Genomic DNA, 141092 nt, shown 5'->3' with positions numbered 1-141092 from the left:
TGTTTTTTTTAGTATGCATGCATGCATGCAAGGCCAGTTGTCTTGAGCGAGAAGCTCATGGTGAAAGTCCGTATGAGCTAATGGGCCACCCCGTATCTAATTCCTTGTTGTTTTCTGTTCGTAGTGTGGTACTCCCACGTCGGTCCTTCCCGTATAGCGTGTACCGTGTACCTTCCCCACACCTGAGTAATTGATTGCCGTTATTCGAGTACCGCTCAGTGTATGCCGTATTACCTGGGTACTGCGAGGTGGGGCAGCCGCCGGAGCGACAGTCGTGCGGTATCTTGCAGTCGAGTTTGTCCCCTACCCGAGTACTGTGAGCTGTGTCCATTACCTGGGTACTGCGACGTGGGGCAGCCGCCGGAGCGGCAGTCGTGCGGGATCTTGTAGTCGAGTGTGTACGGCCAGACGGGAACCCGCACCGGCGGTACAGACACTGAGCTGTCCCACACGAAACCGTAGTCGAGCATCATCTGTGAACGGGCAGGGCGTGGGTTAGGGTGGTGGCGGGCTGCAGAGGGGCTTCATAGACGCTGGTTGTGTACTAATGTTGAGCACGGGGATTACGGCAAACAGCATCAGGACTCGCGTATCAGCATGGTGTCCTAGTGTTGAGGATGTTGGCTATAAATATCACAAATTTCAACTGGTGATGCGTGATATTGTATGCATTATGCAATTACTTCAATGCAATGTCTGTGTGACCGAGAAGAACATATGCAACTAGCTCAGGATCCTCTGCCCTAAACTTGGCCGATTAGGACAGGAAAAGTTAAGTTTAAGTGAAGTTCTCACGAGTCACGAGTTTCATTTCGCCATATTTCCCTCTTCTCGTCCACTCACATTGAACTGTTCGTTGCCACCGGGCTTCAGTCTCGGAGAGCGCATTCCGAGCACCTCGAACTCGGAGACGTTGGCCCACAGGTTGAGCATGGTGCGCATACCGACCATCTCTTGGATCCACTCCTCGTACGGCTCCCGAGACAGGTCACGTGACCTGTGGGTCACGGCAGCGCAGCGGTCAGATTTGGGGGGACACGGGACTGAGTAAGACGTGGAGAGACTTGCCGCAAGAAGTAAATACGGTTGGTTCGGTCAGCCGAGTTCGAAATGAAGACTGCTTACTCCTTAGGTGGTGTAACTCTCGTTTGTTTACGTTCCCAGGAACCCTTTTAAATTATGTCATATAACCAGTGTAGCTAGCATGTTATTGATAACTAAAAAAGTAATTTATTGGATTATCCGTATGCTAACCAGAAGATGGTCACGAATGTTTACAGTAATGCGCCATATGGTGAGAAGTGTTTATTGTGTTCCACACGTGTTTGTTTGAGAACCCGTCGTGACTCACGGCTTTTCCTCGTTTGCAGAATAACCTCCGTAGCCCAACGGAGATCAATCCACTTATCTCGTGACATTGCAAAGGCTAATCCTATCCAGCCCTCGTGACACTTGTGGCGTGATTCAATGTGGCTTACACACAATATTACCGTGAGCAACGTCGTATGATCGTGTAACTCACGTCACGCTGTAGAGGGCGATCTCGTGGCTCTTGCTGTAGAGCTGCTGCACCATCTGGTAGTCGGTGTACTCGTGGCTGATGAAGAAGGTGCCGCGCATCGGGCACTCGTTGGGGTTCTTGTGCTCGGTGTCGTTGAACAGCCGGACGTAGTGCTCGTAGTTCTGACCGTTGACGGCGCCGTCCAACGCGAGAATGATCATCTGCGGCGTCTGAAATCCGACAAGGAGGAAGTGTAAATGTAAGCGACATAAGGCATACTGTCATTATGATGAGCTTGGGTTCCTAGCGTCTGCTGCACTGATCCTCGACGGTCAGGTGGACATATTCATGGTGCTGCCTGGTCACTCTTTCCACAGAAACTTCTCAGCTCTTTAGCTCGCGGAGGGCGATAGTTCCTCTGTAGCGCCCAGTCCCTTTTGTAGGCTTGTTGATAGCCGAAACTCACCTCTGCAGGGTCCCAGGCTGGGCTCCCCCTTCCCCAAGCAAACCATTTGCCATGGCACACCGCTGAAAGGCCCAGTCTGACCCCTCCTCAGCCCGATCGGTTACCATGGCTTACCTCAGCGGGGTTCAGTCCCCTTCTCCTCGACCCGTCCCTCCAGTCGGGTGGTAGTCGAAACTCACCTCTGCAGGGTCCATTCCGCCGCCCCTCCCTCTTCTGCACGCTGTGGGATAGTCGAGAATCACCTCCGCCGGGTCCAGTCCGCCCGGGATCAGTGTGCGTGAACTTCGTGGGGTTCAGTCCGTTAGGCCAGGCAATAGTCCGGGCTCACCTCTGCAGGATCCAGTCCGTCCCCTCCCCCTCCCCCACACACTAAGGCTAGACGGTAGTCTAAGCTCACCTCTGAGGGGTCCAGTCCGCCGGGGATCAGTGTGCCGTCCTTGGAGCAGAAGCAGTTGGGCAGCGGGCAGTTGGCCGTGTCACAGGACGTCGCCTTGTACGGGTCCTCGGTGGTCGGCGGACCCTGGGCTGACGATGGAAAGAAAAGTTACCGGTGGTGTCGGCGGCGAGAATCGTTATGACGGCCGGTTTAGTGGTGCTCGAGGTTCATGAGCTTACAGCTAGCCTGCGATAATATTGAATCCGGCTGGGATTTCTTGAACACGCAGTAAACACGTGGTTGCCAATCATGCACATTTCATAATGCACTTTTCAAAAAGCATGTCAAACTTATAAGCACTTATTCAATTGACAGCTCTGATTGGGTGTCAAACCGGAAGATGTCGTGGGGATATGATAAGTTTATCCCTGAATCGGCAAATAAATGATAATGTCATTGATTAAATGTTGTATACTGAAAACATACACCGAAATCAGGCGTCCGACCGTCCCCTCCGATGAGTAACCCTCCCTCTCCGATTAGTCCCCTCCGAATTCCAATAAGTCCCTTACTGGTTGTGATGGGTCCGCACTCGGCGACATCCTTGAAGTCACATTGTTTCCTCCTGTCGTCCCAGTGCAGTCCGGAGGGACAGAGCTGGTCGTACGGGTAGTCATCCACACACTGGTAAAACCTGCGAGCAGGGGAACGGTCTACGTGCTGAAATATGGATGCCGAGCGTGCCAAAAATTATAGTTTGTAAGGAATGCGCGAGGCGACATAGCGTCAGCTGTCTAGTGTCTTACTACATCAGCGCTTAACAGATTAAATCAAATTAATTTAATTAATTAATTAATTAAAAATCAAATTAAGAGATTAAATCACAGGTAACTCAAAGCACCTTGGACATATTGCTCATCAATTATGGAAGGTTGCTGGGACTGGGGCCGCCCGCGGGACGTTTTAGATCGCTGTTCGCCAACCCTCGCTCGGTTGGTGCTTTTCCTGCCGTGCCGTCGGGGAAACAGCCCGTCCCTCCCGCTGTCATGTCTAGAATGGGTTCTAGTATGACGACTTGAGAAGACTAGATGAACTTTCAAATATCGGTCACAACAAATGGGAGACGAACTTCCTTCTCAAGCGCCTCAATGGTGCTCTGTATATTTATCAGAACTTTCGTTTTAACCCTCGCCCGTAAACGGTGTTTTGCCACCTTCGCCCATGCAGGGGGGGGGGGGTTGGTGCGACCCCCCCTGGCGTTTGAAAACGGAGCGTCGTAGAGCTTAGCGGAAAAGACCAACGGATTGCTCTCAATGAGATCTCGCGATTGGTGGTATATTTTTTGGTCCTAGGTCAACATTTGACCTACTTATGACCGGTCAAAGGTCAAATTTTCGGAAAAATCTAATTTTTTTTTCAGATTTCCGCGCCGATTGCGGCAAAACGGTAAGAGATATCGACTTGAAACCTTCACTATCGTGATCATTGATCAATTCTCTATCGTTTGGTGTATATTTCGATGTCATAACTCTAAAAATGATGCGTTGGGAGCATCGGAAGTCTGCAAGGTCATTTGTGCATTGGGTCACGTCAGGCGTGTGACGTCACTGACCTGACCCTGACCCAAAATGAACGACAAGAAACAACCAGCGATGCCTGAAATGGATAGCAAATTCGAATTCAGGGCATCAAAATACCCCGAAAAGGCATAGAAGTGCAAGAAGTCATTACAGGTCAACCGAGGTCACTGACCTTACCTTGACCTTTAGTAACCTTCAAAATGTCAACGGACATTGTGCCAATGTCAAATCAGCCAGTTGTGATTCTAAAACAATCCATCAGTGTGTCAGGTCAGTCGGCATTTATACCAGTGTGAAGCAATCTCCAATTTAGCGTAAATCTGGCCGGAGGTTGTTCCCTTTATGACGTCATAACTCCGTGACCTGACATGACCTTGACAAAAAAAAAAAAAAAATTACCAAAAATTGCGCAAAGGATGCCCCAAAGGGTACTGAAAATTTGAGCAGGCTATCTGAAACGGTTCGGCGTGTAAGCTAAGAAAAACCTCAGGGGGGGTTGCACCAACCCCCCCCCCCTACATGGGCGAGGGTTAAATGATGTTTCAAAGGATTGAAAGCAGTACTTAAAGCTTAGTGTCAAAGTCTCTGTCCGGCATCATGCATTTGTATAATAAGTAAGGCCTTCCAGGACAGGTCATGGAACAAGCTATATAGTGAATATTCTCCGTACTGGGTGAGCCGGCAGGCTCTATTGAAAACGAACGTCAGGCGGTCGTTGGTTTGACTCGCTATTTCATAACGCATTACTTGATATAGCATTACCCAAGGCATCTGAGCGTTTCTGCGCTATTGTCGGTTTAAGTACCATGCGTTCTCCGATCTCCTCCTCAAGAGTCCGCTGAGCGAAGGACATAAATCGATTTTCGTGGCTGTCTGCGCGGCGATTAAGCCGCTGGAACTGGTCGCCGACGGCCGGCGGCGGAGCCGGTTAATGGGCGAAAGTCGCCCGGGTCGTCGCTGCGGCCCGCTCGAGCGGCTCGCTCGGCCGGCACTGGCTGTCTGTGATGGCCCTGATCGGGTACCGCGGAGGGGTGGCTCGCTGGTCCCTAGCAATTAGCGCACGGAGGGTTGCCCTGTGCGAGTACCTATCACCGTTTGTTTGTTTTAGTGGGTGTGGTTGTCGGAGTAAATAGGAGTAAATGGCCGTCCGAGGGTAAATGTGAACAGTGAAAGTGACTTTGCTCCTAGTTTCATGTGGATCGTCTGAATAGCAAAACTCCAAGGACTTTTGCCCAATTCCGGTTTCATTCCCGGCAGGAAGAGACAATTTTTAATGAAATGTGTAGGGCTATCGTCGTTAGCCAAAACGACTAAGACAGACTAAGACGGATGTCTTAATGCTGTAGTTCATGGATGTGCTTGTGACTTTCTGTTCGCTATGAGGAAAGGGAGTTTGATATTTTCGTCCCACAATGGAGGTGCGTGCAATGAGCGAAGAATGGATGGAATCAATCTCGTCATTAAGTACCTTTTCTAGCTTCTGTGAAACATCGCTACCGCATGCTTACTGAAGATATGAGAGGCTCATTTCACTTGCGTACTGTGGTTTGATGGGCATTGAGCACAGATGAGTGCTTCTGCCTTCGGGGATGACTCACTTTCGGCAGTTGTCTGGGTCGGCAAAGTACCCGTCCTTGGCAGGGCACTGGAAGCCCTGGTCTTGGGGAAACTGCGACTCCACTGAAAAAGAAGAGTTTGGTTCTGTCATCGAGCGGGTCTACTTCACAAACTCATTGCAACGACTCAATGTATCGACGTAGGGTGTGTTGCCTTTGAAGCTTTGAAACATGTCTAGTAATGTACCATGACGGATCTGGTACCTTTCCTCTAGATCCAAGGCACGTATGAGGTGATGACTGATGGAACGTGCTGCGTGCACTATGCACCGCAGGGGGAACGCTAAGAAAGATCAGAAAACATTATCTCAATTACTACATTCTTATGTAGTGCACGACCCGCTCCGAATAAAATCACCGACAGTGCACTGTGCAGTGCCAGATCCAGGGCGGCCAGAGTGGACGCATTGTTCGATGGAAGGTGATACAGGCGCCCGAGGGCAGGGCGCAGCGCGCTCCGAGCCGCGGTTGCGACATTCGCTGCGTGTTTTGCAGAGGCCGCCTCGGCGGTCAGCGGTGCAGGAGGGGCATTGTCCATTGTGCAATGCTCTCGAGCTGAGCTAGAGCACGGTCAGGCTGGTTTGTGGCGCTTCAAGGCGCTTCAAGGCGTACCTCGGATAGGATGGTGCACGGTTTATGATTGTTGAGTTGACGTTATTCTTTTTATTTTGGTTCATTTCTTTGCATTATATGATATATTCCATTGATAATCTGAGATTACACCAACACTACGCGACTACTATATCTGTCATACAATGTAGTCAATCGCTAAAACGACTCTCCTCCTTACCGACCACGTTTTACTCCAATGTTCAGCGCTATTGTTATTAGTATTTATCGGCTCAGATTGTCAGAATGACTGCGTCGTATGTAAATACAATCAAACTAAATCACCTCGGCAACGTTCCGCACTGACCGTCACGTGACACGAATCGCTCCGGGCGTCACGCCCCTTGCTGTCACGACCGTCACGTCGCTTTTGTGGCCCGTCACGGAGACCGGACGGTCCGTGACGGGATGGACCGTTCCGTGACGGCCCGACCGACACGGACACGGGTCGTGTCCGGAAGAAGTCGCGGGAGGTCACAGATGGTCATTGGACGAAGCCTAACGGTTAGGGCTGCCGATGAACGTATGTAGTTCGGTGGGTGCAGTTTGGTGTGCAACGTTCGAGAGGTTTAGGCTGAAGATGGAAGAGTATATCCAGCTTTGGTATATGTTTCTGAATATATCCAAACTGGATATACCTACTACTACATCTGGGGCGTTCCACGACAAATCGACAAATAAAAAATTAAATTTGCACCCTCATATTTTATTATTCGTTGAAAACTGGTGTAAGGGGTTGTGATGGGCGGGGAAGCCAGCTGTGGCAAGGATTTTTTTCTTCGAACAACGGTTTCCGAGATATAGCCTCGGGCAATTCCTGGAGTTCGCGCTGCAGCCCTATGTTTAGCGGCCTATAACTCAGAAACTATTGGTTTTTTACGATAAAAAACTTTATATGGTTCAACTCACAATCAACCAGCAAGCATTTTGGCTATCTCGGATTTTCAATTTTTGGAAATTTTGATCACGTGACCTTTTGTCCTATTTTTCGAAGAGTGACCTTGATATTTTCCCCACTGAAAGTTGCAATTTTGTCTGATGACGATTAAAGCCTTATCGATTTTAATTCATATGTGATAATAAAAAAGTGGTTATCGCCCTGTGTTGACCTCAGGTCAGGTCATTTTTATGACCTGTCCATTATTACGAGCGGGAGCGACAGCGAGATCTCGAGAATAAAGCAAGATAGCGACAAGCGGTAAACGCTATAGGGTACAAACGGATAAGGTCTATAATTTTTACTAAGGTCATTTTCAGGTCAGGTCAAAGATGACGTCACATGAGCTAAAAGGAAGTCAAAATAGCGGCACTATACATATATATGAAGTTTTTCTCGAATAACTTTCAAGGTATCCCAGCTAGGAACAAACTAATAGCACCATCGTGATCCTCTCGTCGATCCGCATCGAAACATATGTATGTTGACCTCGAAAGGTCGAAAGGTCAAAAGTTGACCTTAGATCACGTGACCTAAGGTCAACTTTTGACCTTTCGACCTTTCGAGGTCAACATACATATGTTTCGATGCGGATCGACGAGAGGATCACGATGGTGCTATTAGTTTGTTCCTAGCTGGGATACCTTGAAAGTTATTCGAGAAAAACTTCATATATATGTATAGTGCCGCTATTTTGACTTCCTTCTAGCTCCCGTGACGTTATCTTTGACCTGACCTGAAAATGACCTTAGTAAAAATTATAGACCTTTTCCGTGTGTACCCTTTACCGTTTACCGCTTGTCGCTATCTTGCTTTATTCTCGAGATCTCGCTGTCGCTCCCGCTCGTAATAATGGACAGGTCATAAAAATGACCTGATCTGAGGTCAACGCAGGGCGATAACCACTTTTTTTATCATCGCATATGAATGACAATTGATAAGGCTTTAATCGTCATCAGACAAAATTGCAGCTTTCAGTGGGGAAAATATCAAGGTCACTCTTCGAAAAATAGGACAAAAGGTCACGTGATCAAAATTTTCAAAAATTGAAAATCCGAGATAGCCAAAATGTTTGTTGGTTGATTGTGAGTTGAACCATATGAAGTTTTTATCGTAAAAAGCCAATAGTTTCTGAGTTATAGGCCGCCAAACATAGGGCTGCAGCGCGAACTCCAAGAATTGCCCGAGGCTATATCTCGGAAACCGTTGTTCGAAGAAAAAAATCCTTGCCACAGCTGGCTTCCCCGCCCATCACAACCCATTAGACCAATTTTAAGTAAAAAATAAAATATGAGGGTGCAGGGCACTTGTCGATTTGTCGTGGAACGACAAATCGACAAGTATTTCTACATCTATTTCCGTTGATGTAGAAATACTTGTTATATCAGCGCTTCCGACAACTATTTCTACATCTGTCAGTGTAGAAATAGTTGCATAATGCAAAAGTCATTAGCCAGACAGTGCGTTGAAAGGTGTTTTAAATACTTCCGTTGGATTAATGCGTGAACGTTTCCCCGAAAACCGACCAGATTATATTACACATTACAACATTCCCTCCCTCTAGCCAAGTCGTCAAACAATTAGCACTAGGCCAAGTTCTACGAATCGCGCCCAGAGTTGTGCGAACGTGCCGCGCGGTAAAGTGAAGTACGAGGGCCACAGTTCCAACCCGTGACGATGAATCAGCTTTCACGGAACGGGCGCACTGTGTCGTTATCAGCGCTTCCAGCTCGTATGGGTGGGTTCTGGGACCAGCACAGTGGGCGTCCCCGCGGCTCCGTCCCGGCCATCGCGCGAGGTGTCTGGTGAGATAGCCGATCCTTTCCCGGCGCGTGCCTCCCTCCGCACGCTATCCGCACAGTTCGCCGGAGGCCGCGGTCGCCGCCCGGCGCGGCATATCGCGGAGAAAGTGACGCTGTTTGTGAAAACCTCGCCGGCGGTGGCGGCGCGGGCGGCGGGCTGAGATGACCGTGATATCAGCACAGGGCGCCGCTCGCACACGGCGCGGCCCAGCCCTGGGCCTGCGCCCTGCAGCCACCCTCTCCGCCTCTGTCGAAACGCACAGCCCCGCGCGGCGCGGCGCCGGCCGCCGCGCTGTGGTGTTACGCTCTGCTGCTGTGGTGCAGTCTCCATCTCGGCCGGTGGTGGTGCCTGAGGCAGGGGCGGCCACCACCGCGTGTGTGACACAACAGTGGAGTGCCGGTCCGGCGGTCCTGCCCACCGCAGAGCTGGACCGGCGGTTCTGTCCGTCAGTCTTACGTCATGGCCCGCCGTGGAGGTGGGATTAGCCCTGGGAAGACTTTGCTGGCGGATACGCCTCGCTAGTAGCGGCGACCTTGGCCAGATTGGCTTACATCTGGCCAGGAATGTTCTGGGATCCGTCGTGGGAGGATGGCTTCCTCAGAAACAGACGCATACTATGACAGATGTGTCGGCGTTTTGACGCTTTAGGTGAACAGCAATGCTGTTTTCCTGTCGTATCTCAACATTGCCAATAAAATACTGGATATGTTATTCAAATAATATAAAAACGTTCTGTTTAACCGTCTTCAATGTTACCTTGAAGACGGTTAAACAGAACGTTTTTATATTTGAATGACATATCCAGTATTTTATTTTAGTATGTCAATGTTACATTGAAGACGGTTAAACAGAACGTTTTTATATTATTTGAATAACATATCCAGTATTTTATTGGCGGGTAACACTGCAATATTCACCTTATTGGTGAATATAATCTGTTCTATGAAACAGCTGGTCCTTAGGCCTGTGGCTTCGTATTTTTGACGTTCCTTGGTCTTTGCGTCGTGGCTCTGTAAGGTTTGGCATTGCCACACAAAGATATGTATTTTTCTGGTTTGCAAACGTTCTCATCTTACGGATTAGTCACCACATTGGTTTGCAGACTGGCTTTCGCGGCTTATCAGTTACGTTCTTAATAAATGGTCGGTGAATGACTACGGGGAGCTTCTCGCGATCCCAGCTTCTGCTGATGCAGAAAAAAAAAACGGAAAAAGTAACGAATCGCATTTGCTTGCTTGCACCACAAAAAGGCAACGCAAGACATTTCATGACACCCGGATTTCGCACGTGCATCTCACGGAATGGCAAGACTTCTTGCTCAAGCTCATGCATGATAACAGCCGATTAAGGCGGCGGCAGGTTGATTTACAGCGGTGTTCAAATAGCCGTGCCGGCTTTGGCTGCCGGTGAGCAGCGCGGACCTGCCAATGGAACCGGAGACGGCACGACTCCGGGGCAGCCCGTGGGCCTCTTGCCGGGAGGTTGATGCAACCCGAGTACCCCGAACGGCGGCAGAGCGGCGCTCTCATGCAAACGAGCCGACTGGGAATGGCAGGAGCGGTCTGTGGCGTTTGTTAGAAGGCACAACCGTAAGCTGGACAGGTAGATGCATGTAGATGGATATGCAGAGCAGATGAATGCATTTGTGAATAGAAGAGATGTCTGGGATGGGACAACCGTATCGCACAATGTTCAACATTGCCGTATAGCAGCGACCTCGATCAATAATTGATGGCTAAGACGAACTTAAACAATGCTAAAATGCAATTTAGTTTGAAGTGCTTGGTTATTTTGAGATAGTATGCTTCGAAACGGAGAACATCGCCCAAAACAAAAATAACCTGTCGACCCACTGCTTCTATGCACTTGAAAATACAGACAGTTGGAACAAGCCAGATAGAAGACGAAGATCGCGTGATTGCATAGTGGCACGGATGCCCAACAGAAATTACAAATATTTATACAGCAAGTGACAAGAAGAAAAGCAAATTGAGCCATATATTTTTCCAGATGTGCAAGCATCACCCTTACCATCACGTTATGAAGAACGTGCAATTAAGGTATTAAAAGTAATTAATAATGGTAATTAAAGTCAAGAAGTTGTTTGGTTTTCAGAAGGCCATCATTAACATTATCAACGACCAGTTACGTAATGGCTTTGAAAACTAGAAAAGAATTAACTAGTAAAATGATGCAACGATGAAAATTATGAAAAAGTGACACTATTGACTTCCGCCACATCCCGGGCGGCACACTAGATGGAAGGACGGCGGGATGGAGGACCAGAGGGTGCAATGCTGCACCCCTGCAGACACCCACCTGGCCCGAAGGAGGCCAGCAGGCCAGCAGCCAGCAGCAGACACCAGCGCGCCATCACGGCAGACGCGAGACTGGCCGGGCGCCGGCGCCGCCGCCGCCAACCTCACTTTCTCAAACGCGCGGCGGGTGACGGCGGCGGCGGCAGCCCGGGGCCTGGCACCGTGTCGGCACAGCCGCACCGAGTCGCACCTCGGCCCGACACCGGTCAGCGGAGGCACGGCCGGCTGGCAGCGGCCGTCTCCGTCCCAGCCGGCCACACACCGGTGACCGGCAGGTCGTGCAGGCTCCCCTGGGCGGTCACCACCCACGGCTAGCTGAGACCTCATCTGCATACAGAGAGATCTGAGACATACTGCGGTGCTCTAACGGGCCCACGAGACGTAACGAGCTGAATTCGTGGTATACTTCCGCCTTAACCCGACTACAGGTCAGAAGTCACAGGTCATAGGTCGTGACTCGTGGGTCACAAGTGAATGGGTGAAGTCGGCCTCTGTAGTCGGACGTTCTACGGTGGGGCGCGGTCGTCCAGACAAGCACGGAAGGCACGGGGATCACCGCGGCGGAAAATACCTGTCTGTGGTCGGCGAAACGTTACGGTTCAGTGATGCGAATCAGCCTGGATGCGAGTTCAGGGAATGTCGACACTCGTCATGACCTGCTGGAAGCCGACAAAGGAATGCTGGAAGATTGTGGCATTGCTGACTAGAACATCACGTGCCAGTTGTTTTATAAGACTAAGGAGTGACATAATTGTCGAGACTTTCATAGACAACTAGGGAAGATTATATATCAAGACTAATAATCAAAAGAAGACTAATAATCAAAAGTCAGCACACTACACATATCGCAGAAAACACAAAATAAAATTGGAATACGTACTACAGCCATGTGCAGCGAGCTTCGTCGGTTTGTTGGGCGGGGCAGGGCATGCAGTCCCGATATTTAATTAAACAGGTGACCGCATGAAGGTCCCGTGTACGCTGCCGCCGCCGCGCCCGTCGTCTGGTCGGCCGGGCAGCTGCCGCCGCCGGCGGCGCCGCCGTCGCCGCCACGCACTACGGACGATTGTGTCAGTGTTTCTGCTAACTATGTTGTTTAGATCTTCATCTCTGGGTTTATGATTTGTCATATCCATGCTTTTGTCACTGTTTCGTTGTGGTTAAAGAGTATGTGGTCAGTCAGAGAGCGCGTGCGAGAGAGACCGGTGCGTAGAAGGAATCGGTCCGGTGTCCAGTCCAGTCCAGTCCGGTATGGGGACATGAGGTCAGCTCGTAGGCAAATGCTATTTTGTTATGGATGTTTATATTATGTTGGCTAGTTTGGTGCGAAGTGAGCGGAAGACAGGGGCCAGGAGGTTTTTGAGGGCGCTGGAACGTCGTGCGTTATGAGATCATGTAAAATGCGGTTTGTCGTAATATATGATGATGTATGAAAAAAAAAACTAGGGAAGATTGTCACTGGTGGATAAATTGAAGAACAGCTGGTCATGGCCGCTCAACTGGGAGGTGGGTGCCGGTATCGGGTATTTCATGGTAACATATGACTGGAATTACATAGAAGCGTGTCATCTTTTGCTTCATAATTCAGGAATCCATGCACTGAAAACAAATCGACACAGTGAGGGCATGTTCTGTACTGGTAACACATCAGTCATGTGTTAACCGCACCCAAAACACAATACGGCTGAGTATTTTCACGCTTGGTGGGACCTTCGACACGTTTGATAACACATAAAACAGAATGACACAATTTTCTCGTACCAAGCACGCTGGACGAATGTAATGCATCAGTGTATCGAAATCATGTGTTGTCGGATATGGTAGACGTGTACCCTTGCACAAATACACCGTGCCATCCACCAGTGAGCGACCTCTGAGCCTTAACTTCAGATGGGGATAATAGAGGGCGTTTTTCGAGCACCGACTTTTATGCTGGGTTTTTGTAAAAATTTGCCAAAGTGTTTTGAGAAAGGTCAAAATGCACAATACAGCCGAGGGAGTCGATACATGATAAATTGTCTAGAGCAATATGCGCTGATTATATCAAGTGCAAGCTGAAGCATAGCTAATTAACGTCTGCTTGGAGGAAGAAACTCCTCGGTCTATATAGGATATATTTGAAAAAATCGGTGGCTGTAACTTCATCCCGGCTGTCTGGACAACTGTTTTGTACAGTAGTTCTCCAATTTGGGGCATCGTCACTTGGTGCTCTGATTGAGCCGTCCACGTGACGCGTTCACCCTTCGGCTCTGAAGTGGCCGACCGGGCGCAACTCCAGCGCGTGTATGGGTCGGCGGCCTCGTATGGGTCGGCCGCCCGCGTGCTCAGCCCTGACCGCGCCCTGATTGTGGGTCGGCCGGCCGGGTACTCAGCCCTGACGGCACCCGAGCGCCCGATTCCACTCGGGGCCCGGCTTTGGCAGTCAGCCTGTCCAGCCAAAGCCAAAGTCCATTCAATTGCGCCCCGGCAACAAACTACATAATCACCACGTGTTTCCTTCTTTCACTTGCGATTTGTGTTAAATTTAGTAACACATTTACCTTGTATTCTGCAAATATATTCACACAAGCCTTATGTGTTGAAGACACAATTATATTGTGTTTTAGGACACAACACGACTGGGTTAACACATTTGTAAATTGACACGTCTGTGACGGGTCAAAAAATGCATGATGCAGGGTACACAAGAAAGCCTAGTTAACACGCTCTGCCTGTGCGTTTTTAGTCGTTTTTTGTGTCATTTTGTTTTCAGTGTGGATCTGCACATGAAACGTGCCAAAATGTATTTCATTTCGGCATCAAACTTCCGATTGTCCTTAGAAGTTAGAAGTCACCATAACGGTACAGTTCCAAAACATGAAAGGCTGTTTTAGACTCAATAGTCAATGTCAATACAAATTAGCTTGAGAGAAGGTTACCCTATATGTAGCTTGCTATGTACCTACATAGCTATGCTATGTATGTAGCTATAAGCTAATAACTATTTTTGCCTACCTACATTAAGCAAAGCTCAATATTCTGTCTTCATACGTTCCTTTTCTACATTGTCGTGCTCTTCCGTGTGTTTCCTGCCTTCTGTTCCTTGAAACAGTAGTTTCGTGTGCTTCCACTTCCGATCGTAATATCAGACATTAGAGATTCAAGGTCGGATACTGAATTGTCGGTTCGCATACGCCGGAGGCCGATGTGCGAGTGGCAATTGGACGCTCACTTTCACCTTCAGAGTCGCCACGGAATGTGACGATAAAAATCGCGCCTACCTGTTTGTCGCCTGTCCGTCGCCGAACCGAACGTCACCGTTCAAATCGCAGCTGCTTGGTATACGCTTACCTGAGGTATGTGATTTAGATGTGATGCCCCAGTGACATTTGACGTGCTGCTTTTAAGCAATGCTGCCGAGAGGATAAGACTGTGTGCGGGCTTATAACTTTTGAGAAATGATTCTGCCTGTGTAGTTGAAGATGATAGCTGAAGATAGCACGTCTTGTGCGCATTACTAATTACGCATTACGAATCTTGTGCTCATTACGAGTCTGAGAATTGAATATCATTTCAACTAATGTAGCTTTGCTTCAGCTGCAGCCTTCAAATACCTAATTTTTTTATTTGCTTTGATTCATTTTTAAATCCGCCTTTTCTTCCTCACCAAAGTCGCATTGGCAACAGGGGTCAGTTGATTTCCAAAGTGTAACCCAAAGCCGAGCTTGGCCTTGGCATAGGTTGTGTGGGCCCGGTATGCCTGCTGATTCAACTGGCCTCTGTGCCGAACTGCTGTTATCGGCAAACAGCGAACAACACGCTCGTCAAGAGCGGGCTCAGCGGACCCTGGCCTTTTGTCGGGCACGGGTTGTGTCTGGTCATGGGGTGCCAATGGGTGCTGCGCGCTCCGGAGCCCCGGCCAGCTCGGCCGCGGGCCGCAGTTCGCTCCCGTGGTCCTCCCAGAGGCTCCGGCAGCTCAGTCAGTGCAGGGAGCCGCCGCCCGAGGCACCAGGATCTGTCCGAGGCCGTCCGACGCGGCCATAAATCGTCATGGGTGACGATAACGGCCAGATTATTGAGAAGGATCAGGTACGTGAACTGAAGGTGTGGCTGTCCCTAGGGATCTAAATTGCATTGGAATTAACTTGTTGAAAGATTCAAACGTCTTTTGATTTCGTTTGCTTTAAGCTGAACCGGCTTTGTATATAGTAAAAAGTATAAAAAAATGCTTAAATATAAATGAATAAGAATTGATTTTTTTTCGAGACAACATACACCCCAACTAATTCCGTGCATTTACTAGTCCACTATAGCTCATACATCAGGGTCTCATGATCCTACTTCCGCGCAGAATGGCAACGGCGAGCCTCGGGCGAGATGGGGTAACCGTATCGAGTTCCTGCTGTCCTGCATCGCCATGTCGGTGGGACTGGGCAACGTGTGGAGATTTCCATTCACTGCCTACGAGAACGGCGGCGGCGCCTTCCTTCTGCCGTATCTATTCGTGCTGATGACCATAGGTGAGGAAATCTGTATATACTCGTGCTCTTGAGCTCTGAATGTTCAGCTTAGGCTGGTGACCTGATGTACGTAGGAACGTACGATGCAAATATTTTGCCAGCAACTGATTCTCATCTGAACGTTCATCAGAATGCTCTTTCATCTTGTTTAATGTGATTATGTTCCTTGTTTTCCACTATCTAGCTACAACTGCGGCCCTCGCTAAGATGATAAACAGCGTTGTTTTGATGCCAATGACGAATGCATGACGAAGTACGTCTGCCGACGGTTTCAGGAAAGCCGATGTACTTCATGGAGTTGGCCTTGGGGCAGTTCTCATCACACGGGAGCGTCAAGGTCTGGAGCGTTGTGCCAGCACTTAAAGGTGAGTGCCTATCCAGTGACATTCTGATTTCATTGCTGTGTAAAACTTGTGTAGTAGAAATATTTTGAAAATCCAGTGATCACAAATCTAGTCATAATATGTGTAGGTGCTATAAACCTCCTGTATTGCGAGCTCAGAGCGGAATTTAATTTTAGTCGCTTGGTCTCTCCTTTCTGCCTTACGTGCCGGAACCTCGGGGCTCAGGCTTCCTCATGTTACGACCTTCTAACCTTGCCTCTAACCATGGACCACAGATTATCCGGCTCAGCAGTCAGCATACCAGCTCTTTGCATGTCTCGAAAATACTGAACATTTTCCACGCGTGATTCCCGTGATTTAACCCTCGCCCTGGCAGGGCATTTTTCATAACACGGCCTGGCAGGGGGGGGGGGGTCGATGCGACCCCCCCTCGCGATTGGCTCCTATGGCACCTAGAAACACCAAATTTGGTAGGTAGGTGGGCCCCCTGGAGTTCTCGCCCCTGTGCAAATTTGGTTGCTCTAGGTCAATATTTAGGGGGGTTTTGGGGGGTATAAATGTAAAAATTTCGCTAAAAACAGGTCAAAAGTTTTTCGCTTATAACTTTTGATCTAATTAAGATAGCGCAAAAACAAAAGCACCAGTGAACTCAGCACGTCAAGGCGCGTCGAATGATATACTTTTTAGCCTGCTTAAGTGTACTTAAAGTTTTTTCTTAAATTTTAAGTAAACTTAAATTAATAAATTAAGTTCAAGTTAACCAAATTGCATCATATCGCATATCATTCGATTCGGCTGATCACTAGGAACACAATGATACCATTTTTTAAGCTCTAGCGTCATTATGTGCCAACTTATTGGCAAAAACGTCATTTGACCTCAGTTGACCTCATTTGACCTGACCCATGGATAAGTACACCAAACAAAGAAGCACCAAGTGACCTGCTGTTAAGTACTGTGGTTTCAAAGCACAGAAGTGATAGAACGAAGCGGATATCTCCAGTATTTTCCGAATTTAGTATTTTCCCATAGGCTTAACATTACGACGTAATGACCTCTAACTGACCTCAGGTCAGTGACCTCAAAAAACCCGAACTATATGTTATACAACTCTGTGAACTTAGCACATCCTGAAAGTTTGAAGGAAATCAGTTCAAAACTGTGAGTTGGACAGGTGCAAAAAGAAAATTGAAATTTGACCATGACCTTGTACCGGTTTTTCTGACCTGGTGACCTGACCCAAGGTCACCCGGACCTGAAATTTTCAGGTCATATGTAAAAAGGCTGCCCCATAGGCTGTGCCAAATTTGGCGGCGCTGCGCGCCGCCGTTTTTACGCTAGCTTCGAAAAACCTTAGGGGGGGTCGCATCGACCCCCCCCCCCATGCCAGGGCGAGGGTTAATTCGTGTATTATCCAGAGACATGGGGCGTTTTATGCCGTTTGTACTCGATTCCGGGTCGGACTTAAGCTGAGAGGCACAGATGCCAAGCTTACGAGGCAAAATAACTGTTAAGTGTCCGAAGCTGCAATAGCTGTTTTCACGACGGCCATCTGGTACACATTTGGTGCACATCTGGTGCAGATTAGGTGCAGATTTGGTCAAATTTGGTTCAGTGTGTCTCCTTGTAGCTATCAGCTATAGGGTTGTACTAATTGCTTATATGCCTGCTTTGTCATATTATCAGAGAGCATCATCGACTAGAACACTGAAATGAATTAATAAAATAAAGATATTTGCTGTAAAAGAGATTAGGTGCAGATTTGGTCAAATTAGGTGCACTCGCCGGATAGCCCGTCGTGAAAACGGCTATTATCAGTCGGCATTTCATCTCGCCTAATGTCCGGGTCCAATCCGGATTGCCGCAAATAAAGTGAACAATAAGAACATTCAAATAAAGTACATATAATGTTGGTATGATATGTGAAGTGTGAACCCCAAAAGCCAATGGAAAGTTATTCATCAAACGGCAAATAACAAGGAACACCACCTGTCGATATTTGAAGACCGCTGAAAAATTAATTTCACATAAAACTCTACAAAATATATGCTAGGGTCATCATACGATCACGAATATCAGATCCATTTTACGGTATCAATCGATGATTCCATCTGCATACTCGTATTTATCGATTGTGCATGACCTCTTACCGGAGTCAAACCTCATTCACCCCCGCCATCGCCGTGGACTAGGTGTTCCCCAATCCCCGTCTGTGTTTCGGACAGGGGTCGGGTACGGCCAGCTAACGGCCACGTCCGCCGTGCTCTCCTACTACGTGGCGCTGATGGCGCTCACGGTGTTCTACTTTTTCGCCTCGTTCTCGTCTGTATTGCCGTGGATGGTGTGCGACCCGAGCTGGGCCGACCTGACGCGCTGTGTCGACCCCACCACCAACCTGTCCCAGCTCACCAGCAACGACACCATGGGATCCACCGAAATGTACTTCCAGTGAGTGCTCGTACGCGTGGAAATCCCGAAAATCTTGTGATTAGAAAATATGGTTTCAGTTCGTTCATAGCTTTTGCTGCATTTATTTCCATTTTGTATTTTTGTCAACGAATATTATTCGTTTGTTTTCGCTTAAACGTGTGCAACGTGATAAGATGGTGCACAACTGGATATGCTATCTACCCAGTGGACCTCCCTTATCCCCGTTCTCAGGATGAACGTTCTAAAGGAGCTGCCCAACATTGACCACGGTATCGGTCTGCCCTGCTGGAAGCTGACACTCTGCTTCCTCTTCTCCTGGCTAGTCGTGTTCCTCACCATGGTGAAGGGCGTGCACAGCTCCGGAAAGGTCGCATACTTTACTGGTAAGTGGCTGCGAGTGGGTGTACTCGCATCAGAAAAGAGAAGGATAAGAGATGAAAATTGAGGGAAGGAGGTAGAAGGCTATAACTAGTATGAATGCATAGGAGTAGCTAGATGGGTGAGTGATTGTTGGTAGCCAATTGGGTGTCTGAAGTCTGAAACTAAGTAAGTACTAAGTAGTTCATTAATGTGATATTTTTATGAATTCATTATTGTTAAACTGTCCATCGGTAGTAGTAAGTGAAATATTTCAGAGCGTTGGCGAGGAATGGCGCTACAATGGCAATCGGCTTTGGCTGTTTCATTGTAACCGCACTTTTCTGATTTCATTTTCCCACAGCCATCTTCCCATACGTCGTGCTGATCACTCTCCTGATCAGAGGGCTGACGCTCCCCGGGGCCTACGATGGAGTCGTGTTTTACATCAAACCGAGATGGAACGAACTGCTCAACGCTAGAGTAAGTATTCGCCTGAATACCCAAATATTCTGACTTCTGAGCTATTGAGTGCGTGACTAACTACAGAGCAAAGTCGCGTCTCGACACTGAGTCGAAACAACGCGTTTCCATTCCTTGTTAGCCACTTCTTTACATTGTTTTTAAACCGTCTTTGCTCGTAATACCCCGATCTCCGCTCTGCCCCAGGTGTGGTACGCGGCCATCACCCAGTCGTTCTACTCACTCTCCATCGGGTTCGGACCACTGGTCATGTACTCGAGCTACAACGACTTCAGAGACCCCGTCGCCAGGTACGAGACGGCTTGATTAGAAATAGTAAGATGTGGTATTCCGCAAGTAGGACTTTCTCTACGAGCTCCCTCATCATTATGGTTCTTTCAACATTAAATGCAACTCAAAAACAAAATAAAGCTACTTGTGTCTACGAGTGTCCATCTTCATCATATTCATACCCATCTAGTTTTAATCATCTTGGTTTCGATGACTAAGGGTAGCATAGGTACTACTGAGCTCTGTGAACGCAACATTACAGAGACGCAGCCATCATCAGCGTGGCGGACATGCTGACCTCACTGCTGGCCGGGTTCGTCATATTCGGCATTCTGGGTAACCTGGCTCACGAGCTGGACACCACGGTGGACCAGGTCATCAAGGGCGGCGGCACGTCGCTGGCCTTTGTCTCGTACCCGCAGGCGCTGGCCAACTTCCCCGGGGTGCCGCAGGTCAGTGATGGGGGCCGTCAGGTCAGATCAGGCTGGGTCACGCACGGAAAGACGACTATCAAAATACTAACAACAATGTGATTTCAGGGTTCATGGTAGCTCTTGTTTTTCACTGGGCTCGATATTTCGGGTAGTTTTTAGCTATTGAACTTTGCTGATTAATCGTGGAATCAGCCATCACCTAGACCCACTGACCCCGTACCCTTATCGGTTTCTCCTCACAGCTGTTTGCCGTCCTGTTCTTCCTGATGTTGTTCACGCTGGGCGTGGGCTCGGCCACCGCCCTCACCGGCTGCGTCATTACCATCCTTCGAGAGGAGTTCCCCAGTGTCAGCCAGCTGGCGGCCACCACCATCGTGTCTGTGGGAGGGTTTCTTGTCGGACTCGTCTACATTACACCGGTAAGCTGCAGATAATCGAGTGTTTCTTACCTATATGACAAGTGCTTATATAAAATTGGGTGTTAGCGTATATTTACTGAGCGTTTATTTTCTATAAGCGATTGATGTGTTCCATTTATTCCAGAATCTTTGCTGTTTTTCTTAATCGCCTTTGATTGCACGGTGTCATTGGCATCTTCTGCTAATTGGTCATATCTTTCAGGGAGGTCAGTTCATCCTGAACCTGGTGGACTTCTTTGGAGGCGGATTTATCGTGTTCATCCTGGCGACTCTGGAAGTTGTGGCTATCCAGTGGGTTTACGGCATCAACAACTTCTGTGACGACCTGGAATTTATGACTGGCGCTCGTCCCAACTGTTATCTGAAGTTTTGCTGGATGTTTTTCATCCCACTGGCTCTCATGGCCATCTTTATCTACTCAGTGGCTACCATGCAACCTCTGACGTACGGCAAAGTCGGGTACCCGGACAGCGCAATGAGTGAGTACTGAGAACTAAGTAAAAGCATGCTACAATTCAACAGTGATAAACGTGGCATATATAGGCGTGACTCGCTAAACTCGGAATACATTTCTTATGGTGTTCGAGGTGATTATATGCGCTTAAATTAAAGCACCGTGTTCTTCGTGCGGTACTTTTGATCGGTGGCTCTGGCTTACTGTTCGTTGTCTTCTTTGCCAGTCTGCGGCGCACTGCTCATCCTTCTGACTCTTCTCATGCTGCCGGTCTGCTTCGCCCGGGAGGTCTACAGGGCGAATGGAATGACCCTTCTGGAGGTGAGCGTAATGTATTGGCTTTCCATGTTTTTGAAATAAACTGGAGGATTTTTGACATGTGAAGATAGGGAGCATGATTTGTGATGCCCAAAGCTCAATAGCTAACCGGCTTCATGGATTTGTTGTGCCACATTTCCCTTTAGTTCCAACATGATGCACACTTATGTAACTAAGGCTGCCAATCTTCTCTGAAAACGACTGTAATGACGTATTCCCCTCCCACCAGCGCGTGCGGTCGACGTTCCAGCCGGCAGCGGACTGGGGTCCGGCAGAAAACGAGCAACGCAAAGAGTGGCTGCAGGCCACCGGCCGAAAGGACCCACTGGCCGGCCGGGAGTCGCACCGCCGGCCGCGGCCGCCGCTCCAGCCGCGTCGCCCCAGCTACCGGCCCGGCCCCGAGCCCACCTACCGACACAGTGTGGCGTTCGCAGTGCCGCCGCCGGTCCTGGAGCGTGACCAGCGCCGCCTGGCGGAGTTAACGAGAAGACACAGTGCGCCGCACCGCTCGCTAGGTGGAGGGTATGTGAATGAAGCTGTGACCGGCAGTCGTACGGATGTGGCCGATGAACGTGTGTGAGCGGATCGTCAGAGGGGATGTCGACATTCGACAGGTGTATTTCAAGGTCAGTGAGTCCGTGTACTCGAGTCGGCTTGGTAGCTAGATGTACAGCACTACAGAAAGGCTGGAAGGGGGCGAAGTCGATTTAGTGGCTAAGCAGTGCACGATGCGTGGTGCGCATGATGCATCTCGTTCCGTCGTTTTCATCCTCACGATGTTGAAATCCTCCTCCACGCCGCAACCCCCACTCCGGGCTGGACAGGCAACTTTATCTCATGTGGGCTGCTCCCTTGGAGCGGCACCGCTGCTCCCGAGGGAGCGCACCCCGTAGGCGGGTGTAGAGAGTGTTTGGGGCTCGTCGGCCTGCCCATTCGGACGAGCTCAGCCCCGGTGACTCTCATCTCTAAGGTGTCTGCCCAGACCAACGTCTCCCCCTAATTCATACCATCCTTCCGGCTCTGAAATGGTCTTGTCAGACCGAAAGGGCCTTACCCAGCAAAACAAAACATCAGCATGATACATGAAGTGTAGCTTGTAGTAATCGAAACAGAAGGGCCAATGTTGCAAAAATAGTCGAATTTAGAGCTGACGTTTACAGTGGCTGTGCTGAATGCCCTTCTGTAGGGCTCTCTGTTTCTGTAACTTTATTTATGGAAATAAATTCGCTTTCATTCGGTTACAAACAATTTTTAAGCGATGCTTCCATCATTGTCCACGTGGCAGATTTTCAGATGCCAATGCTTTATTTCCAAATTATAATGTCTTCTGCGAATGAAATTGAATGATGTGTTCGATTTGAATCGATTTGGTATTCAACTCTGCTGTCTATTTTTTCTATTCAACTGCACCAATCATATCCTCCGAATGATAGCTAAAATCTTTGTCTCATCAATGTCTGAATTCAGTGAAATAATTGGCCAGGCTTTCCTCGGGATGGAATTTCAGGGACAAGTGGTTAAATTTTTAGTCATTTATTGCATTTACTTAAAAATACCCCACAGACATCACAGAGTAACGTCTTGACACATGCGTTTGTTTAGAGGTTAAATTCGATCGAGAGCGTCTACTTTCGACATGATTGCTCGCTCTCACTCACGCAGCTCACAGACGCGCTATCCGGTATGAAAAACTCGCGCACCCGAGAATCTTCAATTCAGTCTGTTCCACAGTGCCGGCTGTGACAAACGCTCGAGTGCACTTTGAGCGACGACAAAACGGCTGGCCTGAGTCCGTACTCGACACGGGTCGTCGAATTTCTTCACTTCCCTACCGTTCAGTGAACATATCTCGATTTGAGAGGCAGTTCTGCACATCACCCGTGCACATGCAGGAATGCGTTATTGCTCACGTGATCTGTTAGGAGTTTGAGGGCACGATCGCACGCTCAACAATAACATACATCGTTACGCGTTGTAGTCCTAGGCTAGAACACTACATTTTCAGAGCCCGGCTATTCCGCTGAAATCTATCGGGCCTCGTATAATTAGTAACAAGCTGGTCTATTGGACACTTCGTCGCGTCAAATCTACACATGAAATATTTTGAGAAAAATCGACCCCAACACTCTCATCATTTCATGAGACACCCCTATCGCTGATTTCACATATCGCCGAGTTCGTGTCTCACAAAGTACGCGTCCCATGATCGCCGACATCACACGCTTGTGTCGCGGCTGGCGCCGTCTGTCGGCGGACGCGGCGCACTGTGCCTTCTGGCCAGCTCCGTGTGGCGGCGCTGCTGTCGCTGCTCCAGGGACGGCGGCGCGTGCGACACGGTACGTCGGTAGGTGCGGCCCGTCGACGACATGGTGCGCTGGAACGTGTGCCCGCCGGAGACGGTGCGGCGGTACGCGGCGCGGCCCTCGCCCGATACCGTGCGCCGGTAGCTGGGGCGACGCGGCTGGAGCGGCGGCCGCGGCCGCCGGTGCGACTCCCGGCCGGCCAGTGGGTCCTTTCGGCCGGTGGCCTGCAGCCACTCTTTGCGTTGCTCGTTTTCCGCCGGGCCCCAGTCGGCTGCCGGCTGGAACGTCGACCGCACGCGCTGCAGAAAATGGAGAAGGTCGTCATTGATCTGGGCGGCGGACAAGAAAAAAAATACAAAGAAACAAGAAACAAGGACGGACTTGGCTCAGTACGACGAATGTCACGTTCTCGTAAAGGAGCGCCATATTTTTGCTGATGAGCATTGTGACACTGCGTCTCCAGTACCAGCGATGTTTGATCGTTACGGACAAGTAAACAAGTAAACTCAGCAGGAATGCGTGAGGGCTATAAGTTTGGCTAATTAGTGCGTCCCGTACTCGACTCTCATGTTGTTCTTCCCTCTACGCAATGCCACCGTTTCGGTTAGCGTCTTTCGTAAATCCCGCTGGGTCTCAGTGGAGTTTGGTATTAAGTTGACTGGCGCTCTCTGTTAGCCGAGACTTCCTCGGAGAGCTCTACAAACAAGCTATGACACCCAGTCTCAACAACTGTCTTCATTAGAGGCGGAACGGCTGGACTTCTTAGCAGCGGGCGTGACGGTAGTTCATCGAGCTCCGGCCTTTGCTAGAGGAAGTTGTAATGAATGATGGGCTCACAAGGACAATAAGTGAACCGTCTATGACGGGACGTGCCTGGCTTTGATGGGAAAGCTAAACTTGCCATCGCGAATCAACCTTCCAATTGCCCGGCATTGTTCGATAAGACTGAAATGTCTGATGGGGCTCCACAACAAGATCTGCCTAGCGTTGGCTCAGTGGCTTCGTCGATCCTTACATTCAAACAGGCGTTCTAATTTATTTCATAATTGAAATATACGCTGTACAATTTTATTCCGTATCAGTGTCTTTCCACGACCAGCATTTTCTGATATCGTTAGAACCAATTTCACCTCCAATAAAGTACCTATTGGGGAACCTAGTCTCCCGATGCTGGCACCCGGGACCATGTGGTGCTCTGAGACATCGGCCACGACCAGCCAACGCAATATGGAGCCAGGCAGGCCGGGCTGACGGCCCCTGGACGTGCCTGGGATCGGCTGGGAGTACCGTGCCGCTGTGCTTGTCGGCACTGGAGTGCAGCGGCGGACCTGGCCGCCTGGTGACACGAAATGAAATACGGAGAGGGGAGTAGTCGAGAAAAGTTTCCATTTAATGTTGATACATAAGTTCGCAATAAATGAAATCTTAACCTGACTAGCGATTATTTGGGGCTTTGAATTTTTTGTAAGGCAATTTGTCAATGGCAGGCACTAGGCAGAATAACAACTTACTTTTACTGTGAAAGAACAACGATAAGTTATGGTCAATGCGCTCCCATCGATTATATCCAAAACGTCTTAAAATCACTACCGTACTCAATTTGCGGCAACGATGCGATGCGCGGCGGGTACAGTGTATTGCGGCACAGCATGAATCAGGCGCTATTTGCAAGTGCCATCTATCGGCGGATTCTGAAACTGACATTCGTTAGCGCCAAGCGATGGTATCTTGAACACACAAGGGGAAGCTGATGGCTCAGCGCGGCATAAAAATGGTTTGATATTCCTTTTTATTTTCGCATATTTGTGTTCAGTATCTTTTTACTTGACCGGGAGACCCTGGCAGTGAAATAGGAGAAGCAGGGAACAGTTAACGGAGAAGAGGGAGAGAGCATGACGAAGAGAAGAGAGGAGAGTAGGGACAAAAGACGTACTGGAGTTTTTCTCCCCTATAAAAGAGACCAAAGCAGCAGCTAATTCGTAGAAGAAGTCATACGACAGATACACCATCGGGTCTGTGGGTCAACGTTGATTGCTTTACTGAACACAAGAGCCAATTTGAAAGGCAACCATCTTGGCCAGCTGCAGACTTCCGCCGCAGAGCAAACGACGGACGTGCAATGCCACCGGATGGAGCTTCTCTAGACCGTCCCGGAAAGCACGTATCGCAGCCTTGAATAGGATCTGTGGACAACAATGGCGCGAAAAGCCCCCCCGCAAATCCGATAGATATTGGCAAATCTGAGTCAGATTGTGCAAAAGTGCTGAGAGTCACCGAGTCGGTATCGTTGCCGTCAGCACGGCATGGGAACAAATCAATCGGTGCTGAGAGCTGGCAGCGCGCCGCCGCCATCGATGGCCGACCGGCGACCAATGACGTCATCAACTTATGGCGTCATCGATATCGCGGCATCTACACAGATTGTTGCGTTTGTGGGCGAAGACATGAAGACGAAAGAGAAACCCTACATTTTCAACAGGAATTTAAGCTAGATATGCATTGTGTTATTTTATAGACATCATTTTAACCTGTTTGTTTAATAAAAGTGATCCAAATCTTCAACGCCATATCTCGCATGGAAACACCTAGAAGTTGATCGGTTGCGCTCACATTCATATGGAACATTTATAGTAAATTCATCTATGTCTCACCTCCAGAAGCGTCCTTCCTTTGGCGTTGTAGACTTCATATACGAAGCATACGGGTACCGTAAGAAGGGCGACGGTGATCAGAACCCAACCGCAGACTGTGGGACAGAGCGAAGGTTATGGTAGATCACTGATCAGTACCCATCCGCAGACTGGAACAGAGATACGGCCAGGGTAAACAGCTGGGTATGGACATTGAAACTATTGGGTTAGACGCCGTGACTATTCTGACGACAGATCAACCCAATCATCTGCGATGACAACACATGTCAATTATCATTTTCCGTTGATTTGAAATATTTAGACTCTGAGATAGCTTTTCTGGCTTATGAGGACTCTGTCGACTATGTTTCACCTCTGGTGGTAGACAGACAGATAAATCCATATCTATTACCCTCAAGGCCTGGTTATTTCTCATTCACCAGCCAGAGATCGAAACTTCCAATCAATAGGGCCGCTCGGAATCAGGCTGATGGTACAGCTGCCCCGGTAGTTTTTACCGCCGTAAAGTCGCACTGTAGCCGCTCGTTATCCAGTGCCCTTTTACTCGGCAGATTATATATAGAGAGCAAGTGACAAAAAGCTACTCGTGCTGCTGCCGTAACGTGCAGCAAGTAAACGAACAAAAGCCTTGCTGTGATCTGTGAAACATTTAAGCTCGTTATATTCCGTGCACGACCACGTATTCGATGCTTCAAGCTTTTAGCCATCATTACTCCCAAATAGGGACTTTAATCATTAGATCGTTAATTTCAAATCAGTATCATTGAGAATGTCCTTCATAAGTCCTTATCAATTCAGTGTGGCCGAGGCCGGACAAAATTGTGTCGCCCGCACTTACTCATTGCGCTGTTTGGGTATCCGATCTTGCCGTACGTCAGCGGCTTCATGGTGACCACGGCGTAGATGAAGATGGCCATGAGAGCCAGCGGGATGAACACTGCCCAACAGAACTTCCAGTAGTAGTTGGGCCGCGTGCCGATCATAAACTCCAGGTCGTCGCTAAAGTTTTTGATGCCGTAAACCCACTGGATAGCGACCACCTCGAGCGTGGCCAGGATAAAGATGATGAAACCTCCGCCAAAGTGGTCTACCAGGTTCAGAATGAACTGACCTCCCTGAAATGTAGATACCGGATTATATAACTGGCTCATGGCCTTCAGACTTCATGGCCATTGACCAGGTTATGGGTACCTTATAGTTTGGTAATATAACCGGCCACGTCATGAGAAATCATTATACACGTCCTGATCAATAAGTTATTCGTGCACTTTACATGTCAATTATAAATATACTATCAATGAGCGGGGTCTACCATTTGGCGGCGTTCCGGCCCGTGTGCTACTGGCACCATGGGCCGACCGCCTGCCATTGCGGGCCGTCAGTGCCGACCCGGGCAATACCAGTCATCACTCATTCGGGAGGTTCTCATAAGGAGAACGGTAGGTTATTGATGACGTGCTCCGAATATCAGCTCTGCGCCGACCGACTGCGGCGGCCGTGGTGATATCCGGCCCCACACACCGATACCGCAGACAAATCCCGGACCGACTGTCAAACTATCCCGAGCGGGCAGCGTTGAGGAAGGCAGATCATCCTCAGAGGTTGAAGAAGGGGTCAAAAGGGTGACGTTTTGTGACGTCACACGTACCGGTGTGACGTAGACGAGTCCGAGGAGGAAGCCGAGGACGGAGACGATGCCGGCCGCCTGCCATTGCTGGATGCGCGGGAAGTCCTCCCGGATGATGGTGATGACGCAGCCGGTGAGGGCGGTGGCCGAGCCCACACCCAGCGTGAACAACATCAGGAAGAACAGGACGGCAAACAGCTGCGAGGAGAAACGATAGGGGTACGGGGTCAGTGGGTCTACTGATTCCAAGATTATTCAGCAAAGTTTCATAACTAAAAACTACCCGAAAGATCAAGCCCAGTGAAAACCAAGAGCTACCATAAACCCTGAAAGCACATTGTTGTTAGTATATTGATATTCATCTTTCCGTGCGTGACCCAACCTGATCTGACCTGACGGCCCCCATCACTGACCTGCGGCACCCCGGGGAAGTTGGCCAGCGCCTGCGGGTACGAGACAAAGGCCAGCGACGTGCCGCCGCCCTTGATGACCTGGTCCACCGTGGTGTCCAGCTCGTGAGCCAGGTTACCCAGGATGCCGAATATGACGAACCCGGCCAGCAGCGAGGTCAACATGTCGGCCACGCTGATGATGGCTGCGTCTCTGTGGATCAGTCATGGAAATATGAAACAACTTCATAAGGTTTTGGTCACTGATAGTTGTAGGCACAGCTTGCCTTCACCATTATGTCATTTAGTGGAACCAATAAAAACTACATGCATCATCCACCACACGCTCAACTTTGTCATATGTCATTTGAAACTAGCAGTGGCCCTGACACCGTCTGGGCTTATTCATTTAACCATCGAGATGTAGTACGTTTCGAAGACAAAGGACTTCGATATTAAACATTCATGCGATGTGGAGGAGCTCTTTTGGCAGACGGCGCTTTGAAACCAAGTTTTGTCGCCGCTATTTCTGTTCTTAATCTGGGGGATAAAAGTTGAAATGTGGAGGGCTGACACCGGCTGGTTTTCGCGACCCATGTCGTAAAGAAGTGGGCACAGTTGCCACGGAGTCGGTCGAGAACTCAAAACCTGCCAGGAATCCAAGGAATCATGAGTGAAAAGTTATTTATATCTAGTTCTGGATACATGTGGTTCGGAGAAGCGTTCCATATGCGATACTTAGGCGTAGTAGAAGCGCTAAAATAAATAATTTATGTTTACAGCAGTGAGCAGTGAACAGTTTGACTTTATCCACGGTATAAGCACGGCGGAGGAAGGACACAGGAACCAGCCGACACAATGGCAGCACTATTCGGTAACACCCACCTGGCGACGGGGTCTTCCAAGTCGTTGTAGCTGGAGTACATGATCAGCGAACCAAAGCCCACAGACAGCGAGAAGAAGGACTGAGTGACGGCGGCGTACCACACCTGAAATGGCACCGGCGAATGTGAGATACCTTCTACAGAGAACTATTGCAGCATTGCATGTATACAAAGGTCTATGATCACGCACATTTTGTGAGAGATATTCTCCTTGTCTAAGAAGCAACAATCCTTTATTTACAGACTTATGGCGCACCTGCGACTAATGGCGCACATATACCTGCAAAAGTCAGTGATGAAAACCGCCAATGCCTCGTTTTCATACGTAATTTAAAATGTCGTTTACAATAAATTTATTTGCAAGTGGAAGAATGCAAGTACATAATAGGTATGTCGTCAACGGTCACTCTGCCTACATGCATATATTGCAGCACTCTGCTAGATACAAAATTTATGGGGCCAAAGCCCCTGCAAGAAAGGACGCCCGATGAATGAAGATGAGCATTGGCTCACACTCAGTCGATGTGGTTTGGCAGATTTGTGACTGAATCATACTGAGTGGGCCTAGACACTGGAGGATCCAGACAGACCATCAAATTTACAGCCCAATTCACTGAGCTTTTGAAAACTTTAGAGTAATCGGAATGTTCCAGTGGTTGGATGTGATTTTATCGTTCCTCTAGCGTAATTTAGGTACGTAATCACACCCCATTATAACTTAATTGATGTCGAATCGCATAGGTACTGGATACAATCTCTTGCAAATATAATCTTTAGCCAAAATCCATCGTTAACACATCATAGTCCGTAAAACCATATTTTCACGCAGCGAGCCTACTCCCTAGCTAACTCTCACCTTTGGGTTGAGTAGTTCGCTCCAGGTGGGTTTCAGGTAGAAGATGATGCCGTCGTAGGCGCCTGGTAGCGTCACACCTCTGATCAGCAGGGTGAACAGTACCACGTACGGGAAGATGGCTGTGGAAGGGAGGGTAGAGATTAGTGTTAGAGGGGGGAGAGAGAGAGAGAGAGAGAGAGAGAGAGAGAGAGAGAGAGAGAGAGAGAGAGAGAGAGAGAAAAAGAGAGCGAGAGAGAGAGAGAGAGAGAGAGAGAGAGAGAGAGAGAGAGAGAGAGAGAGAGAGAGAGAGAGAGAGAGAGAGAGAGAGAGAGAGAGAGAGAGAGAAGCTGAGAGAGTGAGGGAGAGAAAGACAAGTCGAGGAAGTGAGAACATGACCCAGTAAACCAGCACTTCAAAGGCCTACTAACGTTTGTTTTATCTCGCTCCTACTTTAAATCTGGTCCTGCGTAAAGCAGCTGTTCCAGCCGATTGACACCGTTCCGTGACCCCGGAGTGCTGTGTCTGCGTGCCTATCTCTGAGGTAACACCCTCTCCTGTACGATGGCGCGCCTCAGTCGACGATCGAGCCATCTCCGTGGACGGGCCATCGGAGCTGATCACCGCTGGTCGTCGGCGTCCATCACTGGGACGGTCACGGCCGGCGGCGCCGGTGACCCAGTCTGACCTCAATTAGGGAGACGTCTGACCTCAATTAGTGGGACGTCTGACCTCATGGTTAGTGGGACGTCTGACCTCTATCCGACGACGGTGACCTCAGTCTGACCTCAATGACGTCTGTCTTCTACTAAGGGCTGGTGACATCGTCTGACCTTGTTTGATGAGGCGTCTGATTTCTACCCAGAGGCAGTGACCTCATATGACCTCAATTAATAGGATATCTGACCTCTCTCCGACGATACTGATAGAGAACTCGTCTGACCTATGTCCGATGGTAGTGACCTCAGCAGTCTGATTAAGCGGCAGGTGGCGAGCTCAGTCTAACCTCTAGCCGGCAGTGGTGACCTGCGGTGCTGATAAACTCTTCTAACCTCTACCTATAGGTGACATCTGACCAGGCGGCGATGCAATGTGGAGGTATTTATGAATGGCCTCAACTTTATTTCGACTTTGAGCTGACTTCTTATCCGCCCCTCAACCACATTCAATTCGTCTCGTTTGTCGGGAAAGTTTCAATTATTTACGCGCGCGTTCTGTCCCGCTGTGAATGAGCCCCGAATTTGTGAACTTCCGTTCGGAGTTTTCGTTAATTCGCCATTAGCAGCTTCGTGTTCCTTTGTAATGAAGCACCAATACTGCGTCGGGTGTTTGTTTCCCGTGCCACCACTCCAACACAGCCGTGGGCCCGTGGAGTACCGATTGCGTTAACCCTACTCGCTCACCGGCGGCCTTGACCGCCACACTGCAGAGCCATAAACGTCTCACTTCCTGCGACTGCGTCTTGCCTGGCCCACCCATCCCGCTTCGCGCCCTCCAACTGCGTCGTGCGTAACCCGTCCATCGCGCCCGGCGTTATAACAACGACGCACAACGGCACGTCAGCTGCGACGCACTACCATCGAAAGCGCGCCTGTCATCGACCGACGAGCCGACGGGAGCGGACGGTCGCCCCCCGCGACCCGACCCGGGGGTGTTACGGATGGGGGGGGGGGGTGCGGAACTGACCCGTCTCATATGTCGCCGGCCGACCGGGGGTCGTCGGAGAGGCGAGCTCTGACGGATGGCCGCTGACGGGCCCGGCTGTGTCGGCATGTTTAGCGCCGTGGCGACTGTGGGGCGGCGCTGACACTTGTTTTGACTGGGTTCGGCGACACTGCTGACGCGGCGCTAATGGAGCGGCAGAGGCCGCCGGGTTTGTTAAACTCCGGCGAACGCGCGACGAAGCGCTGTTGACACGGCTAAACTGTTGATGCTTAGCTGTGTTGTGACATTGCCTTGCAGTTTGTTGGCTGCTGAGCGAGGATCTGTATTGTGTAATCATATTTTTACCGGTGATAAGAACTATCATTCCGCTTACGTGATGAAGGTTCCGTGCATTGATCGCGGCTGCTGTGATTTCACAACTTCCTTTCCACACCACCACCACAGAAGTTTAACTCCAACTAACCTGTGAAGTAGGCGACTTTGCCGGAGCTCTGGACGCCTTTGACCAGCGTCAGAAACAGGATGACCCAAGACAGCAGTAGACACAGGGTGAGACGCCAGTCGGGCGCGCCGATGCCGTTGTCGATGTTCGGCACCTCCTTCAGAACGTTGAACCTGTGAGGGAGAATAGGGAGGTTGCCTGCTGAAGCCAGATCCCTACTTGTTGAAGGGTATTCGGGTACCACTAACTGGTTTTTAACAAATCGCTCTTCGCTCGCAGCTCGCAGCTGGTTTTCAGCAACCAACGGGCAGCAGGCATGTAATAGAGGAGGGCGAATTGACATATATGTAGCTCATTAAACGATACCCCTCATTACCCCTCAGTAAACGGCTTTCATTTGGCTGATGCAAAGTTCTTGTATACGGTTATACCCTACTCAATGATGTTGCGCACCACTGAAACGGTGACAACAATGACACCGATTCGTCTTTATCGTAACCTATCAACGAGAACTATTCAACTTCAGTGTGGCAAGGCTTATTTCCTTAACTTTGGTATTCTATTGCGAAATTCCTGACTTAGGCTTACGACGGTGCATTTATCACGCACCCTGAAACGGTTCGGAACATTTAACATTCAGGCGCATAGGTCAAGTAGGAAGATGTGTAAGCCCGCTCAACATACGAATAACTATAAATAGACATTGGACTTCGATCAAGTGAAAAGCAGCCGCAGTTGTATACGACAAAGTACTTTGTATACATTAACGCAGATTTCCAGCAACGGAAACCAGCGCAGCGCTCCGCCCCTGCAGCACTCACTGGAAGTACATTTCGGTGGATCCCATGGTGTCGTTGCTGGTGAGCTGGGACAGGTTGGTGGTGGGGTCGACACAGCGCGTCAGGTCGGCCCAGCTCGGGTCGCACACCATCCACGGCAATACAGACGAGAACGAGGCGAAAAAGTAGAACACCGTGAGCGCCATCAGCGCCACGTAGTAGGAGACGACCGCCGATGTCGCGATCATCTGGCCGTACCCCACACCTGCCGCAGAATGGAAAATGTTAGAAAACGCTGTAACTCATAACTTATAAGTTATGTCGGGAGCATCGCCACGGCGAGCCGACTGTACCTGTGCTTCGTAGGGCGGTGCGGCATGTTGTGAATCGGAGCTAATTCATTGTGTGTTGTGCGTTACCCAAGCATACACAAATTGTCGGACAACCAAATTTTGAGCCGAATTCGCTAACCTGGGACCGCACGGTCGAGATACCTATAGATGAACGAATTCGGATGCATTCCTAAAACCATCAAATCAACAATTTTGAACGTTTATTTCTGAGATTCAGAATGAGCAGGATAATTAAGTAACTTTTGGCTTCGCATGAACATCAATTCCGAACCATAACACAAGTGACAATTCCATCTTCCTACACAACATCTCTCCGCCGAGGCAATGACGCTAACGTCACCACTGTCTTCGTCGACCTGTCCTCTGGATATGGCTGGCAGCAGTACACGGACGCCGGACAAAAACAAGACGCGGGCGACGCGACGCCGCCGTGGGCGCAAACGAGCCCCCTGCTTGGGTTGCAGATCGATTATCTGTCGCCGCTCGGTCGGACCGGGCGTGTTGATCAAATATGCTGAGGAAAGATCGCTCCGCTGGCGGCGGTCACCGGCGAGATTTCGGTCGTTGCTGCGAGGAAACCGGTACTAAGCTGCTAGTACCGTGCTACTGGCTGAATGCGCACGGACGCTGATTCTGTACTTCGAGCGGCTGCTGGTCCTGCCCTTGCTGTCTAGCATGCAAACCAGCGCTGATTTGTGCTGAGCAGCCCAGCGCTGTGACCAGCCGTCACGCTCGACCAGCAGCTGAGGCTTGATGGACGCGTTTGGCCGCTCCCCCTTCTGATCCCCGGGGCAACTCTGGCCTGATGTGTCTGCTCCCTGAGGGCGAGGCCGCTGCCTGATCTGGCCCGTCCCTGGGGTGGAGCCAGATGAGTTGACCGCTTGCGGTGGATGCGTCGCTTCCTTGGTATCTTGAGGCCTGACTGCGGATTGCGCTGGTGGTTTCGTCTATATTGTTTACAGTTTTATTTCGTCTTATGCCGTTATTTTTTACGCTTTCTAGACTTCGCACTATACTCTCAGTATTTTCCATTGACAAGCACCCTTCCATTTGTGGTATATAATATAGAAGACATGCATGACTTTTGAAACGAATGCGCCCAGACAGTCTTTGTTATGCTTGGCTTTGATGCTGGGCACGATGCTTTGCCGGCTTTTGTATTTTCAACTTTTTTAATTCTATCTTTTCCCCACAGGAGCGTGGCCTAAATAAGGATCTCCCAAAAATAACTTTAAGACATTACCCCAGGTACCAGGTACCTATATAACTGATCACAAGACCTCGAACCTACGTAGGTACAACACAACCTTCATGATAATTCGTCAAATGATATGAACTTTTTATTTCTGTGAACTTGAGATGAATTGAGAAAGGCCTGAGCGAACAGGGCAAGAGCGTCAGGCGCCAAACGTAAGTAACATGTAACATTGCCGGGGGACCCTCCCGGGTGCTTAGATAGTTAGCAAACAAATCTGATTCACTCTCTGTGGTCTTTCGTAAGGCCTCTGAGGGTCAAAGCTCAAAAAAATGATTGTTGTCTCCTCGACTGCCTCAGGAAGCCGTAATTAAATGTGGCTAAGAATAGGCTCAACAACATCCGGTGCTCATAAATGATTCATGTCGTCACGACAGGCTAAATAAGGCGTCACACATTTGTATAGTCATTTGAATGAGTGCTGGATATGAATGGTGTAGCGTGTGGGATATGACAGACCATGCTATTCTGGCTTATTTCACGGTGACTATAGTGCGCTTTGCGTGGGAAGCCCTCGCCACTCACTCTATTCTCGTTAACCCTGCCGTCGGCACTTTAGGTCTCAGAGATAACCAGATCAGTCATCACATATCTGCTCCTAGCGATTCTGAGCGAAAAGGCTGCGGCTGCGGCCGGAGCTGCAGCCTGCGGCTTCTTTGAGGGCATACGGAGATAATACGCGCGTAACATAAATATTTAGACTAGAGCACTCGGGTATAGCGGCGCTCTGGAGAGCTCTAGAACGTGGGCAGACCAGGGCACGTGGTTATACATTATGTATGTTGTTGGGTTTCCCACATGAGAAGTTCGCCAAACCATCTCCAGTCATTCGATTATATAAGGGGTTATATCTTTTCTGAGTATCTCTCGCGAGTGATACATTGGTTTTTCATGCTTCGCAATGAACTCTTTATGTTTGGGTGCCCCATTACTGAAAGCCGCTCCCTTAACCCCGCTGGGGCGTTGATCTGAGCGTGACACATCGAGGCGCGGCGTTTTCACACTCCCCTTACTCGAGTTGTGATCCGATGCCAGGGCGAGGACTTATGTATAGCGACAAGCGAAGAAATGCTGCGAAAAGTCTTTGAAAAGATCATTTTAAATAAAGAACCCGTCATTTCTAGTTAAGTTAAAGGTCGGGTCACCAAAGGTCATCAACAGGTATGGAAAGGAGATATAAAGTGTATATTGAAAAAGATAAGACTGCCTTTTGCTTTGGTCAGCTTCTGAGGAATCCTTCTCCTAGCCCGCGCGCTGGTGGGGTCTGTTTATAACGCGACCGGTGGTGGGGGAGGGGTATTTTTGTCCCCCCTCGTATATCCGAAACTACTGGACGGATTCGCAAAATTCAAACGGCGTTCGAAAGCCCTGTCAAATTTGTCGACGGTAATCCAATTTTATCGACCTCGGGGTCAACGAGAACGTCACAGGTCAGGTCAAAGATAACATGTTTTGCCGGTCACGGGTCTTCTAGGAAATGCGCTATAGCATCGAGTAAAACGCATTTTATCGAAAATCAGCGATAGGGCGTCAGTTGCGTAGTACGGGGACCCGCAGTTGCTTCTGTACACGAACCCCAACTCTAGCCGTCTGTCCTGTCCAGTAACAACCGATAACATTGATATCGACTGCTGGTCCCTGTACAACAGCAGCTGAGGTTTTCTGTGCGTACCCTCTGACAGCTTATCGTTGTTCCCTGTGAGGGTGCTGGGACAATTTACTCAGGGTCGCTGTACAGTAGCAACTGCGGGTCCCCGTACACATGTTGCTATTAGAGATCACTGATAGTACCAGGTCAAAGGTCAGGTCACATAAGGGTCAGCAGTAGCACATGAACCCAATTTTACTAGGGCTGTGTGATGCATGTTTTATGGCCAATTTTTCATTTCAAACTCAATGATGTTGGTTATAAGACCATCAGGAACGGTATAGGTCACTTCCTGGTGGAGGTCAGGTCAATGTCAAAATTCAAAAAGGTCAAATTTCAAAGTTGATATTTTTGCATAAAATGGGTACTGATTCGATGCAGCTCGTCACGGCGAGTCTAATGGTGGTCTTTGTTTTGCGCTACGTTGTCTAAAATTGCTAAAATTGAGTTTAAAAAATTGACGTCATTCATTTTGAACAGTTTTTTCGCTATAACCTGGCTTAACCCGCGCCGTGCTGGTGGCCTGAACTTTCCGCCGAGTGCTGGGGGGGCGTTTTCACGCCCCCCCGTCTAACTCGGCTCCTGGGCCACGTAGCGACACGCGGTAAGCGGCAATCGAAAGAGCGTCAAAAATAAGGACGAAAACACTTCGGTCATTTTTTGGGTCAGGTCAAAGGTCAGGTCACCAGAGGTCACCAAAGGTAAAATGTTGACTATTTCAACATTTTGGAAACTGCCAACGGCTATCTCGGGAACCGATAGAGCTACAGCGCCGCGGAAAAGCGCATTCGATAGCCCTTTTACAGACCTTTCTGAGTAATGTTCTCAGATTTGACCTCGGGTCAACGGTTTAGCCTCCAGAGGGCAAAAACTCCAAAAATAGCCGTTTTTACGAAAAACGTTTTTTCGTCAATAACTTTTGACTCATAAGCGCCATGACATTACTTTTGCCAGCATCGTGTTCCTCTCGTCGAGACGCGTCGAATGAACTATTTGTTGACCTTGAAAGGTCATTTTGAAAATTTGACCTCAGGTCAAGGTCATGACCTGACCGAAAAGGGTCATGTTGCATATCAGTCGATCCGTATCGTCGAGCTGAACACATCTGACGTGTTTTCACCGCTCTAGCACGTCTCTATCAAAAGTTATAGCCAAAAAACTGCTGGCGACCGTTCATGACCTTAGATGACCTCAGGGGCACACAGAGGGGTCACAGGTGCATTTTTCCTATTCAGTGTGTCATGTTTACCTATGAACCGATGTTTGAGAGCGTTTTGAACGATATTCGTCCAAAAGAGGCGCATTTCAATTTTCTCCCATTGACTTATAATGGAGAGGTCGCAAAATTGACCTGACCTTAGGTCACAGATATCAAAAATCCGAGATATACATTTTATACATACTGTTACTCATATCAATCGCTGAAAGTTTCAAAGTGATCGTTCAGTCGGTGTAGCTATAGCGAGCCTTTGAACTTTTTCTGAGGTAAGGTCACTTGACGTGACCTGGTGACCTGACCTTGAACGGCCTAGGTCTGAAATTTTCACAACATGTGCGGAAATGATGTAGGAACACGTGTACCAAAAACGGCGGCGCTGCGCGCCGCCGTTTTTGAGATATTCGCGAAAAACCTGAGGGGGGGGCGTAAAAACGCCCCCCCCCCCAGCACGGCGCGGGTTAATAAGAGGTATCGATCTGAAATTTGGTATGTGACTAGCAGTTAGTAAAGGCTATCACATATATTCCGTTTTTTCGAAAATCAAATTTTATGTTTTGGATTTTTGGCAATTATATTCAAAAAATTACTTTTTTATTTTTGGGGGTCAAAATTGAAAAAATAAAATTCCGAGATAGCAGTTGTGTAGCCCTGGTAATTCTACAACTTATTGTCTTTAACATTTTCTGTATCTTCAAAGCTATAGACCTGATATCTCTTCCCGCGTTTTTTTTTTGTCGAAAACGGCAGAACATGACGTCACTCTGACGTCATTTGAGGCCAACCTATCATAGCCCTTGGAAAATTTTGGCCACAATGTGTAAAATTGATGCCCGGTAGGGTACTGAAAGTTTGGTGACGATCAGCGCAGCAGTTCTGCCTATATCGAAAAGTCTGGGGGGGGGGGGGCAAAAATAGCCCCCCACCACCACCACGGCGCGGGCTAGACGTCACCCGTCTCTCTTTGACCGATAAACGGTTTGCTGGATCAACGCACGCCACTCTCCTCACCCACTCCTTTGCGTCATATCGTGCGTCAGTCGGGACCGCGCAGATCCCCACTCCGGCCGATTTTCCAGTGTTTGACGTGTCACCGACAGCTCGCCCCAGTTGCTGTGTCAGAGCAGACGCGTTACTCAGTGCTCGGTTTAGTCGTGCCATCTCAATCTGGCACTGTATGACATGTTCACGGCGCCGCTGCGTGTCGCCCCAATATGTCTCGGATGGCGCAACTGATGGACGTTTATAAACAGACCTGGCCACAGGCCCGGCGGTCCAGCGGTTTCAGAACGGGTCTCGTTGGTCAGAACGGGTCTGGATCGTGTTTCTACTCCATCTGGGCCATAGTTTGATCCCCTTTTTTGGTCATTTCTGAACCATCGTCTGTGTTTCATCCTTCCGCAGACGGAATGTTTCTCTCGTATGTTCGAACGTCTGTTGGCGGTCGACAGATATGCTTATCCAAGCTCCAGTTAACTGCAGCGGTGTGTCACGCTCATTAGCGTTTGTACGCTCAACTGCATATCTCCAGCAGTGGCCGGCTCTGCCGCTTATCGTCAACTTCCGTCCGTTGATCGCCGCCGAGCCTTCAAAGCGCCGGGTCATCAGTCTGGCTCTGTGTTGATCAGCTCGGTCCGATCGGCCGGCCGGCCGGACGGTCCTCCGTCTCCACCGCCGCCGATTGCTCCCAAACGCCGCGGCAGCGGCGCGGCGCCGGCTGCGGCGGCATTTTCTGTGATGTGTTGTTCGACGCCCGAGGCTGAGCGCCCTCGGCGATCGACCCGGGCCGCCTGTGGCTGGCCGGGCGGCGCGCTGGGCCACCGGCGCCGCCCACCCCCCTCCCCGTATATCCGAGCCGGGCATATTGCCCCGGCCGCAGCTGCGCCGCCCGCCGCCCCCGAGCCGCCGCTCCTGCCGCTCCTGATGACGTCACAGCACAGGGGTCAGTCACGTGACACTCGTTTGGCTGTTACGCGCTGCCTGCCGCTCGATGTCTCTGCTGAGATATTTGGGGGCTTGCTTCAAAGAGACAACGGTAGATGGGAGATGTCAAGAGCCAACATTTAGTGGAAGAAATGTCTGGACGCCATCGGGTGAAAAAGCTGGCTCTGTAGAAATGGACGTGTCTGGCTGACAGATTGAGAAAGTTGGGCAGTAGATGTTAAAATATGGCCGTCTGTTCGACGTAGGTCAAATTGTTGAGCAGAGTGGGCCCGGCAAATCAATGTTATTAGTGGACCGTTTAACTCTGCGGGAAAGCCTAATTGACAACACCACTAAACAATATTGATTTGCCGATGCAAACGTGGCTCGAAAGATTAACTTTGGGTAAAATGGCGTCGTGAATTTACTCGCTCATGGTGTGCTGTTCTTCTCGTCATGTCTTTTAGTTTCATAATGTCCGGTTTGGTATGATAAGAAGTCATTTGGTATTCGTAATTGGGATATTTATTGATTTTTCCTGAAAGACATCAACAATTTCTACAAACAGCGATACAAATTCGGTGTAGTTGAATGCAAATTATTGTGGATCACACTATAGAGAACAGAGCATGGCATTTAACTACAACATGACATTAACTAGCTCCGTTCTCACTATCAGTTACTTAAAAACCGAAAGGACATCCGAACGACCCAATGTTATGAACAGCTCACCTCTGAAGGCCGGAACCACACTCCAGACTCGAACACTGCCGTGAGACGAGAACTGTCCCATGGCCAACTCCATGTAGTACAACGGTTTACCTGTTCACGACACAGACGTAGGTACTGTCACGGTGCTGGCAGAGGCTCAGCAAACCACTGCGTCACTCCCTGAAGCATATCATCGTCCTACGCATAGGATAAGACATTGCAGTTGTGCTTCCTCACTTTATCTCAAATATCTGCCCTTTGTTACGCTCCTAAAATAACGCCATAAGTACCGTTACCATTTTAAATTCATGTGAGAAATAGCTGGACATATTTCAGGAAGCGCCTCATACCCCGTCCCATTGATTCGCTGAAATCCCAGGAGCGACCACACGTCATCACACTGATGGACCAAAGAGCGACCGATCCATCAGACCACTCACCAATAGATAACAACACTATGATGTAGGGTATCAGGAAGGCGCCGCCGCCGTTCTCGTAGGCGGTGAACGGAAATCTCCACACGTTGCCCAGTCCCACCGACATGGCGATGCAGGACAGCAGGAACTCCACTCGGTTGCCCCATCTTTCACGTTTTTGTCCGTCGTCGCCGGCTTCGCCGCCGCCGCCTCCGGCGCCCCCGCTGGCTCCATTCTCCTGGGGCATAAATGCGATTAATCCGGGCTGGATAGCATGCACGTGGAGCACCTGATGTTCCCAGATCGCTTTGTTATCGATTTTGTTATCGAATGTTCCAGCTGTGCCGGCCGATAAATGAAATTGGAGCATGAAAGGTGGGTGACTAGCATGGAATCTTGCATCACGGTAAAAAGACATACACCTCATTACCTGCATATCCTTGATATATTTTCCCATGTTTATAGATGCAATGGTACATTGTGCAAAATGTGCATGCATCAGAATAATGTTTCGTTTTAGCAAACAGCTCGGTTATTGCAATGTCAAATCTTCCAGTATGCATTGTTAGTTTCCCAGAGACATCACTGCTAGAAAGCTGTAGGTACTCGCAAATGAACATGGGCTATGCAATGTACGTAAGAGCGATTATCATTATAGTTAGTTGAAATAATCAGGAAAATGGACCTTGCAATTACGTAGGTCATTATTAGACATGTATTGGGTCACCGACAGCAGGCCAGTTCTTACCGTGAGAGGGAGGTCAGTGAACCCGTCGGCGACATCCACGGGTGAGCTGTCCTCCTCAGGGATGGCGTCCCTGCCGGTTAGCTGTAACTGCGGGGAACAGAGGCCAGGGACAGAGGTCACGATAGGTCACGGCAAGTCATTGCAGGTCAGCAGTCCGACGGGAGTGTTAGGAATGAGCGTTTGGTAACAGTTATCGCACGCATGTGTGTGGATTGGATGTCAAGGCAAAATCGGAATGTTATGTGCGAATGTAAGCAATCGCATGAAAGTTATAACAAAGATATATGGAGCTGTGGAGAAAATGTAAGATAAATTGGAAAATCGCAGTCTTGAAAAACGCGGTGTATTATTTTCTTGTTATATTATGCAAGTACTAGCAGCCTGGTACTCCATGTGCCCGGTTACATGTTAGCCGTTGCGACATATTCACAGTTTGTGCTTGTCGTGCAATGCGATCGGTTAGTTGTGTTTCGTGGTCATTGGTTGTTAGGCAATCGTGTCAGCGTTCAGATGGCTCAGCATCACGAGCATGCAAACTGTTTACTCGTATGTATGTATAGTGTTATACGGTATAACTTGTATGATTATAAACCTCCCGGGGCTCCTGGAAATTTTATTCACAGCAAACAGTTATTCTTTGCAAATGTTGTCCGCTGCACGCATACATACAAACACAATCCAAACATATTATGCAAAGTCGCCACAAATACACCACACATCCATTATGCTTTTTGATATCCATCCATTGTACGCTGGTCTGTATGGCCCAGTCAGAAAAGACTGCCGATAGACCGCTCGGGGCGGGCCACAGTCAGTCGGTATGATTATATATGGCCCCCTCAGTGGAACATTTGTCACTGACTTCGATTGGTGGGCAGGCTGATGAAGACTTTCAACGATCGATTGATTCGTGACGCGCTCAGCGATGAGGAAGTCAGCGCCTGCAGCCTCCGCGGCGGGCCGGATCGAGGCGAGACTGAGCTCGAAAAACGCGGACAGGTCTGGACCGTGTCACCGAGAGGACGAGAGAGAGAGAGAGAGAGAGAGAGAGAGAGAGAGAGAGAGAGAGAGAGAGAGAGAGAGAGAGAGAGAGAGAGAGAGAGAGAGAAAGAGAGAAGAAAGAAAAAGAGAAGGAGGAAAGGGAGAGACGATGTGGGACTAATGGATCTCTCACTCGGACTGTTTCTTTGGGTGAGGATTTGTGACAGACAGAAAGCAGGAGGTGCCAGATTCTCCGAAAAGACCGATAAGAAGGGAGGGAAGGTAAGACGAGGCGTGATCGTTCCGGATCCGGATAGCGCCGCTAATTGTCTACAGCAGCATTTCCGCGGCTGTCCGAGCCATCATACGGGACATTGTTAGCGAAGGTCGGGGCGGACAACGTGGGCAACGAGAGAGTGACGAATGGAGGTGACTGAGGAGAGAGAGAGAGAGAGAGAGAGAGAGAGAGAGAGAGAGAGAGAGAGAGGGAGAGAGAGAGAGACGAGGAGAAGGAAAGGTGAGAGACGCTGAAAATATTAGGTGAAATGTAGTAGGTATTGGTATGGTACCTAATTGAAAAGTTGCCTAGACTTAACTTAGCGTGTACCCTACGTTGGAAGATCTTCTAAAGATAAGAGAAGATTCATAAAAAGTACTCGTATCCATTGACATCCATTGACAACGGATGGTTCTCACTTCTCAGCGACTTTTTCATTCGCCATCTTCAAACATTTATATCAATATCTTGTAGCATGCAGTGCCAGTGCCCCATTGATGCAAAAGCATAAAAGCAGCATGCTTATTACAATATTGCCTATCATACATCCGGCAATAAATCATTCGCCAATTATACAGTGAAGCTAAAGACCCGGCGGACTGGTCATCCCCGAGCGGCATTCTTGCACTCTGACCTGTGCCGTGTCTATTTCGGACCAGGTTTCTGTGGTCACCTCGGTAACAACCACCTGCTCAACCTCGATATAGCTCTCATCACCCAGATCATCACCCTGTAACGTGAGGTGGATGACGGTTCATTCTGCCACTGGATGTTATTCAAGGGTAGCTCTACGGGTGGCTTTTCTGTTGGTACTAACTACTAAAGCAAGCCTGGCCCCGGCACACGTTTTCACTTTAGATGATCGTTTGCTTCGATTGTTTGTCTACCTAGTACCTACCATCTGCTAAAGTATGGTCTTAGAGAAACACGCAAGCTTTTATAATTAGGATGACAAGACGGGTGTCAACGGTATTTTGGGCCTAGGAGAATATGGGTCAAATGTTCTGATTGCCTCGGCATAACAGCATCTCTAATGGCATATTTCTATAGCAGCCAGAACCTGCGAAGCAATCGTGTAGTTGCATACCATTTTCATAGATGTGTCTGTTAGTCACGGAAGGCGTTTGCCTGCGTGGGTAGTGTGTGCCGCATCACACGCACTCAGCGTGCTCAGGGTCACTTTTCCTGCTCTGATTCTGGTTTCTTTCTGATGGGTTTATAGCTACGAAGTCGCTTTAAAAACACATATGCGAAGTATTTTTTTTTGCATGAATTTTCAGTTTAGAAACCAGGAGGCACCTGAAAAGGTCTTCAATGTATAAATTTGTGTACAGCTATGCGTAATTACGTCAGAGAAACATGAGTTTAGTTGAGTGGCCTGAACTAGTAAGCCAGAAAACTTATTTCTTTTCCATCACAATTATTGCTATTTTATTGCGTTTTCTTGGGAGCCAAAGTGTCGATATAACTCAGAAATGTCTCATTATTCATCCCTCCATGCAGCTCCCATCCCACTCATACACATACAAACATACACAGCCGGCGAGCTTTGGACCTACTAACCCCGTTAAACCACTGATGTTTGTGTATCTTGTGTCCCGCGTGCGGCACACAGCGCGCATATTATTCGGGGAACAAAAAGCGTGTTGTGTCTGTGCCATGTCCCAGGGCTAGTTCGGATGCCTGGTGTAGATCTGCTGCCAGGGCAGCTTCTGGTAGTGTCAGCAAAGCCTGCCCGTCCTCTATAGTAGCATGCAATTGCATCTTATCTGTACGTATAGATTATATGAAACATTGCATAAGATAACTTGCCTATTTTGAGGCGAGGTCCGAACACACACGTCACACTTCACCCAAAAAATAAAGATTAAGTGTTTTTGCGACACAATTTCGTTTTTCTAGTCTGCAATGCAATTATGCTTCAAACTCGAAGCAAAAATAATTGAAAAATAAATATTGCTATGCAATGACTCAGAAGATAATTATTAAGTTCCCCGTTCAGCTTATAGCATTGACCACTACTTTTCGGCGAAATCTGTGGTATTTTGGTCAGTTGTGCAGTATCGTGAGCGTCGGTAATCGATTAAGGTCACGACACGCTAAGATCCATCGCTTTTGGTACTTTCCTGTGTTGATTACTTAACCCGCGAGTTGCTGGGGGGGGGCGTTAAACGCCCCCACTTTTTTCGCCGGGCCATAGCATAAAAACGGCGCGCCGCAGGCGCGCCAAATTTTGGGTACCTGTAGGGAATTGATTGAAGTTTATTGTGACAAAGTTTCAAAAAAATCGGTCGGAAAACTTTTGAGATATCGAGGTTTTAGTGACGTCATGATTTCTGAGTTTTCCACCAGAAACGGCATATGTTCAAAAAATCATATAAAATCACAAAATAGACACACAGACATGCCGTAAACGCCATTAGACTGCCAATACCGTAAAAAATATAATGGCTATCTTCGATTATTGATTATCGTTCCGCATTTTCCAAAATCTTGAACTGAATCTTGGCAATTTGTCGTGACTACTTCACGACCATGATACATGCAGTTCTTAAATTGAACTTTTTTAGCCAAACACGTACACATATGATAAAATGAATATCACCATAGTGTTCTACGCCCTAAATTACCCCTAAAACATGTGTCACAGGCTGCGAATATCAGTTTCGATTTTCGGGGATATGTGCCTACCCGGTTGACCTGACCTTGACCCTGACCTTTGCTTGACTGACCCCTACATGGAGCACACTCTTGTAGGCCTTATATGATGGATTGTGCACCGTTTTGACAGAGTTTATGACGAGAGGCGCCCATTGCGAAGTCCTGAAGTCATACTGAAAGCCCGATTTCAGGTGTTTGACCTGACCTTGACCCGACCTGTGACCTCAAAATTCAACTTTAAAGCATTCATCTGAAGCGTCTCGTCGCGTTCTTTCGTTTGCCGTCTCGTGCGTTTCGCTGCGCTTATTGGTTCTCGAGTTATCGGCTGGGGGCGTTTAACGCCCCCCCCCCCCCAGCAAACGGTGGGTGGCGAAATACCCCAGCAAGTGCCGGGTTAAAACAGCTTATAACCTCGCCGGGTCTAATGGCATTTTGCACAGTCGTAGTCGAAGGAAAGGGTCAGCGAGTTCCACCGCCCGAATCCGAAAACCACAGACCATTCGTAACAAGAAGAAGGCATCAACAGCTTTCAGTACGTCGTGCAGATTTATAAGACGGGCACATAATTACAACCATTCTTTGATTCTTCTTAAATCGGGCTGGTTCCAAATTGAAAAAATGTCAAACTTGTTGTTTTATTTAACCTAAAATCAACGTAACATTTCTTAAAACCTGTCTTGCTGCACTCTCTCTCTCCCTCTCTCTCTCTCTCTCTCTCTCTCTCTCTCTCTCTCTCTCTCTCTCTCTCTCTCTCTCTCTCTCTCTCTCTCTCTCTCCCCTCTCTCTCTCTCTCTCTCTCTCTCTCTCTCTCTCTCTCTCTCTCTCTCTCTCTCTCTCTCTCTTGCTTCCCTCTTCCTTCATTCTCTCATCTCTCCTTCTCATCCTATAACTAATCTTTTTTCCCATTTACTTTGAGCCAGTTAGTTGGTGCGATACCAGGCATTGTAGGTTGAATAGATACAATAATCAAATGTCGCGTCGGTTAACAAAAATGTTTTATCTTTTAATCAGCTTTTTGAGTTGTTACTTATGTTCACGGGCCGGATAAACGTATCAGCATTTTGCTTTTGCAGGTAATTGGAAGTAACAACTTTTTAGTGCCTGTCTATCATCTGATAGATGACATTGTCGAAAGAAATGATCTCGTTACAGCCCCGCGTTTAAACATATGGGGCTGTAATATATAATTTAAATATAAAAATAGAAATAAACGTCAGCGTAAGTTGACGAGTTCAAAAAAGTTGAGCAGTGCCGTTTTCTGTGGTCAGTGGGGCGGACGGGTGACCGGTGTGTTAAATATATGTAGTCGGGAGGAGCGTCTCCAACTCGTACCATCGGTCTGAGGTTGACCGTAAATCTGCTGAACGGCGTGGCGACACTGAACTCTGACTACATGGCCACCGGACGGCACTGTTTGGCTGACGGCGGCAGAGGTCAGCAGGTCCAAATGCCGAAACTGCCACCACAGCCATTTGTGGCATTAGCTTAATTGGATTGCAAGGCGCAACAGAGGCGAGAGATCGTAATTGTAACAAATGGTGATGATAATGACGTCGTAAAGATAGCTTTTAACAGTTACACTCTGTATTTCAATGTAACGATTTGCCAAAGAATATCTCCATGAAATGCTTGATCTGTAGCCAGTTGGACACAAGAGTTAGGATGTGACAGTTCATTTCATCTGTCGTTTGAGGCCAGATTTTGCAGGCTGGGCTAGGTCAAGGTCAAGGAAGATCAGATTTTGAAGTTGAACATAGGTAAGTCAAAGAAGAAGTGTCCAGGAGCTAGAAAATATACTCAGAAATCCATGATGTCATTTGCTTTATATATCTACGTTTAAAGCAAACAGAAAAGTGATGTTCGAAATGGGGTACAATATTAGGTAGGAGAAAATTGATTTTGAGGTCATACTTTGAGAACTCTTGAGAAAACTTGGCAGTTAGCACACCAGTTGAAGATTTGAGGTTTTGTATAGTTTATCCTTTATTGTGAGAAAAATGGGGATTTGTGCGTTTTTTGTCTTTAAAAAAGTTTTTATTTAGGACCATTTTCTTTAAAATCCCAGAATTTAATTTGGGAAGCATGGTATTTGATGTCTTCAGTAGCGTTTACTTGTATATTCATTACAAAATACCTACGTCTATGATGGAATCGATTTTTTTTTTTGCCACATTAGACCAAAACATAAAAAGTGATATCGAAAAATTAATTATAATTCTCTAAATGTTCTATGACATTTTACAAACTGTGTAAAATGTATGTGGGAGAAGCTGCGGAAAGTTTAAAGACGATCGCAAGATTAGTTCTTACTTCTTGACTTTTTGCAAAAAAAAAAAAATCGGCTGGAGAGGCGTCAGATGCCCCCCCCCCCCTCCAGGTCGATTAATCGGATAAGGAAGTCCGCTCTTAATACAGCAAGAACTTGAGGCAAATTATATCTACCGGCTCGATTGATTGCATTAAGATACATATTAAAAAAAAAAAACGACGCATGTGTCGAACATGCGTCAAACCCATAAACACTAGCGCTCCTGTTCAGCACGTAGTCTCGTATACATAGTAAAACCTCACTCAAGCTCAAACAATAACGCAACTTCGTCATCCAGCCTTTGCAATGACATCTTTATGTGGTCTACTCACTGTTTATTTTTGTGGCACGGCAGGTAAGCAAACGTACGATGTTCAATTAGTTTCAGTCTTTTTTAATTGGATTCAGTTATCTTAATTCTTAGTTTGAGGCTTTTTTCAATCGATCGCCACGTACATAGTCAATGGAAGGGATTTAAAGTTCCCTTTATTTTTATCGCATTCGTCCAAGTCTGACTCAGTCAGGTCACTGGTCAAGGCCAAATTTGAAGTCATTTTTTTATCACTTAGGTCACGATTTTCCGCTCGAAACGTCTCGTTGAAGGGGATGCAAATTGCAAAGGCAATAAAATTGTTCTTACGAGTTACGATACACCTGAAAATTTATCGCAGAAAACAATATATGCTAAGTGGGTCAATTTTACAATGCTTTTTTACAACGAGGCATTAGGTAGATTATTCTGTCGCACCTTATAAGCTGTTTAAGCGCACGAGCTACGGCGCTGCTCTTCGGATATTGTCAGCTTCAGTCGGGAACAAAACGTGTATTAAATTTCAATGACAAGTAACCTGCACAGGTGACATCATTTAATACCCTCAATGAAATATGCGCGAAGTGCAAACTACTTTCGATGGACCTTCGCTGGGGCTCATCATTATCCATTATGCTGTCTGGTATTCATATGCTAAACATCTGGGTTATTTATCATAAAGTTTACACAATTCGCGTTGTTGCTTTTCTTTGATCATTTGACATTTTGCATACTTTTTGAAAACGTCAAGGAACAAAAGCGACTCTAATTTAAATCATCGTGGATTGCAACAACTGCTTGTCCTGCAACCTGTTGGCATGCCTTCACATCTATCTCAATCCATCTTCTGGTGACACCTACCTCTTCCGCGCCCATGGCCGGATCGGCCCCCATCGACTACCGTCTGTACCGCGCCGCGTATCACCACTCCACTACGACGGCCCACGCCCGCACTGTCACAGGTCACTGTTTGCAGCACCGGGGCAGCGCTTCCGACCGTGCCCGGGTGAACACTGCCGCCCACCGCCGGCCCTCGGGCGCCGTAACCCCCCCCCCCCCGACCCCCCTCGGCCCCCTCCCGCGTCGGTAGCGATGACAGTCGGTAGGCGCGTCAGTGGGGCGACGGTGATTTCTGGACGATGCCCGGTGGTTGAACGGGCACTGTCTTTGTGATGAAAAATCCGCTCAATAGCGTTACCGTGGGGTGTCGTTGTTTTATTTGGCCCTCTTTTGTGTCTTTTTCCGTTAGCTTTTCTACCCCTTTCAATGAAAGCACTTTTGAATGTATTTTGTTAGTTTTATGGTTTCCGGTGTTATGTTCTTATTTATTTCAGACAAAAAGCCCAAACCTCAGTTATCGTAACAGTTATAAATAAAGCATTCAATTGAGTGTTTTATCATACCATAGGTAGATGCTCCATGGAGTTATTTATTATGGTTCAATATGGACCTTTCCACCACTGTCCAAGAAGAGCGAGCATTATCACGATTCTATCGCGAAAACTTCAGCTGATCCTTAATTCAACTGTTAACATCGGAAGGCTACTTAATTTTCCCTCCACCGCAGCTATGCCAGCCTCATTGTCTTTTCAGATAAGAGAGTATCCGCGGCCTCCGTCTCCTGCTGGCCTTCCCATTAATTTTCCCATTTTTCTGATAAGGAGGACCATCCCTGCGCTGTCAAGTCCCCATTCTCGTATTTTCGCATAGCCGAATGACAATGGATGTTAAGTAGGGATATATTTGACTTCTGTATCTCAAAAGATTTCAGAAGAAAGGCAAAGCGGATCGAAGGTCCTCGACAATATCAAGAATATGTTTCAAGCGTATAAAAAGCAAGACTGAATCCCAATAGGCTTCCTAACATATCTTTTTTCCAAAGTTCGGTCACAAACAGCGGGCTGAAGTGCTCCCTTGCTCAATGGAACCATCTGGGCACCATTCTTTGTCAACTTCAACTTGAGCCGGAAGTCACCAAACCCGACCTTATCTCTCGAACCCAGGGGAGAAGCTGAAAGTGAGGACTCGGGGATGGTCGGCGTCCATTTATTTTGCCGTGGATGCGCGAAAGACAGCTGTTTTAGCAGTGTGTGAATGCATAGTAGGTTCTGTTTGTGTGCTTTATCAAAATGGCTCACAGTTCATTGAATGTCATCCATTTGCAAATGATTATATTTTGAAGTCAGTTTCAAGCATGTGTGCTATCGACTGATATTTGGCTAGCATGAAGTTCTATTCGAATGCGACCTCCATTGCAGGATGGCAATGCTCGAAACACGCCAGAAAACGTTTTCATTGTGATCTTTTAAATGTAGTATAAATAATTATGAAAATGAAAATAATATAAAACGCATTGTATGAAACAAACATCCTGTTTTTTCGTCAGCCGTCTCGCGGACCATCGAGAGGAGAGTCGTTCTGATTACCAGCATAGTGCGTCGCTCGGCGCCCCTCGGCCTGGCGCCAGAGCAAACACATCACGGGAACTCCGCGCTCTGACCCGCGCAGGCTGCAGCCGACAGCGCCGACACCGGCGAAACGCGGTCAGCACCAGGGCAACATGAAACGGATGCTCGGCATACTACTCTCTCGAGAATGAACAGGGTTTTCAGGAGCCGGGAGACATTAGTCATTTGTACCGGGTACTCACTTGTCAGTTCCGGAATTTCAGGACATCAACAGGACCAGCTGTTCATTGGTTGTACAAGAGTTGTGAGTATGCGGAATGGGCTTATAAATAACTTGCCGAGGTTTCCTGGGGAAATTCCACTCACATGCGGAGCTCAAGCGTCCGGAGTCCGAATGATGCATTGGGCTTGGGTACGCATTTATTTTTGAGCTACCTCTCCGCGCGCGTCATGTGTGGCTTCGTCAGACGGCAGACCTTACATAATTTAAATGAACGGCCTGATCAGATGCCAAGACAGCTGTCCCTCTTTTATATCTTGTGCCACTAATCTTCCTTGCGTTTCTAGCCAAACGTAACTTCAGACTCATAACGATATAAGCTTACCGTGACGTGACGAGGCGGGGTCTCATCCACCTGTTTTTTTTTTTCGTGAAAAGGCCGCCGTTTTCAGCACGCATTATGATAGCGATACATTTTACCCTCATGTCTCGAGTGCGGATAAAATGTAGGTATGCATGTATGTGACAAAATATATGCGTACAACGACTTAAGCCCCAGGCTTCCTATGGTCAGGTCACCAGGTCGGAGTAAGCGACCTCGCCTCTAGAAAAGCGAATGGTCGTCCTAAAATAGCTACTCCAATCAAGGGCGGATCTAGGGGAACGTTTTGGGGGGGGTCACCAGTCGGCCGACATGCCAGGTCTGATGAATGAATTCTGACGACCGGGGGGGGGGGGGTAGGGAGCGAGTATGTCGAGATCAAATGACATTTGATCTTCGTCGTTTCTGAGTTGAAGTTTTATCGTAAGTCACTCGGCTCAGTAGTTTTAGTTAGTGAAACCCACCTATAGAGGAGCGTCGCCACGGATTTTTTTACTGGGGGGGGGGGGGGCGGATCGACCGACTTAAAAACCCAGAAGTAGTAGATATAGTTACCTCACTTATGCATTAGTCTAATGCCCAATGCATTAGTAGCATACAGTCACGATCTCTCTTATTGACCTGTGTATGAATCGGCGGCGCGAAGCGCCGCAAAAATTTGAAAAAAAGTTGTCAAAACACAGCTCTAAAACACAAATATTACAACCCTTTTAGCATGCTAGTACAAGCCGGAGTTCCTTCACAGTGCACATATGAATTCCGATTCAATTTGACACGGTTGGTGTTATTACAGTCACGATCTCTCTTATTGATTGGTGTATAAATCGGCGGCGCGAAGCGCCGAGAACATTTGCAAAAGAATGTGTCAAAACACAGCTCCGCTCCAAAACACAAATTTTACCACCCTTTTAGCATGGCAGTACAAGCCGGAGTTTCTTCACAGTACACATATGAATTCTGATTCAATTTGACACGGTTGGTTTATGTAATTACAGTCACGATTTCATATTGACCTGTACGTATGTACATGAATCGGCGGCGCGAAGCGCCGCGAAAAATTTGCAAAAACATTTGTCAAAACACAGAGGGGGTCTCCTCTCTACAGAGGACCACCGATCTCTACTGCGGGCCTCCTCTTTTCACAGGGCCTCTTAACTACAGAAGGCTTCCTCTCTACAGAGGGCTTCCTCTCTACTGAGGGTCTCTCCCTTTCAGAGGGCCTCCTTTACAGAGGACCTCCTCTCTTCAAAGAGCCAGAGGACCTCATCTCTGCAAAGGGCTTCCTCTCTTCAGAGGGCCTCTTCTCTACAGAGAGCCTCCTTTCTTCAGAGGGCCTTCTCTCTACAGCGGGTCTCCTCTCTTCAGAGGACCTTCTGCATTCAGGCGGTCTCCTTTCCACAGAGGGTCTCCTCTACAGAGGGCCTCCTACCTACTGAGGAGTCAGAGGGGCCGACACAGACACTAGCGGTTATTCACTGGAGGCCCCAGGAAGTAAGAAGGGCCCTAGCTGTCAGGCTGGTCAGAGTGCCCTGAATGTCCTGACGTGATTTTTGGGATTCCCGTGAATTTCTTTCGCCTCCGACGTGATTTTGACCTGCCAGGGCCCAGGGGCACTAAAAATAAAACAAACAAAATAAAAAAATGGAAATAGGACATCACCAAAATTAAGTGGCCGAAATCCGTTGAGTTTTTAATTTTGCGTATAGGTAGGGGCACCACGAATTAAATTCATGACCATCCCCTTGGAGTTTTCCTGGATCATCCCCTGGTGCTCGCACGGTTGAGACAAAAATGAGTAAGATTCTGGCCTTCAATACGCCTTTTCACGCAACACGATCCAGAAAAACAAAGGTATTAGCTCAGAAGTGTTTGACATGTGATTTTGAGCATGCAAGACGGCGTCTATAGCGCATTTAGGTCTTCGGCTTTTGGGGGGGGTCAAATGACCCTCTCAGACCTTTTGGGGGGGGTCATGACCCCGTGGACCCCCCCCAGGATCCGCCACTGGAAAAGCAAGACTGAATCCCAATAGGCTTCCTAACATATCTTTTTTCCAAAGTTCGGTCACAAACAGCGGGCTGAAGTGCTCCCTTGCTCAATGGAACCATCTGGGCACCATTCTTTGTCAACTTCAACTTGAGCCGGAAGTCACCAAACCCGACCTTATCTCTCGAACCCAGGGGAGAAGCTGAAAGTGAGGACTCGGGGATGGTCGGCGTCCATTTATTTTGCCGTGGATGCGCGAAAGACAGCTGTTTTAGCAGTGTGTGAATGCATAGTAGGTTCTGTTTGTGTGCTTTATCAAAATGGCTCACAGTTCATTGAATGTCATCCATTTGCAAATGATTATATTTTGAAGTCAGTTTCAAGCATGTGTGCTATCGACTGATATTTGGCTAGCATGAAGTTCTATTCGAATGCGACCTCCATTGCAGGATGGCAATGCTCGAAACACGCCAGAAAACGTTTTCATTGTGATCTTTTAAATGTAGTATAAATAATTATGAAAATGAAAATAATATAAAACGCATTGTATGAAACAAACATCCTGTTTTTTCGTCAGCCGTCTCGCGGACCATCGAGAGGAGAGTCGTTCTGATTACCAGCATAGTGCGTCGCTCGGCGCCCCTCGGCCTGGCGCCAGAGCAAACACATCACGGGAACTCCGCGCTCTGACCCGCGCAGGCTGCAGCCGACAGCGCCGACACCGGCGAAACGCGGTCAGCACCAGGGCAACATGAAACGGATGCTCGGCATACTACTCTCTCGAGAATGAACAGGGTTTTCAGGAGCCGGGAGACATTAGTCATTTGTACCGGGTACTCACTTGTCAGTTCCGGAATTTCAGGACATCAACAGGACCAGCTGTTCATTGGTTGTACAAGAGTTGTGAGTATGCGGAATGGGCTTATAAATAACTTGCCGAGGTTTCCTGGGGAAATTCCACTCACATGCGGAGCTCAAGCGTCCGGAGTCCGAATGATGCATTGGGCTTGGGTACGCATTTATTTTTGAGCTACCTCTCCGCGCGCGTCATGTGTGGCTTCGTCAGACGGCAGACCTTACATAATTTAAATGAACGGCCTGATCAGATGCCAAGACAGCTGTCCCTCTTTTATATCTTGTGCCACTAATCTTCCTTGCGTTTCTAGCCAAACGTAACTTCAGACTCATAACGATATAAGCTTACCGTGACGTGACGAGGCGGGGTCTCATCCACCTGTTTTTTTTTTTCGTGAAAAGGCCGCCGTTTTCAGCACGCATTATGATAGCGATACATTTTACCCTCATGTCTCGAGTGCGGATAAAATGTAGGTATGCATGTATGTGACAAAATATATGCGTACAACGACTTAAGCCCCAGGCTTCCTATGGTCAGGTCACCAGGTCGGAGTAAGCGACCTCGCCTCTAGAAAAGCGAATGGTCGTCCTAAAATAGCTACTCCAATGTGCCTAATGCTCTTAAAGTTTTAGAGAATGTTTAGGGTGTACCCGGTGTAGACGGACTATGTCAAACATACGTCTCGGATTTTCAGTCATTGTGATCAATGTTTAGTTTAGCATTTCGACAGTTTTATTATAATTCAATGACCGCTGGAACGTCATAGGTAGTAAACACTAAAAAAAGTCTTATAGTGGTCTGAATTGAATACTGAGAAAATGGCAACACGATGAATTTCACTTTGCTTTTGATGTCATGCTCATGCCAGACAATGAAAAGGTCCAGCAGGTTCCGAACTGACTGTTGACAGATACATGCATGAAAACACCTTGGATTTGTTCACCCTAGCGATACGAGTTGACTACTCAGACTAGTGTGTAGCCGTTCCTCTCCTCTCAGGTCATGACATTGACCAAAGGATAAAGGTCTCAAGTTGACCTTTTCATGTTATTCGACTCGTCTCGACGAAAGGAACAATATGATGGTAAAATCAGTGTTATTTGGCTTTATATAGCGACCTATGGTAGGAGCAAAATTTTCCTTTGGACGCAAGATGTAACGAGGTCAAAGGTGTCAAATTGATGTAACTGAGGGTACTGAAAGTTTCGTGTCATACGTTCAGCGGGTTTGAAGATATTTCAGAAAAACGGGAAGGGCTCTAAAGCTCCCCACCCCTCCAGTCATGTGTGAGTTAATGATTATGACTTTTCAAACTCCGCTGTATCATCCTATTGCTACTCAATCCAGGCGCCACTACGGTGGGTCTAATCTCTCCAGTCCCTGGGTTCGTCTCAATGTGACACGATCGTCGATCAGACCACGGCTCTTGCGCGGGGTTGATTGGCAATACCTGCCGGTTAGAGACGAGAATAGCCCGTTACGTTTAGTGCGTTTGCGATTTTGTGACGTGCTCTCTCATCGCCCTTAGTGGAGTCCGTGCAGGCAGCCAGCCCATAGTTATTAAACGTAACAAACCTTGAAAGTTGAGCTTGATTCGGCTGTGCGTAGGTATTTGTGTAAAGTATCCCACACTTCCGTCTTTTCATTCTCAGGACGATCCATCCTCATTTTTCATCCTTGATCGCACTTCCCCGTCCAGGGCTGATGGTCATCTCACCCATGAGACAACCGGTGAGGGTAGCTCCAATTGGACGCGTTCACATGCCTCCGGCGCAATGAGTCTTCCTCAGTAGCCGTTGATTAGTAGCGCCCCGGACGATTACCGTACTAATCAGTACAAAATGTTATACTGGCTAAAACGTATTCGCGCGGCGTTTGCTCTTAGTAAACGCATTATACAATGATCATTGATTATTGAATGGTTTCTCTTATTTCCATAGATATCCCTAAACTTTCTTGTCTCTGTTTCTAACGTCATCTACATCTAGGTCGTCGATCTAGCTCCATTCCGTGCGAACAATGCACTACACAGAAACACGAAATGGGCCCGGAAATTGTCAGTCTGCGGCGGCGCCCGGATGGACACGGGCGACGGAGCACGGCGGTCGCCGTCATGACACTTAGGGAGGGGGAGGGGCGCCATTCCCGGGGGAGCGACCACCGACAGATGATGATGAGATTCGGTGCGCGATGTCGTGCTCCTCAGACGTTAGCCGTCACCCCCCCCCCCCCCGCCCGTCGGCTGCATGGCTCATCAGCTGCGACCGTCGTTCCTGCAGCCGATGGCCCGGCCCGTCTGTAATCAAACGTCTATTGTCCAGTCGAAAAGTTGGCCTCGCCGAGTGAGTGAGGCGGCTGCTGAGTGGCCCGTGCTGCAGTGGATTGGATCGAGCGGTGGAGAGACGGGGTAGATGAGCTGATGTGGATCGAATCGAGGCCTGATGGTTCAGTTTCGTTTCATAGAAATACGAGTTCGTCTTCAATCTTCAAATTTATGACTGAGCCGTAACAAATAGGACTGAGTCTGCCACTTGCAAATATGTGCAGGTTTTGAGCCTTTTTAATAAGGCAAAGTAGCTTATCCTCCACCATATGTTTTATACCTCTGATCGACGTCTCCCTCCCAAGAACATCATTAGTCCCGACCTATCATCGCCTGAGCGGTCTCAATATCAAACTCCTGCCACGTAGGGGAGAGTGGGGTAATTTGGCCGCTTTTTTTAGAAAACGATGTAACTTAAAACTGACGACACATTTCTGCATTTTCTCAACGCTGGCAGGTGTCGCATTCATTTTACTTTACTGGACAGTGAACTTGAAATGATAGAGTAATTACTTATATTGAAATTATGACGTATTACAAAGGTCTGCAAGGCGGCCAAATTGCCCCACTAGCAGGGTTATTTGGCCGGGGGTGTGGGGCAATTTGGCCGGTGTTAGTTTGCGGTCGGGATTTTGTGTTATATTGCCAGTCAGCTTCAGATTCAGCAATGACGTGTGTCCTAGGACGCATTTACCACATTTTGGAGGTTGACTCATGGGGTCACAGGGGTCAAAATAGCCAAATTAGCGGCTCTAGATGCGAAGACAGTTTTTTTATGAATAACTTTTGAAGTAATCAAGCTAGGCCAAAACTTCGAGTACCATCGTAATTCTCGCGTCATTCCGCATCGAAACATATAAGTGTTGACCTCGAGAAGTCAAGGCCAAAGGTTGACCTCAGGTCACGTTACCTCAGGTCGCTTGACCTCAAGGTCACGTGATTTCAAGGTCATCATGCATATCATTCGATGCGCCTTGGCGAGCTGAACAGAATGAGACCATTTGTGCGGCTGTACCATTTTTATGTAAGGATTTATTAGCAAAAAACGTTTGGTAACCTTTGATGACGTCACATGCTCTTACAGTTGATCAATCGAAAGTAAGGCATCAAAGTAGTCAAAGTTGGTCATGAATCATGTCATTTATGGTACAATTGACCATGAAAACTCGGCCGTCCCAGCATAGTGACCATGAGCGCACCGGCCAAGTTGCCCCGCTAGTCCCGGCCAAATTACCCCATATTGCCATTCTGAAAATTTTTGTGTATAAAGTCATCACGGCTGTACGGAATTAGATGAAATTGCTCTTGGAACCGCTGAACACCCCCAAGAGTGGCGCTATAATGACTGAATTCGTTTTAAGCCGAAATACTACATGTTATACAACTTTGTAAACAGAAGTAGAGTTTACCATTTTCTAATGAAATTAACGTTTTATTAATTTTGAATAAAACTACGAGGGGCAAAGTTCTGACATTTGTCCTCCAGTTATTTCTACCCATGACAAATGAATAGAGACTAGAGTTATTTCACTCACTTTTATTAGACATCGTACAGGTGGGGGCGGCCAATTTACACCACCGGCCAAATTACCCCACTCTCCCCTAATCCTTCCTTCATCCAGCTGATGTTCACGTTTCGCATCGGATCATCGACACCGGTTTTCCGACACGACACCCCTCCCTCTCCCCAAGTTTCCAGTCCCATACACACACCGCTCTAAACCTCGCTGGCCTGCCGCCCACTAGGCACTCGGCGTGTTGGTGTGTGCGCGGTTTGGCTTCCCTCAGCTGTTGTCCGTTGTGGCTAGTAACCAGTCTGTCCCATCTCACCATTCAAAACAGACGCGGACGAAGACAAGAAACACTCGCCGCTCCTGGCCGGTCGGTCATTCAAACAGACGCAAACACATAACTCTGTAGCGTTCTCTGTATTATTCACTCCAACAATCCGTCCTCACGTCGCGAGGCCAGTGAAAGGACGCTGTCCACCCGTCGGGCACGAGACCACGCCAGACCACACGCGGTCCCTGGTCCCGGAGACCACGTTCCCGGTCCTCAGCGGTCTGGGGTGTTACGTGAGAGGACTGTACAGCGTTACACTGTAGGACTACGCCAGAGGCACCGTTAAAGCAACGTCAGATCTCCTGTGGTAAAGCTCGCCGACTTCAGTGTCATTGGCAGGAGACAGGTGGGCACTTAGTTTTGCTGCAGTATGGAGTTTGACTTTTTTAATCAGATACAACACATGCTGCTCAGGCACGACGGTAACTTTTCAGAAACACGCCTGGGTTTCCACAGCGATTAAATCACGGTCGATATCGTAGCATCGTCCGAGATGCCCTCCTCCCTGTATCACAACTTTTGACAAATAAATATTAACATCTCATATCAGATTATCAGATCCAGCACATCACGGTTTCATACGGGCCTCCGTACCCGTTTCCCTGCGTGTTTTCGTGCGCACTCCGCAAGGAACTCAAAGCATTCAGCACAGCAAAGCACCAGAACAATTCTAACAGATATCATCCACGCCACCACAATAAAAGCATCGTCCAATCACCTCACTTATAGGACACGTATTGCTATAAGCGATTAAGTACCGAACTTGGCCTCGAAGAACGTGGCACTGGTTAAATGGCCACTTGTCTGGACGTTGCGCACTGCCATGGATTGCACGACGGTAAATAGCATAGGGAAGCACTCCTACTAATTATTATTGTCGCATTAACAGTTGACATGATCAGCATTATATGTAAGTACTAAAAACAACCTCCGGAACGTCCACTGAGCAAATCAGATCTCATCTAACAGCATCGGATATGGCCGCCTGCCTAACACCGAGAAAGTGGTTAACTTTCACGTCAGATCGGTCAGTGGGGAGGCACCTCCCTCAGCGACAAGCCACAATCGCGGGTAAAAATCTCACTGACACACCTCAGATTCTGATTAAGATTCATTCTCAGCTGTAGAAAACACCAGATCATATTTGGGGTCCGCTCGCCACAATGGCTTTCCATCGCGCTGCATGGGCGGCATCTGTGCGTCAGTAAGTGTACTACTGATGACTGGAGTGTCCGATAGACGCCGCCTACGTCCGCACCTCAGTCTCTATGTCGGCTATCCGGTCGGGCTGCTGACTGCTGGAGCCGTCTGAGGGCTGGCTCCGTCGCCGGGTCGGCTGGGACATCAGCATCGAGCGCTGCGCGAACGGCTTCAGTTGCTGGAACACACGAGCGGGAGAGTTAATATCTCCAGGCTCCACGAGCTTGCCCTGCAGAGAGAGAACAGCTGTCATACAAGATCTCATCTAAGCCGGGATACTCGGGTGCTTTTAGCTCATCTTCTGCACACACATCTGGGTTCCAGAGCCATCTTATATCCGAGGGGACCAGCAGCGCGCAGTGTCTATGAAAGAACCAAGACCCAAATCTTAGTCTGTTAGGTGAACCATTCGAGGAACCGCTAACTACGAGCACGAACTACCGCACCACCTCATAACGTAAATCGGTTCCAGTCAACCTAACCGAACTGGGGCCGTACTCACGTCGATCATTTTCGTAAGAATTTTCTTAAGTTTGACCTACTTCTTAAGGAATTTTTTTTATTCACGTGAACTCCGTTGATAAAAACTTAAGATGTGTCGACGTGAATACCAAATTATACTTACGAAAGAAAATCGGCTTACGAAGTCGACGTGAATACGGCCCCTGGTATGCATTTCAAGAACGCTTGGTTGAATACACTAGGCATATTGAACTAACGAGTCATATCACGACGTTGTAACATTGATGATGTACCTGAAAGGGCACATAATAAAAATATCTACGAGACATAAAGCTGCTGCAAACACCACAGCACCGTAACAGCACGATGGGTTTGAATGGTTTAAAAGAAAATAAAAGCTTGTGAGTAAACTGATGAGCTCGATGCTAAACTATGAAAGGCCATATACCACACATTTACCGTAACTGGAAAGAGAAAAAGCTTAAAGGGACACTCCCACCTTAACATTAGTTTTGAGTTGAGATAGCCAAATTGGTGGCCATGGCCTGCAAATACCGGTTTGGGCACTCACAACATCGACAAATGCTTTAATTCGGAGATATGGAATTTCAAACTTGCAGTTTTCGGATTCTAAGGGGCTAGTGCATTGGTATGCCCCCTTAGAATTTGTGACGTCAGCGGAGATCTAACGATTTTTAAATCTTTTACTAAAACGTTTGGTAGCACGCGGTGGTATATGCTGCTTTGCGCGCAACAAATGCCGCACTTTCAAATAAAGTCGCTAGGAACAGCGGAGATCCCAAAAAGTAAACAAAAGTAAAAGTCTAATATCTTGAAAACCGGTGAATATTTTTCGATGAAATTTGGTAGATATTCGTTTTCGCTCTTTCTAAACCGAGCGACATCACTTTCGTGCCAATTCATTAACTTTTTTGAAGGTGGGAGGGTCCCTTTAATAACAAAAACTTAGTAAGCGCACGTCACACAGCCAGCTGGACAGAACAGAACTCCTAAGTAGCTATTAGTCTCATCCTGAGAGAAAAACTGCAGGGCGTCTGTTATTGATTCAGCCGCTGCACTTACAGACCTCTCGGTAACGCTTTGAGAGAAACGGCCGTCATCAGACGACAGGATTGATCTACGCCGAGAAACAGTTCATCGGTCGTCATACATCGGATACAAGTCGAAATGGAACCGTGAACATCATGAAAATAAAACCAATTGAGGTGTAAATAAACATACGTTTTGAGATCGGAACAACGAAATAAAAATACCTCGAAAAAGAAAACAAATCCTAAAAAGTAGAACTATGAATAGAGCCCGAAATAAAAATATTCAGAAATAAAACTGCAAACGGATTGGATGCCGCAACAATAGCATTCTGGCTCCAGTGAGCAACCTTAGCCATCCCTGTCTCCCTCTAGCTGGTGATCCCGGTCACGTGACTGACCTCCGGGTCGCCGATGAGCCTCTGCAGCAGTGTACAGCCGAGGTTGCTGGGGTCCTCCCCGCGGGAACGGTACAGCTCCATCTCAACAATCATCTCCTGCGGAGGGGTGTACACAGAGCCGTCAGACGCGAGACAAACTGCCAGTGCAGACGAGACAGCCAAATGAGGGATGGGGACGAGGCCGGGGCAGTGGACGTTACTGTCAGCACTCAGCAGTATGGCATACCCTCGGCACTGGCACAACATTGGTACGGTATGCGAATGGTAACTCACCGATGAAGGCAGCTTCGAGATACTCCGTCCTAAGGTATGCGCAATACATATAACCAGCCATATTTATCCCTCGCCGGCACAGGGGGGGGGGGGGTTGATGCAACCCCTCCTAAGGTTTTTCGCGAATAACTCGCGTAAAAAGCGACCGATCGCGACGAAACTTTCAGTACCCTCGCATTGAGCAATTTTACACCTACCCTGAAAATTTCATGACCCTGACCCAAATGACCTTTGACCTGTGACCTCTTTTCCGAGATCATGTTTGGCCGGAATCGCGATTCGGCGTATGTCGGCTCGCATTAGCCGCGCGTTTGCAAGCTTTTCGTGGTTTCAAACGTTCAAACATGTGATTTGATGTTGCTCCCATACATTAGGGTGAGTGTCTAGGTCACCTGAAGGTCAGGTCGGGTCATTGACCTTTGGTGACCTCGGGTGACCTCGGTTCACTTTTTCGAGTTTTACATGTGGAGCTGATTTCGAATTTAGCAACCATTTGAACATTTACGAAGAAGTTTTGGTGCCTTCGTAACATGTTACGAAGCTGTCAGAGGCGGTTGACACGTATTACGAATACCCGTCACAACCCCTACCGGTTGACCTGACCTGACCTGAGTCCTGACCCGACCTGGTCTAAATGCTTCAAGACATCATCTCTGGTCAAAACTAACACGATATTCGTGATCAGCACCCCGGAAAACCACATAGCAGCCACACTTTACGACTTTCTAACAGGTCCCGATTTTCCCGGTTTTCGGGTCATTGACCTGACCTGGAAGGTCACCCGATGACCTAGGACCTTAAAATTGGGTATCATCGGCTTCCTCTCGTGACGGGCAATACGCTCGTTTTTTCCGAAGCTCTAGCTCGATCAGGGGCCAAACGCGAGGGGGAGGTCGTACCCCCCCCCCCCCCTTGTGCCGTCGAAGGATGCAAAATGGCCTGTGCCGGCGAGGGTTATGGCAAATAGCATTATCACAGCGCTACCATTTCATTTTTGCAAAGAAATAAAACTGCATCGAGCAAGCACATTGCAATGCTGATGCGATACAAGCGGCCCAGGACAAATTATTTTATCAATTTTATTAAAGGGAGATAATGAGCTTTCTTTTTTCTTAAACAAAAATTACTCGACATCTATACTATTTCTACTGTAGTTTCTATAAAATATGAAAATTTCCTAGCACATTTTCGTATGTGAAAAAGGTTTTTATTTTTGCAAAAAAGAAGCAGTACTTGCAGTACTTGTAACACCCACCGAAATGCGTTGTCCTTCTCTATAAAAAAGTCGCAGTATATGGCGCTTTTGTTTCAAACAGCGACGCTTGGGTTTTTGTTTGTTATCGCCTTGTCGTTGCTTGGTTGTAAGGATTCTAATTTGAATTAGAGTTAATTCGGTTTAGAATTAATTAGATTCTAATTTGGGGGTACATAGTGCCTACTCTTCTTTGTTTCCAAGTATTATTTTGCGCCACAAATGAACGGCATGCGCCAGAAACGCAGCCAAATCTTGCGATTGCGACTACGAAATTCATTATTTTGGCCTCAGAGCCTGAAGCGATAAATACAAGCATATTTATTTCAAAAAGACTTCAGGTTTGTCGAACGGTGTTATGAGAATTTTGATAACAGTACTGCATAAGTTTTTCAGTGATGCCGCAAAAGTGTTGTATCTATCTTCTTTTATTGTGCACAGGGTTGTATACCAATCAAGTCGATTGAATTGATTGATTTGATTCAACGCGTATTTTGAGTTGATTGGATTGAGTCGATTGACTTTTCGAGATGACTGGTTGACTGACTCGTTTGACTTTAGCGACTGGTTGACTGATTTGATTCCCGAAAATTAGAGTGACTCGTATGATTGAGTCGATTGAATGGAAAGTTGAAATAAGTTTTAGTTGACGAAAAATAATGAAACCAATTGATGACATCAAAGATCACAAAACTACACTGAAAACTGCTTGTCATCACAACTGCAATATGGGGTATAGATGGCCAAATAAAGAACAGGGCCTAAACATGAACAGCCAACTTTGACTTTCAACTGCAATGACTGCTCCAATCCTGTGATAGAACCTGGCGATGCACCTACCTACCTTTCTGCACTCAGCAGGAAACTTTTTTTTTAATCCAGATGATAAAGTGCAAGGCCCTATATACTAATAAAGTGTGATTAATTACCTACTAATTCACATGACACATCTCCACATCTCCTCAGAAACAACCCACTGAACCAGGGGGGGTCCGTCCCTTTACCGGACCATAGGAGGAAAATTGCTACCAAATGCTGCCAATGTGACGTCACTGGGATGGTCGAAAGCTGATTGGTCGCTGAGATTCAGGCGATGCTGTCAATTCTGGCGCACCGGCGCAGTGTTTTCCAGCCGTTGCGTGTATTGTTATACGGAGTTTGTATATTGTTTATTTGATAATAATATCACTTTTTATGTGTTTGAAGATCGGAAAAGCATATACATAAGTGGCATTCACACACTTGTCGTCTCAGAGATCATGAAGAATGACCAGCTTCAGCAGTTCAGCTCAGGTATTCAATTAATTCAACTGTATAAGCATGAGTATCATAGGCAGATCAGCCACGTTTCAGTTCAACCCGGTTTAACCATTTTTTGTCATTTTTGGCTTTCAAACGGAGCATGATAATCTCATATTTAGTTGTAAAATACCTTAGCATTGTTTAAAACATAATGAGAAGGAGAATGGAGATGGAATAGTTGTAAATTGTTTCGGATCGGAAGTGGTTAGCTTCTATAAATCTTAATGCTTTGTGAAAATAACAACTTATTTGTCAAATTAAATAGTATCAAATAACAAATCAATCTATGCTTACCTCCCAGACTGGAAAAAAAATTCACTCACTGTCAGATGCGTCAGGGCCCAGGGGCTTTCGGGTCTCAAAATTCAGCGCAAGTGATTTCTCACCAAAATTTTGGCACATCTTTTGTGCAAAGTTGAAGCTCATTGTTACTTCTTTTCAATATTAGTTGTTGCCAGATTTTATAATCTGTATCTAAACTTTCAAAATTGAATTTAAAAGGATTTCTGACATGCTTATTACTGAAAATCCCATTCTTGTTTATGTAAATGTTATGTCATTGACATTTGCTAACTAAACAAGCTCATCCTTGTCTAATGTCTATATATTGGTTTCTATTTATACCACCTGTGCTACTACTAATTTCTATTTGTTGAGACTATTTACCTAATGCATTTGCTTCATATGATTTTATACGCAGACGCACCTGTGCATGGAACAGTAATGCCAGACCCAAATTCAAAATGATAATGAAAAATTGTGTTATTTGCTTGTTTCAACTGAATTCTGAGTCAGGCCTGCAATCAATACATAAATATAAAATAGGTACATGTTTTGAGGCTTCATATCAGCACATAGAAAAGGCAATCGAAGAAAAGGCACCTTTGGGCATTGATTATTTTTGCTTGCCATCGCTTAGTGAATCTTTTCATGTTGCATTGTGTTAATAAACTTGGTAATGTGTTTTGCAGGTCCGGGGCTGGTCCTCTGGCGTGCAGGACGGCGCGGAGTGGCTACCTGCACATAACAACACAATGACTGGCACCGAGCTGAGGGCATAAAATCACATCATATCGACTTCAGCATCTGTCTCCCAGCTTTGGAGACGTCGCCCGACGCCCTGAGTGGCGAGCGCCAGTTTCCGAAAAGAAGTTGAGGAAGGCGACCCGAAAGCACCCGCTGGGCTGCCGACACTCCTGCGTTGCCAGCAGGGCGTGCTGCGCAGTAAAGCCTCGCTGCGTGGTCTGTACGACATCCGACACCGGCACCCAGACGTGCAGTTTCTGATGACATCCCACCTCAGCCAGGGCTGCCCCGAGAATCTGCTAGTGCTGACTGCCTGCTGCTGAGGCCGACCTGCCGACGACCTGCCGGACCTGTCGCCGCCCTGGTGAGCCTGAGCCGCCCTGGGACTTGCCGCCGTGTCTACGCTGCCGCCCTGGTGAAACTGCCGTCGCCCTGCCGAACCTGTCGCCGCCCTGGACCTGCTGCCACCCCGGCGGACCTGCCGCCGCGTCTGCGCTTCCGCCCTGGTGAAACTGCCGTCGCCCTGCCTGATCTGTCGCCGCCCTGGTGAGCCTGCGACCGCCCTGGGACCTGCTGCCACCCCAGCGGGCCTGCCGCCGCGTCTACGCTGCCGCCCTGGTGAAACAGGTCAGTCGTCGCCCTGCCGGACCTGTCGCCGCCCTGGTAAACCTGCTGCCGACCTGTCGCACCTGCCACCGCCCTGGTGAATCTGCTGCCGACCTGCCTGACCTCTCGCTGCCGTGGTGAACCTGTTACCGACTTGCCGGACCTTTCTCGCCGCCTTGACGAGCTTGGGGAGCCTGTGCTGAGGTGCCACCGCTCTGTTTCACGTGTTATGTTGCCCGGTTCCTGGCTGTCGCGGAGTCAATCGGCACATTGTGTTTGGAGAGGCGACATCTTGTACAACTTTCCGACAGTTCGGAGCATTTTATTGTACCTACTCAAGTCGCAAGAGATTAGGCTTGTGCCTTATTTGTCCTCTACCAATCTGTCCAATATGGTTTTTTATAACTGCGATTTATGGTATGACATAAACCGGTATATTGTGTACGCATTTGGTTCGTTCCAGTCAGAAGTTTGGAATGTGTACATATACTTGTGTTACGGTACAATTTCGGTTTGTGCAGTTCACACCTCTCTTAATTATGGGGCGAAATAGACGCAAAACCAGGGCTGCGGAGTCGGAGTCAGGGTCGACAGTTCTGACCGGACTCGGAGTCGATTTTGGAAACCGAGTCGGAGTCGGGGTCACCGAAAATCCATCGGCTCCGCCAGGGCTGCGGAGTCGATGGATTTTCGGCGACTCCGACTCCGACTCCGGCTTTAAAAAACCAGCTCCGACTCCGACTCCGGGCAGAATTGTCGACTCCGACCGACTCCAACTCCCGACTCCGACTCCGCAGACCTAGCAGGGCTGTGGAGTTGACATATTTCCGGTGACTCCGACTCCGACTCCGGCTCGGGTTTCTAAAATCGACTCCGACTCCGACTCCGGTCACAACTGTCGACTCCGACCGACTCCGACTCCGCAGCCCTGGCCGCTCCGCAGATCTGGCAGGGCTGCGGAGTCGGAGTTAGAGTCGGTCGGAGTTGATTACCCAGCCCGGAGTCGGAGTCGGAGTTGGTTTTTGGAAGTCGCGGTTGGAGTCAGAGTCACCAGAAATCCATTGACTCCGAAGCCTGGCGCAAAACTATGGCGATTTTCATCTACGAGAGAGCCGCCGATGTGCTGGCCGGATCACCGGCGGGGCGCACGTTGGCTCGGTCCGATCCCAATAATGTCGCCAAATCTTTGGTTCGAGTAACAGCTGGTCCTGATTTGCTTCACTGAGGAAACATCACACCGTTCTGCCTTGCATCGGACATCAAAACTGCACTAAAATCCGCTGAAAACGTATTTAAACGTCCGTCCTCCATAATGGCTACGGACGGCGGCCGGCGAGTTACCATCCCAGTGACGTCATTCGGGCCCGGTAGGGGGACGGTAAAAAAAAGCCTGATGACCATACCTGGTTATATGGCCTTGCACTGAACTCTATAAATATTTGAAACCCCTACAAAAATGACTGAAACAAAAGCGCCGTTTTCGTCTCGCTAATTACGTTTACATTAATAGCTAATTTGCTGCATTGTTTAATTTGCAGCAGAACGTTTGTTGATCCTTTTCTCCTGAGAGCCTAGGCAATAGGCATAACATATTTAATATATTTCATTTTCCTGAAAATATTTTACCGAATATTATTAAGTGGTTTTATTTCAAATGAAATAATAATTAAAACGAAATTGGTGTTGTACACTCACCTACTAAGTGATGTTCGCCCCCCGACGGCCCAGCGTTTGACTGGAGCGGTAGACTGCGCCGCCTCACACCCAGGTTCAGCGGTACAGTATACCCCTCTGGCCTCACGCTCGGCACAGACGCGTTGGGCTGGGTCAGGGACGCGCCGCGCTGCGCTGGCCGCCTTACCACTCATTACGGAGCGAGCGAAGTCTTACGTAGAATAACGGACAGTATGAGCGGCCGGCCGGCCGTGGTCACGCTTTTGCGATGCTTATATCTCAGCAACCACTTGACCGATTTACATGCGGTAATTTTTGTAGGGTAGTTTCATTCCTTCTACCAAGTATTGGACTATTTCCGATGCATGTGGGTGACCCCTTATGCACGTGGCACGTGCAAAACGAAGAGGTGTCAGTTTTGTAACAATTGCAATATCTCGGTAACTACTGGGCCGATTGCGCTGAAACTTGGCATGTAGGTAGGCACCCACAAGGCAATGCCTTTGCATGTGCCACAGTTGGGGTGCTGCTGCACGTGCGCACGTGCAGGGGTCGATTCCAGATCTCGAGAACGGCTGGACCGATTGCGCTCAAATTTGGTACGCGGTTAGGGACCGGTTAGCAGGGTGCCGTGCAAAAGTCAGTTGGGGCCCATTTTGCATGTCCGCACGTGCAGGGTGCCGCTTCCAGATCTCGAGAACGGCTGGGCCGATTGTGCTCAAATTTGGCACATCGCTAGAGACCGGTTAGTAGGGTGCTGTGCACAAGTCAGTTGGAGATACCCCTCGCGATTTCGCACGTGCAAGGCCCACCCTCTCGCTCGCTCCGTTAGTCGCCCCAAATGGCGTTATGCTGGTTTTATTTTTATAGGTGGAATGCGTTGGCGGTTGAACCAGCACGGCTCGTCGGAAAGTCATTTCATCCACCAAAGAAACGAAATATACCGTTCGAAAGCTGACGGTGAGCTGATTCCAAAACAGTATTTTATATAGAAATCGTTCGATGGCCTTTTTAAGAAATTGCGTTTTTGTAAAATCGTAAAAATCTTTTATTTTATTCAACGAGCTGTCCAGGACAATCTTTAAATCATAGTCATGTTTTTTTCGATTACCAGTGAAAGCTGAATGCCAAAAGAACAATACATAGCGAAAAAGTATTCTGAAATATTAAGATGTGTCTCTCACAGCCGGCAACAAGGCGCAATCACACAACACAGTGTCACGACGGATCAAAGTAAGCCACACAAAGGCGTCAAATGACCCTTATCGACGCGCAGACCCGGCGCTCTCAGCTGTCTGACAGGCCACAGAAGAGACGTTCGGCTGTCGCCCTACTAAACAGACGTCATTTTTGTTAGTTTAACAATTCAAGTCGGTACTTGAGCTGTTCAGGATACCTGAGAGGAAGCTTCATTGCTCTGTCATTTTCACATCATGTATGAATTTGCATTTGTTTTTGTCTACTTTGCTCAACTCAGCTATGCCCATACAAGAAGAGTTGGCCGCGCTGAGCTGTCAGAGGCTGTATCGACTTCAACTGGTCAGAAGTGGGGGTAGCGCCCGGCGGGGCGGGGTAACCTTCGACCGGTCACAGGGCCAAACAGGTGTCACTGGTACAACCTCTGACAGTGAAACCCCGCTAACTTTCCCCGCGCGGGCATTGAGCGCAGCGGGACGGAGCAAAACCTGTATAAGAAAATGTAAGTTAAAGCATGTTGTAAGTCAATGTAGCAGAAGAATGAACTTTCTTCACCGGTATCCTGAAAACTTTGATAGTGATATGGATCGTTAAACAAACAAATATGACACTTGTTTAGTAGGACGAGACTCGAACGTATTCCGTGGCCGGTCAGGCGGACCTATCGCACAGTGATGCAAATGGGGTTGACGAGTGGCTATAAATACCAAAAAAGTCAAGTTTACCAAACCGAGTAAATCACTATATGGCTAACCAAATAAATGTCGCATCTGAATCACATAGTTTTCATGTTTTTGTCAAAACCGGCCTCGTGTATGATTGTCAGAAGTCGTGACATTTTCTATGTCGTAAAATGACTGTCAGATACTTTCAAGTTCAAACGCCGCTAGCGTGCGTTCATTTAATACAAACTGCAAAAATCATGCATTACAATGATTCCTAAGGCCTGCTGCTTCTCATGCGGGGTCACAAAAAGCCGCATCTGTTTTGGTTTGGCGGTCATCGAGTCATTTGTCATCATGTTGCAATCGCAGTTTTTTACTAAAAAATATTTGCTTTCGTTTCACCTACAGCAGTCTACACAGTGTGTGCCCGTTAGTGCACCATACCATAGCATTCCCTAACCATTTCTAAGTCACACCGTGAAAGAATTAAGGCGCTAGCACAGGGCAGACCGACGCTATTGAAGTTTTTGTCCGTTGCGGTCGGGTGTCGCAGTCGGGGCGGATTGCTTTCACCGCGGATTGCAATTTCGACAGACGTTTAACTTTGACCTGCTATAAGTGGGTCAAATATTGACCTTAACTCAAAAGTAATATGCTCACGCGCGAGATCTTGTCAAGAGCAATCCGTTGGATTTTGTCACGAGGCGCTAGGACACTTGATTTAGGAACAGCAGAGGGATGCACCGACGAAACCCCGCTGTGGCCGCCCGCCCGCGGCGCGGCCGCCCGGGCCGACCACCGCGCCGCGGCACCCGACCGCAACGGACGAAAACTTAAGTAGCGCCGGTCAGCCCTGTGCTAGCGCCTTCATTCTTTCACAGTACGGCTTAAAAATGATTAGGGAATGCTATGGTATGGTGCACTAACGGGCTCACACTGTGTAAACTGCTGTAGGTGAAACGAAAGCAAATATTTATAAATAAAAAACTGCGACTGCAATATGATGACAAATAGTTGGAGCAACGCCAAACCAAAAGAGATGCGGCTTTTTGTGACCCTGCATCAAAAGCAGAAGACTTTGTGGATCATTGCCATATATATATATATATATATATATATATATATATATATATATATATATATATATATATATATATATATATATATATATATATATATATATATATATATATATATATATATAAATATATATATATATATATATATATATATATATATATATATATATATATATATATATATATATATATATATATATATATATATATATTTGCCATTTGTATGAAATGAACGCACGCTAGCGGCGTTTGAAGTTGCGAGTATCTGACAGTCATTTTACGACATAGAAAATGTCACGACTTCTGACAATCATACACGAGGTCGGTTTTGACAAAAACATGAAAATCATGTTTTTCAGACACTCCAAACATTTGCCTGACTGGCCATTTTACGATTTATTCGATAAGGTGAACTTGAAATTTGGGCCTTTTCGGCATTTATGGCCACTCGTGAGTCGTGAACCCCATTTGTATCATTGTGTAGCGGTGGGTCGGCGAGTCGATAAGGGTCATTTCACGCCGTCTGTGTGGATGACTTTGATCCATCGTGACGCTCAGTTGTGTGATTGCGCCCTGTTGCCGGCTGTGAGAAGCGCATATTAATATTTGAGGATATTTTATTGCTACATATTGTTTCTTTGGCATTCAGCTTTCACTGGAAAACGAAACAAACATGCATATGTTTTTAAGAATGTCCTGGACAGCTGGTTGAATAAAGAATTATTACAAACACAATTTTTGAAAAAGGCCATCAAACGATTTCGATAAAAACACATTTATGGCATCGTCCCACCGTCAGCTTTCGAATGGTATATGTCGTTTCTTTTGTGAATGATTTCACTTTCCGACGAACCGTGCGAGAGCGATGCCATGCCGTTCATCTCATCCGGATAGGCTACAAAACTGCCGGTGCAGCTTCAAAACACGGCATCCTTCTGCCTTGCCCTCAGAATCTCTGAACATCTGAACCACTCTCATACTTATTCGAAATTTCCTTCCTAATTTTCCTTCATCCTTTCTTATAGTATGCCTAATACAAGGCTCATTATAACTATGCTATAACTGTGTTTATTGTAACTATTTTATGAAGAATATGGAATACCTAAACCTTGACGGCCAGATTGGGCTGTGGTCCATGTTGGCACTTTGCAGCCCATTCATGGCAATATTTCACATTAATATTATCAGAATATTATCTCTATATTCTCAAAAACCCTCCGTGGTGGTCCGTTAGCGAACCCTACCTGTGGCCTTGACACAATGGTCGAAATATCTGGCCGTTGACATTGGTCTAGAGAGAGAGTGAGAGAAACGGTCACGAACAGCTCCTTGGTTCTGTCAGATGCTGGGATTCGCTGACCACCGGCGCCACGCAACCACTGCACTCAGCTGTTTTCTCCGAAGCGCCAGTGAACGACCTCGCGACCTTCGTTCTCCCCTGCCCGTAGCCAAGCTGCGGCTGAACAAATCCGTCAGCGCTTGAAAGGAACTGCGCGGCAATGGAAAACAACCCGGCTATCCCGCTAAAAAAAGAGTGAGAAAAGCAAACAACCCAAAGTCTGCTCTCACTTCTGTGTTGGCCCGTCTCTTGTGTTCTGATTATTTATTTAATTGCTTATAAAACGCATCAATCATACATCATCACGAGACCCACCACCGCCAGCAGCCACTCGCCCACAAACAAGTGCAGCTTTGTAGGATAACTATATAAACTTTATAGGTAATATAGACTATAAAAAACTTTATTTATATTGTCCGCATATAAACTTCGGCCCTCGAGACCCTGGTGGTGGTTCAAGTCCCTAACTACAGGCACGTGGTTATGCCCCGGGGCTCCGTATCTCACTCACTACTGGATTTTGTGTGGGTTCCCTCACTTCGAACCGGTCACATGACTTACCTCGCCCGAGGCTGGGCGGGCGGTGCAGGCTGGGCGGTGCGGTGCCATAGGGTCGCGACCTATCGACACTGCAGCCGGCCGGGCCGGGTCAGCCCGCGGATCCGTGGCGCTGTGGTATGGCGTCGGGCTGGCTTTTGAATTGTCGTGTGTTCGGATCGCGCGGGAGTCGTTGCTTTTCTACAGAAAGGAGATCTGTGCTATTGTAACTTGACAGCTGATTGGTTAATAGCTTCGTGTTTATCGTTGCGTGCCTTACCTGTTTAGTGTTTATGCGTTGCATTTATTTTAATTATCAAGAATAGAAAATCATACCTATTGCAGCGACTTGCATACCTACTTAGATCCCACATATTTACAACTGCATAGACATGTCATTTCCTAAATGTTACGTAAATGGTGTCAAAGGTGCCGCCAACATCTCTGCTCGTTGCACCAATGCAATAACAAGGACCATTTTCACTTAAGCCTGCATCTGTAAACTGTAGGCCAAGGCCCTACCTGTCACATATAATCTGGCACCCCTGACCCCACGGCCGTTAGTTTCATCCTTGGCTCCCAGATCTGGCTCCGCCTGTGTTTACAGTGTGGAGTCCTTCACCACCAGTCGGTCGGTCACGTGACTGACCTAGCCCGAGCCCCGGCTGTCTGACAAGAGTGCGGGCCGCGTGCCGACTGATCGTTTCGCCCACAATTGATACACCTCCGCGGCTTCCGACAAACTTATCTACTTTCAAATTGGGAGTCTGTGCCTTGGTCTGTGCGTATTCCATGGCGTAGCAGCAGGGTGCTGGACTATAGATTGGAGGGTTGTGTGTTCGGGCCACGCTGGGGTGATTGCTTTTGTTGGGAACTTGTTTTTCCTAGCGCGACATTAAATTAATTCTTGTCCTCCTCGGGACGAAGTCATCATGCTCCTCACGTTTCCCTTTCCAGACGGCGGTCACCCCACCACACGACCGGTGCAGGTGACGGAAACTCCTCATTCGATTACACCATTTCCGGGGTGACCGTTTGAGCGGCAGGACGGGCTGTCCTATCGGGACGTTCCCATCCCACTATCGGAACGATCTCTGCCGCTGCGGCACACCCTCGTAGGCCCGCGCAGCCCAGCGTTTTACGCCCGTGGAGGTGCATCGAACTCAGCGAAACGATCAGTCAGCACGCGGCCCGCTTCTGTCACCCGGCCAAGCCTCGGGCTAGGTCAGTCACGTGACCGGCCGACCGGTGGTAAATGACTTAACACTGTAAACACAAGGCGGAGCCAGGTCCGGGGCCCACGACCTAACGGCTGTGGGACGACAGCCTAGGTATCAATTACAGTTTGCAATTGCAGGCCAAAGCCTGTGTAAATGGTGGAACGTGCGGAGGTGTTGGCGGCATGCCTTGACACCACTTAGCATCCTTGATGACATCTCTCTGCAGACATAAGTAACTGGGCTTTATCTAATGAAGTCGCTGCAATATGCTTCCTTTCTATACACACTAGTAGATAATTTCGAGTAATGCTACGCGTTAACAGGTAAGGTATGCAACGACATACAGGAAACTATGAGTTCATACAGCCAGCTATGAGTTCAATGGCACGGATCTTCTTTCTGTAGAAAAGTTACGACGTCCGCAGGATCCGAACGCACCGCCTCTCAATTACAAGCCCACCTTCTAACCACAGCGCCACGGACCTGTGGTAGTTTTCGAGTGTTATCGCAGTGAAACTGTTGTTCTGATAGGTGGCGACCCCATGGCACCGCGGCGCCCAGTCTGCGCTTTGGTCACTTGATGAGCCTCGGGCGAGGTCAGTCATGTGACCAGTTCGAGGTGAGGGCTCAGCCACAGCTTGTCTGCGAGGCAGGGGAGAACGTGGGTCGCGAGGTTGTTCACTGGCGCTTCGGAGAAAACGGTCGAGTGGTTGCGTGGCGCCGGTGGTCGGTGAATCCCGAGCAATTGACAGGTGGGCCTCTCAGCCAACGTTACCATGGTGGGGGGTGAGGGAGGGGGCTACACAAGTATTTGACCACGCATGGTTATCTCGGAAGGTAAGAAAGCAAAAAAAGAAAAAGACGCAGTAAAAAGCAATCTGTAACCCACTGTTGGATTTTTCATGGGTTATTATTCCATCAGATTATCGCTAAGGTCACTGCACGTCACCAGCATTATAATTATCACGAATTCTGGTTCCCCATTTTGACAACTTCTCACAAGCGGCGCATAAGTCAAGTCTGGAACTGTTAGAGCTACAGCGCCGTAGAAGAGCGCATTGAATAGCTCTTTGAGTTTTTTTTTGTGTATTTTCTCAGATTGGACCTAGAGTAAATGGTTTATACTCCAGAGGGCAACAACTTTCAAAATTTGACGTTTTGCGGATAGTTTTTCTGTAATAACCTATGGCGTCATGCTTTTATTACGTTGATTTAACCGGAATCGCGTTTCTTTCGTGAAGACGCGTCAAATGAACCATACCTACATTGAAATTTAATTTACAAAAATGATCTCAGGTCAAGCTCATAGAAAAGGTCATGCTGTGCATATCATTCGATTCCTATCATTGAGCTGAACGCATCGGTGTTTTTCAACGTTCTATCATGTGTTATCTAAAGACATTGTCAAAAACTGTTAACCCTCGCCTCGCCGGCACAGGCCATTTTGCGTCCTTCGACGGCACAAGGGGAGGGGAGGGTACAACCCCACTCGCGTTTCGCCCCTGATCAAGCTAGAGCTTTATGGAAAAAACAAACGTGTTGCCCGTCACGAGTGGAAACCGATTATATCCCATTTTTAACCCTCGCATGTGTGCGGCGTTTGCCAGCTTCTAAAGTGTAGGGGGGGGGGGATCGGTTGGACCCCCCCTTGCCGTTTGGCCCCTGATCGAGCTAGAGCGTCGCTTAAAAAACGAGCGTGTTGCCCGTGACGAGAGAAAGCCGATGATGCCCAATTTTAAGGCTCTAGGTCATTGGTTGAGTGTCGCTGCTATGTTTTTTTATTGGGGGGGGGGGGATTGCTGATCACCAATATCGTGCTACTTTTGATCACAGATGATGTCTTTAAGCATTTAGACCAGGTCAGGTCAGGTCAGGTCAGGTCAGGTCAACCAGTAGGGGTCGTGACGGATATTCGTAGTACCTGTCAACCGCCTCTGACAGCTTCGTAACATGTTACGAAGGCTCCAAAACTACTTCGTAAATGTTCAAATGCTTTCTAAATTCGAATTCATCTCCAAAAACCAGCATAGATATATGTAAAACTCGAAAAAGTGAACCGAGGTCACCAAAGATCAATGACCTGACCTGGCCTGACCTTCAGGTGACCTTGCCATCCACCCTATTGCATGGGAGCAACACCAAATCACATGTATGAACGTTTGAAACCACGAAAAGCTTGCAAACGCGCGGCTAATGCGAGCCGACATACGCCGAATCGCGCTTCCGGCCAAACATGGCCTCGGAAAGTAGGTCACATGTCAACGGTCATTTTGGTCAGGGTCATGAAATTTTCAGGGTAGATGTGAAATTGATCAATGCGAGGGTACTGAAAGCTTTGTCACAATCGGCTGCTTTTTACGCGAGTTATTCGCTTGAAGCCTTGGGTGGGGGGGGGGGGGGGTGGCGGGTGCATCAACTTCCCCCCGTGCCGGCGAGGGTTACGGAGACGTATCATGATGTGAGATGACTTCAGGGGCATAAAATGGGTCAAGAGTGGAATTTTGTGATTCGGTGTGCCATTATTCACCTGTATCCGGGTGCCATCGCTAAAAAGAGGAGCATTTTGACCTGACTTTATGATGTGACCAGGGCCTCGTTTCATAAAAGGAATTACTTACGGCGTTCCGTCAATTATGCCAGATTTGGCGTATTTGATGCCAATTCGGTTTCATAAAGCCGGAGACCGGAGTAATTCACGCCATCGAAATTACGGAGCTTTATTTACGGCAAATGCTCGATTCCGGGCCAATTGATGCCATTTGGGTTTCATAAAACGACGTAATTAACGCCAAATATTTTATCAAGTTCTTGATATCAGTGGTGTAAACTACGCACGAAAATGTTGCGTGAATTTGAATTAATGTGAAGATTCGAAGCTAATTTTTGATATATTTTATAATGTTGAGCCCGGTGAGGAAGAGAGAACAACCAAAATGAGACAAAGAAACTGCAAATCTTCTGTACCAGTCGCTTTTTGTGGCCACTATCGGAATTTTGTTTATTCGCCGCGCCGCGCCACTTACGCAGTTAGGCACTTCTGCTTGGCTGGCTTTCTGCTGTTTTAAATATATTGATTTAACAAAGGATGGTCATTAATATCAATTAAGTTTTTTCATATATAATTTTTTAAGATTTAAATTCAACATAATTGTTTTATAATTTCTCGTAAAAAAATCAGTGTTGACATGAAATTGTAATTTGTAGGACGCTTGATAAATTACGGTAACTACGCAAATGTGCTTAGATACGGAGGTGTAAACAATTCCAGTTGTGACTTTGTGAAACGGCTTCATTTGCGCTCCGTAGTTTGAAAGGGTGTGAATTACGGAAAGGTGTAAGTTACGGCAGAGCTTTATGAAACGAGGCCCAGGTGTCAACAATTCCAGACACGATACGAAATTCATAAGTTGTGCCAAGTTTTGCGTCGCTGTGCGCCGCAGTTTCCGTTACAGACACACACAAACATTGGCAAGTGTGGCCAAACACCCCACCCCCACCCCCACCCCACCCGGGAGAAAATAAACGATGTAAATTGCTATAACTAATCTCACTGAGCTAAATGCGATCGTGACTACTTACAAGCATCATATTCGAGTCGACACAGAAAGACCAGCGATTCGCAGCAGGCCCCCTAGCCACAGATATGTGACTGTGAGCGATAAGGCAACCAGCGCGGCGCGTCCCTGACCCGGTCAAACGCGTCTGTAGCGAGTGTGAGGCCAGAGAGATATACTGTGCCGCTGAGCCTGGGTGTGAGGCGGCACAGTCTACCGTTGAGGCCAGAGGGATGTGCTGTGCCGCTGAGCCTGGGTGTGAGACGGCGCAGTCTACCGCTCCAGTCAAACGCTGGGCCGTCGGGGGGCGAACATCACTTAGTAGGTGAGTGTACAACTGATTTATTTTATGATGATCTACCATACTACATGATAATCAATGACGTCATCTTACCAAAAAATCAAAAGACGTAGAATAAGAATTTATAAAAGCTTAGCATACTTCTTGGCAAAACGTTTTCTTTGTTTTTTCGCAGTCGCACCAACGGCATTTAATTTTCCTTGTTCTTCTTCCTTTGTCCTTAACTTATCCTGTGGTTCCAGAGTCCCTGTCCTTTCCATTTCCTTTTAAATCAAAATATATTTTTAATGCTCATCCCTATCCCCCAGTCCTAACAGTTTCAAATTGTATTGCAATAAAATGTTTTGAATTCTTCACATATAACCTATCTACCTTCGTTGGTATACTGTTGGTAGCCAGTGACACATCTAGGCAGGTAAGTAGGTACCTACCTGTTTTCCTGCTGTCTTCCTAAAGCATACCTAATGAAGTTGTCAAATTTATAGCACATTTTCAACACTTTCATATCAATATGGTGTCAGTGTGGCATGTAACCTAGCTAGGTTCATTATGTTCAGGGTTCAATTCAGAAGAGCTCCGCATAACTCACATAAGAGACAGACGGGGGCTTTACATGGGGTAGATGGCCTGATGACTTAGCTGGAATATGGCCAAAATTAAATTGACAACTTTTAGGTGAAAGGTGGTGATTTGGGTTAAGGCCGCGTTTGTTGAAGTCAACTACTGTGTTATTTTGCACCCATTAAATGAAACTTCTGCTCCAATTCTACCCATTGAACCTCAATATCATGATCCACCTGTCCATCACTAGGTATCCTTCCTTATTACATAGAAACTTTGAATGGCATGGCAATTTATAATTTTAAATGACAATATTTTTGTTTCTTCTGTAGGTAGGTAGGTAGGTAGGTACACCAGACTGCTATGGATACTTTTCCAAGTTGGTGGGGCAAAAAACCTAATGTATATCTTGGTTTGAGTCGTTTGATTGAGTTGATTGATTCCTTTCATTGTCGCGTTTGAGTCGATTGAATCAATTCCCGAAAACTGCTCTGACTTGATTGATTTGATTGGTTTCCCAAATTTGTCGTGATTGAATTGATTGCTATTGATTGAGTCGTATACAACCCTGATTGTGCAGTCGGCGGGACCGATTCAAAATTGAGTCGTTGCTACTAAAATAGCAGCATATGGCGACAGATGATGAACAGGAAAAATAGTTGCGTAAATTTAGACATAAACCACCCCCAAACCATGAATATCTTTTGAAGGCACTATAGACGACCATTAACTAACTAGATGTGATGAAGATCAAATGTAATGAATACGCTCATTTTACAAAATTACATGCAAGTACCAAAAAGTGATGTAAGTACTTATTCAACGGTCATTTTCAGCGCTCCCCGCTAACGTGACTTCAAGTTGAGATATTTGCGGCAAGGTACCGAATTGAGCAAAATGGTTTTAATTTACATTATAACTTGTTGTGTTTTGTCAGAAAATGGTCCTAACTCAGATTTTGTGGAAAAAGGTCATAATCTCCCTTTAAGACAACAACAAATTTCATTTATAGTGCGTCAGAAGGAGGCCGAAACAATAAATCGTTCGGCAGCCGGCTACAAAGCTCTCTGAAAAGTTATAGCCAATACCATCACACAATGGTCGGACGGCAAACCAAATGATCATAGCCAGAAAAGAAACAAGTGTGTCTCACCGGGCGCTGTATTGGCCATTTAAAGAAATCAGGAGCAGAACGCTAGTAAAACCACGCTCATTTTTTACGGTGCCGTCATGATCTTGTAACTTTGAGAGATACTTGACTCGGTTTTGCGAAGCCCGTGCCACCCGTTTCGGATCGTGAAACCCTACGTGAATACAATATATAAGCCTGCAAGCTATCACAACACACAGTACCAGCCTTGGCCGGTGACCATAAAACGTTTGCAGACCAAGTAGACGAAGCCTACGCTAATTGGACAATACTTCTGAATGCCCGTCCATCCATCCGTCCGACCCACCACTATCGGCGCGGCGATCTGGAGGACGCTGCTGGACATTGCCGAACGCCGGCAGGTGACCCTGCAGTGGGTCCCTGCTCACTGCGGGCTGGCGGAGAACGAGCGCGCTGACGACCTGGCCAAACAAGCGGCCACCCTGCCCCAGGACGCCGTGCCCTCGGACGCTCGGTCCCTGACACGGGCAGTTCATCGGACGGCCACACGTCAGTGGCGCGAAAACTGGCCCGACTCCTTCTTTAAGACTATCTTCGGGAGCACCCTGCCGCTCCCCATCCCCGGAGAGGACCGAGAGGCCGCCATCTCGGTGCACCAGTTGAGGGCGGGCCACTGGGGCCGCTCGCTCCAATACCTGCACCGGATCGGCCGCCACCCCTCCGTGGCATGCCTGCAGTGCCCCGATAAGCGGTGCCCCGCGGCGCTCTGCGCCGTGTGCCGGGAGGAGGCGGACGTGCCGGAGCACGTCTTGCTCCGCTGCCCGGCCCTCGCTGGCGCCCGCCTGCGGCTAACTGGCAGCATTTACGTCGACCCGTCGCGGCTGCGGGACGCCGACCTGGTGGCTGCCTTGGAGGCCGGCTACCTTCGCCATAGGGAGCCTCTCGGCTATGGTCCTCCGTAAGGAGGTCCCAGGGGGAACAACAACAACAACAACCCCACCCGCGGTGCGTACCTGTACGAGATAGTTCTCCTGTTGTATGCGCTCCTTCAGTTTCCTGGGCACGTCCGGTGTGATCCAGCAGATGAGCTGCATCACCACGTACACCACGTTCTGAGGGTGGAGACGGCGCCGAGCGGTATGTGTCAGTTGGTGAGCGTCGGAGTGGAGTGAGGGGAGCTCGGGGACAGACAGCGAGTAATGATTGCTGGCGGCTTTGTAAACAGAATGCACTGACAGTTGCTGCAGCTGAGTAAGTAGGAGTACAGATAAAATATTCCAGCAGGTTGGTTATAAGGTGCCGGCCTTATTGTCGCTATCAACGAACAAGATTGTGGCACAAATTTCACGGCGTTGGCGGCTGACCCAATACATGACTTAAAAAGTTTCTGTCTATCATATTACGAAACCACTGATCTTTACGCCCAAACTCTCGCTTTCAGCCCCACCCCCGTTGCAGACCAGAGACTGACCTCGAAGATGAGTACAAAGATGAGCCGCGCGGCCAGTACGTGCCAGTAGAGGACATCTGGGGCGTATTTGTCCTCGGCGTCCGGCCCCAGCCGGTAGTCAATGTACCTGGAGAGAGGTGGCACCATCGCCGCCGAGTCAGGCAAAGGAAAACCGGCGTGCCCAGCCAAGAATTGCTGTTAGCGCGCAAGAAATGTATTCAGTCCGCGTAAGTAACACTGGAAAGAACGTTTACCAACATCTTGTGAATTATTGGGATAAAGTATTCCAATCAACGAGCATAAGATCTGAAATCACGAAACATTTATGACCTGTATGATCTCAGCTTATCAGGTAATTAACCGTTATACATATTCACTGATCAATAACGCCTCTTCAGCCATACAAAGCCCATTGATACCAACTGTAACTACTCCACTGGTACTGCCTCCTCTCGACTGTCTGCCTCACCTGCACGTCTCAATGTTGGTATCGTTATCGACGACGGGCCGGTACTTTTCGGGGAAGTCAGCCACCCGAAACACGGACAGACTATGGTTCATGTAGCCCTTCAGCGTGCCGTCCTCGCTGACACGCATCGAGTACACCAGGCGCGGAATGAAGTTGGACGTAAAGCCAATGATGCACGCCTAGCGGAGAAGGAGAGGCGGTATGTAAGCTGCATGGAACCACTTCATAACTTCAGGCTAGTCATAGCATCCTGCGTATCAATTCACGCCGACACCTCTAAACGCCATAGTCCCACACATTATCAAGGAGCTGAATATTAGGGAGTCATGGGTTTGATTCAAAGGACTCAGTTGCACCTCTTGCATGTATCTACTCCACCCCGCTCCCCTCCAGTTCTGTACTCACATTACTGAGTACGGCCAGCTTCCCTATGGTGTTAAGGATGCGGTACCAGATGCCGATATCCCTCACTCGCTGTCCGACCGGTCGCCGGTAGAAGACGAGCAGCTTGCGGGCGTCCAGCCGCATCTCCAGCACGTTGTTGATGATGGCGAACAGCGGAGCCAGCGGGAACGACGCCACGAAGATGGTGACGAAGCCGAACTGGATCACTGCGATGGTGGAACATGGGGATGAGTCAGGGACGGCGTGTCCCGATGATGTGAAATAAATAAAATGTCAATTATGTAACTAACAATTTCAAAGTCACATTGTGAGCAAAGACATCTGCGTTTAGCACCAGGCATCACACAAGTTAGGTACTGACTATTATCAAAAGGAAACTAAGCCAAACCAGAAATGATTAAGACTTCACGCAAAATATAGCATTCGCTTACATTATGTGAACCCGTCGATAAAGCGTATCTCACCCATTTCGAGGTACTCCCAGAAGAGGCTCTGCGGTCCCCAGTCGAGCAGTTTAAAGTCGGCCGCCCACTGCGGCAGGACCCGCTCCTCGTCCTTACTCTGTGTCAGCATCTTACCGAGGTCGCCCAGCCAGGTGAACAGCTTCCTGGTGACATGGCAGGGGACAGGGGTTTAACGGGTCGGAGCTACTGGAAAACGGTTACAAGGACGTTAACTTTAGTTAAGTACAAGATGTTACGCTTTTGATAAGAACACAGTAATTAGTTCCCGCGAAACGTGAACAGCAAAAAAGTTTGTTGGCTTGTGGAACGGATAATACGATAAACATAAACAAAACGATGAAGAGCAAGAACCGAGACGTCAACTGAAGCTCGAGTCATCGACCCGGCCATCCACCAGCCGGTCACCATCCCGATCGTGTCGACTTACGGCAGTACCATCTCCCAGACGGTGAGCAGCGCCTGCTTGCCCACCATGATGATGCCCAGCTGCATGGTGAGCTCCAGAAGACAACCGCCCGGGCCGCACTGCAAGCACAAGCATCACGTCAGGGTCACGCAGAGGGAATTATAGCTGCACACGACTAAATACAGGGTGTCCCAAAAAATGTACCTCATTTGAAATGAAGATATCTCAGTGTCTGAGCATATAATGATCCTAAATTTGGTGCCATATGAAAGCTCATTCCATAACATTTTGTTTGATATAAACTAGTTCAGTGTACGTTACGAGACAGCCGAGTGATAACGGAAGCGCAAAACCCCTGCAATTTCGCTCTTCAACTATTTCCACAGGTGTTTCTGGGAAAAAGCTTTCAATTGTTTTGCCGATATTTTCAGCAACTCAGAAGAAAACAATTAGAAATATTGAAACTAGGTTTCATTCATGCATTGCTAACATAACAAACACACATCGCATCACATCCCAGTTAAAGGTTCAGCCGTGCTAACGCTCGAAGTGCCCTCCCTTTTGCTCGCGGCACACATGGCGGAGCGTCTTTGGGACTCTTGGGCTACGCGGGCACATTTTTCAAACGGGTTTTTCCGGATGCATGTCCGGGTCGAGTTCCTCAGCTGGTCCAGAGTTTGAGGATTCTTTGCGTGTACCACACTCTTGAGGAACCCCTACAGATAAAAGTCAAGAGGCGATAGGTCTGGGAAGTGTGGCGGCCAGCTAACGTTGGCACGCTGGGATATGATCCGATCACCCATGCGCTCGTTGAGCCAGACCATCGTTGATCTCGGAAGTGTGTGGAGGAGCCCCGTCCTGCTGTAGCCATTGGAGGCTGATGGACGATGGTGTTCACACATTTTTTGCACACTTGTGGGACGAGCTTTTTTGTTTGTTTTGAAGTGGTCCTTTAATTTCCGCTGTGTTTGCACCACAGAGCCGGTTTGGGGGTAGGATTTTGCAACTTGAATCCTTTCCTCCTTGCTCAGTTGCCCCATTGGGCAAAATTAAAGATGTGGAGCATTAATTGCCATGAAATTAGCTTTAATGAAATACATGATAGCTATCATCACGAGCGTATTTTCTGAGATGTCTTCAGTTGACATGAGACACAATTTAGAAAGACTTGTGGCAGTAATTCAAGTGCGAAATTGCAAGGGTTTTGCTCTTTCGTTATCACTCGACTGTCACGTAACGTACAGTAAAATAGTTTATATCAAACAAAATGCTATGGAATGAGCTTTCATATGGTACCAAATTTAGGATCATTGTATGCTCAGACACTGAGATATCTTAATTTTAAATGAGGTACATTTTTTGGGGACACCCTGTACATGAAGCAGTTACTTGAAGTACCTAGGTACCGAGCCAAGGCGGAAACTGATACCTTTAAACCAATGGCATCGAAAACAGCACAATCAGTAACCAGTCCCTAAGAACCAAGATTAGATGCAAACATTGTTCGACGAGCCCAAGCCAATCCGCTTAAAAATAAAATGGAATGTAAAACCACTACGATTCTGATATCCTGGAAACAAACCAACCCACTTCAGCATGTGGAAGCATTTATTCTACGTCATCCATCCCCCTCCACCGGTGCCTTACGTATCCCCTTTTACCCGAACGCGCGCTTATCACGCCAAAACCGCAACCCAGCACCACAAAGCTCACCTCCTCCTGTCTGAAGCCGGCGATCCGGTTGTAGTCTCCCGGGTAGCCGTGGAACCTGCCCTTGAAGAAGGCGATGTAGAAGATGGAGGCGTAGTAGTTGATGAACTGCAGCAGGTAGATCTTGAGCGTGAGGCTGTCGTCGTACTCCGACTGCGTCCTCGGCAGCTCCAGGTCCGTTAAGTACTCGGCCAGTCGGTCATACACCTGTGGTAAGGTAAGGGCAAGGTCAGCAGTGTAGTTCAGGTAAAGGTCAGAGAATCGACAGCTCCAGGACGACTCGTTACCAAGCACTGATGACAGATAAGTTTTCAAAACATGGGGTATGGATGAACAGACGAATGAATAGAACTTGGAGCAGCTGCAGCACTAGCAGGGATGATATGAGAATGTTGTTTATCAGAGATGCCTTTCTCATTCATGCTAAACGTACGGCAGAACTTTTCGTCCCAGCTCTAGCGTCAAGTGACACTCAGGCCGTCTCATTAATCTGACCTGGTTGAGCAGCAGCACGATGACCAGGTTGATGGTAGCCGCCGTGGCGTTGGTGAAGAGCATGGCGTAGCTGCTGACGTAGTCGTCCTTGAAGTAGGCCAGCGAGGCCAGCACCGACAGACGGTACAGCACCACGCCCACGATAATGGCGATGGCGACCGTGATCTACGGGTGAGTGCGGGACAGCGGTGAACAGTGGAGGCTGAATGATGCTCAACCGGATTCATCATTCATTTGTAAACACATACTGATAATTCCTGAGCTGAGAGCTCTGATTATATGGGACAACAAAAATTGCTAGCTGGAGCCCATCAAGTGCACCTCAATTTGAGTTATATCCAGGGATGTTTGACAGACAATGACAAGACTTTAAGACAATGACCAATAAAAAATATCACATAAAAAAAGACAATGACAAGACCTTTAGAAGCTGAGAAGAGTATACCTGAAACAATAAATATAAATTCTAGTTTCCACATGATTGTCCATGACCACCCTGTGATATAACTCTCACCAACCCGACAGGATTCCCACAGATGACCTACCAGCAGGAGGATGACTGACACGCTGATCATGATCCGAGGGAAGCGCATCTTCCAGAAACTGACGTGCGGCTCCAGCTGCTTGGTCACCACGTTCACCTAAAAACAAAGAAAATGCCTTCAGGTGCTGCCAAGCATAGCGGAGGCAGCCAACTGAGCTGATCTTCCGGAAGTGTACCTCAGATATTCTGACTCATGCATACTACGATACCTGCATATCTCCATGTAAATCAAGATTCCCAACCGCGAATATCTGAGACTGTGATCATGGTCGAATATGAAATTCCAAAACATGTACACACATAGGGCGATATAATTGTACTAAGCTGTTACAGTCAGACAGACCCATTTTCTACAACCCAATCTGTTGTTCAATTCCAGAACTCCTCATGTCACCCTGACGTCACGTTGTCGTCATTACTCACCTCTTGTTTCAGATCCTTCAGCTTGGTGAGGTACTCGGGCCGGGGGTGTTCCTCTTTGACGTCGAACCCAGTCAGGTCCCAGCGGTGGGTAATCTCAGCCGAGTAGCGCTTCCAGAACTCGAGAAACAGCGCCGCTGTGGTAATCGGGGTACGTGGGATGAGTTAGAGGGGACCGGCCGATACGGGCGGGGAGAAATTTCGGGGACAAGAAAAAAAGCAAAGGACGCTACCTATCAGGGACTATTGCCGGTTACATTACATCAAGGAATCCCATTATTCCACACAACAAAATAGGCTGATAATAGCCTGCCGGCGAAATCATGACTACAAGTTCTACAAAAATAGGAATAAAGTTGAATATTTGTGCTATATAAACGTAACAAAATGTTCCGATGTGTCAGCCGAAACCCCACGCGTATCCCCACGCATCAGAAAAGGCCCGCTTACCCCAGAACGACATGAAGATGGCGAAGAACAGCGTGGACGGGTTGTCGATGAGATAGGTGACCCGCGAGTGGACGCACGTCTCGTTGAGCCGCCAGTAGCCGCAGAATACGTCGCAGATGGGACACATCCAGGTGCCCTCGTCGGCGCAGATGTCGTTACTGAAACCGGCACCAATGAGCTGCTTCCGGGCGCACGGCGGGGGCACGTTACATTGGGGTTAGGCACAATTTTATATATGAGTATAAGGTTAGGTTTATATAAGGCTAAACATAATGTTAGTAACAAACATATTTCGATCAGCTCAATCACTGTGATACAAAGAACTAGACCATAAAGGAATAAAAAGGTGATTTAAACACATACAAATTGTCATAGGTTTCAGCCATTTACCAGCAAGCAACGCAACGCTTCGGTACTGCCATTCAAACTACTACCTCATACAGCCCTCTCCACAGGCACCCCTCCTCACCCGCAGCCCCATTACCCCTCCGACCCCTTCCCCGAATTCTCACGTGGGCACGTCGTCATAGATGGTGATGACTCCGTAGAGGAAGCAGATGATGCCCACGATGGCCGGAGGGATCAGCGCGTACGTGTAGAAGCCCAGCCAGGCGAAGTACATGCCGATCTTGACACCGAAGTAGTCCTCCACATAGTCGAGCGGCTGGTGGCGGTAGAACTTCCGCAGGTTGGCCCACTCGTAATAGAGCAGCGCTCGCGCGTTCCCCAGACGACGGAAGTCACCCTGGGGAAAAACACGGGACGGACGTGATTGGTTTTGGGTGGCTGTCACGTGTTTCAGATAAACTGGGCAGTGGTGAAGGCCGTCGAGGGTAGGGAAATGACATCAACATAACAACGACTCTAATGGGGGAACACGTTGGCACCGTTGACCAAATATGCCATTGCGCCAGGAACGACGAGATATGCATCGATCTTTTGAAAACGTTTCCTGGTCACTCAAACCCCACCCAATTCCGTCCGCTCAGCAGCGACCAATCCTCATAACTTCACGGCCAACACCACTGACCTCATGTGGAGCGTAGCTGGCCATGTAAGTACCATCGGCCAGAAGCTTGTCGATACCAAAGTCCATCTTCGGTTCCTGCGTGGTTGTTTGATGCACGAACCACTTCCGTTTCAAAATGAAAGACACAACGCGAGCGCGCACAGCCGGCGTGAAAAAGTCCTCGGACATATCAAACCTGAAATAAAATGCGGCATCAGTCAAATTGAAGAAAATGGCGAACGGATTGTCCTGATTTGCACGACTTAAACAGCTTCATACAAACATGCAATACATGCAACATAACAACGAAAATAGCATGATCAGTCCGTAATGGCTAAGCAAACCCCCCTTTCCTTGTGAAATCCGAAAATTTCAGCTAAAACAAAACTACGGCAAAAAGAATCAAAAGTAACCACCACTGTCCTTCTCCTCTCATCAACTCACAAGTACTCGCGATCGCGGCTGTAGACGCCAGTGAGGTATTTGTTCTTGGGCGGAAACTTGCGCGGGTTGACCCCAAACATGCCCTTGTCGACAATGTCCACCAGGTCCGTGATCTCCCGGATCACGGGCACCTTCTTGATGAAGTCTTCGTCCGTGTTGAGACCTGCCGGCTGTGGAAGCCATAACGACATGTCACTGTTTATTGGGGCGCTGATTCCTAGATCAGTTTGTGCCAAAAGTGACACGCAACAGGTAGCTGAGCTGACCCTACAGCGATTGTGCTATACTATGTATAATAGGGTGTATCGTCGAATTTTGATTTTTTTTAATCGTCTTCACTACTAAATTTTATTGGTCCCTGGCATGTTTGAAGCCGTAGGATACCAATCAAAAAAATCTGGGACGAAAACCTAGCCTGCTGCGAGCGGTTGAACGGAAGCCTGTCGGGACGGCGCCAGGCGTTGAAGTCTCCCCGTTAGTTACGCGCACACTAGCACCACGCGGCGGCTGGCGCCGTGCCGCCGCGTTCCCGGTCAGCCGTGTTTTAGCGTTCACTGACGGGTCGAGGTGATTATTCTAAGCTTTCCTAAGAAGCTTTCTGCCCCGCAGCTCATTATTGAGCAAGAATATCGCACAAACTGCATAGAACATTGACATGCAGGTTGTCGGCACATAGGAGAAGGGGATGTTTTGGTTAATGCCTCCTTTAATAGGAAGAGATTGTGGAAGAACAACACATTTCTCTTGGAAATTACTCATCCTCCTTCTTCCTACGTGCCTGCTTTAGTAATCGAAGTACCCCTATTGACTCTACGTTCTTGATTCGGCTGTCGATTTTATGCATGGAATTCCGCTATATTATATTTTCTCGCTCAATGTCCCCTGAGCTATATTGAGGCGTCACGGGACAGCAATGCTCAGCTCACAACTGCAGAGAAAAAGTCATTGTGGTCATGCGTTTTGTATGCCAAAATGTGTGAGCCTTGGCGTGTACCAGCAGCCGTTGTCACCATTGTAATTTTCACGACTTTATTTTTATAAGGATGCAATTGCCCACTTCCCAGTTCCCAGACTGGGTTTGGAGATATAGTTTTACAGAAACATTTAGGAATGTCTGTAATGTAAGTTAAAAGCTAATACCGAAAGGAATCCACATATTTTCGAATTTCCTGTTTGCTGTATTGCTTAGTAAATGCCAGACGTCATGATGGCATGGTTGCGATTGATGGTATGCCGGATGGCCAGGGTACGAACTCACGGTAAGTCAGCTTGGCCGGCAGGCATCAACAGGCACAATAGTCTTACACTGATATCGTCACCCTCAGTTATTCGTCACCATTCAGCAGCAGGCCCAGAGCTTCGGGCTTTGAACCGTAAGGCACAGGTGTAGGAGCAAGACATTGTGCCGATTCGAAGGGCTGGAAGGGCAGCCTCGCGGGGGCTGGAATGCGCCTGAGCGGCTGAGACCATCCCATTGGGACGGGGGTGTTCTGGGTGCACTCAGCCGCTCATGCTGGGAAATGCATCCAATGGAGCTCTACCCCATCCCCACCCGTTTCGAATGATTAGGCTGACCTTTAGTCTGGAACAAAGAAGGATGATGGTTGGCTGGTCCCGAGGATAGAAAGGACAGGTAATGACATCACATAATGAATCGAAGACGGCCCCGGCCCGATCCTCTGATAGAGGCTCATCAACACGTATCTCGTTGTGGACCATTTCGTTTTCCTCCACCGTGGTGTTTGCACCGACCTCAACGGGTTGGAAGATTACGATGTTCAGAAACCATTAAGGTCGTAATTGTATATTCGTTGAGTTAGGTTAGCCTTTCCATTCCATGAAGACTACTTTATAATTATTGGATGATAGGATGAGGTTTTGACTGTGTTGAACCTGTCCTACCTGTTCAGTGAACGAATATACAACGAATATACAATTACGATCTTAATGGTTTCTGAACATCGTTACCTTCCAACCCGTTCAGGTCGGTGCAAAAACTACGGTGGGAAATGGTCCACAACGAGATACGTGTTGAACCTCTATCAGAGGATCGGGCCGGGGCCGTCTTCGATTCATTATATGATGTCATTACCTGTCCTTTCTATCCTCGGGACCAGCCAACAGTCATCCTGCCTTGTTCTAGACTAAAGGTCACCCTAATCATTCGAAACGGGGGGATGGGGGGAGAGCTCCATTGGATGCATTTCCCAGCATGAGCGGCTGAGTGCACCCAGAACACCCCCGTCCCAATGGGATGGTCTCAGCCACTCAGGCGCATTCCAGCCCCCGCGATGCTGCCCTTCCAGCCCTTCGAATCGGCACAATGTCTTGCTCCTACACCTGTACCTTACGGTTCAAAGCCCGAAGCTCTGGGCCTGCTGCTGAATGGTGACGAATAACTGAGGGTGACAATATCAGTGTAAGACTATTGTGCCTGTTGATGCCTGCCGGCCAAGCTGACTTACCGTGAGTTCGTACCCTGACCATCCGACATACCATCAATCGCAACCATGCCATCATGACGTCTGGCATGACGTAAGCAATACAGCATACAGGAAATCGAAAATATGTGGATTCCTTTCGGTATTCGCTTTAACTTACATTACAGACATTCCCAAATGTTTCTGTAAAACTATAATATCTCCAAACCCAGTCTGGGAACTAGGAAGTGGAAAATTGCATCCTTATAAAGATAAAGTCGTGAAAATTACAATGGTGACAACGGCTGCTGGTACACACCAAGGCTCACACATTTTGGCATACAAAACGCATGGCCACATTGACTTTTTCTCTGCGGTTGTGTGCTGAGCATTGCTGTCCCGTGACGCCTCAATATAGCTCAGGAGACATTTAGCGAGAAAATATAATATAGCGGAATTCCATGCATAAAATCCACAGCCGAATCAAGAACGTAGAGTCAATAGGGGTAGTTCGATTACTAAAGCAGGCACGTAGGAAGAAGGAGGATGAGTAATTTCCAAAAGAAATGTGTTGTTCTTCCACAATCTCTTCCTATTAAAGGAGGCATTAACCAAAACATCCCCTTCTCCTATGTGCCGACAACCTGCATGTCAATGTTCTATGCAGTTTGTGCGATATTCTTGCTCAATAATGAGCTGCAGGGCAGAAAGCTTCTTAGGAAAGCTTAGAATAATCACCTCGACCCGTCAGTGAACGCTAAAACACGGCTGACCGGGAACGCGGCGGCACGGCGCCAGCCGCCGCGTGGTGCTAGTGTGCGCGTAACTAACGGGGAGACTTCAACGCCTGGCGCCGTCCCGACAGGCTTCCGTTCAACCGCTCGCAGCAGGCTAAGTTTTCGTCCCAGATTTTTTTGATTGGTATCTTACGGCTTCAAACATGCCAGGGACCAATAAAATTTAGTAGTGAAGACGATTAAAAAAAATCAAAATTCGACGATACACCCTAAATTGTATATCTATCCAAAGTATTTCTACTATTCAATGTCAATCAACCCCTGCAAGACATACTTGGACCCGGTCGACCGTCGACGGCTCTATGTCAGTGCCATCTCTACATGGCCCAGCTGGATCACTGACCTCCTTCATGGGCATGCGGACTTTGAGGATCTCTGCGTATCGCTGCAGCACCTCCCACGGCGTGTGGATCTTGACGAACGTCAGCGGACTGTTCTCGTCAATCTTCTCCTCCTCCAGGTGCAGGCCCTCCTTCCTCTGGTTAACAGCAGAGCAAACAATTAGCAAAATTGGCGAAAGAACAGTAAAGAAAGCATGAAAAATGTAGTTCATTAACGATTCAAGCTATAAGTAGGCATGGATTGCGAAAGCCAAGAGAAAACTGGATGACAGAGCTTCCTTGGCGCTAATTAGTGCGTAAAATATCCTCAACACACCAGGTTTTCCTCGTAGATTTTCTGCCGCAGCTCGTGGTCGATCCCGTCATCGCTATCTTCCCTGATGCACGTGCGCACCAGCACAAAATCGATCTTGCTTGTCCCATCCTTGAAGTACTGATCGGGAAGATACTGAGGAAAGATCCAAATGTCAAAATGTTGACAAAACTAAGAAACAACGAGCCAGGCAAAGGCAAAAGTTCAATGCCCTGAGTGCATCCATGCATTAGTGTTTATTCCAACATTCACCGTGCCTTTCACGCAAAAAGCAAAAATGCCACAAACGTCGATAAAACCGAACCAAGTAGCAGTTGGAAAATACAAAGTCACAACGACCGGTAAAGATGTTTCATGCATTTTAGACACAGCGTGGGTTTGACTATACACTCAAAATTAGCATACATGACTTCGATTGGTTATTACGCGAGGAAGCGAGCGTTCAAAAATCAACCGCTTACGAAAGTAAGCATAGATAAATAAGCGACTGTTCATATGCACGCATTGCGACCCGTCCTAAATTCGGTTATAGGTCTCGCCCTAAGCAGCGACATCGTACGATGAAAGCTGTTGATGTCTCCCACTTGGTACGTACAAATTGGACGATGTTTGTTCTGTTGTTCATATGCTGCTCAAAGTATTTGAACATCATTTTTACAAGGCGAGAGGATTTGAAAAGCGCGAAAAGAAATATAACACTGAAAAATAAACGTTAATTTAGAAAGTGCATGTAAGTTACATGCGTCGGTATTGTCTACGTAAACAATGCGAACAATGCAAACGAACGCCGCGTCGAGCGCTAAAATTCGTCGATTTGATAAAACATTAAAGCAGCACGTGCCAAGACCGTTCCCTATTCTCCATGGGGGTAATCATGTGAATTGTGTGGGTGCTGGCTCTAGAAGCATTGTACATATATAAAAAAGAGCGAATATTATACTGACTTCCAGAAAATACTCGTAAACCAAAAATTGCTCGTTTTGCTCATGAACCGGCATCTGGCTGCCATCGGTTACCCGATTCGAATACTTTCTGGACACATTTCGCCATTTAACGATAAAACAACAAACGAAATTTGAACATGCGCTTATCATCATGAACAGGAAAAGGGTTACCGCCTATGGTGTCCTTTAACCCCCTCATGTGAAATGTACTTGATTCTAGCATTTATCATCAGTTCACATTTTTAACGGTGAAATTTCACGGCATGGCGGGCAGGATACTCAGCTATGCATAAACAATACATGACTGGCACGTCCCAAGCACCCAGCCATCAGTAATGCCTGAAACAGACTCTTTCCGCAGTCAGGAAGTCGCATGCGAGAGCCTATTCAAATACATGGAAGCACGCTCGCATCAATCGCACGCACCTCCCGGATGCGATTGATGCGGAAAGAATTATAATGTATTTGAATAGGCTCTCGCATGCGATTTCCTGAACGCAGAAAGAGTCTGTTTCAGCCTTTATACACCATACAAGTACAATGCAAGATCTGACAGACACGTTAGTAAGCACCAGCGAGCCGCCACCAGGCTCCCTGCAACCAAAATAATACACAATCGCGGTTAGTAGCCAACGCCAGCAGATACAGAACTGGACAAATTGCGCCGCGTAAAAATACCGTATTACAGAGCTGTCTATGAATAAGCAAGGACGAAACCAAAGAAATTTATAAGACCTCGCCAATGCGAACAGTTTTGAAATTGAGCCCGTCTAGTGGTAGCTGAGGGGAGGGAAATTGGAGATATAGTAGTAGATCCAGGAATCGCTTGAACACTACGTAGTCTTATGCATTGGACACTCGAACCAGTCCTTATTTTGAAAATGGGGACAACTCGGCACTCGCAATCATGATTACTGGAGCAAATATTACTGTTCCGAAATTCGCCTATCCTTTTTCCGTTTCCTTCACGTTGTCTCCCTTTTCCGGTGCTCCGTGTGTTGCGATTAAATGCAACAATTAGCGTCTGATGGTGTCTCTCTTTATCCATATTTATACCCAGTTTCCCCAGCTCGAGCCTCCGTAGAGATTCTGAAGCAAAACCGAGTTCACGGGCCTGATACACATACACCAAAGTGTAGATAATCTTAGCTCTACACTAGATCAAGAGATGCTCAGCCAGACCGACGGCAGATGCTGTGCTATGGCAATTATAAAAAAAAAACATAAAGTTCGAATGTTTTGAATGGGCAGGCTGACAGTTCTCAAACTATTCGCATTGGGGAAGTCCGTCACACACCAACATTGCTGTCACATTGACCGCTAATTTTCCAAACCCGCGGCGAAATTTGTCCCCTCTCTCCTCTGCGTTTCACCTGACCACCTGCGGAGCTCCAATAATTCCGTTAGACGAGCGGAGTGCGGGCGCGGCGTTAGTGCTAGTACTTGCCTCAGCCATTGGCGACATCCTCCAGGCTTTGTTTACCTTCTGCTTCGGCCTGGAGTCGCCGTTGCCGGCGCCCAAGTCGTTCATCTCTACATCGTCGGCCTCGTCGGCGGCGATGGGCGCCGTCGAGTCGTCGCCCGAGGCCATGGCGACGTCGGAGGCGGCGGGCGTCCCCTACGGCGGCGGAGCGGGTCAGAGAGGGGACGGTGGCGGTCAGGTCCCGATCCCGAGGACGTCTGGCCACGTACTGGCGGCAGCGGCGAGATAGGAGACGATGGAAGAGAGGAGAGAGGGCAGAGGAGGGGAGTAATCTGTCTGCCTCGATAGTGGAGTGGTTAGAACCGTGGACTATCACCGGGGAAACCCGAATTCGATTCCCGCTGACTACAGGAGCTTTCGAACGGTATGACGCGTACGGCGCAACGCCACCAACATCCAGGTCCTTCTAAGGGCCAAAGAACACCTGACGACGGCCGGAGAAGTAACTGGCCGAAACGTTGTGAAACTAACATCTCAACTCAAGACGGGGACGAAAGTCCGACAACTAACATCTTGGAAATGAATCCGTAGCCCGCACCATTTATTTGAACCCTTCCGCTATTTCATCATATTTTCCCAAAAATCTTTTATTTCAATGCCTTGAGTGCACTGGAAAAAAACGAGCTGCATGGTATATGAACGAACCATAACAAACTACGCACAACTGCTATTTTAGCAGGGATTCGGCGACGTTCATCCTCACGAACTGGCCCTGTCACCCGTCACACCGGGCCGGCCAGGTGCCGGTTCCTGGTCACCCCCCCCCCCATCCACGTCACTCAGTTCCGACCACAGTTCTGCAGCACAGCATATCACTCAGACGAGCAGATGGGCAGAGAGGAGGGGAGGGGCAATACCAGTTCCACGCCGACGACCGCCGTGCCGACAGCCAGATTTTATTCTTGGCACAATGCCAGGAAACGAGCGACGGCGGAGCGGCCGCGGCCCGGTGTGGTGGGTGGGATGGGGAGGGGGGGGGGCGTTTAGGATATGCGCGCACAGGTCATCACTTAGCGCCTAGGTGCTGGACCTGAGTCACCTCCAAGGTCATCCCAGCGGTGCTGAACAAAGAACATTCGAGCTCTCGCTTGTTGAAAAAGTCTCAAACTAGTAAAAAGGTCAAATTTTGGTGCAATATTGAAGAGTATACATTATACAAACTATGTTTAAATGTATGGATGGAGTTTAGTTTGGTATTTTCAAAGGTTGAACTAACCCTGAACAATATTTTTCCATTTTCATATGAATTAACCTGCCATACAATAATTGGTCCCTTCTCCTTATACCTTCAATACTCCACTGTGCAAGATTGGAGAGGTAGTCACTCCAAACTAAAGGCTAGTTCTCCTATCCCAACTGGCAACTACCCAGTCTCCATCACACATTTTCTGTTGTGATGTTCTATTTTTTATGGACTTAAAAATGCAAAAAATTCAATCTCATCATCACAATATCATTCAGCACAATGCTGTTGAAGCAACTGGCAAATCACTGATCAAGCAATCTTGGATCAAAATGGGCCTCTCTTCTGAACAGTAAAGGTGCATTATAAGCCAGTCCCAGTCTCTAGGGGCTGCTGGGAGTTGAGACAGGGATGTGCTGGCAAAAAAGGCAAATCATTGAATAAATTCAGCAACTGATAGACAAACTGCCTTATAATTTCTCAACCTCTGAAGTAATTTCCTACCAGAGGTTATGAATACAATGACTGCTAATGCCAAGCCTTTTAATTCTGTAAAAAAAAAAACAGCACAGTTTGTCAATCATGGGCATCACCACTGAAGACAAAATGTTGTTGAACACATTGACATGTTTCAAAATTGTATCTTTTTCTAAAATCACCTTCCCTGATACTTGATACATAGGTACTATTGATTTGATTTACAGTGAACCATTAAATTTGTACTGATTTTCTCAAAAGATGAGCTTCTTGACAAGCAAAACATCACTTTTATAAAGCGAAGATTGAGGGCTTAAGCCAGTCTGCAAAACGTGGCAGCCAGCTCGACGAGGTGTTTGGGGCAGCCGGAATCCCGCCCCAAATGGGGCAGTTGACTTCCGGGCAGCCCAATTTCTGCCCCAAATGGGGCATCTACTCGGGGCAGGTTAGGTTATGCCCTAAATGAACTACCTATATATGGCATAAAACCACACATATTAATACATCACCCGCGCTAATGCTGAAGTCGGTCGCGGTTGAAACTCTAAACAATTTTTTTACAAAAGGATCTGCTCATTGATCAAGGTTAGAGATAAAGCAGCTAGTGGCTAGTGCTCCGGTTAAAATATGATGATGACGCAGTTAGGGTGCAAAACTGCCTCATGTTGCCATGGCAACAGCGAATCAATCTGGAGCGAGGGGCGCATTTTGTATTTGCAACCAAAGATAGGCGCTACCCGAGTCCCGAACAATGCCCCAGCCCGCAATGCATAATTGAAAAACTGAAATTACACCTTGTCTCGGGCTCGGCGGTGATCAGCTAGCTTGATGGCTTGGTTTCAAGTGTGCCGAGCCGAGTGTGCTAGTCTCGTAATCTGTAGGTCGCCGGTCGCGTGTTCGCGGCCGGCGCCACTTAAGTAGGTACTGGTATCATTTGGCCGGACGGCAACTATGTGAGGCCTGAGGGTTATACGGCACATTTATGAGTGTTCGATTAGGCTAGGGCCCTGTTTCACCGGTGATAGCAGCACGCTGCTTTTACACGTGTCAAATTGGGTTTCCATGGAAACATCAACAGGCCCATTGCTCCAACACTACCACAAGTGTGACGTCAGCTCGCGCAATTTGATAGCAGCGTGGTAGCAGCGTCCCGTGAAACACCGCCTAGGTATGGTTTGGTTTGATTTGATTTGATTCGATTTGGTTAGGCTAGAAAGGAGTTAGCTCCGGGAGCACCTTTCCTTGGTTGCTAACACGGCGCGTGAAACATTCATAGCCCTGATGAAGGGAAGTTTGAATATGGCAGCAGTTTTAAATGACAATTTCTGCGCTTTAGCGACGATTGTGGCGCAGCCCACTTTTTCTCGCGCGTTTCAACACTACTCCGCTTCTTTATTAATTTTTTCCCGGTGCCGTGTGCCCCGCCCCGGTCCGCCCCGACTGCAAATGGTCTGCCCCGGAATCGCCGTACTGTGCCCCGACTTCTCAAAAGCTGCCCCGATTTCTGCCCCTGCCCCACTGTGTCTGCCCCGACGAGATCTCGTCGAACCCTGCCACGTTTTGCAGACTGGGGCTTAACCCGCGCCCCGTAGGGGGGGGCCGAAACGGCCCCCCCCCCTGTCCTTTTCGGTCGATATCTCCTAAACGGCTAGAGATATCGCCACCAAACTTTCAGGACCCCTCCGGGCATCAATTTTACACATTGTGACCAAAAATTTTTCCAGAGGCTATGATAGGTTGGCCACAAATGACGTCAGAGTGACGTCATGTTCTGTCATTTTCGACCGAAAAAAGACCTTCGCAAGAAGACCTGTCAGGACTACAGCTTTGAAGATACAGAAAAATGATCAAGACATAAAAGGTGTAGAATTGACAGGGCTACAAAACTGCCATCTCGAATTTTTGAAATTTTTGAGTTTTGACCCCCAAAAATCAAAAAAACGTTTTTTTTATATATTCGCCAAAAAATCCAAAACGTTTTTTGAGTTTCGAAAAAACCGGAATATATGTGATAGTGCCTACCGTCTTCTATCTACATACCAAATTTCAGATCGATACCTCGTTTTTTGGCCAAGTTATAGCGAAAAAACTGTTCAAAAATGATGACGTCAAATTTTCAAACTCAATTTTTGGCAATTCTAGAACTCGTAGAGCAAAACGAAGACCACCATTAGACTCCCCGTGACGAGCTGCATCGAATCGATACCCATTTTATGCAAAAATATCAACTTTGAAATTTGACCTAATTTGACCTGACCTTGACCTGACCTTCACAAAAACGTGACCTAGGCTGGCCCCAAAGGCTGCCTAACCCACATAATCGCATTTGTCATGTAAAATGGACCATAAAACATGTATCACACGACACATTCATATTGTGACCCCCGGTGACCTGACCTCGCTGTGACCTGACCTGGTATCAGTGACCTCAGATAGCAAAGTATGTGTTTGACGAACAATGTACCATCGATGGTTTTCAATAAATTACCAATTTACTCGCTTTCACAGCACATTTCTTGAATTGCCTGTGAACGGTGAAAATCTGACCTTTGACCTGACCTGTGACGTCATCGGTTTGACCTAGGTCAATGAAATTTGGTCACAAGGTAGTTCCCGAGTGGGGCTATCGAACGCCGTTTGAATTTTGAAAATCGGCCGGTAACTTTCCGAGATCTTAGGGGGGGCCGAAACGGCCCCCCCCCCCCTACGGGTGGTAGGGTCCGCCGGTAGCCCTACGGGGCGCGGGTTAAGTGAGTTCATGCTGAGTGACGTAAGACATCCTTTTCATCTGCCTGTCCTTAGGAAATTGAAATTGACTGGTTATCCTTGTCCAGGGGCACACACATTGGCATGCACAGTACAATACTCAAGCATATAGCAAAAGTCATCCACACAACTTTTCGAAACATGCAAAAAACTTGCTTTGAATTGCGGGTGAGGAGGGTTTCGATCAGGGTCAGTCAGGGCGGGGCTTCGTTCCCTATGCTTTGATCAGAAGTGTGAACAAAATGATCATTATCGCATGGTACCAGCGAATATTTATAAGCGTCTGCATGTGAAATGCCCATTCGCAACAAATGGATTGACTCACCCAAATAAATACCCTGGATTTCTTCCAGCACCCACCCGGCGGACGCGCGCGTACCGCCCCCGCGCGCCACGTTTTGTGCGTCAAGGATTGTTGTTTACTTGAGGAGGGGCGGAATATGGCAGCTTTGTAGTTGCTACTGTGCGTTTGAAAAACTACCACAACGTAGTGTTTTTTTTAGAAAAACCACGAGCGTCGGCGTCTAACGTATATAAAAATCCTGCATGAAAAGAGCGGAAAACACCGTTCCGTGCTTCTATCCTCAGGATACTGAAATCCTTCTCCTCCACGCCGCAACCCCCTCCGGGCTGGACAGGCAACTTTATCTCATGCGGGCTGCTCCCTTGGAGCGGCACAGCTGCTCCCGAGGGAGCGCACCCCGTAGCCGGGTGCAGAGAGTGCTTGGGGGCTGGTCGGCCTGTCCATTTGGACGGGCTCAGCCCCGGCGACTCTCTAGGGTGCCTGCCCAGACCAATGTCTCCCCCTAATTCCTATCATCCTTCCGGCTCTGAAATGGTCTTGTCAGACCGAAAGGGCCAGCCCAACAAAACAAACAAACAAACAAACAAAGAGCGGAAAAGAGCATGGTCCTAAAAAACATAACCTAACCTGGCCTAAATCAAATTAACCTAACTAAATCCACCCCGCATATGCTGTGTGCCTGCTTGCCCTAACATGGAACCAAAAGTCGGCAGTGCCCCCTCCCCCTTAATTGAAGGTGTTCCACTCCACCGCCTCTGGCAATGCGCATTGCCCCACGAGGCAAAAATGATTGATGTTACGGTGAACGGCTACATTTCGAAGCTGAATAAGGATCAGCAATGAGCATAGCTGATACAAAACCCTCTGCTTCCTCCAATGTCTCATATCTACTCTTCCCCAGCCCAGTGCGCTGAGCTCTCACACGGCACACCCCACATTAGAACGCCCCATAGGTATCCCTATTCCGGGCTGGACGGTCACCATCATATCCGCGGCGTAGGTAATAGGTATATAATATGTATATTGAAATCCACTCTCATGCTCTTTTCATGATGGATTTCACTGTACGCCACGAGATGTAACTCCCGCTCACCGCTAAGCATGCTAACGTGCGATGAGATGACCCGGGCGGGGTCAGGGGTGGGCTGTCCCTCGGGTCGAAGTCGGTCACGGCGACGCACTATGGTGGCCCGCAGCTGCCCAGACCAATACGTATGAAGTCTCGAGTATTATCCTGAAGTATACCTACGTAACATCCTGCCACATCTTCCCCCTGGTGACGTCACCTCGGTCCTCATTCGGTCTGACTGACCGTTCGTCCAGGTTGCTTAGTCAAGAGTAAGAGCTCAAAAGTTTGGCTCTTATCACCTGCCGTGTAAGGTATGTTAATTGGTCATCCTGCGTCTTGTTCCGTCGAACCCTTTCTGTTCTCCTGGCCAGAAGAGGTCAAACCATCACAAACAGTTGGTATATTGCCAGATCCATGAACCACAGGGACACACAAGCAAAAACTACAATTCACCGAAGAACTGTGACAGGAACGTGGGACTCACGGCAAATAAAATGAGACACAAACGTATCCTTTTTCAACATTCAGCTAACGCACGTGGCAGTCACCTAGTCTCCCTCGGAGGGCCATCGTTCGCGTTTACATTCAATATCCATGACTGGTAGAGCCTTTCGGGGAATGATGCGCCAGATATCTATAATATGTAACATGACCTATTTACAACGATCAACAATAACACAATAACATATCTAGACTACATTATCACTAACGCCATAATATTCACGCTATATACCTATGGCATGCAGTACTTAACGATTATAAAGAGCCTAGCAGATAATCACCGCACCACATATTTAACTAATGTCTGGTGTCAGACTTTGACTTCCGTTTAGCTAGCCAACGACGCCTATTATAACACGCACCACAAAGAGATGGCTAAATCTCCATCATTGAAACCCAGAACGCGCCAGTTACACATGCAAGACGCATTCTGGCTAACTTTATCGCACATTTGTACACACTTAACACCACAAATAATATATGTAGCAAGCCTGTAAATGCTATGGGAAAATAAACGATCAACCATTAGCATGATGGCGATGCAACGGAAGCTATTATAGATTCCATCGCAAGCAGACTGGTTTTTGATTCACCTTTTTTGGATCGATTCAATCATTGATTCATTTGATTTTTGTTTGATTCAATCACCGTTTGATTCGACTTCAAAAAATTTGGTGAATCGATTCCTTTTGATTCAGAGAATAAAAAAAGAAATAAAAGGAATGATTCACGTTTGATTCAGCCAATTTTTTTTGGAATGATTCTTTTTTTATTCAATTAAAAAATAAAATATACAAAATATCAGGGATAGTATTGTATTTGTTGTGTTCTTTTTGTTGTCATGTAATGGCAGTAGTGTTAATATTTGTTGATAATGAACTATGTTCGTTCACTTCAATTTTTTTTAAGTTCATGAATCATTAATTTTTTTATTTAATCAACCCTTATTCCCAATGCGTTTGATTCAATCATGGCTTGTGAATCAAACAATCCTGACGGTGAATCAAACCTTTTTGATTCAACAAATTTTGTTTGATTCAATCCAATCGATTCAATCACAGATGAATCAAACACCAGTCTGATCGCAAGCCGCAAGAAATCGATTTTCGCATAACCACATACCAAACATCCATGCTTTAACTTATGATGCCATCCGTGGCCTTCCATATTTTGCCGACCAACAGACTCAAGGAACGAACAATTGGAAAATTGGGAATTGTACGAATCCTCTTTTTACGTACCTAAAACTGATTTTCATCCGATTTCTGCACGAAACCATAGCAATGAGACGGTTTAAAATTTACAAATCCTCGGTTATATCGCTTATTATGTGTGCTAAAAATACCCTTCAGAGTTCAGTCAGGGTATAACAATTTCTTGTCGATGATTCTATCACAAACATGAAGCAGCAGTATTCCTCCGGAAGCATGACATTTGTAAAAATACTATTTGGTATTACTTATAAGCCGTGAGCCATGACATTACCATGTAAAATAAAAGAGTACGCTACATCAGGCTTTCACTGCAAATACCAATGCCTGAATTATGAATAAGGTCACCGTTTTGAAGACCCACTAATTACGATAAATGTGTTCCTTGGATAACAAATCGAAGCTTAATCTATTGATTTATGGTATCGCTGATCACAGATAAAATATAGGTATGTACAGTGTACACGCATTACATAACCACATCACGGTGGCTAAGCTCATTCGGTCGCGGTCCAAATTGAAATAATTTGAGGGTAATGACTATTGACATGAGGAAAAGAGGGGAGGCAATGACAATGTCATTGCTGAGTCGACCACCGAATAGGTATGGCTTTTCAGATTATTTGATGGAACCAGAGGTAACAAAATGATAGGTGAATGATGACAGTGGTCGCCACGCTCCACTAATGACTACGACTAGCCCGGCTGACAAATTACTTCCGTATGAGTTTGTTCTACACCTCGATTAATTATAACATCTTATGCCACCTCACTGAAAATGAGACAACGAAGAACAATAACATTTATATCTTTTGTCGTTAGGTCCAACTAGAATGCTGAAACATTAAACCGGTGTCGCTCGTTCATGAGTCAAAATTGATCAATTTATGTGGCCTATCGGACTTTGGATGGGAAAATATTTTAACGAAAACATTACATCTAAAGAAAGCGTTAGCCGATTCCTTTCACCATTCATCGTTTGATCGCGACTGAAAACCCTACACAGGTGACAGTCACTCAATGACACGTCGTTAAGTAAAATTCGGAAGGTCCAAGATTCGGGTAGAGCCAATTTGCGACCAGCACGACTTCCTCGCATTAGATGAGGTATCGTCAATCATGGAAAGGAATCGATCGCAAAGTACTCGTTAAGTTTTACAGACAACACAAGAGAAAGCATAATGAACAATGAACATACTGCACAGTGCGAGTTGGAACGGTAACTTACCAAACGCTGTTCTGCCCGAACCCTGCATAACGGAAATTCTTCACTTCGTTGCATTTGGTCGCCCAAAACAGCTTGTTCTTGATCTGTTGGCACATTTGGAATGCTCGTGTGTAACAGATTAGAATGCTGTTCAGCTTGGAGACTGTACACTCGGCGAGAAACGAGTCGAAGCGCATGTTGCCCTGCTGTGAGACCAGGTGGTAGACGGCCAGCATCAGCCGGTGGCCCTGTACGTAGAAGCTGACGGCGGTGTCTCCGGGCAGCGCCGGGTTCAGCGCCTTCATGTTCTCGCTGTTGAGGTGGTCCTCGATGGTCTTTTTGCGCGGGCTGAGCAGGCAGTCGCGGCCGCGCTTCAGCACCATCATCAGCTCGTCCATGATGACGCCCAGGCGGGCGGCGATGAAGCGCAGCAGCTGGACGTCCGGCTCCGTTTTGGCGTCGTCGGCGGCCAGCCGCTGGCGCAACTGCGCCGCCTCGCGAACCTTCCGCCGGGCCTCAGCCAGGAAGTTGCCGGAATCCTGAATCTGTGTCAGCACCCATGGTTTGTCCTGGTTGATGGATGTCTTGTGTATGGTGTTGGGGTGCTTTTGAATTTTTATCTGCAGTTCAGCCTGGACTATGAGGTTACCCTGCAACACTAGTACACACTTGGCTGTGTCATTAGAGCTCTGGTTGGCTGCCTGCTGCATCACAAACCGCTCCTGGCGAGCCTGTGCTTCATGAGGGTCCTGCAGCAGTGATGGAAACAGCTCTATACACTCCTCAATGGTGTCAGAGATCTGCTTTAGTGAGCGAAATACCTCTTGTGAGAGAAACCAGCACGCCTCACTGTCTGGCCAAGCTGATGTTTCCATAATGCCCCTACCCATGCTAGATCTGTGAGTGGGTACTGGGTATACTCAGTAAAAAGAAAGGGTCTGATAATCTTCAGCTCAAAACTTGCTGCTATGTGACTTCATTCATCCAAGCTACCTGAAAAAACATCCCAGATTGAGTAACATTGAAGAAATTGAGAGTAAATATACGCACAATAATTTGCACATAATGCCTAATGTCTATCCCTTCAACGCTACACATTACAGAAAATCCAGCAAAGCAGAGGAATCCAATTAAACACAATAAGTACAAGTGTTATTGTATTTAGCTTCAAAGCAAATAAATTTGGTACCTATGGTAAGTAGAAGGTTAGTTGATTAGTCCTTGGTATACAGAGAAATTGAGGAAAGGTTAGGTCAGGTTAGATTGTTTTTATCTGCTCAGACTTCATCTTCACGTTTAAACAGACTTTCTGCATTCAGGAAATCACATGCGAGAGCCTATTCATATGCATTATACTTCTTCCCGTATCAATGGCATGCCGGAGGTGCATGCAATTGATGTGGTATAAGTAAGCCTGGCTTCCCAGGAAGATGCCAGTTACCATTGTAGGTTGTAGGTTTGCTGGTTTGTAGGGTAGGTTATAGGTTTGTAGGTTTGCAGGTTTGTAGGTTGATAGGTAAGGTTAGGTCAGGTCAAATTAGGTTGTTTTGGTCTATATATCTCCATCGTCCCAATCTGCCATCTTACTGGGAGTTGGGACGCCAGGCTTACTAATACCATTGATGTGAGCATTCTTCCATCTCAATGTATTTGAATAAGCTCTCGCATGAGACTTCATGACTGCGGAAAGAGTCTGTTTTAGGCTTTACCGCAAATTCAAATTGTTACTCGCAGGCTATAGCAACAAATTTAAAATTAAAAGGCATTAACTGCTTTGTGATCACCTACAATAAACAATTTCACCTACAATTTTGATGACTCGCTCAAATTATTTAACGTAGAAACTAGAAATTCATAAAGCTTTGATCCCCCTCAGACTTATTTAAATCAGCCAGAATCTATTGCTATGATAATTGATAACTACCTACCTATCACTATGGCATTTCCATTAAAAAATAACCGTAGAATTCGTTGATATTTGTAGTACCTTTATCAAAATTAAAGCGAAAACAACGCATTAAAAGAACAGAGACACAACACACCACCGACACAAAAGACACACGCACGCATTTCACATTTGACAACAACAAACAAATTATGGGCTCAAGAGCATTATAAAACCGAAAAAATAAAGCTGAAAAAGTTAAGTCGGCTAGATATGATTTGAACTTGCAAAGTCACATAATAATAAATAAATTTAAGATTATATCCGATCTATTTTTGAAAATTCAGTGTCTGTATTTGAAACAAAACACCAGAATCCATATGACTGTGCATATGACCACTAGGCTTCTCGTAGCTATTATCGACTTCTTGCAAATGATAGGCAAGGACACTTTTGCGGCAATTGTGAATAATTGCAATTTGTGATTGGAGGGCCTTGGATTGGAGGGATTGGAGCATTGGAGGCGAGTTTTGATATTTTACATTTTATTTTGTGTATTGTTTGCTATATGGTGTATTATGATTTATGCATTCAACTGCATATAATGAAAACCTTCGTGTGACGTCTGCTCTACTAATACCTTTTTTTTTTAATTGAAATTGTTTTGCTGTTATTGCAGATATAATGCACCATCTCCATCTCAAATGGAATTTCATTGTGCATTTTCATGTATTTTCATGGAAGTTGGTGGTGTATAGCTAGGTAATGTGCTACATTTGTAAAAAACTGTGACATGCAGGCTATTGATCTTCAACTTTCAAGTTTTCATGGGAGGTGTTATGGGTCATCTCCCTCTTTTGCACTCTTAAAAGTGAAGAGATTCACCAAAAAAATATCATGAAAAGAAAGAACACATCCTTCTAAGGTAGAAAAGTGAGATCACACATCAATACTTATGATACTTTTTACCTTACCTTACCTTACCTTACCTTACTGTTGGCGGGACTTTGGGAGGCCTTACCTTACCTTACCTTACTGTTGGCGGGACTTTTGGACCCGTTCTCATCGAGCTCTTTGAATCTCGGTTATTGCTCTAGCTTAAGTAGGTATGTCATAAATATGATCAGACCAGTGACTATCAAGCCGGTTCTTGAACTCGTTAGCAGAGGTCGCCGTCACGACGTGGGGAGGCAGGGAGTTCCAGTCGTTTAGCGCCCGGACGCTCCAGTGGTTTCTCCGAGCTCTTGTCAGCGCTGTCGGTTTCGCTAGCTTCATGGAGTGACCTCTGGTGCTTGTAGAAGGAGCCGGCTGGAAGAAGTCGTCCTTTGCCAGGTTGAGGTGGTCGTTCATCAGCATGTACACCATGATGACGTCACCTCTGCGTCGTCTGTAGAGCAGGGATGGAAGCTTGAGTTTGCTGAGGCGCTCCTGATACGGAAGATGACGGATCTCCGCGACAAGCCGGGTAGCTCGGCGCTGTACTCGCTCCACAAGAAGCTGGTCTTCCTTGTTAAAGGGTCCCCAGGCAATGTTCCCATACTCCAGGTGGGGGCGCACCAGCGTCTTGAAGAGAAGGGGTAACGTCTGAGTGTCCAGCAGCTCGAAGGAACGCCTGACGATCCCCAGGATCTGGTTTGCCTTCTTGATGGCCGTGGCAGCCTGCTTCCGAAACTTCAGCTGCTCGTCGACGATGACTCCCAGATCCTTCTCCTCCCCAACTTGTGCGACAGGGGCTCCAAGCAGGGAGTACTCGTGTCTGGGATTGCCGGACCCCAGATGCAGGACCTTACATTTCCTCTGATTAAAAGGCAGCAGCCAAGTCGTGGACCAGTGTTCGAGTCTTTCCAGGTCCAATTGCATCTGGGTGCGGCCCTGGGTTCCTTCCAGCCAAGGACTCGCATACAGTTTTGCGTCGTCCGCGAAGAGCTTGATATGGCATTTGACACAATCGGGGAGGTCGTTGACGAAGACAACGAAGAGAGTCGGGCCCAGGACCGAACCTTGAGGGATGCCGCTCCTTACTGAAACAGGAGCAGACCTGGCACCGTTCACGACTACTTGCTGACTGCGTCCGGTGAGGAAGGCCTCGATCCACTTCAGCAGATTCCCTCGAACCCCAAGGCTGTGCAGCTTCCGAAGTAGGCGCTGGTGGGGGACGGAGTCGAACGCCTTTCGGAAATCGAGGTAGGCGACGTCAACTGGCTCCTTATTCTCAATCAGCCGCGTCCAGTCCTAAACAAAACAAAACATTTACACAAAAAACTTTTACACAAAACATTTATAAGTTACACCCAAACGTGCATTGAGCCGTGTAAGATGTGGTACCTATATGGTGCCAATTTCCACCACAGTCCACAGGCACCCTACCGATACCCCAATCATTATCATCATAATCACTTTATCACAAAATATAAAAAAGGCAAAGGAGTTCCAAAACATCACTTCATAAAATAGAGGAGATAGAACCAACTAATGCTCTACCAACTGAGCTATGGGACAGGTTTTGCAATATGAAACAGTCTTTCTTTTAATGAAGCAGTTAAGTTTTTCTAAGTGAAAAATTGAAATAACATAGTCAATATTTTATCCTGGATAGGGATACAGCGCCCGTCTCCCTTTGGATCTGCCAATGCATACATCACAAGTTATTTTTAGATATCCCAAAATAAATATACATATTGTATAGTAGACCAGCTCCAGTCAGTAACTTGCCAACTAGGCCAGATCAACCAGATGGCAGGCATGCCATCATCCCCCCCCCCCATCCCCCTCCCAAGTCTGCAGCGTGGCAGCCCGCCGGAGCTGAGATCACTCGTATAACATCCGCCCGGCTCCTGTTACTGCCCCTCCTTCCCCTCCTTCCCCTCCCCCCTCCCCCGCTGACACTGGTGTCGTGTGCCCTCAGTCGCTGCACCAGTGAGTCGCCATGTCCAGCGTCGGAGGCCTGCCGCCCATGTCCGCGCCGTCCGCGGGGGCCGACGGCACGGAGGAAGTGGAGCTGGGAGACGCCTCCCCAGTAGTGGACGGAGGTGGCGGCGCCGGCCAACCGGGTTCCGACGGATGGTCCCGGCCGACTCCGCCCTCGTCGCTGCCCGGAATCACACGTGAGTTACTGCCTGAAGCCAGTTGGGAGTTCGTGCCGGGAGTTACTTGCGAGCTATGTCCTAATCGTCCCTGCTCAGATTGACACGAGAGTCACCTATCGGTAACCGGAGTCACGTGTGTTGCGCGGGGGGGGGAGTTCAACTGTTTGTTCGTCGCCTGGCTTTGCATCACTTATGTAGTTTGGCTGGGGTCATTTACGTTGACGGCTGGCACTAATGCTACTTGCTAGTCGTGTAGCATTGCATCCAAGATGCGCTTTTACTCCACTAAGAATTACTTTTCACGCTATCAAATATTTGCATGACACGTTTACGGTATAGCCATGTCCCAGGTAGTTTATTGCTATGGCACGAAGGTTAATTTGATACCGGACTCATCGGTGTGATGCTAAATTGAGAAGAGACGTATGAGCTGGTAAATTTTTCTCCAGTATGACCATTTGTGTTGTTCTCGTGTCGGGAAGGAGTTGTGTTCATATTTCATGAATGTTGTTAATGTTATAATAATTCTTTTTCAAACTAATAACCTATTCATTTTCAGCGGTCTCGTCGAACATTCCGCTCAATTCTCCAAGCCATCAGCAGGTAAACCCGACGGTACAGGCCAAAATCGAGTCCATCAAGGCATGGGGCATCTCAACGTACAAGTATTCTCGCCAGCTGATATCGGAGAAGCTGGGAAAATCCTCCAGGACTGTAGATGTTGGTAAGTTTATTGCTTTGAACTGGAACACTGAATTACGGTATTCCTGCTTTTGGAACAAAACAAATTACATCGTGTTTTGAACTCCTATTATGTATGTAATACGGCAGCTTTTAACTTGAATGACAGCTTCTAGCTGCTTTATCGGTGTTACGGACCGGTTGTCAAACATTGCGGCAACAAAGTGTTTGGAAACCGGGACTGATAGCTTCGGCAAACGTCCGCGTCACACATTCTAGTCAAACACACATCTCCGTCAGGTGGGAATTACTGGGCGTCTAACATTAGTTCAACCATTCACTAGTCCATTCCGCTGATATATTGTAGTTAGTCGCGCACTTATAATTACAGCGGCCACTATCCACGTTTCGTCGATGTCAATGTTGCAAACCTGACGCTAGCTTTGCGCCCGGGTGGAGGTATTTGACACCTGCCTCCGCCAGACCTACCCCTCCCCGTTTCACCTGTCTTAGTGTGGCGTTGCCTGTTTGAACTAACGCCGACGTCCCTCCCCGTGTGTGTCAACAGAGCTCGACGCCCAGATAGAGCGCTTAAGGGAGACACAGAAGGAATACCTGAACGTGCTGAAACTGGCTCGGGCTCTCTCCTCTCACTTCTGTAACATGCTAAACACACAGGTATGTGCCTCAAGATATTTGTTTAAAGCATGCTGAACATATGAATTTCGCCGCTACTGTGTGGATTTTTGTTGACGGCGAAGGGCGCGTAGGGTGACTTTTGTCGATCCTAGGGTGGAAACTGCCCGCTATCGACCGGTTTACAGGACGAGAGAGGGCGATGGTGAATTATGGACTGCCGAGGGACGGCCTGCCACCTGGGGTGTGGGTGGAATCGATCGGCTGGTTGGAGGCCCGCGATAGCGCCGGTGATTGGATTCTGACACTTCAGACAGATTTGGCGAGACGATTAGTGTACTGAATTGGAAGGGGATGAATAGAAATAAGCTTTCTAATAGGTACATAGTGATGCGTTTGCTGACATTCATGTGCAATCCGCTGACATTCAGGATCTGGTGATCAGTCTGTAGGGTGTCCCAAGATTCTGTCACTATCGCCACAATTTACCTAATTAACCGTGGATATCGCACAGTCCACTGACCATGTATAACGTCATGTCACCGCAGCTGCAGCTGAGCGAGCAGTTTACAGAGCTGGGACAGCACAGTCCCGAGCTGCAGGACGAGTTTGTTTACAACGCCACCACCCAGCGGGCGCTGCATAAGAATGGCCGCACCCTGCTGAACGCCCTTAACTTCTTCGTCTCGTCCATCAACACACTGTGCAACAAGACCATGGACGATACGCTCATCACCATCAAACAGTACGAGATGGCCAGGTAAGACGACTCTGAGCCGGGAACACTTAGCTCAGCGGAAGCGGGTACCTGGGAAGGGAGTATAAAAATGTTGTACATCAGTGGAAGTTGGGAGAATTTAGATAACGCGAACAGATGTCTTTGTTATAGCGTTTTCGTTTCGGAGTATGAAGCTACAAGTCAGAGTAAAAATAACATTTTTATTGTGATCGGGCATATTTTACGCATTCAATTGGGTTCGTCACTCGTGCCTACCACGACACCATGTCTTCTACTCCACGCCAGGATCGAGTATGACGCGTACCGCGCCGACCTGGAGTGGCTGCAGCAGGGCGGCGACGCGGCTGCCGGCGCCGCCGCCAAGGTCGAGGAGGCACGACGCCTGCACGACGCCAAAAAGGCACACTACGAGAAGCTGCGCGCCGATGTGGTCATCAAGCTGCGCTTCCTCAACGAGAATAGGGTGAGTGAGATTGCGAGGTGGAGACGTCAAGTGCCAATGGAGCGAAGATATTTGGCTTCGACTAGTCAGGATTAAACGGCCGGTGGGAATAGTAACAAGTGTGGTGCTCCATCGTGCGAGAGGATCGACAGTTTTTTAGCTGGTTGTGTGCTTTTATTTGTCATGAATGCTGCGACATCCGGTATGACTGCCACGGCTGCTGCTATGCAGGCAGCTTGCATCTCTCTGTCCTTTCTTTTCCTACATATCCCGCTCTTTTCTCACTCTCTTTGTCTCTTGCCTTCGTTCTTTCTGGCCTTTGTATTGCTGTATCGCCTCTCTTTCTCGTGCCAATTCGTCATCAGCCCAATGTGACCTATTTATTCAGTAACCTAACTTGTTCCCTATAGGTGAAAGTGATGCACAAGCAGCTGGTGCTCTACCACAACGCCGTGTCCAACTACTTCACGGGCAACCAGCGCGCTCTGGAGGGCACCCTGAAGCAGTTCCACGTGAAGACGCCGTCCGCCGCCGACCCGTCATTCCTAGAGAAGGACTCGGCATAAGGGCGCGGATCTGCCTAGCCTGTCGAATCTGAAGACAGAGTGTGATCGGTGTCACAGTTACGGAGTCGATCACAGGCTGCGCCGATCGTAATAGACAGACCGCTTTCCCTAGCGGCGGTGAGCCCGAAAGACGTGCACGAAATAGTGCCAAGCCAGCCGAGCGCGAAACGGTCAGTGTCCAAGGCTGCAGCTTCGCGGGGCTGCGCAATCGCACGGCATTGAGACGCTGGAGGATTCCGGACTGAACTCTGAAGGAAGATGTCGGGAATGTCTGCGCCCGGAGACGTAGGGAGGAGATGTGCCCGGACGTGGCGAGTACGTGCCCAGGACGTGGCGACGTAGCTGCCAGGGCGTGGTAGCCCATTGTTTGTTTCAGCTCTGGTGGCTGTCTCAAGAAGTGAGGCTTTTGGCGGTTGCCGCAGGCGGCGCTGGATACAATTGTCCCAATGAGCTTTTCAAGACTAGTTTGAATCCTGGAGTGCTGCATAGAATTTTGTTTTTAATGTTTACGATGAACAAGAAGGGAAATATGTTTTAATTATTTAAATCACAGTCAGTTATATGATTAGTTTTAGTTTGGTGTTTGCCATCGCGCTTATATGATTTGATCCGTGGGGTTCTTTGATCTTCTTTGGGCATTCGTGCAGATGTCATCCCACCAAATGTGTGTCTATCTCCGGCAGCTAGCGTGCTCCTTCAGCACCTCGACAATATGCATGCTTGACACCTAGACTGCCTCACGCTGGCAACTTTATCGCTTGAGCCTTGATAATGATTTGAATATGCTGCACGCTAGCTGAAACGTGTGTGAAGATCATTCCATAACAGTCGACACTAGATTTGAGAATCGACTTGCAACACCGTGTTGTTGAGTGGTTATCCGGTAATGCACCGTGACTGACTGACATGTTCGCCGTTTTCTGTCACCCACCGTACGCGAGCACCCGCCGAGCGATGGCCCCCACCGTAAGGCGCTCTGATAGCCGGGGTGCCCCGGTTGCCATGGTAAACTGCGTGCCGTGTCGAGCTAGTCAGCTGACGCAGCTGCTTCAGTATCAGAAGTGTTTGCGTCTGTGATAGACCCAAAAATCGGACCGTCGGGCATTCTCTTCCCGAAAGGGTCTTTGGTGTGTCGGTCCGACTCGTTTGGGGTTGAGTTTGGGTCTTGTTTCTCGTCGCGGAAGTGATGCACTTGAGTAATTGGCAGCGCTTTTATGGGAAATGCGAGAAGCAGAATTATGTGCATTGGGCTTCTGTGTGATGTTTGGGAACGGACTTGATGGCCGTTTGCGTGCTGGGAAACGTTTGCAGTGTTCTGATCAAAGGAAATCCGTGCTAGTCAACCCATCGAATGGTTTCGCTCGATTTGCTTTAATTTCGCCGTGTGATTCCGGGATCAGATGTTTGAGTTGCCGCTGTATTCGCCAGTATGTGTTCTGGGAAGGCGTTCATATATTCGCCGATTGATAAATACAGTGGGACTACTAAGTTCATTCAGCAGGCCAGACGTTGGTCTGGTGTTTTCAACTTTTTTAATCACATTTTACGCTAACCACGAACTCTGCTTTCGGTGAATACTGCATTACTCCACCCCTTCCCGTCCTCTCTTCACGGCCTCGCATCTCATTTTTCGCACCGTATCTTGCTATCCATTTCCTGTCATTTGCAGCAGCAGTGACGTCATAGCAGCTCGCTGGGCTACGATAATTCAAAAGCGATGGGTCGATGTCGGATCTACACATGCATATGCTACGTTTGAAGTGAGAGTACAGAGTATCTACTCCTAGCGTCACTGATGGTTCGTTGACGTCAAAGGCGTGTGATTTCATCGGCCGCGTTACTCTTTCGCTATGCCGAATGCGCCACAACACTGTGCGCACCCAACAGTTCTACTTATAAGTAGTTTTTCATCGACCGCTTGCGCGTCAGGCGGTACAGCATCCTGTTAGGCGTTTGACAGTAGAGACATCTATTGGTAACGAGAGGAAGCAATTACACGTCTTGCGGCACAGCATCCTGTCAGGCGTTCGACAGGGGAGACATCTACTGGCAACGAGAGTAAGCACCTGTGGTCATGCGGCACAGCATCAATCAGGCGCTTGACAGGAGAGACCAAGCGGAGAGACATCTACCGGCAGCAAGAGTAAGCACTAATGCGTCATGCGGCACAGCATCAATCAGGCGCTTGACAAGAGAGACATCTACTGGCAATAAGAGAAAGCACCTATGCGGCACAGCATCAATCAGGCGCTTGACTAGTGAGACATCTTCCGGCAATAACAGTAAGCGCCCATGCGTCATGCGGCACAGCATCATTCAGGCGTCTGATAGGAGAGGCATCTACCGGCGAAAAGAGTAAGCGCCCATGCGTCATGCGGCACAGCATCATTTAGGCGTCTGATAGGAGAGACATCTACCGGCAATAAGAGTAAGCGCCCGTGCGTCATGCGGCACAGCATCATTCAGGCATCTGATGAGGGAGATATCTATCGGCCGCGAGGGTAAGCATCCAATCACCAATGTAATGCGGCACAGCATCTTCCAGGCGTTTGGTATGGGAGAGCGGGAGTAGGCACCCGTGCGTAATGCGGCACAGTATCTTTCACGCTTGATAGGTTGTCATGCGAAATATGACGGAACCATGCATCGACGACATGGTGGCAGTGGCTGGTGGCTACGCTTCCCCACATTGCGCGTGTATCTGCAAATGATCATCGTAATATCAGGCACATTGTATGCTATGGCTGACGAATAAAAAACGTATGGCATAACGGTGACAAAATATGACAGACGCATGTCATGTTTATATTGATTAACCTATTCACAAGTGCACCAGGCCAATACAGACACGCACCCTAATTCAATATACCCTGGACACGCACTACGCATGTCTCATAATGGCGTATATCTGACTAAACATAGCCAAAATAGCATCATTTATCATTTCGCACTGCCTTTCGGCATCGCCCTACTTTCTCTGCAGTTCATGGCTGGCGTGAGTGGCGAACGTTCGTTCGGTAATGCTAACGTTCGTTCGGTAATGGAAGACACTGTCCGGCCATAACGGCTTCGAACTGCCGCGAGTAACCGGGGCACGCATGAGTACTTGACATCGACACTAGGGTTTGCGCCGTCCGGGTACATTCTTTCGAACGCCTCGCAAGCCTTCTAAGACACATACGTACCTCAGGCTCAAATAAGTATTTTTAGTCATACTTTCAAAAACTGTTCCATCCAGGTCGACGTCACGTTAGGGCAGGGGCGGGTGCACCATATCCCCCCAGTTGACCCAGGCGTAGTCCCAGTTCTTCGGGTTGGCGCGCGGATCGACGGGCTTGTTTCGCGGCGGCACCATGCCGCTCTGGTAGTCGTCCACTGCTTTCTTCAGCCGCTCGGTGGCGGCCGGCATCGTCTGCGACAGGTCCAGGTACTCGCAGGGGTCCACTGACAGGTCGAACAGACACGGCGCCTTGGAGCACGTGCGCCGCGGCGACGGGCTCTGCTGGCATTGGATCTGAGGCAGAAGGGTGTGGGGTCTGAATATTACACAAAAAAGTAAGACGATAGAAAAATAAACAGAACAACGAAAAGGCAAACATTCAACAAAAACAATATCAGCAATAAATATTAAATTTCGTTGCCATGGTTTTCGATGCCCAGCCATCATAGCAATCGAATGTCGCACCCGTGCCGTGCCATCCCTCCACTTACGTCTTGTTGTGCTCTAAGCTGCTTCCATTTGTCCTCGCTGATCTGCATCTTGTTCAGCCGCACAACACGTCCAGCATGGGATCGTTTCATTAGATTGTAGAGATCATACCGGGAAACGTTTCTTCCGGACGGCCCGAACCAGCCGCTCCAGTTTTCGGCCTGAAACGTGCCCTAAGGATGGATGGGGTCAGGCAACGGGGTGTTATGAGTGAAATGTGACATACCTAGCGTTCATATCCATTGCTCCTGGCATGCTACGAGTATGATAGAGAATTACTGAATTACATATAATTCCCCATTTATCACCGTTTTATGTAACCAACCAGATTGATGGAATTCTGAGCATCTATGCTTTCATACACCTCATAAGCAGAATGATGCTTTGTTGCAACTCACTAGCCCGAAGTTGGGGTCAACATACCTCTATGAACTTCAGGTTCCCCTCGATGAGAGCGCGATAGTTAACGCTGGGATCTATATTGAGAAGGATCCGTTTCCTTGGAGATGTCATGTTTTTAGATATCGCTGACCACATGTCCATGCCATCAATCTTGCCCAGCGTTTTGGGATCGCCACCTATTAGAAAAAGAGGAACACGTGATTCAGATCTACAACATCTTATTTATCTATTCAACATGCCACTAGAACAGAACAAACACACACCCCGTTAGTTTAAATTGCAGCTCATGTGTTATGCCATCTTGCTTTTCCTTCAATCCTGTAACGTTTAGCGAGGCTTCCCAATGTCACTCTGTCCTCCAGCGAAGGTTCTTACCGGCGGCGGACACTAGTGTGGGCAGTAGGTCCGTGATGTGCACGAGACCTTCGTACACGTAGGAGCGCTTCTTCAGCAGGGGACTCCATACGAAACCCGCTCCCCTCACACCGCCCTCCCACAACAGGTGCTTGAGCTGCAAACCGAGACGGTATCAGGCTCAGAAACAGATCAATGCCGACTAAGCTATGAATTTGTGATAAAGCTAATAATGTGATGGGAACCAATCGATAAAACAGCTCATGTAGCTAAAAACGAGAGTAGGTAAACAGGAGTGACAAAACACCCCGAACGAACAGAACTACGCTCTCTGCCTCTCTGTGTGTGCTTACCCCACGCAATGGCCAGTTGGAGGCAGCGTTGAAGTCGAAGGAGGCGGCCGGACCGCCGTTGTCGGTGGTGAAGACGATGATGCTGTTCTGAATGAGACCCGTCTCCTGAAGCGCCGCCGTCACCCGACCCACGGACTCGTCCAGCTTTGCCAGCATCCCTGCGGGCCGTGGTGCAGCACGTCAAGCTGGATATATTGACGCTGATAGGACAAGCTACCGAAATAAGAAAAGGAATCATGCATGCATCAAATATCATAGAAACCACAAGTAATTCATGAGTTTAAAAAGACTAACATAGTTTCAAGACTACGAATACCGTGATATGTATTTACCACGACAAACCCTAATTTAAGAATAACAAGCATCTGAATTACAATCGACGTTTCAATAACTTGTCTGTGCCGAAAGTTGACTAAACGTCTAACTCGGTTATCTCGCACCTGCAAATCGTCTCCGGTTTCCATCTTTGATGTGATCAAACCGATCGATGACGTTGGCCGGAGCCTGCAGTGGCTCGTACTCGTTGGCCGAGTGAACAGCCAGGTGAGCCAGGTAGAGGAACAGCGGCTTGGACTGATTGTGGGTGACGATTCTATCGATGGCCTCCTCGGTGAACAGGTCGGTCGAGTAGTGACCGAACTCGTCGCGGGCGATGCTCATGTTGCGCCGCAGGTCGTAGCCCCAGTACGTGTGCTGGTGCGGGCGGGGGTGGTGGCTGAGGTTAGGAAATCGGCGGGGCCTCAGTTCACGACATGCGTTATCATTTTTTTTTCTTTAATATTGTGCTACCTTTTGACTATTATTTACTGGAATATCGAATCAAAAGAAGTATAGTTCTAGAATCACAGTGTTTATAGTTATTTTATTAAAAATGAGAAAAAACATCTTATCATGAAATGAACACTCGTTGCTTTCCTCTGAAATCAGCCTTGCCTGTCAAAAAAAAAAAACAAAAAAAAAATTTAGATGAGAATAGATCAAGGGAAGACAAATGACGTTTATTGTCAGATGCATGTTTAATGCAATCTTTTGATCCGTGAACTACGGTGTATCTTTCCAGACCAATTTAATGTGAAAATATTCTCGTTTCACGTTTTATTCTATAGTGCAGCAGCGGAAGTTTTTTCATAAGACTGGTTCAGAGGATAGAGCACTGTACTTAAAAGGCCGGACTTCTAGTTTTTTCTTCTTTTTGTGGCTTGAGCTAATTTTTGCCAGGCACTAAGCTGAAGATGGCGGAATATCTACTCACCAGTCACCACTCCTTTCTATCACAAGAAACTCAGCTTTATCGCAGCTTTAATTAAGTTGCTTTAAGCATTCACAGCAACAAAAGTTATCCCTCGGCAATTAGGAATGCTGGTTTACGCTTACTCGCCTAATATGGGTAAAATGCCTACAAGCACTGTATGTACTCGTATATCCACACATTGCCATTCCGTGTGGGCATACCACCAGCAATCTACGTTATCAAATAATACCGAATCTCAAATTTTCCATGGCCTTCATAGCACCGCCAATGCATCAACATAAATCGTAGGTAGGGTACATAGATATGTCAGCACGAATGCAGTGTGCGTGCTCATGAATGATTATTTCTCATCAATCATGGCAAGTGTCATAAAGTACACACTGTTGCCAAGTGAACGGTCAATGAATAATAACTGTATGCCAGTAGTCAACGCGTTTTGCAGGATCGTCGACTGAAAGACTGCCCCTAGCATCAAATCATTGCGAAGGAAGAGAGGCAAAATGTAAAGATTAGCTCCAATGAACGGTTATGGTTGCTCAGCCAAGCGGTAGGTGTCGCTATACAGTTTGCGCCCGCGGACAGAGAAAAGCTTTGCCGCTCACCAACGTTGGTCGCGCGCAGCAAATACATTTCAGAAAAGGCAGAGACGAAGAGACAAATAGTTTGTAAACACACGGCTGAATTATACTCACCCTCACACAAACGTGGTCAAAATAGTCCTTTCGGCCCGTCCAGTAGCCAAAATGACTCTGGAAGCCACGGTATGTAGGCGTGTAGGCTTTTCTGTAAGGAAATTTGCACGACTGGCTATGATTTCAAGTGGATGGCTAACATTAATATGACTTTAAATTTGCAGGTAGCTGGATTAACTTAAGTATTTGAATGTTAAAGGAAGGTCGGGAATTGGCGGCGCTAAGTAAATTAAATTTTTCCGTCGTAGCGTGTGCTGTCGCTCCACTAAAGCTAGTTGACCATTTCAGACATGGTAGATGAAAAAAAAACAGTAGCCTTATTAACGTTCTGAAATAGAGACCGTCTTCTTATGGCCCACGGGACGAATCTGCCCAGCGGACGGCGACTACCCGAGGTCCGGCAAAAATTGACACTCGCTTTTGCCCGCGCTTGAACAGAGTCTCAAGACCTATCATTTTATCATATGACAAAGAAAATATATACTTCGTCTATAATGAATAAGCGTAAGCGATTTAGATATTAGAATCTCATGCTTATTTTCCAAATGTTGCATGTGATTGTCGTATATGGTGAATTGTGAAAGCAGTCCATCCTACGCTTCTTTGATGATTCATCCGGCCTGCATAAAAAAGACTGCAAACCTCTGCAGTCATTAACCTGTATAAAGATATATGAGTCTACGCATTTAAAGTGTGTAAAACCACGGCAACACACCTGTGGTGTACGATGGTTATTCAGATGTCTTACTCGTATAGCTACCGGTTTATATACTTTCTTTGATGGAAAGGCTCGGGCAAATGTGCACTAAATGCTCCATCTGCTCAGTGCTCAATTTGTTTGCTGTTTGTGTTTGATTTCTGGTCGAAACAGTAAAATTAGACATAACACGCTTTAATGTGCACTCCTATTTGCCAGCGGCACGCGACATATACGTTTTATATTATTGTTTTTATGGAAATGGACAGGCTTAAGCATCGCACCGCATCTGTTAAACTTACATGTTCTTGATTGGTATGATCATAATAGTCTTTCTTTCCGCTCCAGTATCCGATGTGGGACATGAATCCGCGCTGGGTCGGAGTGTATGCTTTCCTAAAAATATGCACTAGATTGGTTAAAAAGAAACGGCGATCACAAACGAACGATCAAAGCCATACGAGTATTTAGCACTTTCATGCTTCGCAACCAGCGCTTTAGATCGCTTGATTCCATGGAATAGGTCAGTTGAACTTCGCACTCGCAATGGAACGGTAGTGGGTAAAGCGCCACAAATGCAAATGAGCATTTTAACTACACAAGCACAAGCCTCAAGCTACCTCCTTAACGAAAGAAGAATGCATAAATTGCCTTAGACATTATTTGAGAACGAGAAGTGTGGATCATTAGGCTGCTCACTTGTAGCTGCCGAGATGCCATTTGCCGACGGCGTGGGACACGTATCCCAGGGCGTTCAGTCTCTCCGGCATCAGTGTCTCCTCGAGGCCCAGGCCGTATGGCTGAGCGGCCAGAATCACGTTCTGCTGCATACCTGGTGGAAGAAACGTGTGACAGAGACGGCTTGTGGAGGAAGAAATTAAGTACTTTCAGGTGGCTGGTTTGAATCATCCACTTACCGATATCACGCTAGTTATTATCATCTGATCACGCACGGCGATATTACATACGGTACACACAGAAAAATATTGACACCGTTAGCGGTGTAATTGCACAGTACATATCTGAGCACTTGAGGAAAGTTAATTTAGTCCCTTCCCCGCTTAAATTACTCGCGCTTCCAAATGAACACCAGGAAGAAGGTAATAGAACACTGTTAGGAGGGTTGGGTGTTTTACTACATGTAGCAAAACACCCAACCCTCCTAACAGAGTTCTATTACCTTCTTCCTGGTGTTCATTTGGAAGCGCGAGTAATTTAAGCGGGGAAGGGACTAAATTAACTTTCCTCAAGTGCTCAGATATGTACTGTGCAATTACACCGCTAACGGTGTTAATATTTTTCTGTGTGTAAGACTACTATTTAGGTATTTTGTGACTGCACTGACCGGTGTGTATGGGGTATTTGCCGGTCATCAGCGCCGACCGGGACGGTGTACAGATGGGCTGCACGTAGTACCGGTTCAGCATCACCCCACTGAACGCCAGCGCGTCGATGTTGGGCGTCGGGATCTGGTTGGAGCCGTGAAATCCGACGTCGTTCCAGCCCTGCAGCCGGTCGGCGCAACCGACATCGGTGGGTGTCAGAAGGCATAGTGGATTGGCATGCCAGTAGCGCAGCTACCTATACCCACACTAAGCAATCATGAGATTTGAAGGCTGAGTATATGCCTAAAACAGAGTTTATTCATGAATAAAATGACTTGCGTTTTACAGCTGAGGCCGGCTAACTTCACAGAGCCAAATTTGTTCATTATCAACTTATACGACAGCGGAATGCTGCTTCGGCTCTATTTATGACCACCCAATAACAACACAATCGTGAAATATTGTTGGTTCTTGAGTACAAGGGCGCAATTGCCCTCTAAACAAAGGCCTGGCCACAGGGCCTGGCTATATGCGATCGCTCTGACGAGTAGACATAGTTCGTAACTGAAGTAGCACACCCACCAGGTCATCGGCGACAATGATAATTATGTTTGGCGGCTGTTCGGTACCACTGGGCCCTCTGTCACCGAGCGCCATTCCACCACGGAGACAGATGATCCCCAGAACCGTCCATAGCGGCTAAAAGACGGCGCCAAACATAGCGTTGGGACAGGTGACATCAAACGTCGCAGTGCCAGCATAAATTTGACGGTAAACATCGAAGTGCCTGCTGACAACGAGGCTAAACACAAAGCAAAACACTGGCAAACACTGTATTGTTGAGACACATGAATAAAGTCAGTTGAAAATGCTCGTCTTGTCACGCTAAGTATCTCTACCTCTATTTTTTTTTTTTCGCGATCGCTACCAATGAAACGCCTTAATTCCGATATATTTTGAACTTTGTTGGTTGTACAAGGTTATCAATGCGCACAGGCCGTATGATTTTAAGCACACACCTAGGACTATGACCAGTGGACCAATTCAGTTAATTATAAGTTAAATGATATATAACAATTGAGAAAATGGAAGTGCATGCTTATGTCTTTTACTTCTCTAAAATGGGAAGAGTATCATCGGCATTCCTTTGCACCAAAATAATAAATCTATTTCCGGAGCGCTCAACTATCCAACATTAGCTACCTGCCCAACTCAAGCGATACAGAAAAGTAACGAGCTACAAAGAGCAACACTGACAGAACATTTTTATCAATATTTCGCACAAAATCGTGCATCGATTGCGATAAAGGTAGTACCTTATATCACCATATTTCGCAAATAGGCCAAGACACCTTTGATATACATATAAGTTACCTGTAGCATCACGGGATATTTCCAGGCCACACAGTTGTCAGACTCCCAGCCACAGCACAGAGATGTTTCACAGCGTGTGAATGTATTCAGTCTCGCTAGCAGTGTGACCAAGCCACAGCCAGAGCGCCCCACGCAGCTGGCCCGAATCTTATAAACAGACTTACCAAAGTGTTTATGTTGTACAGCTTTGTACTGAATCGTCCCACGATGTGTTCCGTCGGTGCCGTCAGCTCAACTACTAAAAAACAGCGGGTTTACAAGGAAACTTAACGAGATGAATATGTTTATCGTTATAAAAAGTCGCATTTGCTTGTTTACATACAAAACACCAACGTTTCTTCGCTCTCCCACATCGAATAGCTAATTACCGGGGCGAAGAAAATGTATTTTATCGGTGCTGTGCAATTATATTTCTCTTGTAGTTTTAATAGTTTGTAAAAATAAACAGACTTTTTCACAATAAATACTAATACCTACCCGGTACAAATGGCTTACGTCTCCCGGCTCTTAAAACCTTAAAGGGACCCTCCCACCTTCAAAAAAGTTTATGAATTGGCATGAAAGTGATGTCGCTCGGTTCAGAAAGAGCGAAAACGAATATCTACCAAATTTCACCGAAAAATATTCACCGGTTTTCAAGATATTGGACTTTTACTTTTGTTTACTTTTTTGGGATCTCCGCTGTTTCTAGCGACTTTATTTTAGAAGTGCGGCGTTTGCGGCAGATGTTGCGCGCAAATAGCATATACCACCGCGTGCTACAAAACGTTTTAGTCAAACATTTAAAAATCGTTAGATATTTGCGCTGACGTCACACATTCAGAGGGGTATTCCTAAGCATTAGCCCCTCTGAATCAAAATGCTGCAATTTTGAAATTCAATATTTCCGATTTAAGGCATTTCTCGATGTTGTGAGTGCCGAAACCGGTAATTGTGAGCCAGGGACCCCATTTTGGCTATCTCAACTCAAATCTAATGTTAAGGTGGGAGGGTCCCTTTAAGAATTTTATAGTATTCAAATTAAGACTAACTAAAAATAAATAGGTAATACAAATTAAATTTCATTTCAAAGCCCCTGCCAGTCCATCACGTAGGTACAATATATACGGGCACACATTCCATCATTTCCATCCTTCTACAAATATATAGATTTGGCACAGATACAAAATTCGGCACAAATATAATTTGGCTCAGAATACAGATTCCTGGAAAAATTTTAAGTGGAGGAGGTATAATGATTTCGTCATCACATGCAGTTCTCGAGATTTCAAATTTAAACGGTCATCGAAATTATACTTTGTGATCTTTGCGATAGGATAATTTTAAAAACTTAAGATTTTTGCAATTAGCCACTTAACTGATAACATAATGGAAAAATTACAGTCCAGAGATAAACTCAAAGTAAAACTTTATGATCAAGTAATTGGCTTACTAACCACAGACAAAAACTTCCGAGATAAATTTGTCCACGCATGCGAAAGCGAAAAGGAGAAAAGCAGGTAAGGTTGATGATGGTTGAAAACAACGCTTAATTAAACGGGGCATTTTTCTGTATAAATGTAAAATGATAAAGGGGGGGGGGGCACACAAGCGTCTTCAGTAGCTTGTCATTTATATACCTTTCCTTTTCAGCGGGGATCATGTCACCACAGTCGCACAAATGGCTCTACACGAAGCCGAGGGCACCCCAGCTGTGCCTTCAAAGGATGTGGAACCGGTGATGAAACTAGAGGCATCTAAGGTTGATCCTCCTACATTGAAACCCGTAGCTCCAACACCTTCACGCAAATTTAAGATGCCTCAGCTTTCTATCGACATTTCGCCGTTAAAGAAAATATTAGCGAACTATCGACTGATGTCCTACAAACCTGTGTTTTACAAGCTTTTTACCATTTCCGTGATCAGCTTTATCTTTTTGACTGTATATCTATCTGGAAGCAGGCTCTGCAATCCAAGTCAATCAAGAAGAACAACTTGTTTGGCACTAGGACTGTGCTCGAACAGAAACGACCAGCAAAATTCGATTGCAAACAAAATCAAGTCGAACGTTATTTGTCCGATTCACAATGTTGTGGACCAAGTTGTCAGCAAGACATCTGCCACCATAATGGGCTCTGATGATCCATTCGGAACTGAATCTTGGGTGCCTGGGATAGATCTCAGCGTTCTTATATTTTGAGGCTGCTGATACTGCAGCTGAAGCGAATTAGGTCCAGAGTGTAAATTGTCCGTTAAAGTCCCATTCTCATGTTTCTCCGTCAATAAACGAGCAAATATACTGGTTTTCTGCCTTTCATAGTTGCTATACAATATACATAAATGTCTACCACAACCATGAACTTGATTTATTCAACTCCAAGAAAACATCCCAGTAAAAAAGTAAAAAACAAGTACCGTTTACCGTGCCAAATATACCATACTATCGTACAATAACAAGCCTATTTACACACACCGATCACACGCGCTGCATGTCCCTGAATACTTATTCCCAGACAGACAGTAAAACGTGCATCCATGTCCAGCGTATTTCAGACACTCAAACGTGCAACAGACAACAGTAGAACACTTCTAACAACAACAATCTATGGCGACTTCCCTCTGCTCTACCGTCGTCGTCAGTCAAGATCCATTCCGTTAAAATTCACGCCAGTGTTCATTTCATGTGTAGCAGCTTCGCCGCTTAGGCATCGCAGGCATCGCAGGCCTTTTTGCAGTCCTTCAGCATGTAGGCGGGATTTTTGGTGCATTCACCGTCCTTGGCCCAGGCGGTACAGTATTTGTTGTTGTCGGTGCAGGTGCTGGGTGTGGCCCCGCTGCTGTCGAGACACAGGCCACACGAGTCGCGACAGTAGACGCTCATGTAGCTCCAGTTCTTGGCACACTCGCCGTTGCGGGCCCAGGACGAGCAGTAGGCGTTGTGATCCGAACAGGCTGAGAATACATAGCTCGGTGAGTCCGACAGAAGTAAATATTACTGATGAATGTGCTGAGGCTTAAGTTTACGTTTATTGTGTACACTAAGATAATCTAATTTTGTCTCCTATAACATGCTAGCACATTGCATGCAAATAACGATATATTCCATTTCTAGTGCGTTAAACATTCAAATGCTTATTTTTTGCGCAGGATTAGCACAAGAGCATTTAGTTCGCAGATGCTAGAAAACTCAGCATAGTCAAAACTAATTTAAAAAATGTGTTCCCATTCAATGTTATGTTAAGACTGGTTGACAGTCAACAGTAATGGCATACTTAGGTAGGGTAAGCATAAACGAGTGCAATATTGCCGGGCTGGCGGGGCTACTTACATTTGCAGGTGCCGCACGACTTGGCGCAGTTGACCTTCATCCAGACGGGGTTTTTGGTGCACTCGCCGCGGTCGCTCCAGGCGCTGCACCACTTGTTGTTGTCCTCACAGGAGGCCGGCTTGGGCGCCTCAGTCGTGCTAACCGTAACGCCGCCGCCTCCCCCGCCACCCTGACACTTGTAGAGCTTGTTCAGCTTGCGGATATCGATGGCGGAGAAGCCGTTACGCTGTCCCATCTGGTTGGTGGCCTTGATTGGTGTGATGGTAGGCTTCTTGCGGTTGGCGGCGAACGCATACGGCCCGTAGTGCATGATGGAGGTCACGTCATACGGCTCGTCTAGGTGCTGGATGCGGCTCCACGGGTACTTGTGGAAGTTGTAGTCCATGCCGGAGATGATGTTGCTCCAGTGGATGACGATGTGGTCGTCCCGGTCGCCGCGACTCTGCTCGTGCCAGAAGCCGGCTGCGTGCATGAACTCGTGCATTACGACTCCAGGGTAGACGCAGCCGTCGGCGAGCGAGAGCTCCTGGGCGCCGCCGATGACACCGACGGCGCTGCTGCAGCCGGAGCCCTTCCGCACGTGGATGTAGTTCTTCTGCGTGGTGCGCGGCACGACGCGGATGCACGTGTTGTCCTCGAACGCCATCACCGCCTTGGCGATGACGGCCCTCTCGTGTTTGGAGTAGCTGGACGAGATGAGATAGGGAATCTCGGCGTTCGGCCAGAGGCTGCTGTCCTCGCGGATGGCGTTGCGGAAGACCATGTTGTCCTCCCCGTCGTAGGCCAGCTCGCTGTCCATCACGGCCATCATCATGTCCTTGTCCATGTGGGCGATGTCACCCTCGAACAGCCCGGCCATTTCAATGGGATCCTCCATGCCAGGCCCGGTCTTGGGCGCGTCGTCGGCAATGCTGGCGGCGTTGGCGAAGTCCTCGGGAGACAGAGGCATGCCGAAGACATCGTCATCCATGGCTCCCATGGCAGCGCGCTTCTGCTCGGGCAACCAGTTGGGTGGCACTGGTGCTGAGTAAGGAGACAGCAGTCGCTTTACCAGCGGATTCAGCGGGTTCAGACTGAAACCGGTGGATGCCGCCAGACAGGCACAGAGTGTGCTCAGCTGCAGCGGTGACATGGCAGACGGCAGGCGTACTGGACTCTGAACTGCCTGTCTGTCTGCCTGCCTATGAATTGCTGCCCTATGTCGATGCCATTGCGCATTTATACCAGCCCCAGGCCGGCATGGGGGTCAGCACATCATGTGGGTGGAAAACGCGCAAAGTGCGGAAAGTCGCGCTACGGATCGCGGTCAGGCCGGTCAACGAACTGGGAGGAGATCAATGGCCGACGCACTCGCCGAGAGCCCCCATCGGCGGCGCGGCCCACACCGGCACCGGCGCTAAATATGCACCCAGACCGTAAACAGGCCGCAAAAACGGCCCTGCGAGCAGTTTCAACATTGATCCATCATTAACACCTGGCCTGCTATGATTGACTTTCATTTACCTGTGGTTTAAAACTCTGCAAGCGTAGTTCGATTTAGTTGAACGCATTAAGGTTTGCATGTGTGCATAACTTTGCATATAAAAATTCTAGTTATGCCGTTCATGTCAGACAGGCAAAGATAAAGCTGTAATTACTCGGTAAGGACTGTGCTTTGCAAGAGTAAACTACATTTAACTATTTCACATTATCATGAAGGTGAAATGTTGGGTTAAACTTAGGAACCTTGCAAGATCTATCAATGCTCCATCAACATCTTACATTGAGATTCTACTAGATAGTCCATTCCTATCGGTCGTCATGGAACCCGCGAGTGGTATGCCATGCAGTCTGAGGTCAACTGGTGATCATTGTGGAATAACGGGACATTTATACGATCGAAAATGATCACAATGTGCTAAACTTGTTTTCATCGATTTATAATGTTTATTCGTGTCCAAATATTGTTAAAAGTCAAGTTAAGCTCAGGTAAACTCCGGTCAGGTCAGGTAATTTGACCGAGGAGGTCGTGCTATGTATTAACTTATCTTAACTGGGAGCTATTTACGAAAACACTGATGACCTAAAATGGTTTTCGTCCTAACGTCGTAAGTGACGGCACACAAAGCTCTTAATGCTAAAATTCCTCAAAAGATTGTCCGTGTGCGGGTATCACACACGGATGTTTCAAGCTGTTGAGATGTAAGCTTCACAACGCTAGTTCGGCCAGTTGCAGGTGCTTCTCTGGTGTTCCGGCCGCCAGCAGATGTCCTTTGGCCTTTGGATAGGCTCAGGAGTTGTAAGCGTAGTCATCTAATGACTGTATAAAACTATGACATTTCTGGACCGTGCAGAATCTGCGCATTGCGTCACGATCTGACTTGGCCTGAATGGGAATTATCCAGGCAAGTGCTAAATAAATGGGCTGGCTGGAATCAAACACCAGATTGATTAAATTTCACGTCGATATGTAACTCGTCTTGAATGGGCAATCGCAAAAAGTCGGGGTTGGACGAATCGCCTACCAAACTTTTTTCCGGCCTGGGTGATAGCCTGTTTTTTTGATGCTGCAATATACGCATTGTGCAACGATGAATAGAACGTGTCATTCTGATTATTATGACAATCGGCATTCATATATCTGTAAAAGCAGTGTGCTATTTCTACAAGTAGTCTCTTACCACTATCGTCTAGTCGTGCGTCTAATTTCTAAATCAACAACGCACATCGCAATTGTTCTATAAAAAAAAAACTAGCAGAAATAGTAACTCTAGCGCAGAAAATGGGCAGTGGTATTTTGGGATGGCATCGTTGTGATTGAAGAACTGAAGAGTGAAGAGTGGTCACTTTCGTGACATAACTCATCTTAACCCGCGCCCCACGGGGGGGGCTATTTATAGCCCCCCTCCCGTTTTTCTGCAATAACTTCCAAACCGCTTGACGTATCGATGCCAAACTTTCAGTACCTTCGGCTGCATCAATTTGACACCTTGTGTCAAAATTTGAACTTCGTAGCTGCCATAGGTCGGCCGGAAATGACGTCAGAGTGACGTCATGTTCGTCCGATTTCGACGCAAAACATTGAACCACGGCAATCGCTCCCAAGAGCTCAGTTTTTAAGCTAGATCCAATTTCTTTGCATGAAAGGACTCAGAATTGACCGCGCTATCAAACTGCTATCTCGGATTTTCAAAATTTTGAAAATTTCGAAAATTTTATACAATAATATTCAAAATTTATATTTTTATATTTTTTTCAAAAAGTTTTTGACTTTTCGAAAAAACCGGAATATATGTGACAGAACGCATGATTATGACTAACTCTAGCAAGTTTTAGCTAAATATCTTCAAAAATGACCAAGTTATACGCATTATTGCAAAAAATTCACAATTATTAATTTTTCAAATCAATTTTTCAGTACGTATTTGACATCGTACACCAATATAAATGGCACCATCGTGTTCCTGAGCTCAAACTGCATCCATTAGACACCTTTTTTGTTGAAAAATTTTAACTTCAAAATTTGACCTTTTTTTGACCTGAAAGTGACCTGACCTAAGCTAAATTCGACTCAAAATGACCTTGAATGACACAGACGACATCAAATTCGAAATCTATGGCCTAAATGGACCATAAAACATGTGTCACGTGACCGACGCATGATATAATATTTTCGTGACCTGTGATGACCTGACCCTGACCTGAAAATCAAAGTACAAGTTTGGTACCATCAAGGTATCTAGAGCATCTGTTCACGAGTGTGGAAACCAAAAATGAGCCTGATCTGACTTGTAAGACGGCGGCCAGAGTCCAAAATGTGAACAAGCCAAAGTGCTAATAATTTTTACTTTGACCTGACCTGTGACGTCATCGGTGACCTCGAGGTCAATGAAATTAGGTTTCGCTCTACAGTTTTTCCGGGGCTATCAGACGCCGTTTGAATTTTGACGATCGGCCCAGTAGTTTCGGAGTTAGGAGGGGGGCTATGAATAGCCCCCCCCCCCCCCAGTAGGGCGTGTTATACACAGACCCCAGTGGGGCGCGGGTTAACAGATGCACGCTTGGACAATATTAGCCGTTTTCACGACGGCCATCTGGTACACATTTGGTGCACATCTGGTACCGATTAGGTGCAGATTTGGTCAAATCACGCTCAGTGTGTTTCTTAGCAGCTATCAGCTAGGGTTGCACTACATAATTGCTTGCTCGTGCCGTATGAGTTCCAGGTCATCTGCCTGATAACTCGTCGGAATTATTAGGCATGTTTTTACATGAATGCTGAAATTTATTTACAACACAAGTTCATCAACAGATACCGGGAGTAAACATGTTCCAGAGGCAATTATTCATCCATGCCGCAACAACATAGCAGAAAACTTGCAACGGAAATGACAAGCAAAACGTTCTGGATGTCACTGTTGGCTTCCGTCGATATAGCCGACATAACTCGACCTCTTATACGACGTTGAACTCGACTATCAAAAATGGTGCGGTCCAGCCTAGCGAGGGCTGGCCTTAATATATTTTGTATGTTTATATGCTTATACATTCATATGTGTATTTTATTTCATTTCCGTTAATCGCAAAATTGCTCGCAAGGCGGCCAACTACTGTAGCATGAGGTCGGATAAGGTTATTCCTACAAAAATGATTCAGATGGTTACGGAGCGAGCGAAGCGAGCGTAGTCTTTCCTTAGATTAACGGAAATTTCTGAGTATGAGCGGCCGGCCGGCCGGCCGGCCGTGCGGACGCTTTTGCGAGGCTTATATCTCAGCAACCACTTGACCGATTTACACGCGGTAATTTTTGTAGGGTAGCTTCATTCCTTCTACCAAGTATTGGACTATTCCCGATGCATGTGGGTGACCCCTTATGCACGTGCCACGTGCAAAACGAAGAGGTGTCACTTTTGTAATTGTTGCAATATCTCGGTAACTACTTGGCCGATTGCGCTGAAAGTTGGCATGTAGGTAGGCACCCACTAGGCAATGCATATCCATGTGCCAGAGTTGGGGTGCTGCTGCACGTGCGCACGTGCAGGGGTCGTTTCCAGATCTCGAGAACGGCTGGACCGATGGCGCTCAAATTTGGTGCACGGTTAGGGACCAGTTAGTAGGGTGCCGTGCACAAGTCCGTTGGGACCCATTTTGCACGTGCGCACGTGCAGGGTGCCGCTTCCAGATCTCGAGAACGGCTGGGTCGATTGTGCTCAAATTTGGCACATCGCTAGAGACCGGTTAGTAGGGTGCCGTGCACAAGTCAATTAGAGGTACCCCCTTGAAATTTCGCACGTGCAAGGCCCACCCTCTCGCTCGCTCCGTTAGTCGCCCCAAAAGGCGTTATACTGGTTATATAACACGCGACATGTCCGGCGAAATACGCACAACCGAATGTGGTTAAACGACCACTCTGACTTACACTTACATATGGTCTTAACTACCCAATAAGGCATATACAGAATTATACACTACAAAGTCATGCAAAGAAATCATTGTGCGCGCACTTGAACAAAGAGTTCATAGAACCTAACATTCCGGTAATAAAATCGACTGACAAGTAAGGCACTGTACCATAAGGCACCGTAAAGCGGCCCAATTGGATGCGTGCGAAATACACGTTACAAGTCCTTGCCGCAGTTAATCGACTACGTGAAAGCGTTTCAGCGATCACGGGACCACTATACGCCTCTGAAGATGCTGAATGGGCCCATCGCCTACGCAAGGCGGAGTTGGGGATACATTACTCACTGTTCAAGTATATACAAAACAGGTATAATACAGAAAAGAATAGACACAATTGCACAATGCACATTGCACACCCTACATACAAAGTCTTGAAATAAAAATCGCCAAACATGGCTGATGGCGCGGGCCTTGCGCCAGTCCATTCAAAGATCTTCGGCTAAATTTGAATGCAGTAAGATGAAAATATATAATTGATATCTAATTCACTATTTGCATTCGAGACGCTCTTCTGCTGCCTATGTGGCAGCAGAATAGATCGGTTTCGTCATTGGAATCCGGGTGTCTCCGATGTAGGTAATTTCCACACCGTCTGGACGGATCGCCACTTTCTTGACATCACCGACCTTTGCTCTGTCGCCGGTCCCTGGAACACGAGACGAAAGGAGAGGTCAGCTTCGCCATCCTTTAGATAAAACACCCACGGTACTCGCTGGCATTCAATACTCCGTCACAATACACACTACCAGCCGTTTTCGCTAGGCAATGGGAGAGATCATGAGAGTGAAATATTTGCGGTGATGAGTAAGGTAAAAGTTTTACGATTTCATTCAAATGTTTTACTGAATACAAGTCTGAAGACAGAACAATATCAAAGCTAGATATGGAATATGGATGCCTCTTTAAAAAAGGAAAACAGCGTTGATGTGCGGATATAATGTAGCATGTAAAGCTTTAACCCTCGCCGGCCGAGGGGGGGGGGGGCGGGTGCCGCCCCCCCCCATAGGGTTTTTTCGCGATAGCTCCGAACACGCTGGCGATAGAGAGCTGAAACTTGGCATACCTGACCTTTGATCCAAGCCGGATCTTTTGACACCAACCGCATTTTTGGGTCAGGTCAGGTCACTGACCTATGACGTCATAAGTGAACCTCTGCACGGTCTTCAGATGTCGCAACTTCGCAACGCCCTCACTGCCAGAGGAGATGTCACAGGGAAATGAAACTTGCAGGATCTAGTATCCATTATGAGTCCCACAACTTGTATATCTCGGATTTTTCCTAAAGGTCATATGAGGTCAGGTCATTTTCGTGACCTCACCATTATAAGTCAATGGGGAAAAATGAAAACTGCTATTCTGGCGCCGGGAACGATCTCCAACTATCTCAAGCACACAGAATCGTGATTTGATGCACTCCTTGCAAGGCTAGATGCGTCACTTTTGCAATGCTGACCTTGCGTGACGTCATTTATGACGTCATCAAGGTCATATTAGTTTTTCGTCAATAACTCTTGATCAAATTGAGCTAGCGAGTCGGGAAAGCCACCAATGGACTCAGGAAGACCTGCCGAATCGAATGATATGCGACATGACCTCTTTCGACCAACTTCGTGACCTGGGGGTGCTGACCTGACCTTGACCTGAGGTCAACACCCCAAGTTGACCTGACCCGGACAAAAAGTATATCATTCGACGCGCCTGAGCGAGACGAACACGATGCTGCTAAAATCGGCGCTCTGCGGCCATTTTTTGCGAAGTTATTCACCAAAAACTGAACCGTACCTTGGGGCACTTGACCTGACCTCAGAGGTCACCGGTTGACCTAGGACCTTAAAATCGGGTACCAATCTCTGCGTCTCGTAACGGCGCACACGCTCGTTTTTTCCGCGACGCGCTAGCTCCACCAGCGGCGAAACGGCGAGGGGGGGTCGTACCCGCCCCCCCCCCCCTCGGCCGGCGCGTATGTAGAAAACCAATAGGTCCGGCGAGGGTTAAGTTTACGCTCAGTGACTTATTTACATCACCGGGGCATCGGGGGAACTTGAAATTACAGTTAGTTCGCTGCGCTGGGTAGCATATGACATTTATATGAAATTAGCACAAACATCAGAAAATTTACATCGCCCCATACACATGTCACTGACGTCTGACACCGCTTCCTTGCACTCGCTTACCCAATACGTCGGGTGAGGCGTAGCTTCCCCTGGCCAGGCGTATCAGGTTCCATACCAGCAGGCATAGGAACTCGAGAATTTCAGCCACCATTATGATGGAGATGCCCAGGTAAAGTGACATGGCACCTCCTAGGCTGCTGAAGAAGGAACTATACTGCAAACGATAAGAGAATAAGGCTTGACACATCCACCGAGAGCCGAACTATGAAGTATCTATGCTTACATTTTATTTTGTTTCATTTTTGTAGACAGAAATCATCAGGTAAAAAAGAAACACTGACGAGGCCCTCCTTTTTCATTCCTACATTTGTAATCTGCGTCAACTATTGAGGCAATTTTGAACCGTGTTGACCAAAACAGCAGCAATAATTATAACAACAACAACAATAACAACAACAACAACAACAACAACAACAAATTATCACCTACCGTATAAAACTCGGATTGGGTGAGAGCCGCCGTGTTGAGTGTCTTAAAAAACACCTTAATCTCGAGGATGTTGGAGGCCAGCTCTTTCCGGCTATCGGGTGTCAGTCCCCTGATGTCGATACCCATCTGACTGGCCGCCTCGATCTGTCGAAACCAATAAGAATCTTGCAGAACATTCATCAGGGTCATGCTCGCTGGTGCCTTGGTGCTCTTAATAAGTCTCTATTTCAAAATTGTATCGTTGCATTGCATTACCTACTCGTAAGAATCTACAATACCCATCCACACAACTTGTAGTCCCAAACATCATGACGTAGTACTGCTCTTATTTACAAAAGTAACCTTTGATAACCTTGCAATATTCAGCTGTTAGAATTCTATCCATGCACGTTTATGCGACAGTAGGTCGGTAAACCTTCGGGTGTTTATCAGGATTAATGGGAAATTAGTGGCACGACACGAGGTAGCGACGGCGACACGTGAGACGCAGATAAGGGGAGCTGTATGGGAGCGAGGAGGGACGTGGCCGGGCTGGGCGCAGTGGGGATGGGAGGGGAGGGAAGAGGGGGAGGGTGGTTTACGAGGGGCGGGCGCGGGAGACGTTGACGGGAGGAGTGGACCAGTGCGAAGAGTGACGGAAATGAGGGCGGACGTAGTTGAAGAGCGATTGATCTAATTTTCCAGTTGTACGCGCCTCGAACTTTGGTAAAAAGCGTTTGGGAATCGGTAAACATGCCTCGAGACATTGAATATATATTCCTTATTGTCAACAGTCAATCGTATAAATGGCAGTGCATGAGCAGCTAATTAGTCGGTTAATTTGTATCCCGTTCTGTGAAAGTGCTCCTAAGACATTTAAACAAAACGCTGGGGTGGTATATTAGACGCGCTAACGCAAACCCCCACCCACATACACACATGCACACACATGTCGCTTGACGTGACGAATTGGAGACACATTCCCACCAATTATGCATATCCACAGCGCCGACACCTACTCGCATTAACACACCAAAGCCAACCGACCGGGGTCATTAAACCAGCGCCATCAATGACCGAACGCATGGCGATCACGCCAGCCCAGCGGCGCAGGGAGGGCTCGGGTGACCCTGACCCAGCGCGGGGGTCCCACGCGTCTGTCAGTACCGCGGGGACCATAGCCACCGACGGGACAACACAGCAGGACGGCGTCACAGCGCGGGGAGCGGGAGTGTCGGTGGTGTCGGAGTTCTGCTCACATCGCCGGCGAAATTGATTACAGACGCTTATCAATAGTCGCGTTTACATAGCATTTTTGACGACGCTCTAGCTCATTTATTTTGCAATAATTTCGATGCAGTGATCTTTGCATATTTAGAGGGGATAATTTTGTAAATTGTATAGCACCATTGGCATATTTTGAAACATAACGGGAGGGGCTATAAGCTTGCAACAATCCCTATGTAAGCGGGGCTAATGTTTCGTTAGCGAAATGATGCATGTTTGCAGCCGTAGATAAAACGGCATGCATTAAAGCGAACAAATATGCACTATGAGGACACTGGAATTAATGTGTGTTGAGACTTTTACGGCAGTATGGTGCTTACTGCTTCTTCAATTGACAGGTTCGAATAACGGCATACTCGATTGACGTAATAGTTTAAATCTCCAATTTTGAGCCAAAAATAATTTATAACCGTAAGGTGCCGCAGCCGAAACGTACATAGCACATACTACATAATGTCATAAGCATGTCCGATATAGCCCTACCAAAACATTTATAAAGTCTCTTACGATCGTCAATAGCCGGAGGGACAGATGTATTTACGTACTACTGACTATAGCGTTCATCCGTTCGTAAACGGCATTGTGTGAAATGACGCAGATGGACAGGGTTTAACCATAACGGATGATAAATCAACAGCAGAAATCAATTATGTCCGTTAGTCAGTCAGTGGACAAATAGCAGAAAAAAACACGAAACAGCGAGCGTCGACCTAGGGACAAACATAAGAATTACTTTGATTAAAAGCGAAGCGGAAGTCGCGATCGCTGGAAAGCGGCGTTGTCGATTGTCCGATCGTCTGTGTTGGAGGGCCAAAGCGCTGACTAGTCGATACAACATGCAACAAACCAGTTTGGAAAACAAACCACAGAAATTATTATGGTCGAACAATTTAAAACAGTAGGCAGTCTCGCATAAAACATGAACACCGAATGTTAGGGATTAGAGCCGCTTCGGTGCATGCGGCGAGCAATAACAGTGCCTGAGATTAAATTAAGTGTGCTCAGTTCCCAGAATACGAGGCAGTAGCATGTCAGATAGATTGCCGAGCTTGTGTGGTATGTACTCACCAGGTAGACGTCCCGCGGCCACTCGGCCATCGACTGGAACGTGTTGAAGGACCTCTCGAAGCAGGCCGACGGACAGTGGCAGGTGACGTCGCCGTTGTCAAACTTCTGCTGGATCGAGTTGGTGCACTCGGTGTCGTTCCCTGTCAGGAATACAGATTAGCTGCCGAGTCTATAGCTCTATAGCTCGACTTACTAATGCTTCTTAACCCGGCAGTTGCTGGGGTATTTCGCCACCCACCGTTTGCTGGGGGGGGGGCGTTAAACGCCCCCAGCCGATAACTCGAGAACCAATAGGCGCAGCGAAACGCACGAGGCGGCAAACGAAAGAGCGCGACGAGACGCTTCAGATGAGTACTTTAAAGTTGAATTTTGAGGTCACAGGTCGGGTCAAGGTCAGGTCAAACACCTGAAATCGGGCTTTCAGTAGCATGGTCTTCAGGACTTCGAAATGGGCGCCGCTCGCCATAAACTCTGTGAAAACGGTGCACAATCCATCTTATAAGGCCTACAAGAGTGTCAGCTCCATGTAGGGGTCAGTCAAGCATAGGTCAGGGTCAAGGTCAGGTCAACCGGGTAGGCACATATCCCCGAAAATCAAAACTGATATTTGCAGCCTGTGACACATGTTTTATAGGTAATTTTGGGCGTAGAACACGATGGTGACATTCATTTTATCATATGTGTACGTGTTTGGCTCAAAAAGTTCAATTTAAGAAATTCATGTATCATGGTCGTGAAGTAGTCACGAAAAATTGCCAAGGTTCAGTTCAAGATTATGGAACATGCGGAACGATAATCAATAATCGAAGATAGCCATTTGATTGATCATGGTATTGGCAGTCTAATGGCGTTTACGGCATGTCTGTATGTCTATTCTGTGATTTTATATGATTTTTTGAACATATGCGGTTTTTGGTCGAAAACTCAGAAATCATGACGTCACTAAAACCTCGATATCTCAAAAATTTTCCGACCAATTTTTTTGAAACTTTGTCACAATAAACTTCAATCGATTCCCTACAGGTACAAAAAATTTGGCGCGCCTGCGGCGCGCCGTTTTTATGCTATGGCCCGGCGAAAAAAGTGGGGGCGTTTAACGCCCCCCCCCCCCAGCAACTCGCGGGTTAAAAGCGTGTTTGCCTAAAATAGATAAAGACGAGTGTTTGCCCAAATTTATCAGGATACCAACTCAAACGCCGAACAGCAAAGGAAATTTCCAAGAAAAATATAAAGACGGTGCAAAACGGTCGTCCACGTTTTATCCTAGACTCACCTTTGACTGTGAGCAGGCAGGGCCGTATTCTCTCCAAAAGCGGCTTCCCGTGTTTGCGGAACGTTAAGGGCGACGGATATTTCGCGTGCTGACAGTCGCAGCGCTCAATAAACAGACTCTGCAGGCACATCTTCTGACAGCGCTGGAACGGAGACCGGTCACTCGATCAGAACATTCCTAAAAATGGCAAAAACTCTGATCTGGTAGCTCTCGAAAGATGTATCATCGCCGATCTTACATTGTGTAACAAATGCCTGCACGCCATCCATCAACAAATGTTTGTGGTCGACTGATTTTTACGAAAGCAGTACTATCATTGAAGTTCATATTTTTTTTTTCTTAGGTTTATAGTTTCGTACCGTAGTGGAGTAGCTTTCTTTGACGTCCTCATCAGTGGGTGGCACGGGAACATATTCTGCGTCCGTCCACTCTGTGATGCATTGGGACTTGTATGGGTATGGCAGCCTTTGAATCGTCAACTGTGGAGTGACACATACAATTTCACTGTAACAAGAAGCGTGCTCAAACAGTCCTGAAATGCATATTTCATTATCAATACCTCCGGTAGATTTGCGTCGAAAGAAAATGGCGTGATTAATGAGACATCAATTGCTAAAAACAAATAAATGATTATCAGCAATCAATCATAAAAACATTAACCCGCGCCTGGACGGTGGTTTGATCGTAGCACATCGGTAAGGGACGTTTTTACGCCACCCGCTTCTAACTCAGCTCCCCCAATCAACCGCTGATATTCTATTACCATCCTCTAATAAATGGTTCAATAGATGCCGCCGTATAGTAAGAGATCGAACAACGCAAGAGGGCGTAAAAACGTCCACAGCCGGCAGTCGCGGCTCCGGCTAATAAATCAATCCATCATCTTACAATGCATCGCTATAAAGACAGTCCCTTTCTCTTCATTCGGCCACTCTTTCCGCCACCCGTTCCGCTAATCACTGCTGACACCTGTTACCCACCTGTTCGATGGCGATCGAGGTGGCCACGTTGGGCATCACGCTGAGCCCACTGTCCTCGACATCCGGCTGCTGGTCAGGCTGGTGCACCTGCACGCGCGCCCCCTTCGTGGCCGTCACCGGCGGGAACGTGTGGTGGTTCAGGTCCAACAGCAGGTCCAGGCCTGAGGCGGACATGACTCAGTCAACAGTGAAAGGATTTCTGAAGGCTGAGGCAGGAGCCTTTCGAGGTTCCAGCACCAAAATGAACCTATAAATAAGACAAGAGCGCGCGTCCCGTTAGACCAGTGACACGCTCCCGGCAGTGTCACACTTACTGTACTGCTGTCCCGTTAGACCAGTAACACGCTCCCGACAGTGTCACACTTACTGTACTGCTGTCCCGTTAGACCAGTAACACGCTGCCGACAGTGTCACACTTACTGTACTGCTGTCCCGTTAGACCAGTGACACGCTCCCGACAGTGTCACACTTACTGTACTGCTGTCCCGTTAGACCAGTAACACGCTCCCGACAGTGTCACACTTACTGTACTGCTGTCCCGTTAGACCAGTGACACGCTGCCCGGCCAAGGGGTCGGAGGTCTCCGTCACGTTCGAGTTGAACGTGAAACAGTTCCCGTACTCGGCTGAAGATGTGGTTCGAAACAGGCTGCAAGCGGAGGTTTTAAAGTCAGGACTTGTACACATCACTCGTCGAGAACCAAGAAGGGCGTTAAGCACCAGGCACGGCTATAAATCAAACATCGTGTTTCTACTGTGCCTAATATACTGTGCCTAACTGCCTAATATAAAATTACCGCATATAAATCGGTCAAGTGGTTGCTGAGATATAAGCGTCGCAAAAGCGTGACCATGGCCGGCCATCATATCGCACATCATTCGATTAGGCTGAAAACCTTAGGGTGGTTGCATCAACGTCCCTGGCCTGGCGAGGGATATACGCTGAATCTGTTGGCAGTGGCGGATCCAGCTCAGAGTTGGGAGGGGGGGGGGGGGCAAACCATAACAATTTATCGATTCTTTCCATGCCTCGTCCATAGGCGTGATGTTAAAATTATGCCGTTTGGGAGGGGCAAATGCCCATTTTGCCCCCCCCCCCCTGGATCGGCCACTGTCTGTTGGTAAAATTAGGAACTTCCTTGACTCTTAAGAAATATGTGCTTTGATAGAATTTTACAGTACAAAACGGTGCTTCTCAAATCGCGCTTCAAGAGGTGAATTTATGTAGACGTTTTCCGTCCACGTCTGATCCTTGTGCTTATTATAGTTGTTATAAATCATGTATGGCAGTTGAGCTCTTATGCTTAGATTCAGGACCAGGTACGCGTAAACAAATAAGAATTATATAAAAAAGAGTGGCTATGGCTCTATTACTCACAGTTCATCTTTGCATGACGTGCCCAGGTAAGTACAATCTTTGATGAAGTCTTCCCAAGCTATGCCAATCCTTATTCTTTTAGCTTCCGACAGCATCATAAACTCGTTTAATCTGTGCATGTCTTCGTCGTATGCCTTGCTCGCTTTGAAATTACCCGGATCTAGCTTCCTCACGCGAGACCTTGGATCCTGAAAATGGGACCCATAATTAGTTCAGCTCGCTTGGGAAAAGGGCGTATATCGACTCACTGAAAATTGAAATCATTGTATGGCCGACACGCTGCACTTCCAATAAATCCAATTCGGCAATTCGGTAAGTCTTTTTCGCTTCACTTTGAATGGCATAACGAACCAGACTGGCAATTGGCCCATTACGTTGACATGACCATCTTGGCAATCGAAGACATTGTATGAATCACCTCTGAGAGCGAAAAACTGACGACTACCGCACTGGTTGATATCCGTCAGGGAGGTATCTGATTTGCGTGCTACATACACATGTAAGAAATGGACGGTAAACAACGGACGGGATAAGCGCAACCTGACGGTGTCTGGAGACTAGGGCAATAAAATACACCTAGGCTGGACAGTGGACATGTGAGCGATGATGATTAAACGTTAGGGTGCATACTCCCTGGTTAATTGTCTCCTCACATTTGAATCCTGTAGCTCCGCTTCGATGACGGCTCGCTTCCTCCGCAGCTTTTGTGCCACAACATCGGTGTTGTCTGTTGACCCAGCCGCCCCACCGTCCGCAGTGTCTGCTGATTTCACCGTTCCACTTTCGGTGTTGTCTGTTGATCCAGCTGCAGTGTCTGTTGATCCAACCGTTCCATCACTGACAGTGTCCGTTGATCCAGCCGTTCCATCACTGGCAGTGTCCGTTGATCCAGCCGTTCCATCACTGGCAGTGTCCGTTGATCCAGCCGTGCCATCATTGGCAGTGTCTTTGGATCCAGCCGTGCCATCACTGGCAGTGTCCGTTGATCCAGCCGTTCCATCATTGGCAGTGTCCGTTGATCCAGCCGTTCCATCACTGGCAGTGTCTTTGGATTCAGCCGTTCCATCACTGGCAGTGTCCGTTGATCCAGCCGTTCCATCATTGGCAGTGTCCGTTGATCCAGCCGTTCCATCGTCCGTCGTGCCTGCCGATGCTGCCGTTCCGTCGGTATCGCCTGTTGACCTCAGTACCCCACCGGTAAACGTTTTCGGCTGCGGGCAGGTCGTGTTGCATCCAATAAACCCAAACACCCAATCAAGGTCTTCGGCCATCTCTGATCCACCACCTTTTCGGCGAAGCATTTCTAGCAGTTCTTGTAGCGTTTCGCACTGTTCGCATTCCAGGCAGGAAACAGACTTGTCTGCTAGCCAGCTTCTCGTTACAGTACCAGCCACTATTGTCCATATGTATGGACATTGCAGCCCACTGGGATCCAAACAGCGAAACGACTTGAGGAGTTTGCTGATGTGCCCGTTGTCGGGTTCGCCCAGCGAGGTGCTAAGCAGGCGGCGGCAGTCGATCTTGCTCTGGCTGCAGACGGTGACTGCCGGGAAGTTGGCCGACCTGTCGTACACCACCTCCATCTGCGTGCTGTGCGGGAAGGCGTAGTAGTCCTCGATGACGTCCACCACGTCCATCACCGTCATCACCAGCCCGATGGCGAACAGCACTAGCCAGATGAGCCGCTGCGGTCGCCAATCGGCGCTGTAGGCGTTGGAGAGGCCGCCGACCCCCGTGCGACCCCAATACTGGCGGCCGGTGTCTTTGAGCACGCGTCCGACCGACACCCGGGCGGTCATGGCTGCGACCGCCGACCGTCGGCCTCTGACCCTGCCGACCAGTGGCACCTCTAAATGACCGACCGACCGACCGGCGGCCGCCCGACATGCCCCCTGCTCATGGTAGCCACGGTGACTGAGACACACACACAGCGGAGGTGTGCGTCACGACGTATCGTGTTCTCAGCCCAGTGTTTGTTAGTGTGGTTTGCAATTTGCAAACAATACATTGAGCATTTAACATGTCCACAGACATGCAATCAACGATGTCTGGACTGAAGGATGGTTGTGGAAAAAGGTTTATACCAGTGGTCGGCAGGTCCTCCGGGGTCGTGCCCCCTTTTTTGGCGCCAGGCAGGGCCATTACCCCCACCTACCAGACCCCATTGGTGATACAACCAAGGTTACTGAAACTCCATACTTTTCCGTGACTCTTTGGGTACCATATCTGCGAGAAACCGCAGGCCCCCTCCGCTGCGGTTTCTCGCAAATATCTCAAAAACGTTGGCACGGAGCGCCACCGATTTTTGAAACATTTAATCATACATCGTTTCTGCACATGTTGTGAATATTTCAGACCAGTCACTCAATGTCAGGTCACCAGATCACGTCAAGTGACCTCACCTCAGTAAAGACTGCAACGCCTGCTTTAGCTGCATTGAGTGACAGATCTCTTTCAAACTTTCAGGAATTGATAAAGGCAACAACATGTACAAAATTTGTATCTCGGAGATTTGATGTCGGTGACCAAAGTTCAGGTCAATTTCACGCCCTCTCCCATTATCAATGGGAGGGCGCAAAGTCAATGGTAGAAAATTGAAAGGCGCCTCTTTTGGACCATTGTCATTCCTAACACTGTGACACTCTTATTTACAAGTAAACATGACCGCTGAAACGGAAAATTGCACCCGTAACCCCACTGTATGTCCCTGAGGTCATTTCAGGTCATGAATGGTATCTAACAGCTATTCGCTAATAACTTTTGATAAAGGCATCCCACTTCCCAGAGCGATGAAAATGCCTTAGATGTGCTCAGCTCGACGATACGGATCGACTGATGTGCAACAAAACCTTCGATGCTTCTCGACGGGAGGATCACGATGCTGATAAAAGTGAGCTCTTGCAAGTTTTGAGTGAAAAGTTATTTAACAAAAACTATCAGCAAGCAACGTACATTTTGGCAGTTTTTGTCTCCTGCAGGCTAAACCATCTTCGGTTGAATCTGAGGGCAGGCATCAGAAAAAACGTTAAGAGAGCTATCGAATGCGTTTTTCCGCAGCGCTGTAGCTCTATCCTTTCCTGAGCTATAGGCCAGTTTGTCGAAAATTGTCAAAGGTTGACCTGGAAATTGGCGAAATTTTACGTTCGATGACCTCTGGTGACCTGACCTTTGATTTGACTTAAAAGGTGACCATAGTTTTTTCTTCATCATTTCTTACGCTCTTTCGATCGCCGACTACGGTGTTTCGCTAGTGACCCAGGAGCCAAGTTAGTAGGGGGTGTTCAAACTCCACCTCCAGCAGGACGTGGAAATCCAGGAGCCCCAGCGGGGCGCGGGTTAACCCCCATACGTATAGGGGTAGCGGGTATTTTTCGAGAATAGATCACGTTAAAAGGGTCGGATCACGAAAAAACTGTACCATCGAGCCGATCATTTTTATCTGTCCTGAAAATGGCATGACCTTAACCCGAATAACCGTTGATTTGTGAGATCTTTCTTGAGATCATGGCAGGCCACCAATTCTCACTTCAAGAAGTTACAGCAGGACCCGATTAACTCGGCAGTTGTTATTGACCTATGGAAGGTCACCCAATGACCAACGACCTTTAAATTGGGTAGCAGCGGCTGCTCATCTTCACGGGCAACACGCTCAATTTTTCTGCAAAGCTCCAGCTCAGAGACCGAGATGCTCAGGTCAGGGTGCAATGGACGACTCCTCTCCCTTGCGTTAGTGACTGTGAAAGCGCCAATAGACGAGCGCCGGCTAGTACATGACAATTACTTTCCACGACTGTACGGAATGGTGAGCAGCTACATGAAAATTGGCATGCGCCAGCTAATCAGTTCATGCTTTGTGCGTTTGACCTCGACTAATCTTTGAAT

At 47.6% G+C, this 141092-nt stretch overlaps 9 protein-coding genes and 1 long non-coding RNA gene across 22 annotated transcripts in view; 3 read left to right on the top strand and 7 right to left on the bottom strand.

Moving 5' to 3' along the window:
* LOC122392821 (chitin deacetylase 1-like) overlaps positions 1 to 11505 on the bottom strand; it is a 15339-nt gene extending 3834 nt beyond the window's left edge. Inside the window, exons 1-7 of the mRNA XM_043388121.1 lie at positions 11208 to 11505; positions 5522 to 5603; positions 2916 to 3037; positions 2365 to 2492; positions 1523 to 1731; positions 844 to 997; positions 335 to 473 (exon numbers count right to left, since the gene is read on the bottom strand). Coding sequence (XP_043244056.1) covers positions 335 to 473; positions 844 to 997; positions 1523 to 1731; positions 2365 to 2492; positions 2916 to 3037; positions 5522 to 5603; positions 11208 to 11262 — 889 coding nt within the window. The 5' untranslated portion in view covers positions 11263 to 11505. The remainder of the gene's footprint in view (positions 1 to 334; positions 474 to 843; positions 998 to 1522; positions 1732 to 2364; positions 2493 to 2915; positions 3038 to 5521; positions 5604 to 11207) is intronic.
* A 2206-nt stretch (positions 11506 to 13711) lies between these two features.
* On the top strand, positions 13712 to 22455 carry LOC122392824 (sodium-dependent nutrient amino acid transporter 1-like). The gene is made up of 12 exons (XM_043388127.1): positions 13712 to 15274; positions 15537 to 15705; positions 15981 to 16070; positions 18275 to 18497; positions 18711 to 18862; positions 19201 to 19319; positions 19506 to 19609; positions 19852 to 20041; positions 20266 to 20442; positions 20645 to 20921; positions 21123 to 21217; positions 21444 to 22455. The coding sequence occupies exons 1-12, from the start codon at positions 15236 to 15238 to the stop codon at positions 21792 to 21794; spliced, it is 1986 nt and encodes a 661-aa protein (XP_043244062.1). The 5' UTR covers positions 13712 to 15235; the 3' UTR covers positions 21795 to 22455.
* A 276-nt stretch (positions 22456 to 22731) lies between these two features.
* LOC122392829 (sodium-dependent nutrient amino acid transporter 1-like) lies at positions 22732 to 48624 on the bottom strand. Of its 3 annotated transcripts, none has more exons than XM_043388141.1 (14): positions 48455 to 48624; positions 42949 to 43044; positions 41057 to 41143; positions 40333 to 40546; positions 39914 to 40003; positions 32829 to 33051; positions 32029 to 32180; positions 29925 to 30043; positions 29070 to 29173; positions 28209 to 28398; positions 27817 to 27993; positions 27007 to 27283; positions 26169 to 26263; positions 22732 to 23816 (listed from the first exon to the last, which is right to left on the bottom strand). In XM_043388141.1, the coding sequence occupies exons 1-14, from the start codon at positions 48485 to 48487 to the stop codon at positions 23430 to 23432; spliced, it is 2244 nt and encodes a 747-aa protein (XP_043244076.1). In that variant the 5' UTR covers positions 48488 to 48624; the 3' UTR covers positions 22732 to 23429. The 3 variants fall into 3 exon arrangements, with proteins under 3 accessions (XP_043244076.1, XP_043244077.1, XP_043244078.1); XM_043388142.1 differs by having other exon boundaries at positions 41057 to 41137; positions 48455 to 48611; XM_043388143.1 differs by lacking the exon at positions 42949 to 43044 and having other exon boundaries at positions 48455 to 48618.
* Positions 48625 to 57681: 9057 nt separating this feature from the next.
* Positions 57682 to 97810, bottom strand: LOC122392828 (anoctamin-1-like). 6 transcript variants are annotated; one of them, XM_043388140.1, is made up of 21 exons: positions 97735 to 97807; positions 92984 to 93118; positions 90560 to 90691; positions 90246 to 90380; positions 86686 to 86855; positions 86263 to 86437; positions 85745 to 85977; positions 85233 to 85390; positions 84786 to 84919; positions 84364 to 84459; positions 83819 to 83983; positions 83327 to 83530; positions 81635 to 81732; positions 81208 to 81350; positions 80744 to 80949; positions 80339 to 80517; positions 79891 to 79996; positions 79433 to 79531; positions 60723 to 60818; positions 60360 to 60410; positions 57682 to 58988 (listed from the first exon to the last, which is right to left on the bottom strand). In XM_043388140.1, the coding sequence occupies exons 2-20, from the start codon at positions 93089 to 93091 to the stop codon at positions 60393 to 60395; spliced, it is 2655 nt and encodes an 884-aa protein (XP_043244075.1). In that variant the 5' UTR covers positions 93092 to 93118; positions 97735 to 97807; the 3' UTR covers positions 57682 to 58988; positions 60360 to 60392. The 6 variants fall into 6 exon arrangements, with proteins under 6 accessions (XP_043244075.1, XP_043244070.1, XP_043244069.1 ...); XM_043388135.1 differs by lacking the exon at positions 60360 to 60410 and having other exon boundaries at positions 97735 to 97810; XM_043388134.1 differs by lacking the exon at positions 60360 to 60410 and having other exon boundaries at positions 92948 to 93118.
* A 1355-nt stretch (positions 97811 to 99165) lies between these two features.
* LOC122392815 (protein rogdi-like) lies at positions 99166 to 103757 on the bottom strand. 2 transcript variants are annotated; one of them, XM_043388109.1, is made up of 2 exons: positions 103689 to 103757; positions 99166 to 102694 (listed from the first exon to the last, which is right to left on the bottom strand). In XM_043388109.1, exon 2 carries the CDS (start codon positions 102589 to 102591, stop codon positions 101719 to 101721), a length of 873 nt encoding a protein of 290 aa, XP_043244044.1. In that variant the 5' UTR covers positions 102592 to 102694; positions 103689 to 103757; the 3' UTR covers positions 99166 to 101718. The 2 variants fall into 2 exon arrangements, with proteins under 2 accessions (XP_043244044.1, XP_043244043.1); XM_043388108.1 differs by having other exon boundaries at positions 101579 to 102694; positions 103630 to 103750.
* Positions 103758 to 104005: 248 nt separating this feature from the next.
* On the top strand, positions 104006 to 111229 carry LOC122392813 (arfaptin-2-like). Of its 3 annotated transcripts, none has more exons than XM_043388107.1 (7): positions 104006 to 104027; positions 106492 to 106690; positions 107232 to 107396; positions 107922 to 108031; positions 108538 to 108749; positions 109014 to 109191; positions 109581 to 111229. In XM_043388107.1, the coding sequence occupies exons 2-7, from the start codon at positions 106513 to 106515 to the stop codon at positions 109734 to 109736; spliced, it is 999 nt and encodes a 332-aa protein (XP_043244042.1). In that variant the 5' UTR covers positions 104006 to 104027; positions 106492 to 106512; the 3' UTR covers positions 109737 to 111229. The 3 variants fall into 3 exon arrangements, with proteins under 3 accessions (XP_043244042.1, XP_043244040.1, XP_043244039.1); XM_043388105.1 differs by lacking the exon at positions 104006 to 104027 and adding an exon at positions 104039 to 104109; XM_043388104.1 differs by lacking the exon at positions 104006 to 104027 and adding an exon at positions 104266 to 104348.
* A 1296-nt stretch (positions 111230 to 112525) lies between these two features.
* LOC122392823 (arylsulfatase B-like) lies at positions 112526 to 120078 on the bottom strand. 3 transcript variants are annotated; one of them, XM_043388126.1, is made up of 11 exons: positions 120059 to 120078; positions 119103 to 119219; positions 118541 to 118700; positions 117895 to 118027; positions 117498 to 117591; positions 114995 to 115247; positions 114555 to 114712; positions 114223 to 114358; positions 113869 to 114023; positions 113448 to 113618; positions 112526 to 113250 (listed from the first exon to the last, which is right to left on the bottom strand). In XM_043388126.1, the coding sequence occupies exons 2-11, from the start codon at positions 119175 to 119177 to the stop codon at positions 112987 to 112989; spliced, it is 1599 nt and encodes a 532-aa protein (XP_043244061.1). In that variant the 5' UTR covers positions 119178 to 119219; positions 120059 to 120078; the 3' UTR covers positions 112526 to 112986. The 3 variants fall into 3 exon arrangements, with proteins under 3 accessions (XP_043244061.1, XP_043244058.1, XP_043244060.1); XM_043388123.1 differs by lacking the exon at positions 120059 to 120078 and adding an exon at positions 119895 to 120018; XM_043388125.1 differs by lacking the exons at positions 117498 to 117591; positions 120059 to 120078 and adding exons at positions 116499 to 116589; positions 119895 to 120010.
* Positions 120079 to 121173: 1095 nt separating this feature from the next.
* On the top strand, positions 121174 to 122177 carry LOC122392796. The gene is made up of 2 exons (XR_006258591.1): positions 121174 to 121393; positions 121527 to 122177. It is a non-coding gene; the product is annotated as an uncharacterized LOC122392796 (long non-coding RNA).
* Positions 122178 to 122221: 44 nt separating this feature from the next.
* LOC122392795 (zinc metalloproteinase nas-4-like) lies at positions 122222 to 124328 on the bottom strand. The gene is made up of 2 exons (XM_043388064.1): positions 123202 to 124328; positions 122222 to 122825 (listed from the first exon to the last, which is right to left on the bottom strand). Exons 1-2 carry the CDS (start codon positions 124178 to 124180, stop codon positions 122575 to 122577), a joined length of 1230 nt encoding a protein of 409 aa, XP_043243999.1. The 5' UTR covers positions 124181 to 124328; the 3' UTR covers positions 122222 to 122574.
* Positions 124329 to 129161: 4833 nt separating this feature from the next.
* Positions 129162 to 139009, bottom strand: LOC122392822. The gene is made up of 10 exons (XM_043388122.1): positions 137864 to 139009; positions 137211 to 137398; positions 136360 to 136481; positions 135834 to 135994; positions 135213 to 135332; positions 134854 to 134995; positions 133581 to 133720; positions 131247 to 131390; positions 130818 to 130971; positions 129162 to 129289 (listed from the first exon to the last, which is right to left on the bottom strand). Exons 1-10 carry the CDS (start codon positions 139007 to 139009, stop codon positions 129162 to 129164), a joined length of 2445 nt encoding a protein of 814 aa, XP_043244057.1.
* Between the last annotated feature and the right edge of the window lie 2083 nt (positions 139010 to 141092).

Source organism: Amphibalanus amphitrite, unplaced genomic scaffold, assembly GCF_019059575.1.
Source record: "Amphibalanus amphitrite isolate SeventyFive unplaced genomic scaffold, NRLGWU_Aamphi_draft 000502F_arrow, whole genome shotgun sequence".
Classification (NCBI taxonomy): Eukaryota; Metazoa; Arthropoda; class Thecostraca; order Balanomorpha; family Balanidae; genus Amphibalanus; species Amphibalanus amphitrite.
This window is presented reverse-complemented; position numbering and strand designations above follow the sequence as displayed.

Bases quoted from the DNA above. Each gene is read 5' to 3' on its own strand.
- LOC122392824 (XM_043388127.1), top strand. From the start codon at position 15,236: ATGGGTGACGATAACGGCCAGATTATTGAGAAGGATCAG. The intron at 15,275-15,536 runs GTACGTGAACTG...ACTTCCGCGCAG, and splicing joins AGATTATTGAGAAGGATCAG to AATGGCAACGGCGAGCCTCG. The intron at 18,863-19,200 runs GTAAGTGGCTGC...ATTTTCCCACAG, and splicing joins AAAGGTCGCATACTTTACTG to CCATCTTCCCATACGTCGTG.
- LOC122392829 (XM_043388141.1), bottom strand. From the start codon at position 48,487: ATGGGGGCCGATCCGGCCATGGGCGCGGAAGAG. The intron at 43,045-48,454 runs GTAGGTGTCACC...CTCACGTTACAG, and splicing joins CGGCCATGGGCGCGGAAGAG to GGTGATGATCTGGGTGATGA. The intron at 32,181-32,828 runs GTGAGTGCTGCA...TCTCCCTCACAG, and splicing joins TCCACCGAAATGTACTTCCA to GTTCAACGTTCTGAAGGAGG.
- LOC122392828 (XM_043388134.1), bottom strand. From the start codon at position 93,091: ATGGCCTCGGGCGACGACTCGACGGCGCCCATCGCCGCCGACGAGGCC. The intron at 90,381-90,559 runs GTGTGTTGAGGA...GCTGTTAACCAG, and splicing joins AAATCTACGAGGAAAACCTG to AGGAAGGAGGGCCTGCACCT. The intron at 86,856-90,245 runs GTCAGTGATCCA...TGGCTTCCACAG, and splicing joins TCCGCATGCCCATGAAGGAG to CCGGCAGGTCTCAACACGGA.
- LOC122392815 (XM_043388109.1), bottom strand. From the start codon at position 102,591: ATGGGTAGGGGCATTATGGAAACATCAGCTTGGCCAGACAGTGAGGCG.
- LOC122392813 (XM_043388107.1), top strand. From the start codon at position 106,513: ATGTCCAGCGTCGGAGGCCTGCCGCCCATGTCCGCGCCGTCCGCGGGG. The intron at 108,032-108,537 runs GTATGTGCCTCA...ATGTCACCGCAG, and splicing joins GTAACATGCTAAACACACAG to CTGCAGCTGAGCGAGCAGTT. The intron at 109,192-109,580 runs GTGAGTGAGATT...TGTTCCCTATAG, and splicing joins GCTTCCTCAACGAGAATAGG to GTGAAAGTGATGCACAAGCA.
- LOC122392823 (XM_043388123.1), bottom strand. The intron at 115,248-117,497 runs GTAAGTTTAACA...CGCCCGCACCAG, and splicing joins ATCATACCAATCAAGAACAT to CACACGTACTGGGGCTACGA. The intron at 114,713-114,994 runs GTGCGAGATAAC...CACGGCCCGCAG, and splicing joins AAACCGGAGACGATTTGCAG to GGATGCTGGCAAAGCTGGAC.
- LOC122392795 (XM_043388064.1), bottom strand. From the start codon at position 124,180: ATGGGAGCCATGGATGACGATGTCTTCGGCATGCCTCTGTCTCCCGAG. The intron at 122,826-123,201 runs GTAAGTAGCCCC...ATGTATTCTCAG, and splicing joins GTCGTGCGGCACCTGCAAAT to CCTGTTCGGATCACAACGCC.
- LOC122392822 (XM_043388122.1), bottom strand. From the start codon at position 139,009: ATGACCGCCCGGGTGTCGGTCGGACGCGTGCTCAAAGACACCGGCCGC. The intron at 135,995-136,359 runs GTAAGTGTGACA...TGTCCGCCTCAG, and splicing joins TCTAACGGGACAGCAGTACA to GCCTGGACCTGCTGTTGGAC. The intron at 130,972-131,246 runs GTAGGTGATAAT...TATCGTTTGCAG, and splicing joins CCCAATCCGAGTTTTATACG to TATAGTTCCTTCTTCAGCAG.